The sequence below is a fragment of the Stegodyphus dumicola genome, chromosome 5, assembly GCF_044657685.1.
Source record: "Stegodyphus dumicola isolate Sdum_Otavi_A_Nest chromosome 5, ASM4465768v1".
Lineage (NCBI taxonomy): Eukaryota > Metazoa > Arthropoda > Arachnida > Araneae > Eresidae > Stegodyphus > Stegodyphus dumicola.
In genome coordinates, this window is record NC_140772.1 from 183,609,693 (window position 1) to 183,753,871 (window position 144,179).

Sequence of the window (144,179 nt, forward strand, 5' to 3'; positions counted from 1 at the left end):
AAACATTTTATTTAAATCTGTATTTGTGCAGTCCAGTAACTTAAAATTTTGTAAAGCGAACTGATAATCTAAATCGTTGCTCCAAATTATCAAAAAATAATCAAGAAGATGTTTTGTGCGGAACTGCCACTAAACTATACAAGCTAACCCATCCAAACAATGGGTTTTCGTGTGCGCAGGTGTTTCTTATTTTTGTTTTGTGCGTAAGTGCCGCTAATAAGCATGAATTTTCATCCCTTCCTGTTCCTAAAACAAGTTTCAGAATCCCGTTTTTGCAGACATTTGACGAAATACCTAATGTAGACTTGCTTAAGATAAACACGGCCTAAGCAGCGCGCTTATAGAGGCCTTTCCTAATGTTTACTTTCCTTGATTTTATGAATTAAAATACCTAATTCAGACTTCATTAAGATAAACAGGACCTTAGGAATAGCGTATTTATAGGGGCTTCCAAATGCTACTTTTTTTATTTTATGAATTAAAATACCTAATGCAGACTTGATTGAGGTTAGCAGGGCCTTAGAAACAGCTTCCAAATGTTCATTTTCCTTGATTTTATGAATTAAAATAAAATTATGAAGAGCTGCTATAAGAAGATTCCGGGTCCCCGTAAAATGTGACCTGAGCGTTTTTGGCCTAGCCTGTATCAGCCTTCGCATACACATAAAAAGGCCTTGAAAATAATACTTGTTGTTGTTTTTGCGCCAGATTTGAAATAATCACATGTACATACATCACTTTCATTCTTTTAAAAGTACAGATTTCTGTTTAAATTAAGGCAGAATTCGATCTTAAAACTGACTTATTTTAAATTAGACACGACGTATCTGTTCGTCAGTATGTAAATTTTGCTATTATTAGTATATTACAGCAGAATATTTTTGCTCTAAGAAGAGTGATTTAGATAGTTCTTCTTTAATTCGATGAATTTTTTTTTCTTTAAAATCAACACCAGTGTAAAGGCGAAGTTTATCGCGTCTTAATTTTCAGTTGCAAATTCCTTTCCTGCATACAGATTTAGAATTATATTAAAGGAGCATTTGATGAAAAATTTGCATTTTTGTGACTCTTTGTTTCTGCGAAAATAAAGATTTTTTAGTAGCTTCAACACTTTCTTAACTGTAGAGATGGGCAAAAAAAAAATGTTTACTTCAGAATGAAAAATTTGAAAAAAAAAAAAGTTCCCATTCATTCTTACAATGATCTTTTATTTGTTATTATTCTTTTTACTTCCTTGTACGAAGCAAAAGGAAAAATTTTGTAATCGCGAAAAATTTCGGGTATCATATTTTAACGAAAATATCGATTTTGACCGCTATCCAAAGCAATTTAATGATGTTTTTGCGTGACATCCGGAAGTAACGGCAGAATAAAGGACTCTTCCCCCCCCCAAAAAAAATTATAAAATTGATTTAAAATGAATTTTGAAGATAATTTTTCGTGGCGTCTGTGCGTACGTACGTATCTCACATAACTCAAAAACGAGTAGCCTCAGAACGTTGAAATTTTGTATGTAGAACTGCTATAACATGTAGATGTGCACCTCATATTTTGGTTGCAATCGGCAGCACCAAAAGTATATAAATATATAAGGTAAAAAGAATATTCTTCATGCTTTTGCTTTAAAGCAGTATATCCACTCTGTTACTCGGCTCAGTGAACTCAGTTTCTTTATTCTTATATCTTTCTAAATTGTGCATAAAAATGATTGAATTATGTTGTTCTTATCTTCCGGTTAAGGTTTTTATGCCTTTAGTAAATCTGCATGCAATATTTTCAGAATTATCAAAAATTTAAAAGTTGTTTAAGTGCGGCTAAGCCTAATTATTTTTATTATAGCAGCGATGTTTGTTTACATTTGAAACTTAGCAGAATAGTGGATTTGTTGCCAATCTAGAAAAACTAAGCTTCGCAACAACAAAAATAACGCCTTCTTTTATTATTGCGAATTAAATCATGCTTAATCCATTCTGGAATTTATTCGAGGAAATAAGTGTTTCAGATTTACTTCGTAATTTGTAATATAGATATTAGTTTTTATGTATTTTTGCCTTTTCGGGAAGTGAGAACTGAATTATTTGAATAAGAAATACTGAATCATCTGTGAATTTTTTTTTTTTTTTTCTTAATTTCTTTTATACATCGTTTTAGATTTATTATAGTATTTGAATAGAACATGTGGCAAACGATTAGATAATTCTTCAAATGATATAAATTTATATGCATTCTGAGTTATAATATGGGCGTAATGTAACGCTGTTAAGTGAACCTAGCGCCAGAATGTCGTTATGGTAAACAAATATAGTGAATTTTAAAGAGTGCATTTATTCTATTGGGGTTTATGCGGTATCGACGATGTAGATTTGATTCAATCCAATAAGTTTAAATGAAATGCAAGAAAAAATGCGTATAATTTAATATTCCGTACAAGGAAGTCATGTGGTATACACAGATTTTTTTTTTTTTTTTTTTCTTTTAATGTTATAACTTCAAATTCAGTTATTAAAGCTTCTGAGGAGGAGAAAATATCAAACCAAATTTTTTTGGTAGTACAACACATCATATATTATGCCTTATTATGTATATGTTAAGTTTTTATCAAATTATAGAAGTACGTGTTATCTAGGTGTTGCTTGTCGGAACATCGGAACTCAGCTAGTTTTCGTAAATGTAAACACATATATTTATATATCTGTAATGAATCCGACACTCATTGCAAGGAAGCAGATTTAGGTGCAATAATACTGTAGAAACAGCTGATGACATAGATGGAGAAATACGGCATTTCGTCATTGCAATGAAGCAATAAACTTAGAAGTAATGATATAGAAATTTTGATTGAATATAATGTTGCTCCATAATTAAGAGCAAACTGAGCAGCTGAGACAAATTAAATATTCATCTTTATTAAAAAAACATTTTGCAACTACAAACAGTTTGTCACACTACTCGTGCCGATTTCAAAATGTTTACATTTTTGATAGCTTTGCAGCAAGGACAGAGCAGCAAGCTGCAGTCCAGCTAGGCCGAAGTGTGGAAAGCAAGCAATTTGTGTTCAGGATGAAATTTTAATTCAGAATGAGTTCGTTTAGCTTCTCAATGCATTTAATTAGATAATTAATACTACTGTAAAATTAATATTGCCTGTCTGAGTTTTAGCTCCATGTACACTATGCAAATAAATAACTAAATAAATAAATGACAGTTCCATATCTCCCGTTCTACTGAGCCCATTGAGGAAATTCAAATTGCGTTTTTCATGTCTCGAAAGCGCGACTTAGGATATATATTAGATTTAGATATAGCATTGTTCTAATATAGGTATTCTGACACAAAATCGGACTTTTTCTGAAATGACATGCCATTTTTGTCCCATATTCCGATTATACGACTCAAACTATGCCTAAGTATTAAATTTTGTAAAATTTGGTGCGAAATTTACGGAAAAATTAAAAAATTTATTTGGTGATTTTTTTTTTTTTTTTTTTTTTTTAACTTTGCGGCATGAATAGTTCACTTGGCGAACTTCTTAATTTATAGTAACCTATATTTCTTTCCTTTTTACTACCTTTTACGAAGTAAAAAGGAAGTATTGTAATAGTGAAAAGTTTCAGGCAACATATTTCAACGAAAATATCCATTTTGACTGCTATCGAATGCAATTTAACGATGTTTTTGCGTGATAGCTGTGCTTAAGGACAGAATAAAAGACACCTTTCCTCCAAAAAATTATAAAACTGCTTTAAAATTAATTCTGAAGAGAATTTTTCGTGGCGTCTGTACGAACGTATGTACGTACGTGCGTACGTACGTATCTCGCACAACTCAAAAACGAGTAGCCTCAGAACGTTGAAATTTTGTATATAGGACTGCTATAACATGTAGATGTGCACCTCGTATTTTGGTTGCAATCGGCCGCACCAAACGTATGTAAATATATTTATATATATATCCACTCTGTTACCCGGCTCAGTGATCTCAGTATCTTTACTCTTATATGTTTGTAAATTGTACATTTTTTGCTTTAAAAATGATTGAATTATGTTGTTTTTATCTTCCGGTTAAGGTTTTTATGCCTTTCGTAATTCTGGAAGCAATATTTGTACAATTATCAACAATTTAAAAGCTGTTTAAGTGAGGTTAAGTTTTAAATAACATGGCGGACATATTTGTTTACATTTGAAACAGCAGAATTGTAGATTTGTTGCCAATCTAGAGAGACTAAGCTTCACAACAAAAAAATAACGCCTTCATTTATTATTGCGAATTAAATCACGCTTAATCCTTTCTGGAATTTTTTCGAGGAAATAAGTGTTTAAGATTTTCTTCGTAATTTTTAATGCAGATATTTTGAGTTTTTATGTATTTTTGCCTTGTCGCGAAGTGAGAGCTGAATTAATTGAATGAGAAATACTAAATCGTCTGTGAACTGTTTCTTTTCTGTTTTGTTTTCTTAATTTATTTCATACACCGTTTTAGCTTTATTACAGTATTTCAATAGAACAAGTGGCAACGATAATTCTTCAAATGATATAAATTTTGTGCATTCAGAGTGTCGTTATAGTAAACAAATATAGTGAATTTTAAGGAATGCATTTATTCTATTGTGGTTTATGCGCTGTCGACGAAGTAGTTTTAATTCAATCCAATCAATTTAAATGAAATTCAAGATAAAATGCGTATAATTTGATATTCCGTACAAGGAAGTCATGTGGTGTACACATCAGATTTTTTCTTCACTGTCCACGAGCGTGAAAAAAAGTTTCCGTTCATACTTTCAAATAATTTTAACAAAGTGAGTAAACCACATTATCTTTTAATATAGCTTATAATAAATACGCCAAATTTAAAAACACGCAAAAATGTAAGTTCAGGTATATCTCAGGAAATTTTTAATAAAAAACTCTGATTCTTTTGCAGGTATGCTTAGAAATACATCTACTTTAAGATTATGGCAAAACTTTTATAGGTTATAATTCAAAATATTTTTCGAAAAATTTATAAAAATTATTTAAAATACAAATTTTAAAAATAAATCATAAAAAATAGGAGAATTTTATTTGGAATAAACCTAAATTTCGAAATATGAAAGGAAGAATCAAATAAGTTTAACAAAAAAGGAGGTATTAATAAATATATATCAAATTCAATGAACATTGAGGAGCTAAAATTTTGAGAGCTAATTTTTTAAAAACTACTCGTGCGATTTTTACAAAGCTTGGCAGTTTGGCATAATTTGAGTTGTAGGATAAAAAATGTGGAAAAAAATTGGCACGTCATTTCAGAAAAAAGTCCGATTTTGTGTCAAAATACCTATATTAAAAGAATCCTATGTATAAACCTAATACCCCAAGTCGCGCTTTAGAGACATAAAATATGCAAGTTGAATTTCGTCAACTGGCCCAGTGAAACGGGAGAACTGTGCCTCCCCCCTTTTTTTTGTTTTTGTTTTTTTGTTTTGGTGCAGTGTGCATAACCAGCGTTATGTAAGAGACATATGACATGTATTGGTCTCGAAATGACGCAGTGCAAAAAAAGATTATTATTTTTAGAATAGAGAGGAGGAATACTAAATTAAAAGGGGATATTTCTATTTTAAATTATAATTTATATTTACACATTTTTTAATCTTATGCATATATATATAATACTTTACACAAAACATTATATCATTAGTAATGAATTTCATCGCAAAGCTATAAAAGTCTGTAAATAATTTTAAATATTTTTCCTTATGCACATTATGAACATAACTAACAGTATTCAGCAGTCTTATTCGCTAGCCCATTACGATGCGTCCTCTTAGAAACAGGAAGGTAGTAAACAGTGAGGCCCTTAAGACTCATGTGGTATCTGTCTTGAATAAAAAAAGTTGGGGAATTGTGAAACTAAAACATTTTCGAACGTCACACAAAACAATAACATCATTACCAATTTTCATATTATTCATTAATTTTTGAAGATTGCGGATTTTAGTATTATATTTATCGATAAACGTTTGAAAATGTAAGTTCGCGCAGTATAGAAAAGAGTGCATCTTCTCTACTTTAAGCCCACTATCGGCCGAACTGAACACTAGTAGTTCAACCCGGTTTCTCATTTCAGACATTGGACTAGCTGCATAGGCGTTCTCGTGACTTTTCCCATGTGTAATGTGAGTACGAGCCAATTCATCTCAAAAAGTAGTTCTTTAGGCAGATAGCCCTTACGAAGGCAGATAGCCTTATTGAAACAACCTAACCAAACCTAACCTCTACTTTGAACATTTTAATCATTTGATAATGCCTGCATCAAACTGATACATGATTATGTACGATCTACAATTTCATTAAATTTTCTATAATACCGAAGCAAGAGAAAAACTTTTTAAGAAACGGAAACCCAGCGTAGCATTTCCTAAGATGAAGCATTAAGATTTTCTAAGAATAACTCACCATCTCTTAACACAGAACAAATCGCCGTTTATTTAGGTTACTAATGGGAATGATAAATTTACTTTTAAATATTTTGTTGATAAGATGAACGGTTATACTTTCTTTTATCTGTTACGTTTTCGACAGACATGCCAAGTTATCTCCGTGATATTTCTTTTTATCTTAAGGCTTCGATTGACATGGTGGGTTTTCACCAGTTTTTATTTCGTCTGCAACGATATACGCAAGATTTGTTTAAAAAAAAAGAGTTCCTTAAATGGAATACTTTAATTAAAATCCATAAATATTTGAAACTCGCCCCTAATAGTTATTTGCGTATTACGTCTTTTACATTATTGAAAATTGTATCAAAATTTATCGATGTACTTTTGAATGTATGTTCTTATATTTCCGTTGTAACTTAAACATGGATATTAACGAACATAGTTATTTAAACCAACGATTTATTATAACTGCACTATTGCAGTGGTTCTAACTGATATAGTTTTTGGGTAGATGAAAACGGAAGGCTTTTGAATAAAATTATCTATGAAATGTATTTTTTTTTTTTACCTGTTTATATCTCTTTAAATTTTTATATGACTAGTTTGCCCAATTAATATAATAGCATCTATTTTTTTTTAATTCTCAAGCTAGGTCTACAGGTCATATTTTAGGTTATAAATCAGAGTCATAATGCTAATAAACAGGTGAAGAAGTTGAATATAAAATTTAACACAAATAAATAAAAAAATATCACTGATTGTAATTTCTTTGGAGCTCAGTTCGAACTTAAAGTATTGCTCTTATGGTGAACACAGTCAGGGCCTGCTTAAGTATAAGCTACACAAGCTATAGCTTAGGTGCCCAACTTTCTTTGCCCCCCCCAGAAAAAATTAAAATACGTTATAAATAATATTAAAATATATTATAAAAGACTTATAAAGGGTCACATATCTCAAATAGCTTAGGGCCTTATCAAGTCTAAATCTGGCTCTGAACACAATAGAAGCTGCACTTCTTCAAGTGGAAGCTGCAGTGCTTAGCAGTAAAATATAGGTAAAGCTCGAAACAGACCTTTTTCGCCCCTGCGACAGGACAGGAGTGGACGTTCTGACATTCAGGACATTACAATACAGGAAAATTTTGGAAGCTTTTACAAAACCCAAATTGAGGCAATCAACAAGAGAAAAATGTCGGCCTCCAGAGGTTGAAATTTATAGTTATCATGGACCTAATAAAGACTATATGAGGTTTATCTATCTATTTTAACTAATAGTTAATTTTAACTTGGAAGACTTTGCTATCACTCTCTTTTCATCCACGCTTTCCATGCCAGAATGTAAATAAGAAAGCGAACGTTAATTCAGATTGAAGTACAAAGAAGTGCCATTTAAGAAAGAGTTTCGGAAGTTAGTGTTAGAGCGTGCTTGCCTATTTCAGGCCCTGTAGCGTTAGGCCCACCAGCGGCCGAGCGGTAAAGTCTCTGAACACTGGTAGCTCCGTCCGAGGTTCGAATCCCGCGAACGAGCTGGCTGCATGGTTGTTTTCGTGGTTTTCCTCATGTGTAACGCGTATACGAGCCAGTTTCCCTTAGAAAGTCGTCCACGAAGGCATCCCTCCCCTTAGGCAGAGGCAGATAGCCCTAGTGTGCTTTGCCATAATTAAATACACCACCACCTGGCCATGTAGTGTCGTGATTATTAGCGATTTGATTCTATGGCGCTGAGTGCTTCTAGACACTTAGCTTGTCTCGCCATTTTTCTACAAATCAGAGCCCTTTCTGCGCGTTAAATTATTTTATGAGCACTTAGAGATTAATCTATCACATTTGAATTTGTTCAACGTTACGTATTTATGTTAAGCTAGAAGTGCTTGGCTTGTGTAAACAGAAGTTGGGTAATTGCTAATTTTTGTGTTCGAATAAAAGGGCATTTTACACCCTTCTTTTGACTTTGTCTGTCTGCAGTTTTACGAAAAAAGAAAAAGAAAAGGGGGGGGGGAATTATTCCTCTGCAGTTTTTCTAGAGTTCACCGTTATATGTTCCCAACGAAGGTGAAACTCCACAACTATTTTGCTTTAAAACACTACATGTACTAATTTATTCTGAATTTTGATGATCTTCGAATTTGTCCTTCGTATTCAAAACTGCATTCTCATGGAATTTAAAAAAGTACTATGAACGAGGGTTCAGTATTCTGTCTTTTGAAACTGAGAATTTAATTTCATTTAAAAGATACTGGAATATTGTATTGTTTGAAGTATTTAAAAAGAAAAGGACTAATTTGAAAATGATGGCTTCCCTCACAGAGACCTGAAGATGATGAAAGTCTACACAGTTTCTTATATATGATGTGAATGATGTGAGAAGGTAACCAAGAGAATTAGCAATACCTTTCAAAATATTAAATTAGTTTACTGAAGGAATGGAGCAGGAATGAATTGCAAAATGAAATAAAGTGCGGAATGACCGCAAATTTACGTTATATGGATAAGCAAAGCCAGCGTGTAAAGTTAAGAAAACAGCTAATGGTTTACAAAAAATTATCATCTGAGGTTGTTATCAGTTACTGTTATCAGCACGTCCAAAAAAAATGAAGACAATTCTTGACTTCAGCTTTAAAAATAAACTGTATATTTTCTTTTAAAGTATTCAGTACAGAAAGAAAATATGAGATGTCAACGGCAGGATTTTGTGGGGTGGGACTGGAATGGGTTTTTGAAGTTTCGCAAAACACACGAGGTGTTTCTACTTAAGGGAAGATATACGTTCGGGAGGACTTTCTTAAAGAAACTGACATGTATTCATGTTACACAAGGTGAAAATCTCAAATCCATTCACCAAGACTGAAATCTGAGTAGGAATTACCAGTGTTCAGCAATCTTATCGTTAGACCGCTGGTGTGCATTTTTGAGTTGGAATTTTTTGGATTATGGCAAAGCAAATTTGAATTATCTCCCTAAATGAATGGGTGTCTTTGAGAAAGACTTTCTCAAAAAAAAAAAAAATAAAATGTCTCATATTCACGTTACTCGTGGAAGAAACCATGAAAACGCTCATGCAGTCAACTCGTACAACGGGATTTAAATTCAGGAAGAACTACCACTGTTCAATGGTCTTATCACCTTGGCCACTGGTGGTCTAGTCATAACTATTCTATCCCGAGAGAGAAAATTATCATCAGCATACCGTGTTCAAAAGCGTAAATTAAACATTTGTAAAATCGTACGTTCAAGACAGTGCATAAACTATCACAAAGGATGGATCAAAGTTCACTACCCATAGCCCAAAGCCTTTCTTTTGCTATTAAAACTTCTCACTGGAAAGAAAACTCGTCTGTTTGACACAAGTTTTGGTTAAGCGCTGCAGTTCTTGTATTTTAAAATCAGTACAATGGGGATTCAGGAAGGCTGTTACATAAACATGCAAGCACATCAGAATAAAAAAATTCTATACAGCTATTTCACATCGAAAGAAAGCATGAATTTGAGAATAAAGTTTAGTCACCAAATCATAGGTGTTTCACAGCAGGGTTTTCAAAATGATGAATGGCGAACTACTTTTCCTAATTAGAAAAATTCCCTACAGTTATAAATTGTCAGGTTTTCATCAAATTCAGTAACAATAACTAACCAGTAAGCAAAAGATTTTATTTCTGTTTGGAAAAAGAGCGCCGAAGTATGATAGCAACATTAAAACATGGGTTTTGAAGTTGATAGTTATTTTAAGTTGTACATAATGTAATTTCACCGTGCAAGAAATTTGAAAGCGTCGTCTTATAGAAACATCGAGATAACGTTTTCTGAATTAAATGCGACGAGAAATGTTTTCCCAGGTAGAAGCAATTGATATACATTTAACACGATAGGTGATATGACCCTTCAGCTTCTGATTCTCAAAAACTCGGTCACCAAAATTTTCAGTTGAAGATCGTTGTACAAGCCAGTTAATTATTGGCATACATTGAACAGTAAAAAAGGAGAATGTTATCTCCTATTGAGCCATGATCTTTCTCTTAACAACTAGTAAGAACACTGCAGCTTTTGGTGAATGTAAAAGGTTTTACGAAGTCTGGGTTTGGCGAAGTAAGCGTTTGTAGATGCACTCAGTCGTAATGGACTTTGACGAGCTATAGCTATGGCTGCTAACTGCTTATGGTTTTATAATGGCACTCACTGTTCTAGGAACTTTCAACTTTATGAAAAACTTTTTTGCAGTCCTTATGGATTTGGAAATCGAGAGTAATTAGTGTGAAAATTTAAAAGGCAGATGTGTCCCGACATTCTCTCACAGCTCTTCTAATCTTTCTTTGCCATGAAGAAGTCAGTGCATCAAAGAAATTATCCGTGAATGCGGGAGAAGGTATCATTTAATTATGTGTGTGTATATATAAGATGACAGCTCACTACACGGAAATTTTGAAACGATATATAGAAGTTTTCCTTAATGCGCGTTATTGAAATTTCATTCAAACCTATTAGTGTAAAAAAGTGCATTATTTTTGGAAGTTGAGCAGGTGCTTTGTATGTTCAACCATGAAATCGATTGTAAGATATGAATATACAAAATATCCACGATAATGTACAGAATGCACCGAGCAGCTTTATTTCTATACTGTGCAGATATAATAAAAATTAAGAGAGAATGTTGTCCTTCATGACAAACTTTTTCTGCACCTCAAAACAGTAACACATGCCTATACTAAGTGTTTATGTGAGTATCGTTTGCTTCATTTTATTGTTGCAAACAGCGTAAATTCCTTTTGTTTTTCTTCTTTTAGTTTTGAACTTTATGTGTGGCAACAAGATAATTGATTGATAGAATTGTGTTTTGTGACAGCCATGTAGAGTGGCTCGCTTATTTTGTATCAATTATTTTGCATCGCTGACAAGTGTAATTTAATAAAAGTGTAGGAATACAGTCCATTTGTTGATTGATTATAGTTTGTGAAACATATTAAGTTTAGTGCTGAAAAATAAACTGTCTCACATGCCATCTGTCAATGTGACTGAAGGAACTATAATTTAGGTCTGGTTCAGGTATGGCAGTTAAAGACGTTCCTATTAGGAAATGACCAGGTGTTAATGCAGTTAAAATAGTTTCAATTTTCTTTACATAATTAGTAACACTCCTGCGTAAGACCGCTCTTTTTGTTTTAAAAGTTATAAGTTCACTCATAATTGATCAATTCAAAAACAGAAATTGTTCTTAAATCACTTAACACTATTATTAAAATGAAATCGAATTCTATGTTGTATTACAACATTGTTCTTAAAATTTAACAACAAATTAAACGAATTTTTGTTCTAAATCCACTTACCTCACAAAGTGGATAATTTTCACAAACCATCTGCATATTTGCGTTGTTAGAATACACTTAGAACAGTCACTATCTTCACTAGCTCTCCGGCTAGACTTTTGACCAACATCATGCGTCCTAAGAGTAGATGCAACTTTTCTAACATCATTTTTAAAGACGGATTCATGTAATTCATATTTCATGCTGTTTTCTGACATATTATAACCCAACTATATTAAAACTTCAGGAAGCAGAACAGTTAGGGAAAAAGAGAATTATTAATATCAGAAAACATATACATCCAAATTTTCATGTTTACTATTCAATAAAAAAATTCAGATTATTATGATTAAAAGTGTACGAATTTTAAGTTCATTATGTAAATACTAAGCTTGTCTACTGAAATAGCCTCTAAAGGATAGATCATTATGTGCATGGAATCGCCAGATCGATCATTTGACATAAATCTCCATAAGCATAGATAGATGGTTTTCGGAAGTGCTCTGGAACAGACTGAGTTCGTCCATAAACGTTCGATAGGGTCAGAGGAGGAAACATCATTAAATAGCATATTAATCACAGGAAGTTTTAACAAATTATGATCATGCAAAAAATAATATAAAATGTCTTTTAAAGGATCTTATCTCCTAGTACCATAAATACAATATAGTTATAAGGAAGTATCGCCTCCTTGTATGTGGTTTCATGGTGTATCTCGTAACACGTCTGGTTAGAAGTCAGAAGATCTATGGTGCGAATCCCGGAGAGGATACACTTGATTTCTCCCATTTCCTAGCTTGAGATACTTCAAAGTCTGTCTAGTGGTGCCCGATTAAAATGTGGTAGCAGACTTAAATACCGCAGCTGAATTTTGAAGTTTCTGCTCTATAGTATACGAAATAACTCTACGTAATTCATTATAAAGATAAAATTATGTTGACTGTTTCAAATGTTTTATTAACATTTTATTCAAAGAAAAAAATTTGAAGAAAAGCTCAAAGAATTACTGTGTACTATTTAAGGAAGCATATTACACCTTCAGCTTATTGTGAAACTCAGGTTTAGCTGGTTTTATATGTCAGACATTTTAACTGGAAATGTTTGTTAAGGATTCAAGTATCATTCAGTTTATTTGTATGGAAAATTTAAGTTAACATTCAAGTATAATTAAGTTCACCTTCAGTGTTTAGGAAGCACATTTAAAATTATTTAGCGCAAAATCGTACACTCGCAAATTCCGAGTGAAAATCTTATTTGGAATTTTTTTTTATCGAGTCTAGTTGATATTCTTAATCGATACAAAAACTGAACTTTTCTTAGATGACATTTATGTGCATGTGGTGATATAAATAGGTTGTTTAATCAATTATGACAAAAAAAAACATTTGAATATTGCTTTCCTAAGGGATGTAATGCCGATGTTAAGGACAATGTAATAGAAACTGGCCCATATTCATTCTACACAGGGACAACTACATGTATTCAATCAGTTGCGCTGCTGGAAGCAAAACCTGGGACTGTTTATGAACTGGAGCTCAAAATTAAAGTTGCAAATACAATTTATATAACATCTTGAAAATTAATTGGATTGTTGCGAGGAAATTATGAACACAATATAAAACAGCTTATAGAGTATTGTATAACAAAATAAACGGAAAAGGGAATATTATGCAATAAGCAAATGAAACCAAAAGCAGCCAAAACATGACACGTCATATTTTCAGAAAAACTAGGATAGTGAGGAAAATAACCACACGCAAAGGTCTAACCACAGTTGCAAATAAAGTATATTGATCAAACATAAGTTACTTTGAAATATAACAACAAATTCTGTTCTTCTAAGCGAGAGTTTTGATTTTTGGAGAGCCGTGGGAGGGTGCTGACGTCGTACAGCGGCTCTCCCTAATAGAGCATTTCAGACATACTTTACAATGCACCATGAATTAAAGTAGTATATACAACCCTTATGTACCCTTAATGTGCTTTGTTTTAATCAATTAACCTAATATGCGAGAACTGGATAATCGATAAAAGATTTGTCAGGTCTGAGTTCTTGGACCCTAGAGACCACGATTACTTACTGTTTCTGGAGAAAATGTTAGAGCTAAACTGTTAAACTCAGTGGCGCAACAGCCCTTGTGGGCCAAGGCCAGCAGTGACCCGAAATCTGCTTTCTTGATCGTGGGTCCCGGGTTGCGTAAGCACATGCCCTAAACAAGTGGTCAGCTTATCACAGGACCCCCAGTGTTTAGTCCCCAAGCGAACTTGGTACTCATTTTATCGACCCAAGGCATGGAAATCAAGGGATGAAAAGCTGAGTCTACCTTGCCCAGCCCGGTCATCGAACCCCGGACTTTGCTGCTGCGGGATGCGCTAAATGTTAGAACATTATCAATAATTTTCTAAACAAACATTTAAAGTTGTTATGTTGAATGATTTCAAATTTTTGTTTTGAACTGAGAATGTTAGAATTCATTAAGGTAATAACTGCAAAGAAAAAAAATACAAGTAGCACAGCAAAATCTCCATATGATTCAGTAAAATCTATTTCCCTGCTAAGAGAAGTGAAATATTTTTTGCTTTAGTGCATTCATTTAGTGTAATTTAAAAAATTTTTAAATTGGAAACTCTTAAATAACAAAACAATGAGATCTTTCTGACTTTTTTTATTTATACCTAAAAAAGAAAAACAAAAATATTGCAAACAAGATTCTCAACAAACCAAACTGTAGCACAGCTACTGGCCTTTTATTAACACATAAACATTGCACATATAGTATTTATGAAAAAAATCCAGAATTCTACAGAATTTGCATAGTAACCATATACATGCAGATCACTACTTAGAATAATACGTTGAGCTTTCTTTCATTATCTACAATTTTACCTTCCGAGATCATTATAATTTTTCTTTTGTATTTAGAAAAGTGACATCTAGTAGTAATATTTCTTTGACAAGTAAATTTCGTATAAGGAACACATGATTTAAAAAATTATTAATATAAAATAATTTTCGGTTGTTTCACATTAATATCTTACTTCAAAAGCATAATAAGTTTTCAACTTTAAAAGTTTTATTGCAATTAGAGTGATTCCAAATGCAATCTTGGAAATTGGTTACTCTCTCTTTCGAACAAAAGGCATGATTTGTTAGTTGGATATAAAATTCATTGCTGTTGTTGTGACTTATCTCACTTGTCTGGCAATAATACCAGAACAAGCCTATAAAATTCGTCGTGGCAAGGAGTGCCAGATTGGCATGTCGTTGGCAAAAGCCTTGAGCACCATACAGGGTACAGTACGACTTTGCTCATGTCTGCCCTCAATTTTGATGGAAAGCACCCTGGAAAGAAGGTGGGTCCGAGGCGTTCCATCCCTCTTCCCTACCACCAACCTCTCTAGAGGACCTTCGGCTCGCCGCACATTTACAGTGTTCCCAGGCTGCACACACAGTATACATCTGCAAACATCCATGCCTTCTCCTGGATTCGAAACCGGGCCTTTGGTACGCCAGTCAGAGCCAGTAACCACTATAACGGTTGGGCTTCATAAAATTCGTTCACTATGTCAGTGATGGCGAACCAAAGGACATGCGTGTTACATATTACATGCTAGCGTTGGTGAAGATAATAATTACTTTCCCCACCGCCATTTGAGTTCATTTTCAGCTCATTTCCCTGGACGAACTATTGAATATATTTATTTAACATAGCAGTTCTAAAACAGCGTCGTATATGAATATATGTATTTATATAAATATTATTATATTTATTATCTATACGAATATATGTATTTATATAAATATTATTATATTTATTATCTATATAAATATATTTATTTAACATCGCAGTTTTAAAACATCGTCGTAGAAAATACAACAGTTCAAAAAACTGACAGTTTTAAAACACTTGTCGTGTAAAATATCACGGTTAAAAATTAAGTACCTACAAATCATCACGAGATGATAACATCGCAGACAAACTGATATTTAATTTTACGATTCTAATCTAGACAAACTCATGCAGTTAGTTACTCAGTTTCCTTTTTCTGATCTTTTTCAAACACATGCAAAACTAAAAATGCAATAAAAGAGTTAATTAAATCAATTTTAGCTACATAAGTTTAAAATTCTATTAACGGCTTATACGTAGCTGCCTTAAATTCTGCATGTTTTCCGATTTCGAATGCTTAAGTTTCCTTCTTGTTTTTTTTCCAAAAAAAAGTTTTCTAATTTATTCAAAAATAGAAAATAAAGAGGTAAACATATTCCTCATTCCTTCTTGCACTCACATATTGTATTACATGCGAACATGCATTTAAAACTTTTAAAGTGTAAAAACAAGTGTTCGCGATGCAATAATGCAATATTGTAATAATGTAATAATGATGCATCATGCAATAATTTGTGGGTGCTTTATTTTTCACCATTAAATTTTATAGTTATATTTTAAAGCTGCGATTTTTTGGAGCTGCTACGTTTTCTTTTCTCCCTCGATAGTTTTTTCGATGTTTTCCTCTTGCGTTGTTTTCTCTGCGCTGTGTTTCGTCCGCGATGTTTTCGGCCTATACTAAAGTATTTATAGTTTTATTCTATTGGAATTCGACGACAAATAATTAACTGATATGTACTGAATCAAATTTAAGGTATTTCTTTTTGGTACTCCTCCCCTCCCCAACTGAAAATTAACCGCGCAAATATATATTTAGCGAAGGCTGACTGAATCGCCGTTGAGCCCAAGTTTGAATTTTAGATAAGGCGGATGTTTTTGCGGAAGGGGCGCATTTAGAAATCTGTTGATGTATAAAAACCCCTCTCCAGAGTTTGATGGTAAAAGGAAAAGGATCCTCGCCTGTAGCTTACCTAGATCAAAACTGGAATGAAACTCAGGCAGATAGGCAGATAGCTCTTGCGTACTTTACTTGAACTAAATAATTACGATCTAATCAATTCAAGATTACTTTTAAAAGAGGATACTTTTAAATGCAATTATCATTATGCATATTGATTTCTCTACTGCAAACTGCTGATTTTTCGTTTATTATCTCTATTTCCGCTTCTCTTATAATAGCTGTTTTTAAATGCATGTCTTGTATGAAAGTGTTCTTCATAATGAAACAGTTTTAAGAATAAATCTGTTTTTTTTTTCTTATTACTTTCTCATTATTATTGCTGTTATTATTACACATATGCTTGAGTTTGGTATTTCACTTGCATTTGGCAGTACCACACTCATGCACAACAGCACAGAAGACAGAATCGTATAAAAATATAAATACATATGTGAAAATTGTTTCCCTTTTGTTTTAGAGAGGAAAGAGAGGTAACCAGAAACCAGATTTATGTTTAGCCGCTTTCCATAATTTTGGCAAGCTTAGAGCGAAAGGTTCGCCAGTTATAACTAAATTTTAAAGAAAGAAATAAATATGATACATAAATGAAAAATTATTTTATAAATCTTTTTTATCTTTTTTATTAATTAATATATACAATGAATAAAAATAAAATCTTTGGCAAAAGAACTGACTCGAAGCAAAATAAAATTTTAGCTAAAATTAATTTCATATATCTTTGGTTAGCAACAATACACATTATATTAAATAGTAACTTAAAAAAATGAGTTCACATACTTCCTGCCGGATACTGCCGAAAGATAAAATAAATGCAATCTGTAAAATTTAATTAAATAATTATTAAAAAGTAAGATTTCTTGCTATTAAATATTTATGTTAAATTAGTTAATACTACATTCATGATGAATGTAAGTAAATTACATTCTTTAATTTAATCAACTGAAACGGTTGTATTCATATAATTCTGGAAAATGAAATAATTCCGATTAATCAAATGAAACGGTTGTATTCATATAATTCTGGAAAATGAAATAATTCCGATAAGTAAGTTCATCGCCTTCATACATCTGTCTTTTGGAATAAAAAGTATGCAGCAGTTTTGCTAGTGAATAATTTTCACAGTAGATCTAACAGTCCTTTGTAATGTGATTTCATTTCTAGAATAAGGCATTGCTCAAGAAGTTTGTTTTTTTTCTTTCTTTGATCACACTTACAACTCAACAGGTACTTGTACTGCTTTTATCACTGTTCTGTATGCAAGAGTACTTTCTTACACGCACTACACGGTACCGTACATTACACAAATTGTACTTCAAAATGATGAATACCGACTAATGATGAAATCCAAACATTTGTATGTGACCAGCACTACGGAAACTGAAGTGAAACAGTTTGAATGACTTATCCACGGTGTAGATACATATCTATTTGTCTACTAGTAATTTTTTCTGTGCGCTAAACAGATGTTAAACATTTGTATCATTCATAGAAGTCCTCTAAAAACACCTGAGTAGAAATCATACAAACATACAAAAGAAATGCGCAGGATGCGTAAAGGTTGTTGATGCTACGCATTTCAGCTAAAACAATGGATATCTGGTAAAGAATTCAGTGAAATTTACTACTTCCTATATTTTGTAAATAATCAGACTTTCATCAACGAACTTCTGCAATGAAGATATTCGATTTGAACGGAGTTTGGCATTTGGTATTTACCATCCTGGAAGTCCAGGGGACGAATGCATTTGTTGAAGATTGTTATAAACACTTCCTCCATTTGTGACAGGAGCGTTCGATCCTGTTTGCTGGATGTTGTTCATTTGTGAATGTGTATAAGGTCCAACGGATGTCGGGTATGAGGATACAGTGGTAGCCACAGATGCAGCTGTAGGAGATGAATAGTAACCAGGTGTTCCACCGGTTGGTACTGCTGAGTATGCAGGGCACGGTTTGCCATCTCGAACTAACACAGGTACAGCCACTCTCCGTGCTTGGTGAAGATTGGCAGCTGTTAGCTCCAAAGTTTTGTCTTGGCGTTGCCTTTTAGATTTATATCGCCGGTTCTGAAACCAGATCTTGACTTGGGTTGAAGTTAATTTAAGAACATTCGCCAGTTGTTCTCTCTCCGGGGCTGATAGATACCGTTGTTGTTTGAATCGCCTTTCCAGTTCGTATACCTGAGCTTGTGAAAAGAGAACACGCGGTTTCCTCCGGGTGCGCTGACGAGCCGGCTGGGATTGTGTGACGGCAGTTGTGGTTTCGGACTTGATGTTGGTGCTGGTAGCAGGAGTTGTGAGCACACGATTGTTTGGAGTTTCATTCGACTGCTGACCCACGTTGTGCTGGTTACTCGCAGTTGTATTGGCAGGATAACTGCTTGTTTGTAAGATGATGGGTTCTAGAAAGAAAAAAAAATGGATACAATTATTACTGAGGAATTTAAAAATATATTTGGCAACAAAATTGGAAAATTTAGAGAAACATTTGAATAATTTAGTCTCTGATATTCTTAGATATTTCGATTGAATGATGATACAAGTATGAAAATTGAAATGACTTTAAAAGTAAGTATTTCCGAACATTAGCGGAAATATGCATGTAAAATTATGACCACAGTGTCGCTGCTGTATATGGTGCTTTGCAATTTTTTTATGCAAAATAGTTTTCTTTTGCAGAACTAGTGATGCGCTATTGATGGAAAAAGCCTTTTTAAAAATTTCTGTACCACTTCTTAATACTGTAAGGAACAGAAACAGGAATCTTTTTTTCATTGTTGTATCATATTTTGATACCTATGCTAAAATGACAAAATCCCTTCCTTTGAAATATGCATTGTTAATATGCAGTATACAGCATACTTTATGACGATTTTATGTAATGTTGACAGCGTTTTTATTGAATTTAAACAACACTGTATTAAACGTATTTATCTACTTCAGTATCTCGTTAAGGTAACAACAACATTATGGGCATTCCCCATTCCGTGAACTCAATCACACTATAGGTCCATCCCCCTCTTTGGGGTACATCGTAGAGGCTCAACATCTACTATTACCCCTCCAGAGGAGCGGCGCACCACCTGGAAATACTTTAATCTCCAGGCAGCACTGATCGTCAATTGCTACCTGCCAGTCGCATGGGCTAGCCCGTCGCAGAAGGCCGTTACCCAGCAAACCGGGAGGAACACTTCCGGCTACGGATCCAACCGCTAAGAACAGCCAGACCCCGAGGCCGGCCAATAAGTGACCTTTCCCAGGACTTTCAGAACCACTAAGTTCAAAAATTTTATACCCCCGTGGCCGAGACTGCCTAGATACAGATCCTAGCCAGTAGCTTCGCAGAGTTCTCTACGTCGACGGGTACAGTTCGCTTTTTGCTGCTCGGTGCAATCTCTATCGCTTCCAAATTCCGCCACGCGAAGCCACCCAAATGTTGCCGCATCTGAATTCTGCCTTCGGTGCGGTGGCTCTAAGCGTCGAATGTGTATATATCGTTCGAGACATCAGTTTTAATTTCAAGTAGGAATTTCATCCTTGAGTCAATCTTCAGTTTTTGCTAGACGTATGATACACGAGAAAGAATAATTTCTCAAAATTACATTACATCGTATTTTATTATCTCCTCTAACAGGCAAGTAGCTTCGATGTGTAACGATCCGCTCTTTCAAAAGTGTGGAAACGTAATGAAAAAATCTGCATGTATGAAATATAATGTAAACAAAATAGCCTGACTCCCATATTGAAAATTATTTAAATGAAGAATTATTATTAATTTACAACAGTTGAAAATATTTAATTATTTAAGTTACTCATTGTTGATTACTTAAGTGAAAAGCTTGATCTCATATTAATGACATAGACTGTTTAGCTAAAATGTAGTTTACAGAAATAAATTTTCAGTTAAAAGTACATATAGTATTAACACTTATTTAAAACTACATAATACGTATTTATGAATTTGTTTCGCATGTGCAGACTTGTTCTGGGAAGAAGGAAACATATTAATGTAAATTGTCGGCAGCAAAATTGTTAGTGTTTGTATCAGATTGCTAATTTGTCACAAAATGTTTCAATATATCGAGGAAATGCACCTTCATTCCCAAATTTTTCTCTTTATTTCATCTAAATCTATTATCCTAATTATTGCACAGGATTTATCCCACATAATGCCTTACTGCTAATTTATATAGTTAAATGACTAGATATATCCTGTTATGAGAAATTATCCTTATTTACGCATTTTGTTCCTGTTTATAAAATTATGTATCTCACTAGCATTTTTCTGCAAATAAATTCATTAAAAAAAAGGACAAACTTAGAAACATTAAAACAAATGCAATACAATAATTTACTAACTTTTTACTCCATCTATTTCTTGAGTTAAAGCGCATGCGAAATGTAAAAATATTAAAGTGATTTTGATGGGAATTAAATAAACATTTAAACAAAAGTATGCCTTTCGGACGAAGTTTCGCATAAATATGACAAAAGAAAGAATTCAAGATTGATTAATGTTAATATCCTGGTTTAACATAAAGGGAGATCTTCAAATATTTTGGAGAGTTACGTACCACACCGACATTTAAAAAGAATTACTGGGTTTGTTTTATCTTATCTTAGTTCTTGATAACTAATAAATATTAAAAAAAAAATAAAAAAAAAAAAAAAAACGAATTGAGACCAAAAATATGCAATACAAATATAACACCATATATAAGTTAAATGCTCCACAGAAAAAAGAATTCGCAAATTAAAAAAACTGAAAATTGGTTTAAAAATATACTGTTCTGAAAAACATATCTTTCATTCGAAAAATAATCTTGTCTTCTTTGTTTGCTTGTTTAACTGAATACGGCAAAATGCAGGAACTGGTTAAGGAGAGAGATGGCTTTTATAAGACAATCAGAGTTTTTGCAGGTGTTTAAGTAATAATAAACTTGCTTCAATCCTTTTTTTTTTCAAAACATTCAGTAACTTTAAGTTATAGAATGTGTAATATTGTAGCTAATTTAGTAGTCCATGAGGGCTAGAATACTTATGACTTGTGTAGCGAAGTATCGTAGAGTTCACGCACATTTCCAAAAAAGGTTAAATTACCCTTTATTCCAACTCAAGAAGATTCACAGATAGAACCTTTTCGAGCTTACAGTAAGCCTCCACTTGGGCTTTAACTTAAGATAGAAAGTAAGAAACTAATCCAATGCTAACTAAACTAACACCAGTCGAAGCTTTACAGAAATAACTAGCAGAGTTGACCACCCTCCGACTGGCTAGGGTTTTTGCTAAAAAAGCACAAATTTTCCAAAACTACTACTATAAGAAAAAATTATTTTCTTCATTTTAATGTAAAAATTCTCCTGTATTTATACCTGGATTTGTGTGCTTTTAATGTATTGCTTTAATTTCTTTTAACATATTTTAATTTGCACGTATATATACGTTCTTACAAAGATCACAAAAAATATTCTACGCCGTATATACACGGCCTTGCCAGTTAGAGGGTTAAAGATCATTGGTGAGTACTAGGAGGCACGTAACAATGTAGCCGAGAAGTCGTTAAGATTAAGTTTAAAAGAAACGACGTGGCCAGAAGACAGAATACGCTTTACAGGGAACCTCTACAGCTCTTCTACTCAAGTGATGAAGACTTCAACTTAAAAACTGTTTTTCTCTCATTTACATTAAACGCGATCCTGAAAACTCATTCTAATAAGGAATCGTAGGTGGGAAACAAGAGAGTAAAGGAAAGTTTGCTCCAAAATAAAAAATAACTATTAAGAAATAAAAATAAACCCTTACAAATGATAATCCTACAATTGGAATAATTAATTTTTTTTATTCACAAGTTTACCGTCAATGATGTCAATAACTAACAAATATTTAAGCTCTTGCCTACTTTCGAAAAACATTGTCCCGCATTAATTTTACGAATTAATAAAGAGTAATATAATTAATTATACGAGGATAATTTGCTGTTTAACAGATGAAAACTTGCATCGAAAAAATTCTGCATACATTTTCCTGCGTTATTCATAGGTAAAAGCGTGATTAGAAAACGCCTTGATAAACCAACAATAAAAATTAACATCTTAAAATAGCGCTGTTCTATTTTTATTATATTGTTTTTTTTCTAATTAAAAAAAAAAAAAAAAAAAAAGTCTCTATCTTTGGGTTTAAGTTCCAAATTATGTCTCGTTTTGACAGTAATCGTATCCGTGCATTTAACGACTCTAGAGGTGGAAAAAAAAAAGCTACGGCATTTCGATTTAAAAAAGTGTATTTCATCTCATTTAATATACCATCCAGATGCGACTCGTCATGATATTTAGATAGATAGTGTGGCCATAAATTAATCGAAAAAACTTCTGCGAGGAAGTGGTTGTGGCAAGGGGATCAAGGCATTTAAAAAATGGTCTGTTCTGAAACTCAGCAGAGGTCTAGCAGCTACGCAAAAAGGGATGTTGAAGCACGTGACACTGTTGAGGGTCAACGAGTAACTCAGTCGTATTCTTTAAAAGGGGGGGGGATGTTTATGTCGCTACCGTCCGATTTTTTTGTGTGTACCCGTAATGCAACGATGAGGTTTCGCCGGTCCCTATTCATTTGCAAAGATTTTAATTGGCTTTAGTAATAATGACTGGAGTTTCATTTGACGGTTGGGTTCCTAGTCCAAGCATATCAAGATTCTTAAATGTCACTAGAAGTTGCCAGTACATTTGAAAGAGCATGTTTAACGTTTTTACTTTTGTGTCATCTTCCAACTAATATTGTGTTGCACATTTTTTACGTTTGTGTTACAGTAATCAATTTTACTTATATAACATCTTAAATTTATCTTGACTTCTTCAGTACAAAAAATACAACATTTATATATAAATGCGTTCCTTATTAAAAATGCAACACGGTAGGATCAATTTGACAATAAGTATGGCAGATTCTTTCTTTTAGATTAGGTACTGCATTGTAAATCAACAATTTCCTTTACGTTTAATTTATGCGACCTCACATACGAAAACAAGTAATTTCACGTCAGAAATCCCACAGCATTCTCTTAGCGATCTATTGTATTTGGAATCGTTTAGAAAGACAATACGAGATTTCGTTTTAATTTGAAAGAATATTCCATTTGATGTTAATATTTACAGAACCTGAAATTTCTAATCATAAATGAACCCAGTTAAGGAATTCATATTGTTACGAATTTTGTATATATTTAAGTAATGTTAGTGAAATTATATATGACACTGTAATATGTGACACTGTAATATCTTTTGCATTAGGTAGCATAAAAAGCCTGAAGAGAACGCTGCTCTGCCGAAAAAATAAGATTACAGGGTCACGTCTATTTAACATTAAGGAAAAATGACTATCTTGATAAACTGGAGAGATGTATGTCACCAAGCTGGTCATTAGTTTGGCGACTTATTTTTGTGACCAAATTTGGCGAGAAATTTGACATTGTTTCCTGGTCCCTGTATAACTGTTATTGGTACTGTAATTAATTCCTATATGTAACTGTAATAGCACTCCTATATGTAACTATAACCGCATTCCTATATGTAACTGCTGTAATTTAGTTACAACAAATAATGCAATAACATATCTTCTAACAGCACATGGACTCTTCATTTCATATATTTTTCGTTTCGGCTTGTATCATACAGACAACTGCATATGTGGATTAACAGGAACAATAGGCCATTACCTGTTTGAATGTACAATCACTGAAGACCTCCACTTCCATCCTTTCACAAGTGAAAATGCCCAAGGATAATTCAAACAACTACTCAGAAGTAAACTTCTCCGCAATAAACTTCAAAATTTATTGGAATGTCTCACAGAAAATTGTGATAATCTAAAGCAGCGGTCGTCTACCCTTAGAACTTCACGGACCACTTCATATATGATTTTATATTTGGCAGACGACTAATATGAATTAATCCTCTGGCTGATCATCCCGCGATTTGCATGGGCAACTCAAAATGTAGCGGGCATATGCTTCTCTTCCTTTATTGAGGTGTCTATTCTGTTTTTTTCCCCGTTTAACCATTGAAATAAATTATATAAGTATTAGGTGTTTAGTTAACGTTTTGGCCAACAGATATTGTTAGTTGTTCACTAAATTGGGGCATTTGAAGGCACGTGGTATTAGCGCTCAAACTTCACTTTTTGCCGCTTTCTTCTTACAGAAATAGCTGCTAGAAAACGTTCAGCGATTATCTTGATTATTTAATTAAATTATTGAATTATTGATTAAATTAATAATTAGATTGATTATTAATTACATTTATTGAATCTGGTGCAAAGACTGTGACGTTTGAACTCTATCATACTAAACTGCATTTTTAAGGTATTTTTCCTCAGAGCTTTATATTTAAATTTTATACATTTTACTTTTTTATATTATGCAATAAATAGAAATTAACTGTAATTCGACTGAAATTTATTTAAAAAAAGATTTTTTTTTGTAATAACGTCTGAAACTGGTTTTTCTGGCAACTTAGTTTCTCATGATAAAAATCTATATAAAAAATATTTTTTCAATTCTCCTATATTTATTTATGTATATAGATTTAAAATATGAAAAAAAAAGCCCGCAATTTTGGAAGCGATTTCGGTCCACAAATTGAGCAGTCAGGGGGTTAAAGAAAAGGTAAATACATTTATACAAATAATAATCATCAAACTACACGTATTTCGTTCACATTGAAAAATTATATGAAAAGTATAATAATCTTTCCTTCTTGTACAGAAAGCTTTACATTTCCATATCACCGAAAAGGAACTTCACAAAAAGCAAGAACAAATCGGCAAGCGCAAAGCAATATCAATGAATTGAAAGTGTTATGCCGCCAATTTTTAATTATTGTAAACATAATAATCATAGCTTACTCAGCAATGGCGCCATCGATCAACAGTTAGACAAAAAAAAAAACGGAAACTTCCAGTGATGCAATTATAAACAAGAATGCAGGTGGTTCTCAAAAATCCATCAAATTGCCTACTGACACGGAGAAAAACTGTGTTATTAACGTCTACAACAGTATATGTTTGAAATTCTAAAGGAATAAGAATTCCAATTCTCCCTATTATTGATAACAGCAGCATATCTATGGATGCCAAATCTCACTTTCAAATATCGCTAAATACACCTGCAAAAGTAACTAAAAATTCGCTAAATTCAGAAGGAATTTCGCTAAAAGTTAAAAAAAAAAAGTATAATCCATATTCCATAATAGGTTTTCACGTGCCACCAGTGGCCGTGGACCACCAGTGGCCTGATCTAAAGGGAGCATAAATTAAGGCATCACAATTCCACATCAGCATTATTTCGACATAATTAGCATCACTTCAAGGCAGAACAGCTTCAATTAAGGAAAATGAAACTTACTCCAAACTAACTATAAACTTTGTCAGAGCTTTATCATAACTTACTTCAGACTAACTATTAACTTCAACAGATAAATAAACTTTAACAGACTTATGAACTGTGAACTTTAATGAATAGTGAACTATTTATGAATAGGGAACTATTTATGAATTACGAACTATTTATCCATTGTGAACTATTATTACATGTCAACAAATCATCAAAATCCAATATTATTTATTATGTATATGACCAAAATTTTGTATCTAACACTTTATTTGTATTCTACATTATGCATTCTATATTCTGTGTACGAACCGTCAAAATTTCTGTTAATATTTATACGAATTCTGTCAATGTATGTCAAGTATATGTTAAAATTATGCATACATCAAAATAAAATTTTTATTGTAATATAAAATTTAAATAAACGTGGTCCCACTGAGTGAGCAATAAAGCTGAAAATCTTCATGGCGGCACAGCTGCTTACCCAGTGGTCTCCTTGTAACCGCACCCGGTCCTTATATGCAACTTTAACCGTATATGCCTTCCAGAAATTTCGAGAAATGGGAGGTACTAGAGATTTCTCGACGGCTGAGAAAAAGCTATATAAGACGGACAGAGAATCAATTTCGACTCTGTTCAGCAGATGTAAATCCTTCATGTATTTGAGAAAGCGTATCAGCGTCGAGTCAGCAGATGTAAATCCTTCATGTATTTGAGAAAGCGTATCAGCGTCGAGGTTGGAAAATCTAAGCAAAATTGGCTGAATGGGATGCCCTTTCGTCGCTGAATAAAATGCATTAAAATATTGAATAAATCATGTACTATCTTATTAAAGTATAAAATTACTGTCAGTGCTGCTACCCCTTTGAAACTTAAAAGGGCCTTTCATTCCTAGCGCTTCCCTGAGTATTTCAGATACCTTCCTCCGAATGTAGCAGTATTGTTCACTTTGAGAAACACTGATCTAACATGCTCTTTTGCATCGAAACAAGAGTCATAAGGTTGTATAAATAGTGCTTTCACGCGGGATTTGTGATAACTTAAAAATTTGGGCCAATCGGTTATCGACTTACGGAAGTTCTTCCTAGCAAAAAGAACCACTAGTTTCTCGCTTCTGCATAGTATTTTTAACTTCTGCATAATATTAAGTTCTCCGCATAGTATTTTTAACTAACTTTCTAATTCTGGCACCTTCTAATTTTAAATCCATATTTTCTTTTTCAAAAAAGAGGTGAAGTTATTTGTTCTTGGCGTCTTCCCAATCCTTCCTTTATTAATATTTAAGGGAAGAGTGAAGAAAAAGCAGAAGAATGGGAAAATTTACTGTTATTCGAATCCTGGGGGGGGGGAAAGCGCAGAAAGGAAACTTTTTTTAAACCCTTAAATTTTACCCCCTTTTATTTTAAGATTCAATTAACATAGATTTAGAATAGTGTTTTGGCAATTTTAATCTTGAGGTCCAAAGCAGCAACATTATATTCATAAATATAGGTTTCCTTATGTAACTGCGGCCTTCCAGCGGCAGAGTGGCAAAGTCGCTGAACAGGCATTTTTCTCCGTTCTCTAGTAATATATTCTTTACAAGAAGAGAGTCTTCTAAATCGTGTAAAGTCCGTCTCTCTATTTATCCCTGGGTTATTTACTGAAAACTTCCGTCAGCCAGCCATTATCGGCGGCGAAATCTTCTTCGCTATTTGGAGGCTCCCTTTCGCAAAGTAAGACTATAGTAGTACATTTTAAGTTCTGTTCTATTTTTTCTTCCTCTTTTACGCATGCCTACCTGGGGTAACTAGAAACATGCTCGACACATATTCGGGAGGTTGGGAGTTCGAATCCCGGTTTTCATGTTCTGGTTCAATCACTGAACATTTTTCATGTTCCTATACGGATAAAAGGCCCGCCAGCGGCCGAACGCTGGTGGTTCGGTACGAATTTGGAATCAGGCAAAGGGGCTGGTCGCTTGGGCGTTTTCATGGTTTTCCCCATGTGTAACGTGTATACGAGCCAGTTTTCCTTAAGAAATCCTCCATGAAGGCATCTCCTCTTTAAGCAGATATCTCTTATATGCTTTGCCATAATCGAGTACACCAAACCTTATACAACTGCAATTTAATTATCTGAATCGTAGTAAATGGAAACTTCCACTCCTAACATATCGTTTTTCCTTCTTTCTAAATACGAGTATAAGATTACATAAACTTTTTCATATTTTTGTTGATTTAAATAGTAAAAATGCTGTAATACAGAGCGATGCATATATTTTTAAGATGCTATTAAAAATACATCGAGGAATGTAAATTTCGAGGAATGTACGCGACATGTGGATTGGTCTATGTTCGACAATATGTAACCTAACAAATATATAAATATTTTTGGAAGAGTATTAACAGCACTGTATACAGCTTCTGAATAGTGTGTTTTGTGTGTAACTTTACTATCTTATTGCTTATTCCAATTAAAATAAAAGACTGCAGTTTAATTGTAGCTGAACTGAATAATTATAGTATTTTCCGTCACTACGGTGTGGTGTAGTGATTAGCAGTCTAGCTAACAAGTGGAAGATTTGTGGTTCGAATACTTGACTTTTCATGTGTGATGATCCTATAATACTTAATAGTCTGTACAATGACGCTTTATATTAAGCACAGTGGACAATAATTCGTCACAACCTCGGTTTGGGCGACTGCGACTGAGGCTTATGTCGTCCTTAAAATGGGAGAAAATGATAGGAAGCATCGCTTCGCCCTGTGCGTGCTTTCGTGATGTGAGTGGTTAGTACGCCCAGGTAGAAAATGGAAGATCCGTGATTCAAACCCCGATGAAGTCATAGATAGTTTTTCACGTTTCGTACTTCCACAAAAGCTAAGCTTCTCTATAGCTTATAAATTCTGTTTTAGAGTGTAGGGTTTATATTTATTTTAACTAACATTTATTTTAAGTTTAAACTATCTTTCCTGTCAAGCCTTACTTTCCCCTGGAACTGCCAATGCCAGAATATGTAAATTTGAGTAGAACGCGCAAGCATTCAAATTATCAGCGGAAGTAGTATGATTTAAATAGAAGGAAACGAGTTCGGTGAGAGAGTTATTCTTACTTAGCGAGCGCGGAGGTAGAAATCGAGAATTGAAGAACCCCGCGTTGCGGCCTATGTGCTTGGCGGGAAGTAGTTGCAATTGTTCCAATGAGCTTCAAGTCTGCTGAATTAGCTGCGGCATTTGTAAAACGCGGTGAGTTAGTTATTTTAGAGAGCCTCGTAGTTAGAAGCTTGTCTTTACTTTCTTTTTCAGGTTATTGTTTTTATTTGACTGCCTAGTGGGCACAGTCTGTAAGCGTCAAGAGGACGCCATTGTAATTTATTACGTTGAATAAAAAGGGACTTAAACCCTTTATAAGACTCTGTGGTTTATACAAGCTTTCACAGTCACCTCTAGGTTGCGTGCTAGTTAGAGGCGCGCAACGTTATATTGGCGCCCGAACACTTATCGAACCGAAATGGCCGAAAACTGGATGGAAGCCGCTGGACAACACCAAGAAATGACAACTCAGTTAGAAGGATTTGGATACCTGGTCCAGACTTTGAGAGCATCAATCAAGCCAAACGTCTATTTCGACGGAAAAAATTCGGTGTCCGTATTTTTAGAAGGTATAGAAAACCACTTTCAGCTCTATCCTGTGCCTGAAAGACAAAAAGTTGCTATTGCCACATCAGCACTAAGAGGACAGGCCGCGCTATGGTGGAAAAATATAGGCAAATTTCTTCTAGGTGAATTTGGAAGCCCGACGTATACATTTGAAAATTTCAAAAAATCGTTAGTAAAGGCCTTCCCCATAGTGAAAGATCGCGCACGGCTGGAAGCCGAGCTATATAGTTTTTATCAACGGGATACAGCACAATTGACGGACTTTATTTTACGAAAAATCAAGCTAACGGACATGCTGTATGGGAAAAAACCCGATGCGGAGATAATTGAAATAATATTACCAAGATTGTTACCCGCTGTCCAAGACTACTTTGAAATTAGAAACCCAACCACATTGCAGGAACTTTTCGAATTGGCGGTGAAATTTCAAAATCGCAGAATAGCGGAAAGAGCGAGAGGGGAAACATATTCTCAAAGTACCAGAAGGAAGGAGGAAACAAGAAATGGAAATCGCTCATATGGGGGAAAGAACTATCAAGCTAACGCATCGAAACTCGAAGGTCAAGGCCCAAAAAGAAAATTTGAAAATAAGCATCCGCGTACCCAGAAGACACAGATTGAAAGGAAAGCTTTAAACGACTAGAGGGGCCTGTGAAAGGGAGGGTCCAGACCCCGGAAGTTTTAGAAAAACCCTCAAATAGACATCTAAATACAGTCATCGTAAAAAACTCACAGCTACCAATTATACAAGTCCTGGTTGGCGATGTACCAGTAGAAGCCCTCATCGATACAGGAGCAGAAGGAAATTTCATGAGTGAAAAGTTCTTCAAAAAGAATTTTTATAGGATACTACTCTTTAAAACCAGAAATACGGAAATGATAGCGGCGCAAGGAAAAACATGTCACTGTATCGGGAAAGTATCATTAAACTTACAGATAAAAGAGGAAAATCTCAAAGTATTAATTTTTGTGGTGAAAGACCTCCAACACTCTCTTATTTTAGGTATGGACATTTAAGGGCCGCGAGGGCCAAATTAAATTTTCAAGATAGTTCCGTGGTGCTGGAGATGGACCAGAGGGTGGTGGAACCGGTGGAGACACCTGAATTGGACCTTAGCCATTTGAATGACCAGGAAAGTAAAGCAATACAGCAAGTGGTGAGTAATTTTTCTCATTTGTTTGCAGAAAAACCGGGAAACTGTCAGATCGTGACTCACAAGATTCAATTAAATGCCGAAAAACCTTGTAGGACTAAACCGTATCGCTATGATAAACAAAAAGACTTAATCATCGAAGAACACATTCAGGAGATGTTAAAGAATAAAATAATAACGCCCATAAATAGTGAGTACGCGAGTCCAGTCGTACTATGTAGGAAAAAGAACGAGTTTCCTCCTTCGGATAAAAGGGCTTGGAGGTTTGCTATCGACTATAGAAAACTAAATAGCATAACTAAATTTCCAGTTTACCCTTTGCCGGTTATAGACGAGATCATTAGACAGATCAAATCGACGAGATATATGTCTACTTTGGACTTAACGTCTGGCTACTATCAAATAGCTATGAGACCCGAAGATATACATAAAACCGCGTTTATAACAAAATCGGGCATTTTTACGCATGCCTTTTGGGTTGTGTGGGGCCCCATCAACATTCCAGAGAGCTATGGACATTGTTCTAAAGCCTGTACTAGGAAAATCAACTTTAATTTATCTAGATGATATAATTATAACGAGTAGTACGTTGGAACAACACATTAATGACCTCGAACAAGTTTTTAAATTATTAAAAGAGGCCGGTCTTACAATTAACGCCTCAAAATGCAAGTTCGCAACTAAAGAACTTAAATATCTCGGTTATAAAATTTCGCAAAAGGGTATAGAAACGCAAGATTCAAAAATAAAAGCTATTAAGAATTTCCCACCGCCCAACACCGCCAAGAAACTTTCGTCTTTCCTTGGACTATGTTCTTACTATCGATCTTTCATAAAAGATTTCGCTAATATTGTTGAAGCACTCTTAGTAATCAAAAGAAAAAAGAGTAAATTTACGTGGACAGCTGAAGCTAACACAGCTTTTGAAAGATTAAAAGAAGCGCTTATTAATGCCCCTGTTTTAAAATTCCCTGAGGGGAACGAAAACCTGGAAATTGCGGCAGATGCATCAGACTATGCGGTGGGTGCGATTCTTATGCAAAATAACCATCCGCTGGCATTTTTTAGTAAAACATTGACTCAAACACAAAGGAATTATACAGCTACAGAAAGAGAAACATTAGCCGTATTAATGGCTGTACACAAATTTCGAGTTTATTTCGGCAAATCGCCAGATCATGCGGCTGTTGGTAGACTTTACTCGGGAAAAAACCTAACGCCCAGGTTAATAAGATGGGCTTTAAAACTCCAAGAATATAATATCACAATAAAATATAAACCGGGTAAGGAAAACAATGTAGCTGACGCACTTTCTCGTATAAAACTGGACGATGAAGGTAATGAACTTAAATGCGCTGTGTTGACTTCAAAAATTTTAGATTCTAGAGATACGGTTATTACTGAACTGAAAGCTGATCCTGAATTTGGAAATATCTATGCTTATTTGAAAGACCCCGAAAGCTTTGAGCATACAGATATCGATGCGATAAGAAATAGAGCAAAAAACTATGAAATAATATATAATTTATTATTCTATACGAAAACAACAAACGAAAATCTTGAGTATAAGCCAGTCATCCCAGCCTCGCTTCGATTAAGCATTTTGAAGGAGTTGCACGAGAAAAAAACAGCGGGCCACCTCGGGGTCAGAAAGACTATAAAAAGGGTACGCGAGGCGGTATATTTCCCGCAATTATACAAAATAGTAACGGCGTATGTCAGGTCCTGCAATCAATGTCAGTTAATAAATGATATTAATTACAGCCCGGCCGGGTACTTAAATAGCATTCGCGCTACATTTCCGAATGAAATTTTAGGCATAGATCTCCTTGGTCCCTTCCCCCAGAGCGAGTTAAATAAAAATCGTTTTCTTTTAGTAATAGTAGATCATTTTTCAAAATGGATAGAAATTGTTCCACTTAAACGCGCGTCAGCCAAAACAGTCGCAGATGCATTCTTACACAGATACATTTTAAAATACGGTGCACCGATAAAAGTCATTAGCGATAAAGGAAAACAGTTCATTAGTCAAATATTTGAAAACATATGCAATGGACTTGGTATACGCCATATCAGAATGGTTCCGTATAGACCACAGGCTAACATAGCAGAAAGAGTTAATAAAAACATTGTAAAAATAATTCGCAGTTACGTTAGCACACATCACAAGCGCTGGGATGGCTACATAAATGAATTAGCTTATGCTTTAAGAACGGCACATCATGATACTACGGGAAAAACTCCAGCAGAATTATTTTTAGGCAGAAAGTTAATTACGCCTTTAGATAAATTATTCTTTGTGCAACAAAGAGAGCAGGAATTTAGACAACAAGACGTGCAAAAGTTGATTGATCAGGCGCTTAAAACCTCGGATACGGCAAGAAATAGACAGAAGTTATATTATGATAGAAAACACCGTGAAGCAGATTTTAAAGTTGGGGATAAAGTATTGAAACGGAAATTTTCTTTATCAAGTGCCCCAGACAATTTTATGGCAAAGCTAGCTCCAAAGTTTGAAGGCCCCTATGTAATTCAGGAAATCAAAGGAGTAGTCTTATATCTTAAAAACGAGAGAGGGGGAAATCTGTAAAGCAAGTCCCGACCAGGTGAAAAAATACTATAATCCAAATGATTTTGAAATCCTTAAAAGTTTCTTGCAGGACTCAAGTCTAAACGAAATAGAAGGGCCAGAGACTGCAACAACTATTCCACCACCCAAGAAACAAAGAACTGAAGAGAGACCTAGCACTTCTACAACCCGGACGTCGGTATCAAAAAGAAAAAATGATTTTCAAACTCCGGCGTTTAAGAAAAACAAAAATACAGATGAACCGGGTAAAGAAACCGTAATAAAGACGAAAACACCACCTACAAAAGATGGCAGGAGAAATTACACATCAAGGAGAACGCGCACACGGCCACAGAGTCAGGTGCCAGCAAGGCCGCCGTTCCGGAAACTGAAACGCCAACAGGAGGCACAGAAGTACGAGGAACAGAAGAAATTCAAGAAGGACTCCAGACCGGAGGACGTCAAGACCAGCCGTCCCAGGCAGAAACGCAAAGGCCAACAACCAGACGATTACTCCGTCAAGAGGCCAGCATGTAGAGGACGCAAAAGAAAGAGCAACGGGGACGTTGCAAGAAAACACCCGGGGAGAAAGTTGCTTAGTTAACGCCTTCTAATTTGCCAATCTGTCTGGAACAAAGACCAAACCTCTTTTCAAAATTTGGCAATTATAAGATTGTAAATTGCGAGCCGATCGGACTGTCGGTTGCCGAGATACGTATTTTTTGTGCATTTTTCGAATAATTCGTGATTTTTGGATCTGAATAAGAAAAGCAACTTTGAGTAATACAAATTAATATGTCTAATAGCTTAAATCAGCGTGCTCATTTGTGTTACTGAGCTACGTAATCATTCACTGCTTTTGTTATTATATATAAATGCATTAATATAATGTCTCTGTTCGCATAAAGCTAATATTAAATTAAATTTTAATTAAGAAATTTTAATTGCAAAAAAATAATAATTAAACTATTTATTTAAATTCTGATTAAATTTTTTTTCGTTCAGGGTTTTAAATTGAATTTCTGTTGCTCGGATATGGTATATGGAAAGTTTTCTTATTATAAATAATTATGATTGATTACTTACATTAATATATATATTGATGCACCTTTGTGTGCGATTATGTTAAAGTTTATCAAAAGGAATTTTAATAACGAATCTACTGTTTGAATATAATACCCGAAAATTTTTGCGATTACACTTGGCAAAAAGCCTGAGCTGTAAAATCGCTGAACACTGGTAGTTCAGTCCAATTTTCGAATCTCGGCGAACGGGCTGGCTCCATAGGTGCTTTCGTAATCTTCCGTATGTGTAACGTGTATGCATTATATTGTGGATGCATACGTAAATAAAGCGGGCGCAGCCCGCGCAAACTGCTAAACATTGGTAGTTCGGTCCAGCTTTCGAATAAAGGCGATCGGGCTGGCTGCATGGGTGTTTTTGTGATTTATCATGTATGCAGTATTTTCTGGACGTATACGCGAATAATGGGTGTTTTCGTGATTTTACACATGTGTATCCTGTATGCAGAATCTTCTGGAAGCCTACGTGAATAAAGCGGGCGCAGCCCGAGCGAAAGCGCTGAACTCTGGTAGTTCGGTCTAACTTTCGAATACCCGCGAAAGGGCTGGCTGCATGGGTGTTTTGTGATTTTAGGCATGTGTATTGTGCATGCAGTATCTAATAGACGGATACGTAAATAAAGCGGGCGCAGCCCGCTCAAATCCGCTGAACACTGGTAGTTCGGTCCATGTTTCGGGCTGGCTGCATGGGTCTTTTCGTGATTTTCTGCATGTGTATCGTGTATGCAGTGTCTTCTGGATGCATATGTGAATAAAGCGGGCGCAGCCAGCTCAAAACCGATGAACACTGGTAGTTCGGTCCAAATTTCGATCCTGGCGAACGGGCTGGCTCCATGGGTGTTTTCTTGCTTTTACGCATGTGTATCGTTTATGCAGTATCTTCTCCATACATAGGTGAACAAAGCGGACGCAGACTGCTCAAAATTGCTGAACACTGGTAGTTCGGTTCAACTTTCGAATAACGGCGAAATTACAATGGAAACTCATGAACATTGAACAATGAAAAGCGGGCTTCAGCCCGCTCAGCTGGCGGGCTTGCCCGCTAGTTTTTCTTTCTGTTTTGTTCCGAAATGTTATGCATAAGTACGAAGTTCTATGTTTTGACGAAAGTCAATATGTCTCGGTTGAGACTTAGTTTTGTTTTACTTTATTTAGCTAAGGCAAAAGTATTATTTTCTTTAAGTGTAAAAGCTAAAAACAAGCATTTTCTGTTGGTCGAAAGACTAATTCTGTTATGTTAAAGCCAAAATTTGGCCGAAGATAAAAATAACTTCGTATTCTTGTATTAATAAGAATTTTAGTTTCAGTGCCGCCAGCTTGGCGAAGAATGAGTAAAGTAAAAATTTATTTTCTCTTATTCATTTTATGGTAAATTGTAAAAAGCATATGTATTAAAAATTTGTAAATGTATGTAAATACTTGAAGGTTATGTAAAAGTAGAATTTAGTGTAGAAGCATAAAATTGTAGATGCTAAAAGTGAATGCTTAAAAGCAATGAAGTCAAAATTTAAGTAGTAAATTGTAGATAAAGTCATGCTTTAGAGCGAAAGCCTGCATGTTTAAAGATGAATGAGGGGGAAGCTAGAATGAATGTGTTTTGTAGGGTTCTCCACCTACATTTGAATTTTTAAGACTATTAAAGTAGCTCATTGAGTTGTAGAATGTCGAGTAAGGTGTGTCTATTTGGTTGTTAAATTCTAACAAATCATGGTGGTTAGGGGAAGTGTTGTAAGACTAAAACACGAATATTCCCGTTTGACACCACACACGGTGGAGAGCCAGGGTAAAGTTAAATTAATGCTTGAAAAATTGAATGAATGTGAATTAAGCAATAACTAAGAAAAACGAATCGTTTAAAAACAAAAATTTATTGTGTCAAGAAAGTGTAAATTATAATGTATGTAGAAAGATACTGATACTTATTCCTTCCAGATGCTGGAAGGAAAGACCAAGATTGATTGATGAAGTCCAGGAAAAGTTGCTGTAAGAAGAAAGCTTTGTAACGAGCAAAAGAATTTTAGTATATAATTGTTACATAAGATTTTTTTTTGTGTAAACGAGGCTTTCGCCAGTTAGTTCAGAATTAGATAAACTTACAACAGGTCGTTTGTAGGACCTGCTTCCAAGTTTTCCAAATTCTGGCAGCGGCAAATGTAGGGTTTATATTTATTTTAACTAACATTTATTTTAAGTTAAAACTGTCTTTCCTGTCAAGCCTTACTTTTCCCTGGAACTGCCAATGCCAGAATATGTAAATTTGAGTAGAACGCGCAAGCATTCAAATTATCAGCGGAAGTAGTATGATTTAAATAGAAGGAAACGAGTTCGGTGAGAGAGTTATTCTTACTTAACGAGCCCGGAGGTAGAAATCGAGAATTGAAGAACCCCGCGTTGCGGCCTATGTGCTTGGCGGGAAGTAGTTGCAATTGTTCCAGTGAGCTTCAAGTCTGCTGAATTAGCTGCGGCATTTGTAAAACGCGGTGAGTTAGTTATTTTAGAGAGCCTCGTAGTTAGAAGCTTGTCTTTACTTTCTTTTTCAGGTTATTGTTTTTATTTGACTGCCTAGTGGGCACAGTCTGTAAGCGTCAAGAGGACGCCATTGTAATTTATTGCGTTGAATAAAAAGGGACTTAAACCCTTTATAAGACTCTGTGGTTTATACAAGCTTTCACAGTCACCTCTAGGTTGCGTGCTAGTTAGAGGGGCGCAACGTTATAAGGGAAATAAAAATTATTTCCATATTTAATTTTAGTACAGTAAAAATAAGATAACGCATCTAATTTTAAGGCCTACATAAATAAATAAAATAATTATTTTGTACCGAGGTATCTACTAAATGTTGTTAAAATACCTTTTATTAATTGCAACAATGATTCAAACGATTACAAGAATTTTCAGTTGCCTATATTATAAATTCTGTCACCTAAATACATAATTAGAAAACAAAAATATATAAATTATTTAGAACGCATTGCTTTTAAAACCCTTGTATTTTAAGCGACTTCGGTTATAGGTTTAAAAACAAATTAGACGTCTTATGTCACGTCGAATGGTAAAATTTAACGTCTTCCAGGTCGCGGGGATAACAAATGCCATAATGTAAAAGCTCAAAAATTCGAAGAATTCCTTTTAAGACATATTCCGATATATAAAAGTCATCCTTATTATCCTGATTTTTCGAATATCCGGATAGTGGTATTAATTTATGTTTTATTTCATATAACGAGTATAAAATTTTGCTAAATATAGCTAGGCCCTTGCATTAGTAAGTGGAAGTCGCACAACCATTTGTCGCAAAATTAATTCCTCATGAGAACTTCTACTACTTCTTATTTTTTATCTATATAACATTGAAACACAACTAAAATAAAGAAATTTAATTTTTTATCAAATATTTACAACAGAAAAATGCTATGTAAAGAGATAAAACCACGAAATCTCATGGTTCTGACGAAGAATCTGTACAGACATTAGGTTTTTTTTGATAGCAGGAGATGTGAAAAATGACCAGTGCCCTCGTCGGGAATCGAACCTTGGAGCTTTCGAATACGCGCCGAGTGTACTGACCATTACACCACGAAGGCATGCTAAAAAGGCGGGAGAAATACCTTATATACTTCCCTTCCTAAAGGGCGACTGGGGATTATGAGACCCAATCGCCAAATCCTGGTGGCGAAGAATCATCGTCCATCAACTTCTTTTTTAGTTCGGGCCAAACTGTAGAATTATTAGGTATATTTTTGAAGCAGGAGCTTGAAGAAATGTGCAGTGCCCTCGTCGGGACTTGAACCTCGGACCTCTCGAACATGCGCCGAGCGTGCTGACTATTACACCAAGAAGGAATGCTAAGAAGGCGGGAATTTCCTTATAAATCAAGACGGTATATGTTCACTGAAATGTGATCCTGCAAGTTAATAAAACTCTTTCCTTACGTTTGGTAACATGTTCGTTTTTTTTTCAGCAGCATTACTTAAAAGCATTAATGTAAACAAAATAACAAATAATATGTTAACTACTTTATCCTCTCTTCCCCCCAGGTAAATATATTAAATGCTTTAAAACATAAGCTAAAAATGTACGATGTATAGAAAAAGCTTAGCCTGACGTCCATCCCATTAAAAATGCAAGCTGCATTCTAAAACAAATTGCGTCATAAAATCTGGGGAAAAAATAAAAAAATAAAAAAAAAACTATGATTTTAGATAAAACTATATAGATTTCAAGAACGACTGTCATAAACCTCGCTTTTTCATAAGGCAGAAAAGGAATTCTGAGGTGTTTTGCAGTTTGTACAAGAGAAACATATGTCAGTCGCCGCTAAATGAAGAACGGTTTTGTTTTTTGTTATAAATATATTAAATGCTTTAAAACATAAGCTAAAAATGTACGATGTATAGAAAAAACTTAGCCTGACGTCCATCCCATTAAAAATGCAAGCTGCATTCTAAAACAAATTGCGTCATAAAATCTGGGGAAAAAATAATAAAATAAAAAAAAAAAAAAAAAAAAACTAAAAATAAAATTTAAAAAAAACAAACTATGATTTTAGATAAAACTATATAGATTTCAAGAACGACTGTCATAAGCCTCGCTTTTTCATAAGGCAGAAAAGGAATTCTGAGGTGTTTTGCAGTTTGTACAAGAGAAGCATATGTCAGTCGCCGCTAAATGACGAACGGTTTTGTTTTTTGCTATAGCAAAGGGATACTTTTTAAAAACTAAGGCAGGAATTAATTATAATTTTTTTGTTCCTTGATGTAAAAAGATCTGCATTTTTTTCCAAAACATATCAATATTAGGAGCATTGTTTAGAACCTAAGTACAAATTAAACAATCTTTTTAAGTAATAAAAGAGAGTCAATCAAGACTGTTTTCACTTCAGGGACAATTACTTTTTAAAATTAAATTAGAACAGTCGGTCCACACAAAAATATGAAAAAATGTTTGCTCGACATTTTAAATTATGCAATTGTTATTTAGCCCAGTTTAAATAATTTTCTCATTAGAACTTTTCCGTTTAAAAACGTATCAAAAACACTTCCGCAAAGCTGCGTTAACAACTTGTCCTCTTTACATGCATTTGGTTTTCTTACTCAGTATCTGATGAACGATTTAGCTTTTTAAGCAAATTTATTGATCGTAATGAGGAGACACAGTTTACAAGAAACATTCGTTATAGACTAATTTTTTAGTTGCATTAGAAGAACTACTTGCAATTTGTTTATTAGCTGTTAATTAAATGGCGCCGGAATAAGAATGTTGTTTCGTTTTTAATATTTCTTTAATAAATTCAGTTACTCCCCAGTTTATATAAATAAAACTGTAAACATATAATAATTAAATATTCATAGGTAAACATCTAATAATAATCCGATAACATAATTCAATTAAAAATAAGTGTTAAAACAGTTATAGGTGAGCTACATTCTATTGACAACAATTGGAAAGCGTGTTGCCAGCCCAGAGCAACGAATAGATGTAAATTAATTACGAGACGCGTAAAAGTAAGCACATTCATTTTGCTGTTTTCGTTTATATTTTTAATTTTAAATTAAGCAGAATTGTGGTATTATTGAAGAATTTGTAGTAATCAATTGAAGTTTACATGTCTAATACCTTTAATCAATTATTAAATAAAAAAATAAATTTTAAAATAAGCATAATTGTTGTATTATTGAAGAATTTGTAGTACTGAATAGAAGTTTACATGTCTAATACCTTTAATAAATTATTGATATTTTATAAGTATGGGTCTAATGGATGAAGGAAAATTGTGAAATTTTTTAGGCTTTGAAGACTAACTTTGCTTTTTGTGGTTACTTTTCTTATGAATATAATGACATTTATACTTACATACAAGTAAGACATAAGTCAGTTTTCAAAGGAATTTCCAGACCCCAAAAACTGATTCATTCAAGTTGAACTTAATGATTGCGATTTAATATTGCATACTATTTATTGCAAAAAAAAAAAAAAAATGCAACGAAATGCATCATTTCCAGTGTATTTGGCAGTGAAATTTAAATCTACATTCGCAAGAAAGAGGGGACACATTTCCGAAAGATTATCGCATAGATATATCACAGTTTTAGGAAGCACGTCTAATTATGCAGCAATTTTTATTTTTATTCTAACATGGAAACAAGGACGAAGATTTTGCAATCTTCAAAAGAAAAAAGAAATCGTTTGCTTATACAAACTGACATGTGATAACTCAGCGTTTATCAAAGGATAATTTAATGACCTTAAATGCGTCTGTCTATGACATAACGATAAATTAATGACCTTAAATTCGTTTGCCTATGATATAATTTCACTTTATTGATTAAACCTGGTATTAAGATCAATAACTATCGCGGCGCGAATTGCTTAATTTCTCGAATTTTGAGAGTCTTTTTTTTTTTTTTTTTCTGTGATTTCGCAAATATCTGAATTCTCCTATTATTTTTTTTAATTTCTATTAAAATTATTAAAGTTTTTTGGTATTTAATAATTTAAACACTAACTTCCACGAGAATTAATGCGAAAAATGTTGTGCAAATTAATCCTATTCCAGACAGAACTTTGAACTTCAGATATATGCATCTCAGTTTGGTAGACTCCTGAAATAATAGAAAAACGGTTTCTAAAGTTGCATAAAATAACCTCCTATTGCCGTTTCAGTACTCATAAACAGTTTTGAATCAAAACTGTGTTTTCTTTCTTAACTTTAAAAATTTGGCAGTTAATGTAGAAAATCTATACCAGTACTCAGAGAGTAAATTATTTATTATTAGACACTAAATGCATTCCTTATATATGTATCCAGTAGCTGTCCACTTTATGAAAATCTTGCTCTAAATAACAGCGCTGATTTGATTATTTGAAACCGATTGATTAAAAATACGCAACAGAACCAATCTATTTACTTAGTTATCATTTATTTATGTTACTGCTACGTAGCTAAAGGACTATTTTCCCCTGAAAATTCTAGTGCGAATCCTAGGCTCAGGTGCTAGGCATTTCTACAGGCTCCTAGGCTCAGGAAAGCCACATCCTGTGTGTAGCGTCGTGTGGAAAAGCTATATCTTTCCTGGCATAACATAGTGAGGCAACTCTGAAATGAACGGGTCCAGAAGGGCTACACAAAGGGATATCTGGAATATTAATAGCCCTCATTCATCAATGCTTGAGACGATAAACAGCTTGTTCGCATCGTTCTAAAGAGTCACAGATAAATTACGTACTCTGGTTCGTTGCAGAGTACCAGGTATAAGCATATGTATGGTGCGAAATGAGTCCGCAAAGACAAACTGTCAGAAATGCGATCATTGTTTTGTCTTTTCTTTGATGCTATAGCACAGGAATCAGCGCCTAAAATGGCGCGTTTAGCGACGCACATTATATGCATCAAAGGCATGACGTCGTCCTTTTTGATAAGTCCACTGTTTGATGCAGCCATCACGATAAGAACAAAGGCGGGGAACCTTGATCGTCATACTGGTCTACATCTATATCGATGGTATGGGATGCCACTGGGTATACATCCGGTTCACTTATATTTCCTCACACCCGGCACTTCGATCAATTATTGAAGTTTTAATGCACGTCTCTCTGTATTATCTTCGGAGCCTCCATTGTTCAGTTTCAGACAATGCGAGATCGCATGCTGTCCCTGCTATACTACGTTCTCCAGATCTGTCTCCAACTACATTGTTGACCATTAAAATTGCTACACTATAAAAAGGCACCATGTAACAAACGTCAAATTTGCATTACATGCTCGGATCTGAAAATGATTAGAATTCCAGCGCATGTGCACAGAGCAGGTATGAGTAACGCCATCTACATTGTGTACAAATGGGAAGATCACAGCGGATTTACAGCGGGATTCTCATCTGGAAGTTTTTTGTTTGTGAACAGGTCGTCCTGCAAGAAGGAAAAACTCCTCCAGCACGTGTTGAAATTCAACCACGGCAATATTGTGGCAGTTTATCATTCTTCGACATTACTGCTCATATTGGTCGGAATCCAAGGACAGTCCGGTGAATATGAAATCGAAGGGTCTAGGAGAGCCATACTCAAGGGCGTGTAGGATCGTGGTGTAGGGGTCAACACGCTCGATGCGTATTCGAGAGGTCTGTGGTTCGAGTACCGGCGAGGGCACTGCTCATTTTTCATCTCTCCTGCTTTAAAAAAAAAATGTTTCTACACTTTTTTCACATATTATGTGAATGGAATTAAATCACATTAAAAAAATAAGTTTACAATTAATAAATTATTTTATCAAGACATTTTACATGTTTTATACAACTCGAATTCCAGAAACTCCCAGCTGCGCAGTAATATCAATTGCTAACTACAGCAGCCCAATTACAATAGTGCGCATAATTAAATTTCAAAAATGCTAAATAAGATATTCTGTGCTCAAAGAACATTTTAAAAATATCTAAAGGAGATTAAAAAAAAGAAAGAAAGAAAGAAAGAAATTCAACAGCAGAATCACAAAATCTTTAAAAAGATTCAAACTGCATATCTTTAGAACTTGTAATACACAGTCTCGAGCGCTGGAGATAAAAATGTTTTTTTACCGTACGATGTTGCCATTGCTCGCTTTGAAATCTGAGTTTTTTAATCAAAATTTCGTTAGAGTTTTACGAAATATGAAATAGACAATTAAAAAAAATCCAAAATTTCAAATTCGGGCTTCCAGGTATCCATATTCAGTTAAAGAACTACGTTATATTTAAAATTGGATGTTTCTAGGTACAGTTGTTTTTTCACAATGCGAGAGACATTTATGCATTCAGGCAGATTCTTCATTATTTAGTTTCTTTAAATATAATACATGGTGATAATATTTGGTGGCAATAGTTTGAAAAGTGAATCAATGCAAAATACCAAAAAGAAATTAATAGCTCTACTGGGCTAACGTTCTTTGGGGCTAATTATAAAGAATTTTGAATTCTTTATTATGATTTTACTACAGACATTCTTCAGATATGAATTTACTACAACCCTAGAATTTCGATAGCAGTTGTACAATTTACCTGCTGTCTAAACGCTGTCTTTTATAGTTTATGATTTATTTACTCGATCGCTATAACTTGCATTATTAATAGCTCATATTTCACGTCTTGTTCATCACTTGCTTCAAATTGCTTCTTCTTCAGAGCCTTTAATTCCCTCTCGTAATTCGAACAAACATTTGATTTATATTTTGATATTTAAAACTTCCTTGATAATTTATGGGCTATTTTAAAGCACGGAATCAGTAAATTCTATATTAGTATTAAAATTAAAAAAACACCTTCATTCAAAGTCATTTATACGTTAATATCTGGGAGGAAAATCCTCAGAAGCAAAAATAAAACAAGGAAATTAAAAAAAAAGTTTGACGTTTACAGAAAGGGATTGGCCTAACTAAGGATATTAAAGTTTTAAGGATGATTGCCTCTCAGTGACAGTGAATATAAATCAAGCATAGGTTAAAAATTTAAAGGCATACAGGGAATTTACGTATAATGTAAATTCCGTATAAATATCAGCGTACCTTTCCAGGAAAATTTGTTAAATGTGAAATGAAGAATTTCTTTATTATCTTTAGAACATGTTTTAATTTTTATCCGCATTCGCCTCAAGTTTTTGTTAGTTTCTTTTAAATGATTGATGTGAAATTTAAAAAAAATAATTTGCAAAAGATGTGAAGTGCCAAAGAAAAAGATCACGCTATAAATCTATCACAAAATAAAAAATAAAAAAAAATAAATAAAAAAGATTTTACGACACAATTCATTTTATCACGAAAGGATCAAATACATTTACAATTTTTTAAGTGGTATCGATTGTTTTAGATATGCAAAAGTGTAAATAAATAATAAAAAGTTGAAAATATTGAATGAAACATTATCATAATACTTTTCAACTTCACGCGATAACTTTTATTTTCCCTGAAAGGGTCTCAGACATAGTCCAAACTGCGAATTTCACTTCTAAAAATAATTATTTACAATGCAGATGTTTAAATCGTTATCAATTTAGAGTAGAAGATGCCCAATATGATCACGTTTGTCCACGGCTACTTTGATAACATTAAACGATCAGAAAAAAAATGCTTCAAAATTTCAATGGAACTTAACTAATTCAACATAAGTACTTGTCCACGGCTACTTGTTGATAACATTAAACGATGAGAAAAAAATATACTTAAAAATTTTAATGAAACTTAACTAATTCAATATAAATACAACTAAAAGCATAAATTAATATGGTTATGAATCTAATTTAACATAAAAATTAATATGTTTCTAGTCAGGTATTTTAATTATGAAAATACAAAAGTTTATGTATGAACTGTGAACTGTTCATAATGTCTTGCAGAGACATTAGGCCATTTTGAAGCAGGAGACATGAAAAATGAGCTATGCTCTCGCCGGGATTCGAACTTCTCAAATACGCGCCGAGTGTGCTAATCATTACACCATGAAGGCATGCTAAGAAGGCGGGAGAAATACCTGATATATACTCCCCCTTTTAAAGGGCGACTGGGGATTTAGGGAACCCAATCGCCAAATCCTGGTGATGGAGTATCATCATCCACCACCTTTTTTTTTAGTTCGGGCGCAGCTGTAGAGAGATTAGGTTATTTCTAAGCAAGAGACATGAAAAATTAGTACCGGGACTCGAACCTCGGACCTCTTGCATAAGCGCCGAGTGTGCTGACCATTACACCACGAAGGTTTGCTAAGAAGAAACCCTATAGGAGAAATACCCTATAGTCTTTAATGCAAAAGTTCATGTTTGAGCTGTTTGTAACGTTTCTGGAAATTACGCGGTCGATGCTGACACATAATCTTAATATGCGGAGGGCATTCCCTATTGCAAGAGACAATGCGTATATAAAATTTTAAATTAGACAAAAAAGCAACCTTAGTTTGGCGTAGAGATTCCTCCCCCCCCCATAACGAAAATAAAAACATTCTGCAGAAATTATTTTGCTCCTAAAGGACCAGGATTTGATCACCCACAAAATCCACATTACAAAATTCAAAATCGAAGCAAATATAAGTTTGCTTTTTTTACTTTATGATTGACTAAAACCGAAACCAAGATATCTGGCGATTTAATCCTTTGGCGACATTTCTCTGTCTGTATTTTTACCTTATTTGGGGGCTCTGCCTATTATTTGACGACTTTTTCAGTTAAAAAAGATTTCTTCTATAATATGTATTTTGATCATATTAACTGAACTGTTGATCACAATAAGCGAGTATTTTCCATGTTTCTGTATTCGAACGGGGAGACTTGGACAATTCCATAACAATATGCGAACGAAAACATTAACCGCGATCACACTAAGCGGCGTCTACTGTGCTATTTTTTTTTTTTTTTTACTTTACAGTTTTACGTCATTTTATAGTTTTAAAATTTAATAGCTGCCACTTTATTAACAATGGTATTAGGAAACAGTAATAATTATTACATTCTTTTATCTTTATGCGATAACCCATTATATTTTGGGCAGAATGAAATGCATGTCTCGGAATATGAGCATGTGGCAACGATTAAACTTCGTCGACTGTTGCCATAGTAACGATAAGCTTAGAAGAACAAATTGTTTCATATTTACTTTCGAGACTACATCATGTTTCCTTTTTGTACACAGATATTTTCAACTTTTAAATAAATGAATATATTTCTAAATACGAATCCAGTCATAAACTAGAGAACGTATCTCACATTCCAGAATCATCTACAGTCCGATATACCTTAATAATATGTATTCTGACAAATTAATAGTAAAAATAATAATTAAATACTAGCTTGTTGTTGTTGTGACGCCTCCCTTCAGTAACGTCAAAACAAGTCAATGAATTTAAAATGAGTAGCTCCTACAGTTGGCATGGGCTTTGGGACACAGTAAAGGGAAGAGCAAAATTTCGCCCAGTTCCGCCCAATCTTGAAGGAGAATCTGCCGGGGGGGCACAGGTCCAAGGTCACTCGCAAGGTCTTTCGGCTAACTGTGTATTTTAAATCACCTCATACAGTAAAGACACTGTACACTTAAGTCATCAAAAGCCTCTGCTGGGGTTCCAGCCCAAGCTGAAAGATACGGCAGTCAACAAAAATAACCACTACACCGTTGGTGTTGGTGTATTTAATTATGGCAAAGCACACTAGGGCTATCTGCCTAAGGAGAGGGATGCCTTCGTGGAGGACTTTCTAAGGGGAACTGGCTCGTATACACGTTACACATGGGGAAAACCACGAAAACGCCCATGCAGCCAGCCCGTTCGCGGGATTCGATCCCCGGACCGAACTACCAGTGTTCAGCGACTTTACCGCTAGGCCGCTGCTGGGCTAACCACTATACCGATCAAGACGGCAAATGCAAGCTTAACATCTATATCGTTTTACCAATCTAGGTAGACCTTATGAGGAAGATGTACTTTCAGTTTCAGACTGAAAAAATATGTGTTGCTAATGTTTTCTTGTAAATTATGATTCACATATTCATTAATTAGATATTTGAAAAGGGTGACTTTAGTAATTTAGATAACCTAAAATCATTACAAGAAAGCACGACTTTTCATCTTAAATATCACAGATAATGGCAATATTTCAAGCGTTCTGCATTTAAAATTATAAAGTTAGAATATTCTATTTCAAATATATTATTCTTGAGTATTAATTTTAATTAAAATATGCTGCAGGATTTAAATGTAAAGACATACGAACAAAGATAATTATTGCTGCAATTAAACACACTAAATACAGTATTAATTATGGACGCAAAATCTTAAATTTCACCCCTACAAAATGCGAATTATTTCTTATAATTCTTATGCTTTATTCTGCATATGAATTATTTCATATGCTTATAAGGTTTATCCTAAAAGTTGTTAACAGTTATTTTTAGCTAAAGCCACTTTGCTGTCATTCCTAATTTCAGCTTACGATTTCCTACCAGAATGTGTTTTCAGAATCGCGGTTAAATGCAAATGAATGAACAGCAATACTTAAAGTCGAAGTTTCACTGACTTCATTTTAGAGAGCCAGAGATTCTGACCAGCACGCGTCCGCCTTTTAGCTACACTCTCTCTAAGCCAGCGGTTCTCAACCGGTGGTACGCAAGAGGAAAATAGGTGGTACGCAAAGAAGCAAAGTATTTTTAACTATTAAATTCAAAAATTAAAACCCCAACATTTTGATTGAGTTTTTTCTCTAACACTCGTAAATTTATGCGATCTGAGCTTTGTTCAAGAGTGGTGGTGGTAGTAGTACTTTGTAGTGGTGGTACTAAAGGTTTTCAATTTTTGTTTAGATGGTGCGCGTTAGTCAAAAGGTTGAGAACCTCTGCCTAAGCTATTATTACGCTCGGCCGTATTGCAGGCCCTTGATAGTTTCGCCGTTTTGAGAAAGGGTCATCTGTAAACTTTATTTTGAACAATAAAGGGTAATTAACCCTTCTCAGGTTTACATGTCCGTCTCCTGAACTAAAGCGATTATTCGCTTACCAGTTCTCAAAGTTCCACACATTGAGTTGTACATTCTAGGCTGGAACCTCATATACTCACCACTTATTTTTAAAGGAATTAAATATTCCTTGACAGAGGTTTTTGACTAGAAATCAGTATATTTTTATAGCATGTAGTGTCCATAATTTTTGAGAGAGAGAGGAAAAAAAAAAAAAAAAAAACATCGTAACAGAAATAACATTCGTTATAGAAAATACAAATGAATGTACATGCTAACGACTCAGTCAAGGACTATATATCCAAAAATCTTCAAAGCAGATTTTAAGTAAACTGGCTTTATTACTCCTAAACTGGATAGAATATGGACAAAAATTAAAAAAAAAAAAAAAAAAAGTGTTCCGTGTCGGGGGCCGAACATTGCCGAAATTAACAACGTTTTCCAACTACTAACAGTCTCCTTCAACGAAGACGTAACATGAAAAATGTAAGAAATCAACGAAATATCATGATCTTCAACATTTCCTTTGCAAAAGCGGTCTCCTAATGTTGCAAAGAAATTAGCAAGTTTGATAGCAAAAAATTGTATCGTATGCTGCATTCCGTGTTTGTTATGGAAAATACCAAATAAGCTACATTAAATCACCATCAGATGTTGTAAATAATCAGAAAATCAAGTACTTTTAATCCTTAAACGATATGTATTTATTGAACAAACAAATCAAAACCTCTGTCAAGCACTTTTAATCCTTGAACGATATGTATCGATAGCACAAATAAATTAAAACCGCTGTTAACACAATTTGTATAAAAAAAGGAGAAACGGCACATAAAAAAGGAGGCACCTACTCTGCTACTCGGCTCCGTGAGCTCAGTTTTTTTTATTGGTAAATTGTGCATTGTTTGCTTTAAAAAATGATTGAATTTTGTTATTCTTCTCTTCCGGTTAAGTTTTTTATGCCTTTAATTAATCTGCACGCAATAGTTGTAGAATTAGCGACAATTTAAAATATGTTTAAATGCAGCTAAGCCTAATTTTTGTTTACCATAGCAGCCATATTTGTTTACATTTGAAACTTAGCGGAATAGTGAATTAAGTCTGTTGCTGCACCTTCAGTGTCTTTTTGCCGAATAGGACCAATAGTAAACTTTGAAAAATCTGCTTTCTTGTCCTCTGGCCGAACTGCTTGTTTTTGACTAGAAACTCTAATTTTAATTGCAAAAATATTTTTTTGATTGTTTTAATTGTGTTCGGTGTTTTATATTTTTAAATTTTTAATAAATATATTTTGAGGTTTTGCGTGTTTTTGCCTTGCCGCGAAGTGAGAACTGAATTAATTGAATGAGAAATTTATCTCTAATGAAATTCGAGGAAATAAATTTAAACGAAATGCAGCAAAAAATATGTATAATTTAATATTCCGTACAAGGAAGTCACGAAGTGAACACATCAGATTTTTTTAAAAAGAAAACGGATGATCTCTGGCTAAGATTTTGCCTTATTACTACACAAAAGATATACTCAATACAATTATGTAACGGTATTTTTTCAGTTCTTAAATACATGCTTATTTGGTTTTTATATTTTATCATTTCATTCGCTGATGAAAAAGTGGGAAGTGATGGTCAGTTTTAAAGTCTATTTTTAAATGGAGTAGTTATCAAAATAGCTTGGAAATCTATAGCTTACTTATTCATAAAATTTATTCTTTTATGAAAATACTTCAAATAATATATCACTAACGAAATTTATATAATTTGCTACTTCAAAACTTTGAAAGTCGTAAATACGCTCCAAACTGAAGGAGGCAGATGAACTAATGAAATAAAATTATAACTACCGTTATTAATAAGATGCAAAAAGTGACCTATAACTATAATGGACTTCTGGCAAATTCGAATCGAAACGTGAGTAAAATTTTCAACGATACGTCTAGACTAGTAAGAAGATCATGCTCTTAAAACTCAGTTTCACTCTAACGTGCTTGACTTTATGAATTGCCCCGCAAATAACAACAACCTGTTGCCAACACCTCTCATTGAGACGACCACTGGAGCTTCAAGTGACTCTTCTTCCAAAATATTCTTCAAACCGTGTGATCATTCCATGATACTCCTCCTTTAGAGGATACTTCTCGATTTTTAAGAGGGCGACGCTTCTCTCCTCTACTTAGGACATAAGTAGCTATAACTCTTATTATGTCTTTTATTAACAACAAAGGCAAACTAAAAACGACTTATTTTGTAGAAGTCAGATGTCGCAGTAAAGACGTGAAACTATTGCTGGATATTTCCCTATAGGATTTTGAGAAAAGGACATTTGTATACTTTCAGCTTGAATAATTCTAGAAGTAAGTTTTAAAATGTTTGCGTTGTGGTATTGTTATTATGGTGTTTCCGTATGCTAATACGACTCGATATAACAAGATTTCAAATATGTGCGCGCTGCTTCATATTATATACAAATAATGCGATCCCAATGAAACACACCCACAGGGAAGGAATCTTCTGCACCCTTCCAAATCTTTACGCATGAACGGTTGCCACAGAAACTACGAAATTATTCCTTGTCGAAACTGTAGCTTTATGCAATATTATAAAATTAATCGAAATTTCGGAACGGTTTTTAAAACCCCGAAATGATGTTACTGTTACCAATTTAGATAAAATTGCATTCAACTAAACAGGCCTTACCACCAATCGAAAATAAGTAAAACATATTAAATCATTTAAAATAACCGTTTTACATCTGGACTTTATTTTAACCAAAACTTATTTTATTCCATAAGAGTCACATATAGAATAAGTTTCTAATATTCTATAACAGATCGACTGAAAAATTTCTAACTCTCTTTTTTTAACCCAAAGGGGTAAGCCCACAACAACTTTAGTCTCAAAACGGCATTTTGCATTGAGTCACTACAATTAGCGGAATCACTTCGCAAATTGTTGCCACCAAATATTATCGCCATGTATTATAGAAATTAAATAATGAAGAATCTGCATGAGTGTACGTATGTTTCTCGCATTGTGAAAAAACAACGATATCTAGGGGTCATCAAATTTTAAATAACATAGTCCTTCACTTGAATCTTGAATTTAGAATTTGCTTTATTATCTATTTCATATTTTTTAAACTTGAACGCATTTTTGATTAAGAAACTCAACGATTTCAAAGCGAGCAGTTTCAATATACTGTGCGGACTAAAATATTTTATCTCCAGCGCGCCAGACTATCTATCGTAAATTCTAAAGATATGCAGTTTTTAAATAGTTTTAGCCCAAATGCTTTGAAAACCTGCATGTATACGTAAATAAAAGAAAGCCCCTTTGGGCGTAATATAAAATCTGAAAGCTTTCAAATTTTATGTCACTATCTTGTGTACTAAATATAAAATACCTAACGGGTTATGCTGAAATTTATAACAACACATATATTGCAGACTCCAATACATATATTTTTTTTTTCAGTCGGTGCAATACATTTTTCAAAAATCGAATATTTTCCTTTTTATATAATTTAATTTCAGCGAAGAATGGACACAAATACCGCAGCTTTTAAAACTGAAATTATTTTTGGATTGAGTTTTAATACTATTCACTAATAAAAGTTTAGCTTTATGAATAGGGAACAGTAGATTATAATTTATTTCAGAAGAAAAGCAAAACATTTGCATAATTTCTCATATTTCAAAAATTTTTAATGTTTTACGAACGCATTTTAATGGTGCACTTTATTTCGAGGTGTCGTACTACTATCTGATATTAAATTTTTAAACAAATTAATAAAATGTATAAATACGGCAATTTTTTTTAATATACTACAAATTGTATTTTATGTTTTTTTCTTTTATTTGTCCTTTTTGAAGTTACTTAATATGTTAATTTACTTAATTAATTTGTTGACTAAAATATGCGAAAAGAATTTCGAATTTTATTATTATGACATTTATACGTTATGTTTTCTTACAATTACGTAAATATCTTCATTTTTTACTGATATATGCTCTCATGTTTTAGCAGTAATGAGAAATTCTTATACGTTTTTAGCGTTTGAAATCTTGGTAAATTACACATTTAACTTTGCTTAGTGAAAGTAAGGGTAAAAGCCTACAACTCCCATTTACTAACTTTAGGCAATTACTTCCTTTTGATATTGAAAACATATAATTTGCATTTACAGTTCTGAAGAATCTGAAACAACCTTAAAAAGAAAATTAATGCGCCTAATACATACATGCTTAATTCATGAGGTATAGTGAAAGGGGGAAGAAAATTCCTTAATTATGAAATACGAGTGAAAAAAATTCACTAGAGAAGAGGGGGAAATATTGAATTATTTCACACATAGAAAATACTGAGTGAATAATATTTTCTTCATAAATTTAAATTCCGAATGCTTTGTTTAAGCGCCAAATAATATTAAACGAAGCTAAATGAAATAGCATATTATTACGATAAAATTATGTGTATCATTTTATTTTGAGGCAGGAAATTTCTTTTTCATTTTTCTTTGTTTTGTCATGTAAATAATTCTTTTTCTTAGGTAACTGGAATAAAATGTAAGTGGAATAAAAAATACGTAATATAAATCAAAGAAATGAACTTCTTTTAAAACTGGGAAATTTAGCTAGGAAAGAAAACGGTTTATGAAAAAACTAAGCCGAGTGCTTTCAAAATGAAAAAGGTTCATTTTACTACAACAGTCTGAAGAATAATTAGCATTACTTGTCTATAATCCCATGAAGGGAAAATTTTAAGCAAAATTCTTCGGTTGTTAATATTCTTCAAAGCAGTAGCAACCGCTTGACAATGAATATCTTCAAAAAAGTATTATAATCCTTCAATGCTACAGATTATTTCTCCATTTCAAAATAACCTATCTGTTATTTTTAAAGATGTATCCATACCACTTTGTTTATATTTAGCTATAAATTTTATATTTTTTGTGTAATATTACAACTATAAAGAAGCGTATATTCAGTAAAGTATACTATAAATGTAGGCCACTCTGGCTGGTATTACGAAACTAACCGTCGTATCGTGTTATATGCCCGGTATTCGAACCACATGTAGGAAAAGATTTTTGTTATGGTAGAGTTTTTTCTGCATGGAAGCAACTAAAATTCGTTCGAAAGTTTCTCGAGGGATTGTTGGTAATGTAAGTCTCTTATATTCTATTTCTCAGGTTTTCTCGATCAAAATTAGTCATGCTGAACAAAATCCTTTCTGTCATTTATAAGATGCAAAAGATGTTGTACGTGCTCTTATCCTCCTTTTCCTTGTGATGACGTCGTAGATATAATCTCTGATTTAGATCAGAAGGCTAAGCGACAACAGTAATTCTTATACAACTGTTGTATGTATAGCAGAACCTTTTTGGGCCGGGTGCCCAAAAGCTTTTGGGGAGGGGGCAGAAGGCGGCTTGCCCAAAACTTCTTTGATTAAATTCCCATCGGAGAGCGGTTTACCATGTTTTGCCCGGCACGGTGAAATTTGAAAGCTGGCCATTGTTAGATGGTTTGTTTTAGAAAGATAATTGCAAAAACAATCTTTCTGGTAATTATAATTCTTCAATTTTTCTTCAATAAACCCCTTCCGTTCAGCAAGTTCGGTTGGTGTTAAAGTGCCACAAGTAAGTAAGTGAAAAATAAGCCGTAAATTGAGATAGTAAATAAGTGAAACCTTCAAGAACAGACTAAAATACTTATTCAAATTACATAGTATCATTTTATTGTGATTATTGATTAAGGAAGTAATATTTTAGTCGCGTGCCGACTGATGAGGCTCTGAGTGCCTCATCAGTCGGCACGCGTTCGTCATCACTGATGTATAGCGACTTAAAATGAGATCTTTTGCTATAAATTAACTTTCAATTTTTTACACATATGACGCACAACAGAAAGTATACTTTGAGTCTGAATTTTCGGAAAATGGCGATCTGATATCTGAAATCTGAAAATATATCAAGAACCAGAGCTGAAACTTATGTTTTCAGAGCTTAGGGACAGCAAAGATTTAGCGCCCCTTCCTGTTTGCCAAGAATGGAAAACATTTCATTCTAAAATTTCGTAACATCAGTTTGGCGTATTCTGGATGCAGCGGCCGGGAACCTTTGTCTTCCCTTACTCCCCTCTACCTACGCCACTATCATGAACAGATCAAAAACGCTTACAAGTTAAATTCATAATAAAAATATACGAAGCACGAATAACCAGATTATCTTTATTGCAAAACAGCGTTTCTGGGGCATTGCACATGAAATTTTTTCGTCCTAGACAGAAACCAGCAAAAGTCTGCTTATTGCAGCACATATATTACACAAAGGTTATAAAAAAAATTTAAAAAAGTAATCAATACTGGATCCTTAAATTTAAAGCCGCCATGCAAATAATCACATGCGGTCGTAAAAGTGTTCCTTGGAAATTCCTTTATTGTTATAGCAGAAAGAGTGTAGAAGTTTTCATAAAGTAAATAATTTAATTGCGTAATAATTAAATAACTTAATTTTTTTTCCTGGAATAACTTAAATAGAAGTTACATATTATCTCTTTAGAAAATTATCTATTTATCTAATTTTTTATTCTAAGTACTTTATGCTTGCATAATTTAATTAAATCAATATTTTCGCTAAGGAAACAAAAGTACTATGACAGTGGCAACTATCTTTTATCACCATGATCACCTAATTCACAGCAGTTTCTGAAAAGAACTTTCTGGTGACAAGAACTTTCTTTTGACTTTCTGGTGAAATTTTTTCAAAAACTGTTGTAAAACGTTTAACGCCTTTTAATATTACTGTATAGGCATATGTAATAACACTTTTTTAATCTTTCTTTATTATTTTAATTCTGAAAATTGACGTCTTCTAAAAATAAGAATAATTTAGTTTCGTTTCAGTGGTATTGTTTCATTAAAGGCTACAAATTTTATTCATTTAAGGCAATTGAATTGTACAAAAATTGCATTTTATAAGTTTCAAGAAATAATTAAACGATTATTTGTGGCTTAAGAAATGATTAAAACACGAAATATCGTAAATCAGAACTGATAAAAAAATTATGCAGGTCCTATTAATATTAGCCTGTCAACCACATTAGATCCAAGTCTTGACGAATCTCTAGAATATGCTATATTAGGACCTCATATCAACAGAATATTAAGAAAGTAACTAATAATAATAATTTGAATTTAACAAATATTCTCTCATTCATATAAAGCTATTTAAATTATGAAAATTTGATTGTATACAAATAAAATATTAGTTATTGCTGCGAACTAATTTTTATTTAAAAATTACTGCATCACAAGATCACTGGTGTTTACTTAAACGTTTTAGGAACAGATAATAAGTTAACTTTAAAAATTTTAGCCGATCTGTTTGCTGGCATATACAACACTCTTACGATATCAGTATAAACAATCATGTGAGACTGAGTATATGACGACCCTTCAATTGCAAAAAATGTTTTACCAAAAATAATGAAACTCAGAAGATTTCATATACTATATGAGCTAAACACATTGTTAAGTATTTTAAAGATAAATATAAGGGAGTAAATATCATATCTTCAGCTAGCATCAATAGCGCAAATGAATTTCCACTCAAAATTAAAATTTAGAAATAAAGATGGTCCCATATAAAAATGAGGTTACTACATTAGTTAAGTAACAGCAAATAAAGGTATACATGGCAATTTTTTCTAGTTGCCATTATAAAAACATTTCTCGAGAAAAGTATAATTAACTTCAAAACAGTTTCATTTTAATGCTAGGAATGTTTATAAAATCGCTATCATTTAACGAAAGCTATTAAGAATAGAATGGTACGCTTTTGTAAATAGCGATGTAAAAAAATATTAATTAAAAAAATATATAAGGCTTCAGATTTTAAATTACGTCCAAAGGGGCGTTTTTTTTATGCATTTTGTGAGTTACCTTTATTTATTACATATCATGTCCTTCGCACTTAAACCATAAAATTCAGTTCAAGAGCAATATCGCAAAATAATTTTAAAATGAACATATCTCTAGAATTTTCGATACACAGTCTCACGCGCTGGAGATATAAATGTTTCTTCTGTACAACATTGCCATTGCTCGCTTTGAGATTCTTGAGTTCGTTAAACAAAAATTCGTTAAAGTTTTACAAAATATGAAATCGATAATAAAACAAATTTCAAATTTGGGCTTCCAGATGCCCATATTCACAGGAGGATTACGTTATTCAAAATTGGATGGCTCTAGGTACCATTGTTTTATCACAGTGCGAGAAAAATACATACATTTATCATTATTTAATTTCGTTAAATATAATACAGAGCGATAATATTTGGTGGCAACAATTTGAAAAGTGAATCATCGCAAAATGCCAAAACGAAATTAATACTTCCTCTAGGCAAATTGCTCATTTGGACCTTTAAAAAAAAAAAAAAAAAAAAAATAAAAATAAAAATAAAAAAAATGTTGTGTTGCGGTACAAACACAGCCAAATATCAAAAGCAATAGCTTTTCTAGTTTCAAAATAGTTATTACGAACATGGATGGATATGTTCATATCAATTTATATACCGTGAAAAGGGCCTCCCCAAAAAAACTAATAATTTTAAAAATGGTTAAACGAAAGATCGTCGAGAAACCAAACATTTTTATCCCTCAAGGTATTTGAAACTTAAAAGATATCTAAACCAACTATTCATGGAATCATCATCGAAAGATCTGGGCTTAAAAATCTCGTAAACAAAAGATCAAAATTTCAAAACAAAGGGCGAAAAAAAAAGACAAAAAAATTCAAGTGAAAATAATGGATTGAAATTCGTAAACAACTCATTCCATCCAGAGGACGGCGGAGGTCCACCATAGATAATGAGTCGTGCTTTATGTTTGATTTGGATCTCAGTATTAAAAGTATTTACCACTTTAAAAAATTCAAAGTAATGTCATTTAAAGTATTTAGGCATTTAAAGTCACGTAAAGGAATTTAAAGTATTTAACATTCTTAACTGTGCCCATGTTCATTTTAGAACAAAACTAAAGAAAAATTCGTAATTCGTAAAGTTACGGTATATACCCGCCATAAACGACGCAGATAATAAAGGAATAAAAAAGAGATCCGTTAGCTTACCATAAGTGCATTAAACAAATCTTGCTTCCTTTCGTCAAGAGCTGTTATTTAAATGAAGATAGCTATTTTGGTTTGAGTCGCACTTTGCCACCACCAGTTGAACGAAAGATGTAGTCAATTAACGGAACAACCTGAAATTTAAATTTGATTTAAATCCAATAATGGCCCCAAGGTAGCCTAAGCTAAATGTACCGGAAATTTAGGAATCATTATTAAAAGTAAACTCCCCAATCGGAAACTTCGACTATTAAAATCAATTTTTAATGTAACAGTACAGGAGTACATAGTGCAGGCCGCAGAAAACCTTTGTAACAAGCACCTAAAAAGGAATTGGCAGTTTAAATGCGTATATCGGGGGGGGGGGAGATTAATATTCAGGAAAAAGATTTAATTTTATATGAATTATAGTGTTAACTTAAGGAATCTGAAATTTGCCTCTTTCTGATCTGATACGCTCTTCAACAGATAAAATTTTCCTTAATTACTTTCAACACTCTTGCGCATATAAGACACGTGTGGGTTTTAAACTTTTAAACAGACATTTTGAGGAGAGGGGGATAGACTTATATTGGGGCATTTAAATGTAATTTCAAGAGAAAAAAAATCGTATTTTTGAAACTCTTTCTTTATCATCTAAGGCGTGGTCATTTTTTTTTTTACTCAGAACTTCCCGGCACCTGTTTACTGACGATGAATGCCTATCGTAATCTGTGGTTAAGCACACGACGCATTCTGACACAGAATACCAAAACAATTTTTCAGGCAATTAAATTTGATACCCTTAAGAAACACAACGGTTGTTCAGTGAAAAATCCTTAATGAATGGTCCCACTTGACGACTGTCATCGGCTTGCTGAACTAAGGCGACAGCGACGGTCGAATGCGGGGAATGGTTGCTTTTACGACCGGCTAGAAAAGATGGAACGGCGCAGCGGCATGATGAGCCATTAATGGGTTTATAGCAAGGTTTCTTAAACTTTTTGGTGTGGGCACCCCATAATTTTTACCAAAAATTTTGTGGGACCCCCATAAGTATTGCGCAAATCCGACACACTTGTGAATGAAACTGTCAGTTTCTCCACTTGTACTGCAATATATTGTAAGGTACATTTTAATTTTATGACAGTTATTTTAATTTCAAAGCCCTTTCCTATCAACTCTTGTTTCCACTTACTACTCCCTACCAGAATGAGTTTTTAGAATCGCGTTGAATGCAAATGAGTTAGAAGAAGTATTTAAGGAAGGTTCAACTTACTTCGATAGAGAGTGCTAGGAATTCTTAGTGGCGCGTGTCTGCCTTCTAGCTAAGTCACTCTTGAAGCTGTTACGCTAGGTCGTATATTATGTACGTACTGATATTCACCGGCTAGTTTAATTTAAGAATTTCTTATTTTGAGTTAAAGCCCGAGTAGATGCTTCCTGTAAGCCCCAGAAGGGGCCGACTGTTATTCTTATTTGAGAGAAATAAAGGTTTTTTTTTTTTAACCGTTTTCGGGTCTACGCCTTTAATCGTTTGAACTCAGCGATAAGTCACTACATAGTTCACTAGGTTCCTCGACGTTCATCTTAGGTAAAAAATATGAGGAACCCTACGCAGTTTTAGGCATTAATTTTAATGTTTAAAGTAAAATGAGCATTTCTATTGTAAAAGAAAAAAAAAAGAAAAAAAAAAAAAAATGCTGCGAAACGGTTTCGTTTTTTCTTTTGCGTCTGCAGTGTCTCGTCGTTAACCTATTTTCAGATGCACTATGCAAAAGTATTTGGTAACTGTAAAATTATTATAATAAGTTAAAGAAATATCAAAATTGCTAAAATCTTTAGGGACCTCCCACTGCAGGTCCCGCGACCTCAAAAAGTTTCCTGTTTAAAACAATTGCCAAATAAAATTTTTAACACAGGAGCTAAATTTAACCTACTACAGTATTTCAACTAGAAATAAAAAGAACTTTTAAAAGCAGAAAAGTGAATAATAAAATACTGGTTACGACTAAAATAAAATTTAATGCACATTCATAAAATATACCCATTGAAGGATACACAGAGAACAATCACATGGTTAATTTACTTCGCCTCGCAAGCCGAAATCTTCAATTTGATTTCTATTTTAAATATATGATCATATTGTAGATGACATTTGAAAGCCAACATTACAGTTCGCGTTAATTTTCTTTTTATTATAGATTTTTAGAGGATTCCGAAATCTTTACTAGTTATCTAGTAAAAGACTTCCGCTCCTTTCCTGTCGGAAGCGTAGGAAAAAAAAAAAAAAAAAAAAAAAAAAAAAAAATGATGTGTGCACCCCATGACTTCCTTGTACGGAATATTAAATTATACCCATTTTTTCTTTCATTTCATTTAAACTTATTAGATTGAATTAAATCTACTTCGTCGATAACGCATAAATCACAATAGAATAAATGCACTCTTTAAAAATTCACTTTATTTGTTTACCGTAGTGACACTCTGGCCCTAGTTTCACTTAACAGCGTTACATTTCATTCTTTTTTTTTTTAACTCAGAATAAACAAAATTTATATCATCTTAAGAATTATCTAATGGTTGCTAGATGTTCTATTCAAATACTATAATAAATCTAAAACGATGAATAAAAGAGATTAAGCAAAGAAAAAAAAGAAAAAGAAACAGTTTTTCACAGACGATTCAATATTTCTCATTCAATTAATTCAGTTCTCATTTCGCGACAAAACAAAAATACATTAAAACTCAAGATGTCTGTATTGAAAATTATAAAGTAGCATAAACACTTATTTCTTCGAATAAATTCCAGAATAAATTAAGCAAGATTTAATTCGCAATAATAAAAGAAGGCGTTATCCTTGTTATTGTGAAGCTTACTTTCTCTAAATTGGCAACAAATCTACTATTCTGCTGTTTCAAATGTAAACAAGCAATGGCAGCCATGGAAAAAATTATTAGGCTTAGCAGCACTTAAACAACTTTTAAATTGTTGATAAATTCTAAAAATATTGCAAACAGATTCACTAAAGGCATAAAAACCTTAACCGGAAGATAAGAACAACATAATTTAATCATTTTTAAAGCAAGAAATGCACAATTTACAAACATATAAGAATAAAGAAACTGAGATCACTGAGCCGAGTAACATAGTGGATATTTATATACTTATGGCGGACGATTGCAACCAAAATACGAGGTGCACATCTATATATTACAGCAGTCCTATATACAAAATTTCAACGTTTTGAGGCTACTCGTTTTTGAGTTATGCGAGATAAATACGTACGTACACACAGACGCCAAAAAAAAATTCTCTTCAAAATTCATTTTAAATTAGTTTTACAATTTTTTTGAAGGAAAACTTTTATCCTGTTCTTACGTACAGATTTCACGCAAAAACATCGTTAAATTGCATTCGAAAGCGGTGAAAATGGATATTTGCCTTGAAATATGATGCCTGAAACTTTTCGCGATTACAATACTTCCTTTTTACTTCGTACAAGGAAGTAAAAAAGGCCTGTTCCGTTTCTCTTCATTCGACCAAGTACTACATTCTCTACGTAACGCACTAAAATTGCCACTGTTTTTATTGTAGTAACAACGCTTCAATGACGTTAGACTGAGCTACAAAGAAATTTCGGACCAAGGATTATTTTATTTATCTTACTTTTTGCATAGTTGTCCTAATATTTACGCGGAAGTTTTTCATTTGTTTATTGCGATTTCTATTAACTTTTATGTACAATATTTATTTCCGACAGTCTTCACAGATAGCTGATAACTGATGATCAAGCACAAGCTCAGAGGCTATTAAAATAAGGGAAAGTAGAATCTAAGCGAACCAGAAACTGTAAAAATTTCATGTATTTTAGAGAATTTTCCGAATTTCCCACATTGCATCTTTAATTGAATATGTGTTTTTAATTTCATAATGTGAGAAATATTGCTTCCTTGAGGCCAGACCGCAGAAACGGCGGACAGAGTACAGATGAATTGGAAATCATTAAAAAACAGCGACGCTCATTCCACGATGAAGTTTATACATATGCCCAGATTCTGCGCATTTATAATAGCAAAGAGGAAATTAGCCACTTAATAAAGATAATAACGCTAGTCTGCGAAATACAATGATTGTTACATATGAATTTAAATTATGAAAAGTATTAAATAATTTTAAGCAATTTATTTTTATTCCTTTGTCAGAAAATATGCGATGAAAATAGATAGCTTTATGCACTATAATTCAGGAAGATTTTGCCTTATGAAAGATTGTAAAGAGAAATAGAAGTATTGAAAACTGCTTGAAGATCTACAGCTGTGAAAGGATAATTTAGAGCATTAAATCGAAGCACTATCAGTCCCTTGGGTACTGTACGAGAGCTACGGTTGCTGACAAACTTATGCGAATTACATGCTCCTTACCTATTTGATCTAATCTATCTGTCGTTTAATCATTAAGCTTTTACTGCCTGTTTAATTACATGTTTTTACTGTCAACATCAATGCATACATCTAATAAATCGCTAATTTTGGCTGATGATAAATATATTACAACCCTATAAAACGTATATAAATTTCTTACATAACCATCTCCATATCAAAGGGTCTAGTCGAATATATTTACAGATCAACACAGACTGCTACGCAGAATTGTTTAAAGCAAAGATATAGAAGTCGTCGAAACACATGCGGACTTTGAAGTCTTTTTTTTTTTTTTTTTCGGGCCCGCAGCAAGTTTAAAAGAAGTTATTGTTATTTTTAGATATCATTATAAATGATTACAGACTAGTTTTTTTTTTTTTTTTTTAAAGCCCAAAGGACGTTTATTAATTTCGTTTTGGCATTCTGCTTGGTTTACTAATGTCGGTTAACTTTTCAAATTGTTACCACCAAATATTAGAGCCCGCATTATATTTAAAGAAATTAAATAATGAAGAATCTGCATGAATGTACGTATTTTATTCGCGCTGTGAAAAAACAACGGTACCTAGAGAGATCAAATTTTCAATAAGTTGTCCTTCACCAGACTATGGAGATCTGGACTTGGAATTTGGAATTTGTTTTATTATCTACTTCATATTTTGTAAAACGTTAACGCATTTTTAATTAACAAACTCAACGATTTCAAAGCGAGCAATGGCATCCAGCGCGCGAGACTGTGTATCGAAAATTCTAAAGATACGTACATTTATTTAAAAATTATTTTAGCAATTGAACTGAATTTTTTGGTTTAAGTTCGAAGAACATGATATTTAATAAATAAAGGTAACACAAAAAACATTAAAAAAAAAAACGCCCCTTTGGGCGTAATATAAAATCTGAAAGCTTTCAGATTTTTAGTCCAAAGGGGCTTTGTCCCTGAAGGACTATTGTTTATGTTTTGCGATTTTGCGCTGAATCACTCCTATAAATGTCCGTTTCACTTTTCAAACTGTTGCCACCAAATGTTAGAGTCCTGTATTTTTGAAGAAATTAAATAATGAAAAATCTGCATAAATGTGTCTAAATTTCTCGCATTGTGATAAAACAACGGTACATAGAGCCATCGAATTTTGACTGATGTAATTCTACTGCGAATATGGGCATGTGGAAGCCCAAATTTGAAATTTGGAATTTTTTTATTATCGATTTCATATTTTGTTAAACTTTAACGAATTTTTTGAGTAACAAACTCAACGATTTAAAAGCGAGCAATGGCAACAATCTACGGGGGGGGGGAATCCTTTTTTAATCTCCAACGCACGTAACTGTGTATCGGAAATTCTAAAGATAGGCTCATTTTAAAATTATTTTGCGACATTGCTATTGAACTGAAATTTATGGTTTATGTGCGAAGAACTTGATATTTAATAAATGAAGGTAACACATAAAACGTTAAAAAAACGCCCCTTTGGACGTAATTTAAAATCTGAAACCTTTCAAATTTTTATTATTTATTTATTATTAATTTATGTGGTGGGTATTAGCCATTTTTAGGTTTTCGCCCACAGTAAGTGGCAGAATTTGTGGTTATTTTATTATGGAGAGACCTGCCTGCTCCGGAATTCGAACCTAGCCCCTTGGGTATCGCAGTCGGCTCCACTATATCATCTGGGCGGCCCTTCTTAACAGATAGATATATAAATAAACCCAGTTTTCCAAATGGTAAATTACGAAGTTTATCTCAAAGCGGTGACTTCCGTGTATCAATATTCTTTCACAAAATTATATGAAATTAAATTAGCACGGTACATAAAGATTTCCTGAATAATGAAAAATATCACAAAAAAAAAAAAAAAAAAAGATCGGAAGCATCAAAGCTAACGGTTTTTAAAAATATGCTTTGCGGTCATTTTAAGTGAAATTTTGTCATTCTGTCACGAAATTTAATAGAGCACCTCTACTAATGTTGACAGTATTCCAGAAAAGGAATTTTAAGACAGGAAACATGCAGTTATTTACGGTTAACAGCCATTATTTTAATTAATATTTATTTTGAATTAATTTTCTTGTAAAATTTCATGCATGGTTTTAATCTCTTGAGAACTTTTCTAGAGAAAGAGTATAAATTTTTTATTTTTCATTCCTCGAGAAATACTGCAATTTCTCCAGCCATTTCTCAAAAAATATCTTGGACAAAGTTAAATCTAATTACCCCCTTTTGTTAACTAATAAGGAAGAAACAGTGAAAAATGACTCTTCATAATATCAGTATGACACTGGAACGTTAAAGATGTTAAAGAAACAAAAACAGTTTAAGAAGCAAATAAAAATAATTAGAAGTTATTACAACATCTTTCTTGTTACAAGAGCTTATATTATGGAAGCCATAACAATGTTTTGGAATGAGAATATGAATCAAAAAGCCCTAATTGATCTATGGATAACGTGTGGGAAAAGGGTTAAGGGTTTTATTTCATAAAAGTTACTAATATAATAGAGACGACAGTAAAGCTTGTTAAGACGACTTTTGAATAATAGTTAAGACAATAATAATAATAATAAAAAAAAAAAAAGAAAACTTTAGAGCAAGTAACCCGTATATTAAGTTAAAATTTGGTGATCGTGATTAACATAAAAATCTCACTCTAAATTAAATTATTAATTAATATTTTCTAAGCGGCAGCGCAAAAGTACAATAAATGTAGAACGTGAAGGTTGTGTTGGGTTAAATTTACTTTGAGCAAAATGAATAGTTCTCCGGTTGCTAGAGATTTCATTCATTTTTTAAAAAATTATACAATACCTGGCTCAGTATAATTTTTATGTAAAATTGATATAATTAATGTAACTAATTCTATAATTTATGCAGTACAAACTTTTAACTTTTGATAAACTGTTCACTTGTAGCAAAACAGGATTCCAGTGCATTCCTTCCACTGGCCTTGTATGCCCATGTGGCTCAACAACATTTAAATTCGCCTATCCAGCACTCTTAGACCTTGGCCGCAGTGCACAGATAGTAGATTTTCTTCTCATTCTAATTCGGTCGATTCTAATCGATACAAAGTAAAACACGTGTAATTCGCCACATGTAAGCAACTGAATAATTTTTATGAATATCTACAGTTTTGTTGTAATTCATTAAAGATGTATATATTATTCATTACACCAAAGTGCGACAGAATGTGCTTGTGGTTTATGGCATCGAAAATCAACCAATGGGAAAATACAGCAAACTAATCAGGTAACAGAGAGGGCAGAGAATGTTGATTCGTCGTCATCAGTCGTGGGGTATCATCCACCCAAGGAGAGATCTCCGTGCGAGTTTCGTTCTTTATATGCTCTTTGCATTGCGTTGCGTGTAACGTTCTTATAGGGTTAAAGAGAAGGGCTAGGTCATTCTTTTAAGTGACCACTCGCCGACGTGATTCTCAAGGGGACAATTTTTAGGAAATAGTCTGACATCACTACGGTGTATCAGCTCTCATTTCGCGTGTTTAAAACTGTAGTTCCATTCTGTTGCGAGGCGATATTCTTGTGATGCAGACATCCCAAGTTATTTTTGCTACTGTTGTTGTTGTTGTGGCTTAGCTGACTTGTCTGACAGTAACATCAGAACAAGCCCACGAAACTCATCGTGGAAACGAAAAGCAAGATTGCGCCTGTCGTTGGCAAGAATTTTGAGCACTATACAGGTGACAGTACAACTGTGCTCAGTTCCCTCCCCCAGTTTTGATGGAGTTCCGCCCCGTGGAAAGGGTACGAGGGTCTCGCACCCTCTTCTCCTCGCACCAGCATATCGAGAGGACTTCCGGCTTGTCGCATATTAGAGTGCCCCCAAACCGTACAGATACTATACATTTACAAACATTCATGCCTTCTCCAGGATTCGAACCCGGGCACTTCTGTAGTCAGCGTAGCTAACCACTATCCCGTTTGGGCGGCCAAATTAATTTTAATCGTATATATTTGTTTTCTAGTAACGTAAATATTAAAAAATTTTTGAATCTATATTTTTAATCAGTTTCCTTTTAAATTCTGCGTTGTAAAGTATTATTTATGCAATATGTCTTTTCACGCTGTAGCGAACTCCCACATACTCATGGAAACGAGAATGAAACAGATATTGTTATTTCATGTTTTCCAAGTTTTGGAAGCAACCTTAGACTGGCGTAGTTTTGAACATGTATGGCAATTCTTTCATCCTGCTTGATTGCCCTTGAAATTATTCAAAATTGTTAGTCTTATTCAAAATTTAATCTAATCTAAGGCTGCTTTTTCGTTTAGTTATAAATTTTACATTGGCATGTTCCTCTTCCGATTCGATACAATAACAGATACTTTTTTGTATGCAGTGATTACGAAAATGACATGAAAAATCACTTGTTTGAATTGCTGTAAAACATACTAGTAAAATTCACTGTTGTGCCAAAAGTAAATTTACTACGCACAGTAGAAAAAATAACACAAGAATCCGGTGACAAGAGAAAAGAAAAATAACGTAGAGTGTTTTTGAAAGGCTACATGAGTTAAATCTGAAGAAAATTCATTTTGAAGACGACAACGAAAATGAAAATGTCAATAATAAATTAAATGTGACTGATTTTAAAATAGAACTTATACACGATGATGAAAATATCCTTGAATGCCCTGACTATAAAGATAAACAATGCATTGATAATTTGAAAGAAACATACTATTCTCGTAAAATTACATTAAAACATTAAAAAATGAAAAAAAGAAAAAAAAATTAAGAATGTTTGCTCAGCAACAAGAAAGGTAAGTCATATTATCAGGAACTCAAAAATTATGGAAAAACTTAAAAAAACAAAGCTAGCGGAGCATTTTAGATATTTTACTATCGTATAAGACATTAAAGTAATTTAGCATAAAAAAAGGCCATCCTCTTTTGGTACCCCTCTATTAAAAATTAAATATTCTCTTTCAATACTGGGAGTACACGTTTTGTCAATTTAAGACAATTTTGTAGATTTTATTTATTTAAATGTAATGTATGTGATATAGATGTGAGTATAAGTTAGAAAATTATTTCAAAAATACGTTATTATATTCAACTAGAAGAGAAACACGCGAATGTAAATTTCATATAATTAGGCAAAAAATCAACCTTAGATTAGCAGAAATTTTGAATAAAGAATCGACTTCAAGGGCAACCAAAGATAAGTTATTTAGTAACAGGGAAAAAAAAAGAATTGCGATAAATATTTAAAACTACGCGAATCTACTTTTTTGACTAACTTTAAAAGGCTTTTAGTATAGTTGTAAAGATTTTAAGTTTTACTAACGTTTATTTTAACTAACGTTTATTTTATTTTAAAACTTTGTTATCCTCTCTTATTTTCCATTTCCGGCCAGAATAAGCGCGAGTAAAAATTGTTTATGCTAACGAGGTTGCAAACTGTTCAGGATGTGTCTTTTAGCCAAGAGAAGAGAGAGACTTCTTGCTGCCTTACCACGCGCGTGCTTTTCAGTCAGTTCATGCCTTCCTTACCTTTAAGGCCAGAACTTAGTTCCCGCTGATACTGGAAGATGAATTGTAGTTTTGCATTTCGCTCACTACACACGTAGTGTCAAAAGTGTACATGTAGTGCTCCCATTCAGGATTAGTAAATGTTTCCAAAGGCGGTTAGAAGGAGTCCTGCCATAGTTATAACAGAAACAGTAGCAGAATTCTCCCAGCAAGTATGCAGATAAAGAAATCATTATAGTAAATAAATGCGTATTTAAAAAATGTAAGTTTTAAGAAAACAAAACTTTATGTTTATTAGCTCATTTTATCTACTGTTCTAAAATTAATAAGTACTCGTATTATAGATTTCTTAAACGCTCAGTGTAAATAAAATGCTCACAGCAGTAACATCATTCCTTCGAATTATAGTTACTTTTCACGCACAGTTAATTTTAAACGCTGGTTCTTCAATTTAAAAACGCTAATTTCTATGTTGTGAATTGCGTTTCCGCGGTCAGTTCTATATGACTCCATCACTTCTCAGTCCTGCTTCAGGAGCAAAAGCTCTATGGAGCTAGCCCACTGGGGATATTTTTATATGTTTTGAGATTTATCAGAAACGAGGACAGCCTGCTTATTCAAACTTTAACAAGTTTTTTTAACAGTATATTAGAAGTACCAATAGATTTTTTAAATATTCGTATAATAATTAAGTCCTATGTTCTTAGTAGTTTGCAATGTAAATTACTTACTTCGGTCTGTCATACTGAGAAGAGCTATACCAGTACTTTTGTGGAAATTTCCAGAACTGTAAAGTGTTTCTTTTGTGAAAATAAATTTTATCGAGCTGTCATCGGTTCTGTGTGCAATCCATTATAAACCCGTAGGCATGAAACAATAATATAGGGCATTTGAAAGAGATACAGGTTGTTTTATACTTTTTATTTCTTTAAATATTGATCCTAAAGCTTTTCCCTCTTAGTATACAGAGATTACATAAAGCGTTAAATTTTGTGTTTTTAAAATCCCTCCTATCCGCACCGCTGACACTGCGTTTATAATATTACTTATTATGAATTTATTTACCCCTCTATTTCTGAGAGTATAGATAACTAAAGGAGTATAGGTAACTTTACACTGATATTTAATGTCACTGAGAGTTAAACACTGATATTCAATGACTGACATTTAATGTTTTTGAGAGTATAGATAACTTAACACTGATATTTAATGTCACCCGATAACCATATTCTGTAATGTTTATGTGACCATGTCGTCTTTGCGGCCACCACATTCCCAGAAGACCATAATCACTTGGAACCGTGAAGTCTGTAATATGGTTTCATCGCATGCTCTCAGCAACTGTAAAAAACGAACTAAGCGTATCAGTTGTTTCGTAAATAATCACATTAATTGCTTTAAATAATAAAGGTTTCCCCCCTTCTTCTAATCGCTGATATTATTTTGTCCCGCAATTGCTTTTGAAAAATCTGAATTTTTTGAAAATGTAGAAGTTTTATTTTCTTAAATTTAAAAATCTAATTAACCTCCAGCTCAAGCGAACGAGGAATTTTGAAAGCATTATAAAATGAAATGAGAAAAATCGAAAACAAATTTTAAAATATTTTTTGACCTGAAATTAAATCTTCTTTCACGAAAAACGTATTTATGTTTGACCTGCAGTTTGCGAAAAATTGAGCTATAACAACTAAGTATTATTCGAAGATAAACTTATCAAAAAACATACGTATTTCTCTTTCAAATTAGTATAAAAGCGATCTAATTTGCATTAACTGAAAACCGTGAAAAATCTAGATTCGTAGTTTTAGAATGGTATGATGGTAAGCAATAAATAAACACCGGCATTTGTGCCCGTAGAGTAATTTCGAATCTTCATCTTAAAAGTACTGATAAAACTACAAAGCAGCAAAAGCAAAAAGAACACAATAATTTCCACTATCTAATTTCTACGACATGCATTTAATTATTATACGAATATTTGAAAAATCTATTGGTACTTCTAATATACTGTAAAAAAAAAAAAAACTCGTTAAGGTTTGAATAAACAGGCTGTCCTCGTTTCTGATAAATCTCAAAACATATGAAAATATCCCCCAGTACGCGACGTGAAATTTCTAAAGCTTAATACTAACATTTTCTAGGAAGTAAATGAAGCAAAATTAAGAGAAAAATTAGAAAACTAGATTTGCAAAAACTTTGGAGGTTTATAGCCAGCTTTCTTTCAGAAAACTCTTGATCCAAATCATTACAAAACTGAATTTCCTTTGCCAAATGTTACAGAGCTAGAAATGCGTAGAACGGCAAAGTAAATTATCAGTCGATTAATAATAATAGTAAATTGTATAACGCATTTAATTAAACACGTAATTAATAAATTTTGTGTTTAGGTTAAATAGGAAAAAATAATTACATTCTCTTTAGTTTTCGGACAGTTATTATACTGATTAATTATGCATGATTTGTTTATCAGTTTGTAAGTTACTTTATAAAAAATAATTAGATAGCTTCCCATCATTACAAGTGCCCCTCTTGACTGCGCGTGATTTGTTTACAATCATACGGCATATAGCCATTTCAAGCATTTGCTACTATGGCTTCTATAAACGCAAATGGATTTGGAAAAAAAAAAAAAAAAAAAGAAGAAAGAATTATCTATTCATTCCATTCCTTCTGCCATCGATTGTGCTAATGAGCTCCATTGGGTCGAATACAGTTTCACATTAAAGACGGCGTTCCTTCTTTGTACGCTTTATTTTTACTTCCTTGTATGAAGTGAAAAGGAAGTATTGTAATCGCGAAAAGTTTCAGGCAGCATATTTCAACGAAAATATCCATTTTGACCGCTATCGAATGCAATTTAACGATATCTGTACGTAAGGACAGAATAAAATACTCTTTTCCTTCAAAAAAATTATAAAACTGCTTTAAAATTAATTCTGAAGAGAATTTTTCGTGGCGTCTGTACGAACGTATGTACGTATCTCGCATAACTCAAAAACGAGTAGCCTCAGAACGTTGAAATTTTGTATATAGGACTGCTATAACATGTAGATGTGCACCTCGTATTTTGGTTGAAATTGGCAGCACTAAACGTATGTAAATATATTTATATATATATCCACTCTATTACCCGGCTCAGTGATCTCAGTTTCTTTACTCTTATATGTTTGTAAATTGTACGTTTTTTCCTTTAAAAATGATTAAATTATGTTGTTTTTATCTTCTGGTTAAGGATTTAGTAAATCTGTGTGCAATATTTTTAGAATTATCAGCAATATTAAAGTTGTTTAATTGCCGCTAAGCCTGTTTTTAATGGCAGCCATTGATGTTTACATTTGAAACAGGAGACTAGTGGATTTGTTGCCAATCTAGAGAAACTTAGCTTTGCAACAACAAAGATAACGCATTCATTTATTATTGCCAATTAAATCATGTTTAATTCTTTCTGGAATTTTTTCGAGGAACTAAGCGTTTGAGATTTACTTCGTAATTTTTAATATAGATATTTTGAGTTTTTATTTATTTTTGCCTTCTCGCGAAGTGAGAACTGAATTAAATAAATGAGAAATACTCAATCGTCTGTGAAGAACTGTTACTGTTTTGTTTTGTTTGCTTAATTTCTTTTATACATAGTTCTAGCTTTGTTATAGTATTTGAATGGAACATGTGGCAACGATTAGATAATTCTTTAAATGATATACATTTTGTGCATTCTGAGTTATAATATTGTTGCGTGAGTACGGGTTCTTTATAAAATGAATGCACAAGTCCGATGAAAAATGAACAAAAATTTATTATTATCACAAAAAAAATGCTTAAATCTGCTCAAATTATCATGCAGTATTACAATATCTCACAGTAGTTATCTTTTAACTACTCAAACGTCCAATAGAACGTAATTCAAAACAGCTAAAGAACACTAATCCGCGAATTCGCTACAATCAACAAGAGCAGTTTTCTAAACAACAACAAACTAAGCAACTACTACAAACTGAGATGTTTTCCTCCTTTTATAAGATTTTAAAATAACGCGGTAGAATTTTCCAGTACTTTCTCGAAATCAAAAAGAGATATTTATTTATTTAATGCACGCGCTCTTGTATTTTCAATTTTCCGGCTTAGCTTCTTTTAATATTCGTCACGCGCTGCACTGCGCGAGAAATAAAACCATTTAATTTATAATTGAACTAACATTAGCTTTTTAAATACCAAATTCGTAACACTATGAATGAAATATAATACTGTTAAGTAAACCTAGTGCCAGAGTGTCGCAATGGTAAACAAAGTGAATTTTAAAGAATGCATTTATTCTATTGTGGTTATGCGCTGTCGGTGAAGTAGGTTTAATTCAATCTAATAAGTTTAAATAAAATGCAAGAAAAAATGCGTATAATTTAATTTTCCGTACAAGGAAGTCATGTGGTGTACACATCAGATTTTTTAATTATGTCAACGCCTTAAGCATCTGATATACCTAATGTACCATACATACATCGTACTATAGTGTACAAATTAACAGTGGCAAAGCGATTTTTTACTATTTATGTACACAGTCTCATATACAGAGATAATAAAATTAATACGCAACATGTCCTCTTTTAGCAGAACTGACCTCTAGAATTAGTAAGCGCTTTGTAAAGCTGTAAATGTATCATTCGCATACTGATTGGGAGATCTAGAAGGAATGAAGAATATTTTTACCTACACACTACATTTTTGAAAGAATAATAAATTTTTGTACAAAAGGCAACAAAGAAAAGCATTCAACTTATACGTATAATTAAATATTAAAGGCTAATTATTCAATTAATCTCTTTTATAAAGCTGTATCGATAGTTTTTCTTAAAAAATGTAGTCTAAAAAGGATTAGAAAAGGGAGGATGAGTAACTGCATGAAGTTACCTATATTAAAATTGTTTAACTAGTTATCAAACTGTAAAATAATTATCTTTCCCATTTTTATCTGATATTCTTTTTAGACAATATATTTAATAATAAAATTTCTATACAACTTTATAAAAGTGATTAATTGAATAATGTTCTTTAATAGTTAACCACATAATTTGAAATTCTATTAACTGTTATGCGTAGCATTAATTTTCTATTCATTTTCAGTTTTTAATGCTTAAATTTCCATCTGGTTATTTAGCAAAAATCCATTAATTAAATTAATTTAAAAATGCGAAATTATATAGGTAAACATATTCCTCATTTCTTCTAGCGCTCACAAATCATTATACGAATAAACATTTACGACTTTTGAAAAACAGATATCTGTGCATCATGTGATGACTTTTAAATTCGACAGTTTCTAGAACAATCTTTTAAAACGGCAGTGCTTTTGAAAAACTTCATTTTCGACGACAATGTATCAGAAACTGCGAATTTTAGAATTGCGATGTTTTCTCCTTCCTTTCTTCTCTTCACCGACGTTTTGTGCAACGATGTTTTTGCTATGCATTGTTTTCGTCCGGGATTGTTTTTGCCTGTAACCCTTTGTCGTGGAATCACACTTTTATTGCGTTTTTAATCATGTGCTCTTTTGTAGTGGAATCCATTTCGCTAAGATGTTCCTTGAGATTATGCCAAAAGTTTTCGATCGGATTTAATTAATGAATTTCCAAGATCAATCTAGCACAGCGGTTCTCAACCTTTAAACTAACGCGTATCATCTAAACAAAAATTGAAAACCTTTAGTAGCACCACTACAAAGTACTACAACCACCACCACTCTTGAACTAAGCTCAGATCGCATAAATTTACGAGTGTTAGAGAGAAAACTTAATCAGGATGTTGGGGTTTTAATTTTTGAATTTAATAGTTAAAAATACTTTGCTTCTTTGCGTACCACCTATTTTCCTCTTGCGTACCACCGGTTGAGAACCGCTGATCTAGCACAATAATTTTACTTTCCAACATCAGCATTTTGACAGATTTTGAATTGTGACATGGAAAAGTCATGCTGAAATGTCCCTACAAAAGCTGTCAAGAATAGCACAATCCTACATTTAAATATTTTTATATACTTCGATGAATTCACCATGTACATTAATAGGAGCAAAACTTTCAGTGCTCTCTACAATGAAAAAACACCAACACGTTTGTTTTTCAAGGCATTTTACGGTTTGTTGGATATGCTGAGGTTTTATAGATTCACATTTGCTTCATCTAACAAAATTAGGTGTGAACAAATAAATGAGTCTCATCGATGAAAATTGTATTTTTCCAGTCATTTATGGTCTAGGACACTTATACTTTGTGGCTCACAATAAATGCTTTTGCTTCATTTGATGCAATTTAGTTTTTAATTGGCTTTCTCGCCTTCCGCCCCTAGGTGAGAAATCTACCCCTCTCTCTTTTGGAGGATGAATATCATTAACAATAGATCTCCTTAAGATCTTTGCTCGTTTTTTTGGAAGTAGGAATCGAGCAGATTTTGAAGTCTTTTCTTTCCACATTTGCCCTTCTTTTAGAGAAAATGATCCGGTTTCATTATGTCTTCCCATAATTCGAAAAACGCACGATTTTCAACATCAGCGGAGGAATCAATATTTTTTTACTGTTAAAAGTGCGATAATCTTTGCTCTCTTTTTAGACATTATGTCCATTTGCAGACATTAAAATGAAAGAATGCAAAACGTGTTTAAAAAGTCTGTAAAAGTATCTTCCTCTTCTGACAGAAACAAGTTTAAAAATGGTGCAATGACCCTAATTTATTGCCTAAAATATTTCTAAACTGCTTTGAGGAGCCTGCTGTCGCCAGCTGGTAAACTTAAAATTTTGCGTAATAATCATTTCGTCCCAATTTAAATTGCACAGTAAAGTAGTTTCACTTAGTCTACCTTAAACTTTACTGTAAAGATAACATTAATTTGAGCACTGAAGAAAATGCATTGGAAGGTTCTAGGCCAGAAGAATATTCGACAATGTGTGTGTGTGAATATGGCAAAGCCTCGAGGGCTATCTGCCTAAGGGAAGGGATGCCTCCGGGGAGGACTTTCTAAGGGAAACTGGCTCAAATACACGCTACACATGGGGAAAACCATGCAGCCAGTCCGTTCGCGGGATTCGAACATCGGACCGAACTACCAGCGTTCAGCAACTTTACCGCTCGGCCGCTGTTCGACAATGAAACTTAGAGATCTAAAATTTTCTCGGATCCGAATCCTGAAAGAGTTCTGAATTCTCTGTGTAAGAATGAAAAAAAGAGAAGACGAAAATTGAGGGATGAAAGGCCTTTGTTTATTATTAAAATGTCTTTAACTAAAACAAAATTTGAAATTTGCATTTTAAGGAAACAAATTTAAGAACCAAGATTTTATACAGTTACGCATATTTACTAAAAATGTTCTAATGAAATTTAATAAACAGGGTACATGTTTAAAACTCTTTAACCTGGAGGTTCATTTTCTTGACATAATTTGCTAAAATTATTTGAATATTTTTTTTTTTTTTTTTTTCCAATTCAGAAAACTTTTTAAATCAAAACAATTGAAAAGAACGGTTTATTTCAATTGATATTTACTATTGTATTTTACCTGTATTCCACTGCAGACGGCAACGTTGATCAACATACTTAAATACACATACTAAATAATTTAATTTTTTTATTAACCCAAAGGGCTTTAGCCCAGAAGGGCTATTAATTTCGTTTTGGCATTTTGCGTTGGTTCACTATAAATGTCGGTTCACTTTTCAAATTGTTGCCACCAAATATGAGACCCCTGTATTATATTTAAAGGAATTAAATAATGAAGAATCCGCATAAATATATGCATATTTCTCGCATTGTGATAAAACAACGGTACCTAAAGTCATCAAATTTTGAATAACGTACGTTTCCACCGGATTATGGGCATCTGGAAGCCCAAATTTGGAATTTGTTAAAAAAAAAAAAAAAAAAAAAGGGGGGGGGGCGCCTTTGGGCGTAATGTAAAATCTAAAAGCTTACTTTTTTTTTTTTTTTTTTTTTTTAAATATTGTTTTCACTGTGTCATTTCTTCATGACAAGAATTTTTTCTAAAGGACAAGGTCAGAGTTTTTGCTCTTATATACAAGGTTTAAAAAATTCTTTTGCTTTTTCCATGATTCTTTTACTACATTTTTAAAGAATATGAAGAATATGCATTTTACTTGAAAATTAACCACGATGAAGCGACGCCTCTTACTCTCTGAAACTCTCATATTTTTTATAACGGAACTTACAGAGTGCACAAATATAAATTAAAGGATATTTAGGTTTCTATTCCAACTTCATTCCGCACTAAGTAAAACGGACTAAGCAGTTATAAACTACAGAATTTTAAATGGATGACTCTGAAGATTTCGGTGTAATGGAGGAAAACTTAATAGTTATTCAGAAGAAAATATTGTCATCGAGGAGTATTACCGACTAAAGAATTACTGGACGTATTACTGAATTTAAAATGATTTTTAATAGCTGAGAAAGATCAATATTAAACTGAGAATAAAACTGAAATTAATGTAATTTCAAATAACAATTTCCATTGTTAAAGTATTTACATTTCTTTCAAACTTGCAAAATTATAGCAACTGAATTATTAATGAAAATTAATGCAATAACAAGATGCGCATTTCACATAAAAACAGCATGCGTACAAACAGCAAAAAACAGAGGCTTTGCTAATATAATGTAATATTACTAAAATATTGTAAGCTCAGAGATTGATCGATGATTAAAAGAAGCGTCGAATTAAAGAAAAATATACGTGCGATATGTATTAAGCATATTTTTTTAGAATGCTGTGATTTTTTTTTTACTTGATTGTTTTGTTATTCCTTATCATGAAATACTGATGGAATAAATATTGTTAATTGCTTGAAATAAAGTACATTGTTTAACAAACAGAATCTGGTCATCTTTTATAATTAAACTTGAAATCTGAGCTCTTAATAATTGACGATTCTTGTCACTAATAGTCATCGATTCTTGTCACAGTCAATATGCAGAGTAAAAGAGCTGTTCCGGAATTTCGTAAACTGAAATCAGTATTCGGAATACTAGTCCTCAAGAGGTTTGAAGTGTGGTTTTCGAAAGAGTGGCACTCGTATTTTGTTACATACCGTTTTCAGAGATGCTTCTCAAACACGTTTCCGAGAATCAGTAAGACAGCCAATATAAAACTTTTTGCTTTTGGGTACATGCTAAATTTTCTTTGGCTTAAAATATTAGAAAAGCCTAGTAATCGTATGCGATGGGTTGTGGGTTGTATGAAGAGTGGTCTATAAACAGCCCACTAATTTTCTATAAAGCTTCTATATCCTGTCGTATTACGATCAAGGGGAAACTATTCTGACGAAATAATTCAAATCGAATTGCTCGAACTATTATAAATTATATTATTAACAAATATTAGTGCCAGCAGTTGCATTAAACTATTGATATAATTATATTTTTATACACTAAATGTTTTCCTATTAAATTAAATATATATATATATAAATTTATATTTATTAAATTTTTTCTTATTTTTAGTTAGTTAAACTAAACTTTAAAAATAAAATTAGGTACCTTAGTATATTACTCTTAAAATCAAAAGTAGAACAAATCTTTTAAGAAAACTTATGCATCTCGGCGGCACTCTATCTTCTTAGAGGAACCTGTTTATTAATCGACAATCCACGATAATTTTCACATTAATTTAAAAAATTTATATACCGCCGTAATTAGAATTACTCTAAATATCACATTCCTATGCCAGACAGTAGCATAATAATATCCGGTTAAAGTTTATTTTTCTGAAATCCAGAGCTAGAATATTGTTTCACAGATATTAAACAAAAAAAGTCAGTATTAACGTCTTTGAGGAACTATTAGATACACGAAATTCAATTGATTCGGTAAATTGCTATATATCTATACGCTGGGCTCTTACTTTGATCGGAATTATAATGCTACAGACTCAGGAATCGTGAGTGGTATTTATCATGTTGCAACAATTAAGACCTTTCTCGTTGAAGAAATGTCTAGCATCACTGAATACATTGGATTTTTTGTTCTTTAGTTATTTACTCAATGTGGCTCTAATCTTCAGATTATCAGAAAATTTTTGATAGTATTGTCACAATTTGCTACGCCAGCATTAATTGTAACTGACAATACACGAATAGATACATGTCCATTTTTTATTCAACAACGTTTTTACTTTTCTAATATTCCCATCGTACACGCATGTTAACGGAGGCTTTCTTCTCAGCTCTTCTTTGTACTGCTTTACTTAGAATGCTTCCGCCGCTTAAATACGGCTAATCTGCCCGTTTCTTCTTCACCATACTCTAATTCGATAATCTGAAATGTTCCTGTCTATTTCTACATGAACTGACACAAAATTAAATAGAGAATCTTTTTTTAATTTTGCGACGGTATTCAACAGTATCCATCTTATGTATGCTTTAAGTATACTACAGTTCGACTTTGCCAACATGCATTGGCTTTACGAATAACAAAACACGACACAGATTTCGGCACAGATTTACGATGACGACACAGATTTATGGGTGACAATTAACAATCGTTTCCAAGGAGTCGGTTCAATGTTTCCGATCCATGATCTTTCGGTACAGCGCTCGTATGTCACAATCTTACTAGCTTTACTGTATTTAACTTCATAAAGTTTCAGAGACATTAGAATTTTTTGATGCTGAGAGACGTGAAATATAAGCAGTGCCCTCGCCGGGACTCGAACCTCGGACCTCTCGAATACGCGTCGAGTATGCTGATCTCTACACTACGAAGGCATGCTAAGAAGGCTGGAGATATACCTTATAAAGTCAAAACTTTTTTAACCACATAACACCATATTTTTACCATTCTTTTTACTACTTTTATCATCCGAAAACCAATAGAGGAAAATTATGCGATAATTTAATTTCCGCGGTTACAGTGTGAACATTACAAATGAAAAGTAGTTATGGATAAACTTTAGGTTACAATATTATTTTTTAAGAGAAATCTGCGTTACAATTAGAATACATTGTATTATTAGCATTATAGTATCTAACAAGGTATCTTCATTTCACTTCCTTGTAAATTAAACCTCGCCCGTACCTACTATTGTCTCTGCAACTCATACATAAATAATTAGAGAAAGTGAATGTGTAGCTGTCTCAGTGAAATCGTAGACTGAATGTCAGTTTGCGTTTGCTTGGCTGCGATGCATAGGCTGGCATAACTTTCAACAATTAAAAGGGAAAGATTCGGCGTGAACTTTGCAGGTAGTTTGCGAGGGTTTGTCTTTGTTACGAAGTGGACGAAACCATTTAAAAATTTATGGGAGCTTTTCTGGACGTACTAAAGAAGGGAATGATACGCAAATAGTTTTAAAATTTTCAAAACTTGAATCTAAAAATGCTTGGGAAAAAATATCGGTATATTAAATAACTAATTTATCAGAGTTTTAACAAATTATCTACTACTTTATCAGAGTATCTTAATTTTTCAAACACTTATAACATTCCTTGCCTCCGTTCAAGAAGAAAAAGGGCATTTATTGCTTCTTTTGAAGATTAAACTTTCATCGATTATCGTTTTTGTTCGACAAAATCATTTAATTACTATAACTATCACTCGAAAGCTTTTGAAAAGATGTAAGATATTATCTCAACCCGAATTCTCTCATTTTTCCCCTCTCCACGCATTACCTTGTCCTCATCATAGACGACTTTAATGTGAGAACTTGTACTTTAATAAAGGAAGGAAATTTAATTCACTTCTCCGAAGTTTAGATTATCCGGCAGCAATACTGGAAAAGATGATCCAACGAACGAACAATTAAACCTATAAAATGCATTAAAATACGCGTAAAGCAGAAATAAAACAAGACATAAGGATCATACAGTGGCAAATGATAGTATACGCAATTCATAATAAATATACTGCATAAGTAGATTTGTAATTTTGTATGGAAACGAAGTCTAATCGAAAACTATTTTTAAGCGAAGTAACAAATAATATGTCAATAAAATGGTTCCTTCTTTTTCGTGTTTTAAATTCTGAAATTAACGCGAAGGTTATAAAAACAAATTGCAGCGTTTTTAATTCTATTTTAGAAATTAGCCTGCTTAATATCTCAGTTTTAATCAACTCTTCAGACTGAGGTACGACCCTGGTTTAACTATCATTACCCTTACAACAATAGTTCTCAAACTGTGAGTTGCTGCAGCAGTAAACTAGGACACGATGTAATTCTTGTCAGGTCAGGGGAAAATTTGAATTCCTTTTTTCTTTTTTGTTGCTACACAGTCATATGAATTTACTTAAAATTATTTCTTAATTTATAATTCATAATTACTCGTTGATAATTATGCATGCTTATTTCTGTTATTGTATTATTAAACTATTTTCTTCGGAGTCCTTCCCTCCCTCTTATCGCTTCTTGAAAACTATTACATGCACATAAGTTGCGATACGCCGGTACTGTACGCATGAGGGCCATGCTGCTAAAACGTTGGAGGAACACTGCTTTACAATAACATGTAGTTTAAAAATAGTTACATAAATAGTAAAGACTTACTTTTATCTTCCATTTCGGGCGTAGAACAAACACCAGAATGCCTGAGAATATTGCTGTTATATGACATGCTGACATCGCCATAGTCCCCTCCACCATACCCGCTGTTTAGTAACCCTGGACTTCCGCTGGGGAAAGGCGGGCATAGGTGAGACAAACTCTGGACATGAGGAGAAGTTAACGGAGTTGCTTGCTGGTAGTTTTGCTTGACGATTTCCCCGAAAAAGTAGGGGGACGTGGGTGATGCTGAAGGAGCAATGGAACCTCCATTGCTTCCCATATAGAACGGGTCCATTCCGTCGTCGAAGAGTTTCTCCAGGCTCTGCGCATGGAAGAGCAGAGCCTGATCAAATCCTGCTTGATCAGACAGGTTGAGAATGTCTTTAACCGAAAATGGTGTGCTGGAAGCCTGAGAACAGGCCAGCATGGCTTGGTAGGAAAATGCCAAATCTTGTCCGCTGTCGCACCACTCCAGCTTCTCGACTTTAACAAGCAGAGCTTTCGGTCATAAATATTCACAGATTCAGCAGTTCTAACTTTTAACAAGACGATTTATAAATTAGTAGAGAAAGTGCAGTGCATTTTTGTCTTCAGTACAAAGCAGAATCATGTATAATTATGAAAATATCCAAGTAACTTTAAGTCCTTAGCAGATTTAAAGTACAAGTTTAGATGGCTAAAGTGTTTATAGATTTCCTTTGCGTATCTTACTATGCGCACTCAAGTTCAAATGGCTTTCAATAAATGTTGTGAAGACACTTTAGATTGAAGTGACTAATCCTGCATCCAATACCTGTAGATGTATATTTCACAAAATAATCTGAAATGCAAAAAAGTATTCATGAGAAAACAACAAAAATTAAAAAATGTATGGGCTAGACGCGAAATTTTAGAAGATGTTAGTTTAATTTTGTTTCTGACACTTACAATAAATACAATGTGTTCATAAATTATTGATCTCATTTCCATAGCGACAAGTAAATAATCTAAAGAAAGTAACCAAACATATCTTGTACCTAACTATACAGAAACTCAAAGTTTTTTTTTTTTTTTTTTTTTTTTTGTGGGAGGGAGGAATATATATTTAACTTAAAAGCAAATCGAACAATTTTTGTCACACGTATTCAAATTTAAAACATTTCAATAAGCTATAATTTACAGCAGGTATAGTATTCCAGATACTTAATGCTGCCTATTCCCTACCATTTAGAGCGTTAATGTTCTAAGTATTCCCATAATTTCTTGTTCTAGTTCAAACATTTCACGAAATTTGATTAACTAAACATCATCTTCTATAAACCCCACACAAAAGAAATTCTAGAGGTATCATGTACAGGTTTCTGACCAGCTTGAAAATTTCAACTGAAAACATGTCGCGAAGATTGAATAACGACTAGAATATTTACATGCCACTAAAACGCATGTACTTAAACGTTTTAAAATTTAACACTAATAATAAAAAAGTACTTTTTGAAAGCTGTACAATTTGATACGTAATGCAGTTTAGAAGTTCAATTACATTGTAGAGTCATAAGGATTTTTTTTTCGGGGGGGGGGGGAAGCAAGGAGGTGTGAAAGATCTGCAGTGCCTTCGCCGGGACTCGAATCCTGGACCTCTTGAATACGCGTCAAGTGTGCCAAGTCAACACAACGAAGATATGCGGAATGAAGGGAAAAATTCCTTATAACACGCGGGGCATAATTTAAAAAATTAGAAGTATTAGAACCTTATGAAAGGTTGTCAGAATCTGTGAAATATAAATACATAATAAAATATAATAATTAAAATTAAATGAAATGTAGAGATAACGATATTAATAACCTAAATTAATGGCTAATAGATAAATTATGAATAAAATTAAGTGAATTAAAAATACGTGAAATAATAAGACAAGGTAAGTTAAATAACGGCAGCAAAACGTAGCACTTAAGATAAAAGGGGGGAGGGGGAATTGATCAGTATTCTTTGCTCACAAAATAAAATTATATTTTTATTTCGACCTCTAATCCTTATAAAGTCTTTTTGATTGGATGGGTTCAGTCGATAAACATTACATTTCATGAAAGAGTCGCATTTCCAAATTTGGTGTTTCCTTCTCCGCTGCTCATAGTTTTCTGTGTTTAAAGATTAAGGTTCGCTTAAGTCCAGGTCCAGAGTGGCAGACTATAGGCTGCTCCAAAAATATCTTGCTTGCATATTTGTTTTCTGTGGAAAGTTAGGCATGTACTCAAGAGTAAATATCAATCCGTCCACTAAAAACTAGAATACAGCTAACAGAATTTTCTGCTGATACTCGATTTAATTATGAAACAAAGTGATGAAATTCAACACATCTGGGATTGCAGCTAAATTAATTATCTCTCTGACAAAACTGAAAAGTACTAGAGCCAAGCTTAAATGGACTTCAGCTGAATTTGAGCAATGAATGTATCAAATTTTACAGCAAAATAAAAGTTTTTTTTTTTTTTTTTTTTTTTTTTATTTATTTATTTATTTAATGTACTAAACTGGTAACACAAGTGGGGCCTGAGTTCTATCACCTATTATTTACAATGGAAATTAATACTTAATAATTCTCCTATATTTCTTTTATAAATAAGGAATATTGAAAACTAGTAGAGGCAGAATGGTTGATTGCAGATAATATAACATAACTCAATTTTTTCGTCATAAACAATTAGCTATTATAAGCTGGGTTTTGAATTTTATGGTTTAAGTGCGAAGAAAATAATATTTAATAAATGAAAGTAACACACAAAACGTAAAAAAAAAAAAAAAAAAAAAAAAAAAAAAACCCAAAGCACCCTCACTTTGGGCGTAATGTTAAATTCTTTTCTATTTCTTAAATTTAACTCTCACTTTGGGCGTAATGTCTGAAAGCTTTCAGTTTTTTTAAATTTTATTGAAAGACAAGTAATTAATTGATAGACAATTAATTGATTGAATTATTCAATTTTTTATTTTAAGAATGGATTAACTAGGTTAGATTATGGCAAATCACTTTATGACAAACAACTTAAGGAAAGTGATGCGGTTCATATTTAACGTCACATATAATGTAAACTACAAAAACCGTAAAACAACCTGTGTTTTACGGTTTTGCCGCTAGGACGTTGGGCGCTGTTTTACTTTATGAACGAAAAAAATTGGTTTTAATTGCAGAACTGTATTTTTATCAAATTTCAAAATATTGTATTTTCAAACACCTATATAACCTGATAAAATTCAAGATCAAGATTATTTTTAGAATTAAAAAGGGTTCCATGTCTCACACAGGAATTTAAAAAAATGTATTCATTTAAGTCAACAACATTTTAAATATATAAAAAAAGGACAAATAATTTAAAGTATCAATACAGAAATATAAAAATTTATTATATGCAATTACTTCCCCATAGTTTTAAAGGATATTAATAACTAAGACAATAACAATCGATATACATTAAAAACCCCTGGGTTATTTATTAGAAAAGTAGAATATCGTATTAAAAACGTTTTAGGACTGCGGTACTCTTTTTTTTTTAATATGTCTATCCATGATATATGAAAAATTGAAGTCCCAATCTCCTGGAAACAATATTAAAAATTCTAGGGTTAAAGCTGCATCTAAAGAAGAATCTTTTGCTTTATTTAGAAAAGGATCGACCTTCAGATGGAATCGCGCTACATTTTATCAAACGTTATTGCCTAATTCGAATTATCTTGCGTCACTGGCAGTTTAACGTTATTATATTTTCTAGATATCTGAAATTGATTTGAATGGATAGTTTTGTTAGAAATAGGATTTAAATTCGTAATAATTAGGAAAAGGGGCTCTCACCATCCGAAATATGATTTCTTTTCTTTACGTTATGGTGAAGACATTTATGGAATACATATAAAGTGACACCTCTTTAAGATCATTCATTACTCATAGGTCTAGGCCAGCGGTTCTCAACCTTTTGATAAATGCGTACCATACAAGCAAAAACTGAAAAACTTTAGTACCACCACCACATTTTACAATAATTATTTTTCAATTTCTCAATAGAAATATTAAATATCTGTATTGCCATTTGTACAACCCATTGTTTATATGTATTAAATATACAAACATAACATTAGATTAAAAATTGGTTGCCATTTTAATTATGAAAACTTAAGTTATAATACTTTAATTCTAAAGTTTAGTGCGAAATTTGGGCCTGTTAAGAGAGATCAATTATGTCTGGTCTTATTTCACTTAGTTTTAGCCGTAAAGTAGGATCCACTTTTAACTTTGCTTGGTATTTATTTTTCAAATATAACATGGTAGAAAATCCTTGTTCACACAAATAGGTTGTGCAAGAAGGCAATAAAAATTTAATAGCCTTATTAGAAATGCCATTAAAATTCTTTTTTTTTTTTTTTTTCGGCTCAGCCAGAAGTTAAAAAGGGTGTTATTTTTGAAATCTTCAGTTAAAGTTCTATCACAGGAAATTTCTACCAAAGTTTTTTTTTTTTTTTTTTTTTTCCCTTCGCGAGATTTTTTAATTTAAAAGTACTTCGCGTACCACCAACCGGTTGAGAACCGCTGTTCTAGGCGATTTTAATCATTTTAAACGATATGACTATAAGCGGCCTTCAATACAGTAATTTAATTATATTCAGCAATACAGCAATAATGGATACTTTAAGAACTTAGCGCGATGAGGAGTTTCATTGTAACTATAATATTAATATTTATAAATAACAATCGATCCTCTGCATGAAATAAATGAATTCCACTGGAGACGAATGGAAGATCTTGGAAAATCCTCCATAATCCTTTACTAATGCAGTTGCTGACATTTCACCACTCTTTCTCTCCACCTCTGTGCACCTACCTCATTTTGGAAAGAAAAGAGTTTTCGGGTTCTGTAAAACAATATAAAATGCGTATTTTACTCATGCATCATCATGTTCATCAATGGCATATGACTTAAATATCTCACACACATCTTCCAAAACGTTAAAAGTGTTTGCTTCTCAGTTGTGCGATGCAGCAATGCCACCAGAGACGGCAGCTACTTTTTTTTTTTCGCTCTTTAGTGAGAGGTTCGTGACTGAAAATTTTGTCAGACAGCCGCTATCGGCGGCGGAATCTTCTTCGTTAATTGCTAGCAATTTGCAGGCTCTTTTTCGCAAAGTAAAACGCTTTATTAGGACATTTAGGTTCTGGTCTATTTTATTCACGTATAAAGTATTTTCTACCTCCTTTCCGCATGCCTTTGTGGAGTTAACTAGAAGCATGCTCGATGCGTATTCAGGAGGTCAGGAGTTCGAATCTCGGCTAGGGCGTTGCACATTTTTCACGTTCCTCCATCGATAAAATCTAACGACTCTTCACACGTTAACGTCGCTTTTGCATTCTAAATGATGAACGTATTGTTTTTGCCATCGCTTGTAAGAGCGCTTAGAGATTCTGCATCAGAAATTTTAATAACAAAAATTCGTAGAATTCAGTAAATCTATGAGCCATTTTACGACTCAATCAACGGCTGGGCAATTAAGCCTCGGAATACTAGTAGTTCGGCCTAAATTTAAATCCCAGCAATCGAGCAAACTGCATGGCTTTTACGTGGTTTTTTCTTATGTGTACGTGGCTACAAGAAGACCTCCAGGAAGGCATCCATTAACTTAGCAGATAACTCTGAAGTATATTTGCTATAATCAGAGAAATCAAATCAAATCGGAGCCATTTTAGTCGTGCTCGTTCTCTTTCCATCTTTTTTTTCCTTGCATGACTTAACGTCCCCCTCCCCTTAATAGAGCAGCCACCTTAGCAATACCAAACGAAAAACTAGACCTTAAGCCTAATTAATTCAATACCTGTCATGTGTTTCGTTTCAAAAATTTTAAATTCTAAGAATGATTTCAGAATCACACTGGCATTTTATCACCCTCTCACACTAGTGCAAAGCCGTGATTTTAAAGGTTCGTTAAAAAAATTTCCGCTTAAGGTTAGAGCTAATATCCCTCAGTTTATATTCCTTATGAATATTTAGCATTGCCAAACTATTTAGAGTTAGAAAAATGTTATTATTTTTTAAACTTCGACCTTGAACATTATATATAATGAATAGCAATTTAGTAGCTGATTATGACTGGATTGGAACATAAGTTCTGAATACTACTGGAATCAAAATTACAATACAAATTCATTACAGTTAGAAAAATTACATAAACTTTGCATAAATGCGTTCTTCATTTCTTAACGAACTCCACATATATGGCATGAAATAAATATGCTTCAGTTTTTAAATAAATTAAAGACACTTTTGTTCAGTTAAATACAGCGAAAAAGCAAGTGTCAATGAAGATGTTAAATTCATTAAGGTATCAACAGCGCCTTAGAATCATACGACATTTTTTATATTGATTTATTTTCTGATTTTAATACATATACATACAACAAAAAAGGCAACATGAGTATTTTCTATAGTTAATTCTTTGGATGACATAATTACAAAAAATCCAAGGAAATTCTCGCTCTGCTCTTAAGAAATAAAAGTAGTTTCTCTTCGAGGAATGAAATATTTTACAGCATTTTCAGATAAAAATTAGATAATTATATTAAATTTCGATTGGGAGTTTTATAATTTCATATTTTTATCCTGTTTATTTATTCTTATAAAAAGTTATCAACTGATTCAAAGATCACCAAAACATATTTATCCTCATAATTAGTAATTCAGTTTTTTTAAGATTAAACATTTTTGCCTTTTTTTATCATCCGGGCCATTCTTACTATGAACAATTATTTATAATCACATTTTTATAAAAATCGAACGTTAGTATTGACTTACGAGGTTTTATTTCCTTTACTTGTTTTATGACGGTAATTAAATTCAGATTATGAAGCAGTATAAATTTTAAAATGTTAGAGAGTGTAATTAGAATTAATCATTGTTGTAATTATCTTTCTACAACGAAATATTAATTTAAAAATTATTTTTATATTAATTTAAAAATTTTAATACTTAGATTATAAATACTCGTATTTTATTATTAATCACTCCGCATTCTCTTATAAATCTTAATCTCTTATATCTCTTAAATCGGATTTAAGATTATTTCAATTTCTGCCACATACAGAAATGATGCGCAGATAAATGCCGTTTGTATTACTTAAAGGATGATGCATTATGCTTCCAAACGGTTCTTATTGCTAGATAATATTTAACTGATGCCTTTGGAGTTTCCATTTGTAAAAGCATAAAAAAAATTATTCTTATTTATAAACAGGAAGAATGAACATATATTTAGACCTTTTTGACAAGATGAATCAAACCCAAATCTGATCGAATGTTTACTTATGTTATGTTATAAATAAATGTTATAAATAAAATATAAAATTTTAGCTTTTATTTCAAAATAGCATGGGATATTTTCATGTTCTAAAATATAATATAATTTTTCAATGCTTTCATTACCTACAAATACTATAAAATTTTCCCCTAGTCATCAGAAAATCATGAATGATATAAAAAGAAAATAGTATTATATCTTTTCTTTATTGCATTTTATATGCAATTAGTGAGCCAAGTAATTAATGAGATATTTTCGTTTTAGTAATAAGGATATTCTAACAATCTCAGTATCTTTGAATAATAATAATTATAATAATAATAAAAAATTGCATATCAATCAAATGTAAGGAAAATAATTGCATACTATTTCAAATGTAAGGAAAATCATTAACAGCAGAAAATGCATTTCTTTGAATTAACATATGTGCTTCATAAATCCTCAAAATTAAAACAGCCTTTTAACTCTTTTCCTTTATTAAAATAAAAATTTAGGTATAATTTCTGTATGCATCATTCTTCTAGGCAAATAAGAGTGTTTTGTGACAGCTAAATTTAAATATGCAGTGTAAATATTTATATAATTCTACCCTTTACAGAAATGTTAATTATATCATCTGCATCTTTGCTATTTAATTTAGTAGCGATTTTTATGCAGATGAAAATTCTTCTAATATAATGCTTCAGGATATAACTTTATACACGATATAATTAAAAAGATAGGTAGATAAGAAATACACTTTATAGTAACATTAATAAAGTCATCTATAATCTTCGAGACTTTGCTAATAGTTTATACGCAGATGAAAATTCTAACATAATGCTCCAAGATATTACTTTGTTTAAATTTCCATCAAAATAAAAGAACTTACCTTAAATTTAGTTTTGCTAATGCTTATCAACATCCTTATTTGAAGAGTGAAGACATCTAATCGTGAAATGTTTAGTTTATATTTAACAAAATAAGATAATCGCGACCATTCATATAAGCGTATTTGTTCTTGGCACGTCTTTCAACACACCATTAAAACTCCAAGAGTTCGATAAACCTGGTTAAGAACTTTTTAATTGGCGATACTTCTGAAAACTTTTTTTTAAACTTATACGACGTACAATCTTCAGAGCAGCACCATCCCTCTAGCTCTACTCCTGAACTACAAATTCGAGAGTTTACACTTTCATTGCCCGCGGGAATATATCAAAATGTGACAAGCCCAATGACGATGAACGCCTTATCCTTTTGCTGTGACGTCATAGCATCCAAAACCACGCCCTTATTTGCATGATCGGCGTGTGCTTGCACACGCGTTTCTTCAGGCTTCCAACAATGTTCTCCTTCTCCGACTAGATTCACTCTTTTCTTTTTTTAATAATCTGTGGACTTTCAAACAGTGGCGGTAAGTTTTACCCGCCCCCGGCACGTCGCTGGCAAATCACAGGAGCCCTGGAACACAATCGAGGGGGGGGGGAAGACGATGCGCGCGGTTGCAGAAACGGTGGGGAGGAGAGACGCCCTTTAGTTTCGTTATCACGGCGACATCCATCATTCGCGGTGGACTATCAACGTGATTGTCAAAGGCATAACCGCTGGATCTGGGCTCTGCTTCCTGTTAAGAGGTGGAGGAATTAGTCGTTTGGAGGCGCCGCTTTTGACAAGTCACGCCACATTACTTAAGTAATGTGCATTTAGAGATAGATAAAATTCCTATTTTATTCAAAACATTACTTTTTTAACGCTTGAAAGAACATGTTTTTATTTTAAGGAAATACTGTTCGAGCAAAGTTTAATTATTGAATGGAACAGAATGAATATTATGAACAGAATGGAGAATAAATAAATGAAGAGATATATAGAAAAAGAAATAAACAGGTAAACCGTAGAGTCATTGGGTTATTTTGAAGCAAGGGTACCTGAAAAATCTGTAATGCCCTCGTCGGGACTCGAACCTGGAGCTCTTGAATACGCGCCGAATACGCTCTTGAATACCGTTACACCACGAAGGCAAGCTGTGCTGGAAGGAAGGAGGAAATACCTTATAAGATATACTGCTGACGCTTCCAGTACTAATAAAAAAAAAATTTAAAAATAAATAAATAAATAAATAAATAAATAAAAAACCCTCACTTTTTTTTGTTGCTAAAACTAAATATGAAACACAATACTGATAATGAATCCATTTTTCTTTTAAAATTATTAAGTTGATAAATCACTTGCATTTATCCCGTGAATTATGATAAGGATGCTTTGACAATAAATTTCATATTTTATAAAATGTAAGTATGTATGTTATAAAAATGTAAGTATATGTATTTATAAAATGTAAGAAGACTTATCCTCCGGTTTTTTCCAGTCACTACATATCTTCCTTTCATAAGTCTTTCCTCTCTCACACACACAAAAAATTCTCTAAGGAATTTCACTTAGACGGGAATTTATACAGTTACTTGAAAATTAAATTAAAAATCTTGATTCAAACATTTTATTCATCTCGATTTAAATAAAAATTTTGCATAAAATACATTCATTACTTTCACATTTATTAACTTGATAGATATATATTAATATCTTTAAAACTGATAAGAATGATATATCATTCCATGGATAAAATTGCATGCGCTGATGGAGGTCTGAATTTCTTCAAAAAGGCTGTGCTTTAGCCTAAAAGATACTTATGATCCATTAAAATCTGGCTTTAATTCATTCTGTAGAGTTCAAAGATCCTATAGTCTTCAGTTTCTATACTCCTATAGTTTCTACAGTCCTATAGATCCTATGGTCTTAAAAGAACCTCCAAGTCTATCTATTCTAAAACTTATCCCATTTCGGAAGTTCGTACATGTGCTCATTATTTCTACGTAAATTAGGAAATGTTTCATATGAATCAGATATTTAGTCACCAGATTTAAATTTTGCAAAGTTCTATGAATAAAAACATCAAATACTGTTTATAAACTGACTTGGAAATAACTGGGAATTAAATGAAGAATCTATTTAGATCTTTGCCTAGATCTGATAGCTGTTGACATCAGTATCATAAACAGACAAAAAATTAAAATTGAGAGCATTAATTTTCTTATCAGAACGTTTCAGCATATTCATTTTAGTACACGTATTTAATAGTAACATTCTCCATTTATTAGGCCAAAGAGCACATTTGCCCAGAAGGGTTATTAATTTCGGTTAGGTATTTTGCGTCGATTCACTATAAATGTTGGTTCACTTTTCAAATTGTTGCCACCAAATATTATCGCCCTGTATTATATATAAAGAAATTAAGTAGTGAAGAATCTGCATAAATGTATATATGCTTCTCGCATTGTGATAAAATAACGGTACCTAGAGACATCAAATTTTGAATAACGTACATCTCCACACGAATATGGGCATCTGGAAGCCCAAATTTGGAATTTGTTTTATTGCTTATTTCATATTTTGTCAAACATTAAAGAATAATTAAGAAACTCAATTATTTCAAAGCGAGCAATGGCAACACTGTACATTGTAAAAAAAAAAAAAAAAAAAAAAGAGAGAGAAGATAGAATAAAATAAAATTTTAAAAAAAATCTCAAAGGCTTCAGATTTTAAATTACGGCCAAAGGGGCGTTTTTTTAACATTTTGAGTCTTATATTTATTTATTAAATATCATGTTCTTCGCACTTAAACCATAAAATTCAGTTCAACAGCAATATCGCAAAATAGTTTTAAAATGAGTATATCTTTAGAATTTCCGATACAGAGATTCGCGCGCTGGAGATAAAAATGTTTTTTTTTGTACCGTGATACCATTGCTCGCTTTGAAATCCTTGAATTTTTTAATTAAAAATTCATTAAAGTTTTACAAAATATGAAATCGATAATAAAACAATTTTCAAATTTGCCCATGCCCATATTCGTAGGAGGATTACGTCATTCAAAATTTGATGACTGTACGTACCGTTGTTTTATCACAATGCGAGAAATATACATACATTTATGCAGATTATTCATTATTTAATTTCTTCAGATATAATCCTGGACATTTGGGGGCAACAGTTGGAAAAGGGAAGCGGACATTTGTAGTAAACCAAGAAATTCGCAAAACGAAAACAATAGTCCTTCAGGAACAAAGCCCCTTTGGACTAAATATATATATGTATATATATCCAGCGGACGAGAGTGTGTATCGATGCTCTTTTAAATGTTTTGCGATTTTGCTGTCGAATTGAATTTAATGGTTTTAAGTGCGAAGAACATGATATTTAATAAGTAAAGGTAACACACAAAACTTTAAAAACACTCCTTTGGGTATAATATTCTTCTCTTTTAACACAATTTGAATTTGTGCATATGTTACCATTAAGTTTATAACGTTCTAATTAAATTATGTGTTCTTGGCAACTAGAACCTTGGAGTAGAGTGTAGTGACCTTCTCCAAGGTTCAAAAACAGAAATCCCGGAAAAAAATACAAACTGACATTTTATAATAAAATTAGAGCTTAATTAAAGAAGATTTTTAATTTTAGAATATTCATTAAAAGACGGAGTTTTCATTCAGTTTTATGAATTTCAGTGTCAAGAAAATCTTATGCTTCTGGTGGATTATTAGATCTCAGTCCGAGAAAAATTTGGCTTGCTCTAGTACAAAGCGTTGGAAGACTATTTCAAGATAAAACATTTTTACGTCATGGTATCAGTTCGATTATTATCAAGTTACTATTTAATTTACAGCGTACCACTAATTCCATGAACATTTCTAGCATTACTGTAATTAGTAATATCATCATTATTAAATACCATGTTCTTGGCACTTAAAACACCTAAAATTCAATTCACAGCAATATCACAAAATATTTAAAAACATCATATCTTTAGAATTCCCGATACACAATCTCGCCCGCTGGAGATAATTTTTTTTTCCGTACAGATTGAATACAGTACCCTTTGAAATCGTTCAGTGTGTTAATCAAAAATTCGTTCAAGTATTACAAAATATGAAATAGATAATGAAACAAATTCGAAATTCAAAATTTGAGCTTCCAAGTGAACATGTTCGGTTGGAAGACTTGTAGAGACATTAGGTATTTTTTTGGAAGCAGGAAAGATGAAAATTAGCAAAGCCTTCGCCGGGAATCGAACCGCGGAGCTCTGGAATATCGCCCAGCGTGCAGACCACCACACCACGAAGGCAGGCTAAAAAGATGGGGAAAAATGCCTTATAGACGACGTAATTCAAAATTTAATGGCTCTAGGTACCGTTGTTTTTTCACAATGAGAGAAACATTCATGCAGACTCTTCATTATTTAGTTTCTTTAAATATAATACATGGCGATAATATTTGGTGGCAAACAGTTTGAAAAGTGAATCGGCGCAAAATGCCGTTTTGAAATTGTGGGCTCCCGTTCGGGCTAAAAATTCCTAGAATGAAAATATCATCGTAAACCATAATTGTTTTAGATTTTTGCGGAATCTTTTTGCAAAGTTTTGTTTTTCTGCCTAAATATTCCACTTCTGCAGTGAATTATTTCTTTGAGTTTGTTGTAATATTTTTTTTCTTTTGTCAGTATTGTGTGATATTTCAAAAATTAGACTTTTTTTGCATTTACAGGGTAATTTCTGATAGAATCCCTTCGAGTGGGCCAAGCGAGTCAGAAAAAATGATGCAAAAGAAACTGATGGAATGTTGCACTAAATCGAAAAACAAGAAAGTTGCTCTACTCAAGAGTGTTGTGATAAATAAACATAAAATATTTAATATAGTTAGTTATATGATGCATTTAGCTTTTTTTTTAATAATAGATACCTGATTATTATGAAATCATCAACTTCGCTTGCAGTGGGCATTTAAAACCATTCATTTCGAGGTCTCCTGAACGCATATCCACTGCCCGAGTGAATAAGTACGGCTGAATACACTTTATTCATCTTGGTTTCAGACCTGATTGCACAGGCCGCTGTCTACTTGATATTTCATGAAATCTTCTAGGCGAACTTCCTGTTAAGAAAGACTATACATAATTTACAGGCAGACAAACATAGAAATACTTTGCTGTAAAAAATAACTTGAGTTACCCGAGAGTTATTCGTTCCATTTCTGTGAACTTACATACATATTGTTGCGTTTTTCTTTTCCTTCTGACACCAGTTGTTACGTTATTTTCTTACTTCACGTTCGTACCGGGTTTGTGTGGATTTGAGTGAATAACGACGACACTTGATGAAGTATCGAAACACACTTTATTGGGCCAATATTTAATCAGGACACCTCCAAAGTCACTTTTACAGTCGTCGAAGATCTACTATAAACACTCGCTGGTCATCATCCATTAAATCAGGCTATAATGGTCGAGACAGCTTCACTGCAAAGCACCAGAATACAGCTTTCGACTCTGCTTGGTCGTTCTCGGAACTCCACGTACTCTCTCGACTCTCCACGCTACAACTCGCAATGCACTCGACGATACACAAGAGTATGCGACATGCAACGGAGGACGTGGGCCCCATCCCTCTGCCAATTGGTTAATTGGTATAGCGCCACGTCCACCTTTATCTAGAGTTTGGCAGAATAATTAGTTGCAATACAGGGCCAAACAAGGGCATAATTATACATTTGAATGCACATTTTACAAAGTTTGTGAACACAGGTTACATTGAAAATTTAAGTACATTTGGTTACATTTTACATACATTATATACAAATTTAAGATATTTATATCATATACACTGCTTTCGTATGCATTTACTTATTAGGTTCATTAAATGGTGCTATTTACATTTATACAGCATTTACCTTATGATACATTTACATTACATTACATTCACGTCTAAAAATAAACACTTATAGAGGGTACATGCTATGCACATTGTTTACTAATTCTCTATGTGCATTAATATTATAATACATATTGTGCACATTATTATTACTTTTGCGTTACACTGAATTTATGTTACCTTCATAATTAAGACACTTATAAGATATACACTGCTTTCGTATGCATTTACTTATTAAGTTCATAATGCTTATTATGTTCATTACTTATTAAGGTCATTATCCTATTTTACGTATTACAGTACATTGCATGGCGCAGCTTTCATTTTATTATATTTACTTTATATTACCATCGTACTCATGGTAAATGCTGATACACTTCGTGTAGATATCACGTGCAGTTATATTACAGGTAGAGTGAAAAATCTAAGGATTGCACAGGTCTGTATTTAAGTCAGACAGTTTTTCCATCAGTTGCACTATCTTTTTAATTAGGTGCCGCTGTTTTATCATGTACTTACAAAAGGTTTGACGGTTCGTCTGTGGTAGATTGAATACACAAGAGTATAGTGATAGTGATAGTGACGGAGGACGTGGCCACCACCCCTTTACTATTAAGTTAATTAGCATATAGGGCCACGTCCGCCCTTATACAGAGTAAAGCCAGAGAGGCCACATGGGAGGCTTGCACAAGGAGCCCAAACCCAACGCCTGGACCATCCGGTTGGCAGTTCCGCGAACCAAATGCCACCGAGTAGACACCCGTCCAAAGTGCCCGGGTCCAGTGATTTTGAATCTTCAAGAATAGCATTGTACATGGCTAAACAAGGGCAGATATACATTAGTACTTATTTACATGCTTCTGTTAATACATATTTGCTGACATGCAATCCAGCACTGTTACATACATATACTTTCTAAATACCTACATGACATTACCTTAATTTGCTTTGGAATAATAAGACAGAGCTAGTATATACACTTAGCACAATAAAAATAAAAATAAAAATAAAATAATAATAATAATAATAATAATAATAATAATAACATACATTAGGACACGCTTGCCCACACTATATACACACATCGCAGCCATACCTAGATTACTTATGCTTGAATGATACTGATTTACATTGAAATTTGCTGACATACTGACCAGTTATATTTACACATGGCATAAGTCTGGACATACACAAGAGTATAGAGCATAGTTTAAGATAAAACTCAACGATGCACTAACTCGCGATACACTAAAAGACTCCCTCGATGCACTCGACGACCAACTCGGCGCTAGACTTCGAAACACTCAATGACTGACTATCAGCTCGCTAGACGAGGCACACACACACACACTTTGACCGCGGACCAGCAGGGTTTATATAGCTTTTGGCTGGTGTTCGAGAACATTCTGGGCTAAACCGGTAAGAATTCGTTCCAGAAAATTCTCCATCCGTCCATGGCTAATCGCCAATTTTATCGCCAACTTAACGATTCCTCGCCAAATGTGGCACTATCAACCTTGCCTTCCCTTGCCATTTTAAGGCAACCATAAAACTGCTTTGCGGGGAAGCCACCTTACCGCGCCTGTACTTTTCGTAACAATATATGTATGTAGTACTAGAATAAGTATAAGATATTATTAATAATGGATTTTAAGAGTTTTAAAGAATAGGAGGATATTTTAGATTGAATAATCATGTATGAAACCAAAGTACAGAAAAATTACAGCTTTCAACACATTCAGGTAGAAGTATCAGTGAACTGCGAAATATTATTTAGGATACTAAAGATTTTACAAATGAACAAATAATATGAATCGAAGTGTTTTTTAGCTCTAATAAAACAGGTTTAACATTGTTTAAGAGAACGTTTTGAAATTTGTTTATTATTGAACAACATTTGCATTTTTGAGAAAGGAAACTATTTCTAGGGAAAAAATAATAACTCAATAGAAAGTGCTGTATATTGCTAAAGTTTTACGTAGCACATACTCTTAATGATGAGTATTACAAATCTGCCTATAAAAAAAAGGTAATAATAAACTTGTTTTGTTAATAGATAAAATTCATTGAAAGGTATGCTGATTAAAAGGGAATATCATAGCACATATGAGTCACGATGTATAACTTTGTATCCTTCATATTTTAAATATGCAGCTTGTATGCTTCCTATTGAAGCGCTAACTAAACAAATTTTATATTTGTTTATCAAAATCATGATTAGACTCGAAAATATTAGGGTTATTGGGTGATACTTTATTACACAACAGGATTTAATACAAGAAATAAAACTATTGAATCCATAAAATTTACGGTAGATGATTTTTTATTCTAAATTTAATCTGCAGATTTATAATAACAACATACATGTTTTAAAGACACTATCAGTAAGTATGCTTTTAAGGTATTTCTCCCGCCTTCTTAACACGCCTTCGTAGTGTAGTGGTTTGGTCGCTGAGGATGTATTCCAGAGACCGTGGTTCGATTCCCGAAGAAAGCGTTGCTTGTTTTTCATCTTTTCTGCTTTCAAAAAATACATAATGTCTCTGCAGTGGCGAGGATGGTGGAAAAGGGGGATGGATGATCATTCTCCGCACCCAGGATTTGGCGATTGGGTCCCCTTAAAACCCCAGTCGCCCTTTAACAGGAACCACCAAATATTATCGCCCTATTTAAAGAAATTAAATAATGAAAAATCTGCATGAGTGTACGTATGTTTCTCGCATTGTGATAAAACAACGATATCTAGGGGTCATCAAATTTTAAATAACATAGTCCTTCACTCGAATATGGGCACCTGGAAGCTCGAATCTGGAATTTCGAATTTGCTTTATTATATATTTCATATTTTTTAAACTTAAACGCATTTTTGATTAAGAAACTCAACGATTCCAAAGCGAGCAGTGGCAATATACTGTGCGAACGAAAATATTTTATCTCCAGCGCGCCAGACTATCTATCGTAAATTCTAAAGATATGCAGTTTTAAATATTTTTAGCCCAAATGCTTTGAAAACGTGTATGTATACGTAAATAAAAGAAACCCCTTTAGGCGTAATATAAAATCTGAAAGCTTTCAAATTTGATGTCACTATCTTGTGTACTAAATATAAAATACCTAACGGGTTATGCTGAAATTTATAACAACACATATATTGCAGACTTCATACATATATTTTTTTTCAATCGGTGCAATACATTTTTCAAAAATCGGATATGTTCCATTTCATATCATTTAATTTCAGCGAAGAATGGACACAAATACCGCAGCTTTTAAAACTGAAATTATTTTTGAATTGAGTTTTAATACTATTCACTAATAAAGGTTTACCTTTATGAATAGGGAACTGTAGATTATAATTTATTTCAGAAGAAAAGCGAATCATTTTCATAATTTCTCATATTTCAAAAATTTTTAATAACTTACGCAAGCATTTTTTTAATGGTGCACTTTATTTCGAGGTGTCATACTACTATCTGATATTGAATTTTTTAAACAAATTAATAAAATGTGTACATACGGCAATTTTTTTAAATATACTACAAATTGTATTTTATGTTTTTTTTCTTTTATTTGTCCTTTTTGAAGTTACTTAATTTGTTAATTTACTTAATTAATTTGTTGACTAAAATATGCGAAAAGAATTTCGAATTTTATTATTATTACATTTATACGTAATGTTTTCTTACAATTACGTAAATATCTTCATTTTTTACTGATATATGCTCTCATGTTTTAGCAGTAATGAGAAATTCTTATACGTTTTTAGCATTAGAAATCTTGATAAATTACACATTTAACTTTGCTTAGTAAAAGTAAGGGTAAAAGCCTACAACTCCCATTTACTAACTTTAGGCAATTACTTCCTTTTGATATTGAAAACATATAATTTGCATTTACAGTTCTGAAGAATCTGAAACAACCTTAAAAAGAAAATTAATGCGCCTAATACATACATGCTTAATTCATGAGGTATAGTGAAAGGGGGAAGAAAATTCCTTAATTATGAAATACGAGTGAAAAAAATTCACTAGAGAAGAGGGGGAAATATTGAATTATTTCACACATAGAAAATACTGAGTGAATAATATTTTCTTCATAAATTTAAATTCCGAATGCTTTGTTTAAGCGCCAAATAATATTAAACGAAGCTAAATGAAATAGCATATTATTACGATAAAATTATGTGTATCATTTTATTTTGAGGCAGGAAATTTCTTTTTCATTTTTCTTTGTTTTGTCATGTAAATAATTCTTTTTCTTAGGTAACTGGAATAAAATGTAAGTGGAATAAAAAATACGTAATATAAATCAAAGAAATGAACTTCTTTTAAAACTGGGAAATTTAGCTAGGAAAGAAAACGGTTTATGAAAAAACTAAGCCGAGTGCTTTCAAAATGAAAAAGGTTCATTTTACTACAACAGTCTGAAGAATAATTAGCATTACTTGTCTATAATCCCATGAAGGGAAAATTTTAAGCAAAATTCTTCGGTTGTTAATATTCTTCAAAGCAGTAGCAACCGCTTGACAATGAATATCTCTAAAAAAGTATTATAATCCTTCAATGCTACAGATTATTTCTCCATTTCAAAATAACCTATCTGTTATTTTTGAAGATGTATCCGTACCACTTTGTTCATACTTAGCTATAAATTTTATATTTTATGTGTAATATTACAACTATAAAGAAGCGTATATTCAGTAAAGTATACTATAAATGTAGGCCACTCTGGCTGGTATTACGAAACTAACCGTCGTATCGAGTTATATGCCCGGTATTCGAACCACGTGTAGGAAAAGATATTTCTTATGATAGAGAGTTTTTTCGGCAGGAAGCAACTAAAATTCGTCCAAAAGTTTCTCGAGAGATTGTTGGTAAGTAAGACTCTTATATTCTATTTCTCAGGTTTTCTCGATCAAAATTAGTCATGCTGAACAAAATCCTTTCTGTCATTTATAAGATGCAAAAGATGTTGTACGTGCTCTTATCCTCCTTTTCCTTGTGATGACGTCGTAGATATAATCTCTGATTTAGATCAGAAGGCTAAGCGACAACAGTAATTCTTATACAACTGTTGTATGTATAGCAGAACCTTTTTGGGCCGGGTGCCCAAAAGCTTTTGGGGAGGGGGCAGAAGGCGGCTTGCCCAAAACTTCTTTGATTAAATTCCCATCGGAGAGCGGTTTACCATGTTTTGCCCGGCACGGTGAAATTTGAAAGCTGGCCATTGTTAGATGGTTTGTTTTAGAAAGATAATTGCAAAAACAATCTTTCTGGTAATTATAATTCTTCAATTTTTCTTCAATAAACCCCTTCCGTTCAGCAAGTTCGGTTGGTGTTAAAGTGCCACAAGTAAGTAAGTGAAAAATAAGCCGTAAATTGAGATAGTAAATAAGTGAAACCTTCAAGAACAGACTAAAATACTTATTCAAATTACATAGTGTCATTTTTGTATATAAGGTATTTCTCCCGCCTTCTTAGCATGCCTTCGTGGTGTGGTGGTCTGCACGCTTGGCGCGTATTCCAGAGGTACGTGGTTCGAATCCTGGCGAAGGAGTCGCTTATCTTCCTTCATAACTGCTTTAAAAATAACCTAATACCTCTACATGCGCCATAGAATCTATCTCCATAGAATTGAAATTTTAGAGAATTTAGAAATTTAATAAACTTCAAACTGGTTCCAAGCTAAAGATTCGTGTAAATTCGATTTTGATTAAACTAAAAAAAAAAGAAAAATCAAACTCTGAGGAAAGAAATTTTATAAGAAAAAAAAATGACTTGCTATCATACACACTGGGTCTATAAAGCTTTAGGACAAATTAAAAAATTTTTTTAACAAATTCCAGAAGAACTATCAAATGATACTTTAATAGCATTTATTAGCTGTGATGTCGTCTATTTACAGAGATATTTTTCTAAACAATAAAACATTTGTTTTGATAAAGGAAGCGTTTGCTGTCATGGATTCGAACGGTGAGCAAAGAAAAATAGCTAAAATTTGCTGTAAAGCAGGAAAGAACGGTAAACTATTTTTACAAAATGCCACTGGAGATTTAATAATAAAAAAAAAAAAAAAAAGAGAGAGAGATCCTTTGCTTTTGATTCTGATACAAAATGGTAGTTATCTGCTTAAGCTAGAAAAGTTTCCCCACATTCACAGAAATTTTGAGTAATGGAATTTGTTCGTGACTCTTTTACATTAGAAAAAGATCATTCAAAAGGAATTTGTTCCTGAGAGATAGAAAATGAACCGAATGTTTAATTAAGACATAATGAAAAAGGATAATTTTGAAAAGTCGTTCTGAAGGGAATTCAACGTATTAAGCATGAAAGAGTTCAATCGAATAACTGATTTCTATTGCACTACAATGTATCGTCATATTTTTCAGTTCTCGTCAAGCAATTTCTGATCCAGAAATGTGTCACAATTCTACATTCTCTTTTAATTACAAAATCCTGTCCTACAGATTACTTTTTCTAAAGTGAAGTTTTACCCCGAAGGTCGTCATTTTAATATTATTCAAAAAATTCAGAAAACCGCAAACAGTATTCCCAAAGATGAGTTCTACAGAGGAATCAAGCAGGATATAAGCTTGCCAAGGGTAGTATAGCTTTACAAGATTTTAACTTTGAATGAAGTGAAAATATTGTTTTATTCAACTTTCCATTATGTGAAAGCTCCATGATAAATTATTGCAGACACAATATATGCTAATGAAATTAGAAATAAAAATGATACAGCAAGTAAGTTTCTTACGAAGAGAAACAAAATAAAAGAGTGTGAATTAATTGTTTTGTGATTTCTAGTGCTTAATTAAAATTTTTTTTTTTTTTTGACGAAGCTAACTTCTGCAAGGTAGGAAAGGAAACTTTATCTCGTCTTTATTTTTTATCCAAACCTTCTCGAGAATATCAAAAATGTTAATTTTGTGCATTTATGGCAGAGTTACATCATGTTTACCTCGTTTGAGCAAATGTTTATATTTTGACAAAAAAAAAAAAAAAAAAAAAAAAAAAAAACAGTAAGTACTTTCAGTGAATCAGTGAAAAATAGGCACGTCCTAGAGCATTTCCACTGAAACGATAAGAAATAAGTAGTAGTTGATTTAGAAGTTCTTTTTTAGGAAAGTGTTTGCATATCTGACTAAGGCTTGTAAAGCAAGTTATTATGATATATAGAGATTATATAAATATGTAGATTATATAGTAAGGAAAGCTTAAAACTTAAAAATTAAATGAAAAAAGATGATTTCAATATCCTGAAAAAATTTTTTAATTAATTTAAAAGGAAAACATTGAGAAATTACTAAATTTTAGAACGAAGTAAGATTCAAAATGAAAGGTTTGAAATATATTGAATATATATACATTGAAAATTTTTTAGAAATATTTAAAAGCTTCAAAATATGAAATGCAATTAATTATTCAGATTTTAATGCTTCAAATCGACTCAACATCAGGTAATAATTAAAACATTAAAACCTGAACAATTTGGAACTATTAAACTCATTGTTCCACTTTTTGAGCAAAAAATAATATAAAAAATAAAATGTAAAACAAAGTTCTCTACAAAAATATTTACACTTTCTCTAAAAGAGGCAAGTGACTACCCTGACGGGAATTCAATTCTCGAAAACTAAATATCAAAATACAAAATTAGAAAAAAAATTTTGAACAAATTAAAAATACGAATTCTATCACGCCGATGTACAAAAAGAATACAACGGCAAATTTAATTGTAAAATTTAAACTTACAAACACTTTTTTTAAGTAACAGATTTTGCCATTTTGGCAACAAGGTCTAAAAATTATCATTTTAGTCCGAAAAAAATCAAAGACTTCTAAACTCCAATTCTAGATTATATAATATTTCTAGATATATACACTCTTTTGCAAAAAAAATCGAAGCACCAAGAAGGACTTTTGCGATTGACAAAATTTGGTATACAAAAACGTCTTGATCGAACATGCAAATGGTCAAAGTTTCAAGGCAAATGAAGAGGAATTGAGATCATAGCGCGCATTTCTAGTGTGCAATTTGCAAAGTATAAAACCAGTAACAGAGGCGGAAAATTTATATATATATATATATTTTTTTTTGTTGCTGCCATTGTAATTCTGTAAAGAAGCAACTAAAGATGCCATTACGACGATATCGAAGACCTTACAGACAACTAAATGACTTCGAACGTGGTCACACTATAGGGTTGCGTGAAGATGGGTGTTCATACCGAGCAATGGGCCGCCGCCTGCACCGTACAGACTCTGCTGTGCAAAGATGTTGGCAGCAATGGTTGCTACAAGGAAACTGCCGACGAAATGAAGGCTCTGGAAGGCCAAAGAGCACAAATGCGAGGCAAGATAGGACGATTGTTCGCCAGGACCGAACCGCCACTACAGCATCATTGTCGACTATTCATTGCACTACAGCCACATCTATACTTCCCGTGGTACTGTCCACCATCTCGCGGCGCTTGTCTGAGGCGGGGTTACGCTCACAGAGGCCTTTAAGACGTTTGCCTTTGACCATACAACATCGGCGGAGTCGTCTGGAGTGGTGTCGCAGAAGATCATAATGGCTGCTATCAGACTGGCATCGCATAGTATTCAGCGATGAATCACGCTTCACTCTTCAAGCAGATGACCACCGTGTTCATGTCTGGAGAGGACGGGGTAAGCGGTTCCAATCAGCCTTTGTTTTACAAAGGCATACAGCCATAACACCTGGTGTGATGGTGTGGGGCGCTATTTCTTCTGACGGAAAGTCATCTTTAGTCATCCTCCGTACATCTTTAACAGCTCAAAGATATGTTGATACTATGCTGCGGCCGGTTGCATTACCCTTCATGGCACGTCCTCCTGAGGCCATTTTTCAACAAGATAATGCCAGGCCACTCACATATCTCTGAACTGTCTCCGTGCGGTTGATACTTTTCCTGGGCCAGCAAGGTCACCAAACCTTTCACCCATCGAGCATGTCTGGGATATGGTAGGCCGCCAGATTCGGGAGCCACAAAATATCGCAGATGTGGAGCCACAACTGATGAATGCCTGGCAGGATGACATTAGGTACCTCTACCACTCCTTGCCTCGACGAATTCAAGCAAGCATTGCCTTCAGGGGCGGTTCGACCAACTACTAATTTGAACACTCAATGGGTGATTGTGAGCCGTGAACAGGTACTATGACTTTGAATTTTTAATCATTTTATTATCTGTGTATGAGCTATACACATATTCAATTTCACCAAAAACAACCATGGTGCTTCGATTTTTTTTTGCAAAAGAGTGTATTATGAAGGATATATATACTGTTGCGTTTTTCTTTCTTTTGACACCAGTTGTTACATTATTTTCTTCCTTCACGTTCGTTACGGGTTCGTGTGGATTTGGAATGAATAATGGCGACACTTGATGATGAAGTATCGAAGCACACTTTATTTAGCCAATATTAATCAGGACAGCTCCAAAGTAACTTTTTAGCAGTCGTCGAAGACCTACTATACACACGCTGGAACAATCAGCAACACAGCCTTTACACTATCAGGCTATAACAGTGGAGTCAGCTTCACTGCAAAGCACCAGAGTACAGCTACCGACTCTGCTTGGTCGTTCTCGGAACTCCACGTACTCTCGAGACTCTCCACGCTACAACTCGCGATGCACTCGACGACACACAGAGCACAGCTCCCGACTCTTCGGTTCAGTCGTTCTCGGAGCTCAACACGCTCTCTGGACGATCCACTAATCGCGATATACGAAGAGACTCTTTCGATGCACTCGACGACTCACTCGGCACTCGTTGCCCGGCTGTCAACTCGATCGACTCCGCACGGACTGACTAACTCTCTCGCATTCTAGACGAGGCATTCCGACTCGCCCTCTCGACGAGGCACTCTCTCTGACTGCGGACCAGCAGGTTTTATATAGCTTTCGGCTTGTGTTCGAGAACATTCTGGGCTAAACCGGTAAGAATTTGTTCCAGAAGGTTGTCCATCCGTCCATGGCACATCGCCAATTTTGTTGCCAAATGGGTGATTTCTCGCCAAATATGGCAACCCTGCCTTTCCTTGCCATTTTATGGCAACCCTAAGACTGCTTTGCGGGAAGCCATCTTACCGCGCCTGTACATTTCGTAACAATATCAAAGGAAATAAAAGAAAGTATATATGATAAAGGAAATAAAAGAAAGTATATATGATAAAGGAAATAAAAGGAATTATAGTGTGGGCAGAATCAGTCGCAGTTTGAATGCTTCAATAAATGAGATTCTTATAAAATAAGCAAGAAGGTTATATAAGAGGCATTGTAGGCCTGTGAGACTGCTTGCACTTCTTTCCCTGCGATTTTTATGAATTTAGAAAAACAGAACGGCCTTTAGTAAAACTGTTGTCCGTTTTAATTCGTCATTTAGCTCAATATTATCGTTACCGCTTTAAAATTTAAAAAGTAAGTTATATTATTTATTTCAAACAATGCTCATGAAATTTCACGTAAGAAAGCTCTATTTTCTTAATCTTAATAAAATGTTAATATAACTTAAGTTCATTTCTCAACTCATTTTATCTTTAGGATAATTTAAATGAGCAAACTTGAAATCAAATAGAATAAAGCATAGTGTTCAAGGTAATGCTCATTCACCTATTTAATCCCTTTCTTGCTTTCCTGTCAGATGTCGAGAAATGAGAAAAGAAAAATGGAAATCACTATTCAAATAAAAAGTCCTGGAAAATGTATTGAGGTAAACAAAAAATAGTAATTAAAAATGGAATATTGAAATCAGTTCAGAAAAAGATCATTAGATTTTGCATTAGTTATGCAATTTTCTTAGTTATACCCATTCTTCTACATTTTGGAAGAAGAGGGAATTCTATGCTAATGCTTGCTTTTTATTTTTGTAATTTTTGCTTTTGACTTAGAGTTATAATGCTTAAAATTTATTTGATTTCATTAGTAATGTAGTTGGTTTGCTTTCGTTGGTTATGGCAAAGCACACGAGGGTACCTGCCTAAGCGGAGGGATGCCTTCGCGGAAGACTTTCTAAGGGAAACTTACTCATGTACACGTTACAGATGGGGAAAACCACGAAAACGCCCATGCAACCGTCGCGTTCGTCTGAACTACTAGAACCCAGGTCGGAATTACCAATGTTCAACGATTTTACCGCTCGATCGCTGTTGGGCCTTATATTTATATTGATTGTGTTCATTCCTATACACACAATAATTATTTTTATTTTTCAGAAAAAGCAAAATGTTCAGGAGCTTCTGATTTAGCACCTCTCATGTAAGAATTCCAAACAACCTTTAACTTACGAAATCATTAAAAAAATTTTTGAAAAGCTTACTTTTTTATTTCGTTAAATATTTTAAACAACCAAGCATCAATTTTCCAAGAAGAAGGAATCATTAATTTCATATTAAGTGAATACTTGTTGTATTATTTTTGCATATTATTATTTTCTTGCACAAAGTAAAAAAAGTATGGTAACCGCGAAACATTTCGGATATCAAATTTCAACGGAAATATTCATTTTGGCCGTTCCCGAATCCATATGGATGATTTTTTTTTTCGCGACGTTTGTAAGTACGGATAGAATAACATTTTTTTTTTTTTTTTTTTTTTTCCAAAATGGGTCATAAAATGGATTCATAAAGGACTTTTCGTGATCTCTGTTCTCTTACATACGTATGTAGGTATGTTGTATCTCACATATCTCAGAAACGATTACCCGTAGAACGTTGAAATTTTGTATATGGGACTGCTATAAGATCTAGGTGAGCACTTCTCTTTTCTATTGCAATTGACAGGACCAAACGTATATATAACGTAAACGTTCCCACTCACTTTCCCGGCTTAAAAGTCCTCACCCCCCTTTTTCGCAATCGTTGGTCGTAGTCATATATTTCTAATTACAGAAGTATTTTAAATGACGTAAATTTTCATCTTTTGGCAATGTCAAATTAATTTTGTTTTTCTAAAAATAATGAAATTGAACTTTTAATGCTATCTCCCGGTTCCTGTAACATTTGCGAAAGTTTTATACTCGTAATAAAAAAATAAAATTATAGGAAGTTTGACTACCGTACGACAAAAAATGACAGGAATAGTTAATTTCAAAATTTGCAATATAATTTTCAACTTGCCGTGAGAGACAGGTTAATTGAGTTAGAATAATTCCAGGAAATGAATTTAAATAAAGTGTAGCAAAAAAAAAAAAAAAAAAAAAAAAAAAAAAAAAGGTTATAATTTGATAGCCCGTACAAGGAAGGCATGTGGTGTCTACATTAGATTTTTCAAATTTGTATATATATAATAAGATAACTTGGAATAAGCTGCATCAGACTGACGATGGTTTTCTGCGTTATATCACGGGCAGATAGCTAGTTAAAAAGATGATACTCGAAGAACAGACTTGTTAGACAGACCTGGACGAATTGGATATCGCTTTTATTGGTGGATACGAAGTAATTATCAAAAACACATTCTTCATCACACATGATTATGGGCACAATACGCACCCCCAGAGTTTTATACAGTTACATTTTAGATAATGGCATGGTTAGTAGCATTACAAAGCAAACGGAGCGAAGGAGTATCCTGACTGCAGGAGAGCTTATAAGGTATTTCTCCTGCCTTAAGAGCATGCCTTCGTGGTTTGGTGGTCTGCACGCTAGGCCCGTATTCCAGAGGTCCGTGGTGCGATTCCCGGCGAAGGCGTTGACGACTGTGTCCCCTAAAAACCCCAGTCGCCCTTTAAAAGGGGGAGTACATAAGGTATTTTTCCCGCCTTCGTGGTGTGGTGGTCCGCACGCTGGGAGCGTATTCCAGAGGAGGTCCGTGGATCGATTCCCGACGAAGGCGTAGCTAATTTTTCACTTTGCCCTGCTTCCAAAAAAATACCTATTGTCTCTACAAACTGAAGCTAAAAGTGCGCAAGTATTAAATATAGAGGAGTTTTCAATGACGCAGTCCAGAAAAGCTAACAGTTTTTTTAATAGAGAGGGAGAATTACGGGGTTAATTTTGATTTATATATATATATATATACTTATACTTCTATACACGTGTGTCAATATATTATTTTTATGCTTGTATTCATATGTTATATCTGTGTATTAATATGTTGTTTTTATATTTACAATTTAGCTTAATATGCATCACTTATTATAATTCACTGTAAATTTGAATGGAAGGGTTGTACTTCTTGACTTTTTTTAAGATTACCATTTCAGCTCCCGTTTTCTTATGCTGCTATTTCCAGTCATATTTTAACTTAAAAAAAACAATGACTACGTGGCAGCTTGTCAGGTGAAAAAAATGTGTTGTGCGAGGAAGATAATTCGGAATCTTGCGTAAAAGTGAAACGTCTTTTTATGTCTTCCTGAGGTTGCTACATTAGGGTGACCACGCCTCAGATCTATATTTATATACAAAAGACGGAGGGTAAAAAAAGATATATTTTAAGAAAAAAATTACAATCTGCGCAGGAAGTCTGTCCCATGTCACACTTCACGTTACTCACCCCTTTTTATCTCGGGATACTTTTATTCTTTGAGGTCTTTTTCTTTCCTCCAACCCCTCTTCCCATCTTTTTCTGTCTCGAGATACATTTGGGTTGGGGTCAAATCCGTGACACTTCAAAGATAATGGATTCGGTGGATGTGACACATTCGTTTTAAGATTCCCATGGTCGTCTTTGGCCCCACCCTTCGTCGTAGCAATGGAGACATAGTCTCATAGTGAGAAGATATCAATTCTGGGCAATGTCAACATGGCATCTCGTAATAATAAAAAAATTAATCCGCATTCAATTGTTTGAGACCTAAGACCGAGGTTTCATAAGTATGCAACAGGATCCGATTATTTAGAAAGGAGTCTCAATGAAATTGCTCACATTGTGTAAAATGCATTAAAACTACATTAGTCTCAGTTATCTGGATTGCATTCTGAAGGAAATGGATTTCAAGCGTGACCTTTATTCATAATTATTACATTTTAGTTAACTACAAATCTATTTTTCAGATTTTAACGCTCCCCCGAAACGGTTTGTTAAGGTTTTTTACACTCTCGCTGAGCTCGTAGCCTGTCAGTCTGCTCTTGCACATACTTTTGTGAAATTTGTTTTTATACTTTATAACTTTTTGATTATAAATTTAAATTGATTAAAAATTTATTTTTATATAGTTGTTTTGCGGGGGGATTAAATTAAAGTTTTTTTTTCAGTCCAAAGGAGCAATTTGCCCAGAAGGTCTATTAATTTCGTTTTGGTCGCCAACGCCTGTCGGTTCAACACAGTCGCCAACGCCTGTCGGTTCACTTTTCAGATTGTTGCCACCAAATGTTATCGCCCTGTATTATATTTAAAGAACTTAAATAATGAAGTATCTGCATAAATGTATGTATGTTTCTCGCATTGTGATAACGGTACTTAGAGCTATCCAATTTGAATAACGTTATCTTCTACCGAAAATGAGCATCTGGAAGCCCAAATTTGAAATTTGGAATTTGTTTTATTATCGATTTCATATTTTGTAAAACTTTTACGAAATTTTGATTAACAAACTCAACGATTTCAAAGCGAGCAATGGCAACGCTGTGCGGAGGAAGGGGACATTTTTACCCCCGGCGTATGTGTATCGGAAATACTAAAGATATGCTCATTTTAAAATTATTTTTGTGATATTGCTGTTGAACTGAATTTTATAATTTAAGTGCGAAGAACATGATATTTAATAAGAAAAAAAAAGGTAACACATAAAACGTTAAAGAAACGCCGCTTTGGGAGTAATGTAAAATCTGGAAGCTTTCAATTTTTTTTTTTTTTTTTTTAAATTTTAATATGCTTTCTCTGCTGACTTTATAAACATAAAACTCAAGCTAAAAAATATCTGTTGTTCAATACTTTGAAGAGATATTTAGATATTTCACGCCCTTTTTTTTAATTTAGCTAGTAAATGCATTTTATCTGTAAACGAGGTTATAATATTAGAACTTCAACTCACTTGAAAAATTTTTATTTTAATTTTAAGTTGGGGTCTAACCTTTGCAAAAGTTTTAAATCTACCTCGATATTTTTAGTTATTATAAGAGCCGCGAAAACACTTTTGTCCAGGGCGCCAAGTGTACTAAGACCAGCCCTGTTAATTACTACTGTACTAACCTGTACTAAGACTAGCCTGTATGAAAAGTCATTGACACGTAATTTTATATTTGTAAGTTCACCATAATATATTGTAAGGATCTTAAGTTTTACTAACGTTTATTTTATTTTAAATCTTTACTATCACTTCTTATTTTCTACTTCCGGCCAGAATTATAAGCGTGAAGGATTTTATGCAAAGTTTGTCTGGCGAACGCCAAGTACTTAAGTTGTGGCTTTTTGCCAAGCGAAAGAGAGGAAGCAGTAAGTCAACGCAGGCCGCTTACCTTAGAAGTTACGCAGTTGCTGTTCGCCTTCCAGGCCAGAGGTTTTAATCCTCTTGATAAATTAAACGTATTGTAGTGTTCCCAGTCTCTGTGCTACATACGCTTCCTGTTATTATAAGGCCAATCTTCCACGTGTATTATTCTAAAGTTAAATTAGAGTTTAGTTTTATTTTTATACTTTTTTATGTTAGACCCCGAGTGGAGGGTCAGTGTATTCCGAAGTACGGAAGTTATTGTATATAGAGAAAACTAAGGGGTTTTGTATACCCTTCGTCTGTATCCTGTCTACTTACCACAATTAGTGAACATAGCTTTAGTAAGTTCTCTGTTCCGAGTCAGGTCCTTGTATGTTCCCGAAGAAGGTTAGAAGGAACATTGAACCTGATAGTGGCGCCCAACGAAGAAGAATAACCATGGCCGAGTTTCAAGAAGAACCTGTGCTGCCTGCAGAAACGGCTCAGAATCCAGAAATGCCAGCTGCCGCCCTGGAAGGATTCGGTTACATCGTCCAGACCATGCGCGCTTCGATGAAACCAGAAGCAACGTTTAACGGAAACTCACCGGTAACCAGTTTTTTTGGAAAAATTGGATGACCACTTCATGCTCTACCCCGTGCATGAGTTTCAAAAAGTTACCTTAGCTACCAGCGCTTTGAGGGGCCAAGCGCTTAACTGGTTCAAATGTATCGGCAGAAGTCTCTTGGGTCAAGCAGGAAGTCCCACCTATACTTACGAAAATTTCAAGACTGCCCTACTAAAAGCCTTCCCTGTTGTAAGGGATCGTGCGAAATTAGAAACGGAATTTTTTAATATATATCAACAAAGAATCGAAAACCTCTCGAGCTTTATTTTAAGAAAAATTCACGTTTTCAAGCTCTTGTATGGAAACCGTCCGGATCCTGAAATAATTCAAGTGATTTTGCCGAGGTTACTGCCCCAAGTGCAAGACTTTATTGAATTAAGAAATCCGACTACACTGGAAAAGTTATTTGAGCTAGCAATCCAGTTTGAAAGTTTGAAAGAACGGCGGACGTCGAAAGAAGACGCCAATATCAACAGCGAAACCAATTTGGTACGCCAAGACTACAGCAAACTCAAGCACATGGCTACGGAGAAAAAGCGAATCAGTGGGCAAGGAAACCCGAGCATTCAAAAACAGCCGGCGAACGTCGACAGTTCAATAGCAACCCAGGAAAAAAGTCTCAAGGCCAGGGGAAAAAGAAGGAAAGCACGGAAAGGAAAAATAATTTAAACTAAAACGGATTTCTGCTGACGAGAGGGTGCGGAAATCCGAAGGCCACGAAAACCCCTCTTTCTACAAGTTAAATACAGTAATGGTGAAAAATTTGACTCTTCCGAAGATTGAAGTCTTGGTGAATAATATCCCGGCCACCGCACTCCTGGATACCGGCGCGCAGCGTTCCTGTGTGGCAGAAGTCTTTTTTAGAAAGTATTTTCGCAAATACCGCATATATAATGCGGATAATACGACAGTATTAGCGGCGCAAGGAGGAAAATGTAAGTGCGTAGGTAAAGTAGCTTTGTATATCCGTATCAAGGACGAACAAGTAAAGGTGATGTTTTTTATAGTAAAGAATTTGCAAGCACATTTGATCTTAGGAATAGACTTTCTTTCAGGCGCACAAGCTACGCTGGATTTTAATGAAGCGTCCCTTAAGCTGACAATGAAACCAGTGCGTGTAGAAAAGGTTGAACCGCCAAGGTTAAATCTTGACCACCTGCCTAATGACGAGCAAGATAGAATCCGACAAGTGGTAAGTGAATTTGCTTCGTTATTTAGTGATATTCCAGGATTTACTCAGGTTACTAACCATAGTATTGACACCGGAGATGCATTGCCAGTTCGTCAAAAACCATACCGGTATGATAAGAATAAGGAAAAAATTATAGAATGGCATATTACCGATATGCTACGTAAAAAGATCATAACGCCCATCTCAAGTAGTTATGCTAGCCCGGTGGTTTTATGTAAGAAAAATAATGATTATCCTTTGGAGCATCCAAAAAGGTGGAGATTCGCTATTGATTACCGTAAATTAAATTCCATAACGAAATATCCGGTATATCCGTTGCTGATCATAGAAAAAATTTTAAGGAACATAAAATCAACCAAATTTATGACGACTTTAGACTTAACGACTGGTTATTTTCAAATAGGGGTGAGGCCTGAGGACGTGCCTAAGACTGCTTTTATAACCAAGTCTGGCACTTATGCATTTTTGCGTATGCCGTTTGGCCTTTCAGGGGCCCCAGCAACATTTCAGCGATGCATGGACATTGTGTTAAGACCTGTTCTTGGAAAGTCCACATTTATCTATTTAGACGATATCATTATTACTAGTGATAATCTAGACCAACATGTACAGGATTTAAGACAGGTGTTTTCTTTATTAAATGAGGCCGGTCTAAAAGTTAATGTCGAAAAGTGCAAATTTGCAGCCCCTGAATTAAAATATTTAGGTTACAAAATATCTCAAAAAGGGATCGAGACAGATGAATCAAAAATAATCGCTGTACAAAAGTATCCGACTCCAAACACGGCAAAGAAGCTCTCTTCTTTTCTAGGACTTTGTTCATATTATAGGTCCTTTATAAAAGATTTTGCGGCTATCGCTGAGCCATTGTTAAAATTAAAAAGGAAAAAGGCAAGATTCTCGTGGACGGCCGAAGCCAATAGTGCTTTCGAAAAATTAAAACAAGCATTAACGCAAGCCCCTGTGTTAAAATTTCCTGAAAAGGATGAAAATTTAGAAATTTCAGCGGATGCTTCGGATTATGCGGTAGGAGCGGTACTTTCGCAAAATCAGCAGCCCGTGGCATTTTTTAGCCGAACTTTAAATCAAACACAAAGAAACTATTCCGCGACCGAGGGAGAGGCACTTGCAGTTCTGTTAGCAGTGCAAAAGTTCCGAGTCTATTTTGGAAAGGCGCCGATAACAGTATACTCTGATCATGCGGCGGTAACTAGATTGTACTCAGGGAAAAATTTATCCCCAAGGTTAATAAGATGGGCACTCAAGCTGCAAGAATATAATCTGGTAATCAAGCATACCCCTGGAAAGGAAAATATCGTAGCAGATGCCCTATCACGAATTAAATTAGACGAACAGGGTAATACCGTAAAAGTTGCAATGCTTACAGCGTGTACAATAAATTCCCGAGAAACTGTAATAACAGAACTGGGTCAGGATCCTGAGTTTGGAAGTATTTATGAGTATTTGAAGGATCCTGAAAATTTTAGCCACCAAGATATTGTGGCGATAAGAAATAGGGCGGCCCATTACGAATTAATAGATGGTTTATTATTCTACACAAAAACTACGAATTCCAACAACGAATTTCGACCTGTTATCCCAGCTAGTCTTAGATTAAATATCCTGCATGAGCTCCATGACAGCCCTTTAGCTTCTCATGCTGGTATTCGAAAAACTATCCAACGCGTACGCGAGGCAGTCTACTTTCCTGAACTGCAAAAGTTAACAAGGGCGTATGTCCAGTCCTGCCCAACATGTCAAGCCGTTAATTATATTAATTTCCGCCCGGCCGGGTTTCTAAATAGTATTAAATCCGAATTTCCAAATGAAATAATTGGCATCGATTTATTGGGCCCTTTCCCAAAAAGTCAGTTAAATAAAAGTCGCTATCTCCTTGTTATGGTTGATCATTTTAGTAAATGGACCGAAATTGTTCCCTTAAAACGAGCCTCCGCGAAATTGGTTACCGATTCTATTTTAAATAAATATATTTTAAAATACGGGGCGCCCCTAAAAGTTATATCGGATAATGGTCCTCAATTTGTAAGTAATGTATTTGAAGACATGTGCCAAAAACTGGGCATACGTCATTTAAAAATGTTCCCGTATCGGCCGCAATCAAATATAGCGGAACGGGTCAATAGAAATATAGTGAAAATTATCCGTAGTTATGTTAAAAATTTTCATAAAAGCTGGGATAACTATGTCAATGAATTTGCTTTCGCCCTTAGGACCGCAAAACATGATACAACGGGCAAAACTCCTGCTGAGTTATTTCTAGGCAGAAAGATTATAACACCGTTAGATAAACTATTTTATGTGCAACAAAGAGCCCCAGAATTTAAAATGGGTGATATAGAAAAACTAATAAAAGAAGCAAAAAAGAATACGGAAGTAGCACAAAGAAAACAGAAATTATATTATGATTTGAAACGACGGGGAGTAACTTATAAAGTAGGGGATGAAGTTTTAAAAATTAAGCATTCACTTTCTTCAGCACCAGAAGATAAAACTGCCAAATTTTTTCCACGATTTGAAGGACCATATGTTATAGAAAAAATAACTCACGCTGTTGTAGTGTTAAAAGCCAGAAATGGTGAAACCTGTTCCGCAAACATTGATCAAATCAAGCCCTACTTCGATCGTAAAAAAATGCAAATCTTTTCAGATCTTTTGCAGGATCCGGCACGGCAGACACCGCAGGTTCAAGTTGCAGAGGTGAAAAAACGACAAGTACAAGGGCAAGCCAATGAGAGACAGAAGCAAGTGAAAAGAAAATTGCCCCGCGGAAAAATGGAAGGTAACAAGAAAAAGAAGCCGTTCCACCGTCCAGAAAACAGAGTTCACGAACACCCCCAGAATGAAGAAGGGAGAAGGACGACGTATGTGAAGAGGACCAGGAGAAATGACGGCAACTATAACCCGGCTTTAAAACGGAAGATCTACTCATCCGACAGAACTCTCCGCAGCAAAAGTCGCCGAACTGCGGAAGGGCCATCAGCGGCGGAGGAAAAAGTACAAGAAAAATTTGAACGGCCAACAACGAGGTCCAAGCAGGATCACGACAGAAGTTTCCCGGTTCCGCCAAGACCAGCTGCCATCAAACGGCAAAGACCACAAGCAGAGGAGAAAAGGAAAGTATTCAAGGGTGGCCGTACTGGTGAAAAAAGGAAGCTTCCAGAGGAAAGCACTGAAGGGCGAGCCCGTACAAGAAGGATGATAAACCAAGCTACTATCTGCAGTACCTTTAAAGACTGGGCCCAGAAAAGGATGTCCGAATATTATAAAGATAAGTAAAATTTTATGTTACTTTGCAAACTTAAGTTAATCTTTCATTCTTACTGCAAGTGGCAGATTTCAAGAAGTTTTACCTCATGCGAGGTCTACCTTTATCGCCAAAAGGGCGAGAAATGAGTTGTGACCGATTTTCGTATTATGTTTTTAAATTACTCGTGCGTAAAACTAAAGTTGATGTATAATAGCGTGGTGTAAAGACTTAAATATTGTAAAAAAGTTATTGTATAAATTTTATTTAAAACATTCTAGCAAGAAAGAAGTTTTAGTCTGAAAGACTTTTTGAAATGTAGTATTATTTCAATGTAGAAAGAGTTGGCACTTGCTTTGAAAAGAATAGAAGTTAACAATGTACTACTAATGTATGTTTTCAAATGTGTAAAATTAACGGCATGTTGATATGTTCTTATATACATGTGAACTGTTATTTTAAATGTTAAGAAATACCGTGATATGGTAAAAGTGAAAGTAATGTTAAAAATTTGTTATTCGTGTGACTGTAAAGATTAAATCATGGCGAATATGTGGTAAAGGTTGGATGATGTAGTTAGGCTCTCTGACGCTACACTTTAGAGTTAGCCACTTTTAGAATAGTACCTCAGGGTTTAGAGTTGAAAGTAGGGTGTGTTAAGAGGTCTCGTTATGTTGAATTTTAACACGTTAGTGTTTTGATTGTAGGAGGAAGTGTGGCACACGTAGACAGAAACACATTCGTGTTTGGTGTTCTTTTACAACACATGTCAGAGAGCACGGGGAGAGATAATTAAAATAGTCTTGAATGAAATAAGAATATTAAGAGAAGTATATTCTATATGTTATTTGCAATGTCATTGTGTAACATTTCATTAAACTAGTTTTCCTTCCAGATCTCTGGAAGGAACCAGAATTGAATAAAAGCTCCTGGTTAGATGCAGTACAGATGAAAAAAAGATTGTTGTATATCCTGGGAGCTGCTATTGTAACAAATTTCTTTCTTTTAAATTTCTAGTTTCTAGCTAAGTTGTGTTTGTAAAAGGTTGGCCTCGCGTTAGATTCTAGAGCTAAAAGTTTTCAACAAGGTCGTTTTAGACCTCAGTTTCAAACTAATTAACTCTGGCGGGAAGTATGTAAGGATCTTAAGTTTTACTAACGTTTATTTTATTTTAAATCTTTACTATCACTTCTTATTTTCTACTTCCGGCCAGAATTATAAGCGTGAAGGTTTTTATGCAAAGTTTGTCTGGCGAACGCCAAGTACTTAAGCTGTGGCTTTTTGCCAAGCGAAAGAGAGGAAGCAGTAAGTCAACGCAGGCCGCTTACCTTAGAAGTTACGCAGTTGCTGTTCGCCTTCCAGGCCAGAGGTTTTAATCCTCTTGATAAATTAAACGTATTGTAGTGTTCACAGTCTCTGTGCTACATACGCTTCCTGTTATTATAAGGTCAATCTTCCACGTGTATTATTCTAAAGTTAAATTAGAGTTTAGTTTTATTTTTATACTTTTTTACGTTAGACCCCGAGTGGAGGGTCAGTGTATTCCGAAGTACGGAAGTTATTGTATATAGAGAAAAATAAAGGGTTTTGTATACCCTTCGTCTGTATCCTGTCTACTTACCACAATTAGTGAACATAGCTTTAGTAAGCTCTCTGTTCCGAGTCAGGTCCTTGTATGTTCCCGAAGAAGGTTAGAAGGAACATTGAACCTGATAATATAATTACATATTTTCCTTTCGAATTTTTTATTAACTTTACTGACATGAAAAAAACATAATGAAGCTAATCGCAAGAGAATTTAAACGCTTGAATCAATTTTCGCTTGCCGTATGGTTTTCACAGAGCGGTTTCAGGGTCAGGTTCACATGACTACTTAGAATTTTTCAGCAGTTCATAGATGCAGAAAATATAGTACATAAATACTTGCCTTATACCCAAAGTGTAATCTTTGAAAATAAATGCATCACAAACAGCCAGATTCAGGCTACGAGCAGAACAATTTTGTAACGAGCTCTCGGAGTTTTCTTGAAAAATACATGCTTTTGTCCAACCTTTTTAATCTGTCATATAGTTTCCATTGCTATATGGTTATCCGCTGTGATCTGGAAGCGATATATGCAATAGTTCTATGATGGTGTAACAGTTCTGTAAATCATTTCCAGCATACACATTATCTCCAATTTTATAAAATCGAAAAAGCATTTCTAAATGGTTGGCTGATCAAGAACGCACATCTACGACTCTTGCAATTCCAGTGAGTTTGAGATTTATGTCTAGTGTGAACTCAAGAATTATAGAAAAATATTTGTTTCTAACACTGTTTTTATAACATCACATATTTCATGATGGAAACAATTTCATTATAAATCACACTAATTATTTCATTTTTAATATTTTTGCTAAGATAAACACCAATCTTCCAGCTTTCACTAACCTGTTCCTTCAACAAGCATCGTATCTGACTATTAATTCAGTTAATCCAACAATGTTCCTATTGAATAAATTTCCTAGTTCATCTTAATCGCCTCTTAAAGGAAGATTTTCTTCCTCTGCAAACGTAATTAGAGAAAAATCTCATTAAAAATAATTTCCATATTTTTTCCTCCCTCAGTTTGATATTTTGTTTTGAGTTTTGGACCACTAGAGATGATTATTTCCATTTTCAGATATGATTTTTATAGAAGCCAACAATGCTCACCGTCTCGGCGTCTGAAAACCGATAAAAGCAATGATGAACACTAAAGCAATATCTTGTCTCATTTCTCTATGGAAAATATAATGTTCTCATCAGTGAATATTGATGAGATATTAATTATGTTAAGTCTTAAATTATTGCGTTCCTTCTGTAGTCAAGTTCCCGGATCTCAAGTCAATTATACATTGAGAATAATTAATTTTTGTACATGTTTCTTCCCCTTCTTGGAGTTTGAAACTATCCGAATTATTATTTTGGTCACATGCAGCTGAATAAGAAGCTGCTTCTGTTATTAATCTTTTTTCTCATATATCTTCTTTAAAAACGAATAATTTTTGTCATATATAGTTTGTGGAAATTTTATTACTTGTTGTTCGCTTTATTTTCAATATTTTTATATTGTTTATTCACACACAGTCTCACTGTAATTTTGTGTTTTCTTTAGAAATTTACTTGTGTGCCTTCTTACCGTGTTTTTTTTAACAAAGACACTGTGTAAAATGAGTAACATAACAAACTTAAGTTTGGCGTAGATTTATGTCAAGATCTCAATCAATTTTGAGGGCAAGCAGGTACAGGTCTTTCTTCGTCAGAAGCAAAGAAATCTGCAAGACACTATGGACAGAAACTACGTGGAAGAGAAATTCGCAATTAATAAACATAATTTTAAGTTCAAATAAATGTTTATATGGGGTTTGTTCCATCCAGAATCTAGTTCACACATTGAAAAATATTCCAGATTCAAAAATATTTCTTCTTAGATATACCATATAATACGCCTGCGAATCTGTCTGTGGCAAGTCGTTTAAATTTTATGTTGATTACCAGTTTAACCTAAGAACGCTGGAAATAACTGAAAGCATATCTTCTCCAAAAGATAATAATTCTACTTTTCTAGTAATGGTATTTAAAAAATTTCGGAAGGATATCGTTGAGGAAAAACACTGAACAGAAAAGGAAATTTAAGGGCAGACTTCTAAAATTATGTTTTCGGCATAATTGGAGAACCTGACAATTGCAATAACCCCAAACATTTCCAGTTTTCCAGAGATAAACAGTTAACCATTAACATGCTCCACAGCGGAAGAATGGCTAGCAGTTGTCAGTGAGCGTCTGATCAGTAGGGAATTTGCCAACAGCTAAGGTCTCATGGTCCTGGAGATTAATGATTTTGATTTAAAAAATTTTAAGTTTTGTTGCTTCACTGAGGAATTTTACCGACTTTTATTGATATTTACTTATGTTTATTACATGTACGTCCTCTGCCGATGTCAATTATATTTTTCCTTTCCTCACGAAGCTGCATTGTACTTAGTGAATAGATGGACGAAAAATTCTGCGTTAAACATCGTTCAAAATTATTCGCACGTTAAACATATGAATGAAATTTATCCGCTTGCTAAACACGCGAATAAGTATCAAAATTACAATTTTCTAGGAATGTGATGATTGCTGGGTACTGAAATAAAACATGCAGTGAAGTTGATACAGCTTTCTTATCTCGGATTGCTGTCGGAAAAGACTATTCATTCTCCTGTACATTCACTTGTATATGCGTTCTAATGTATAATGTAAAATGGGTTACAGGAGTTCAAAGCGTTGAAAGTTTTGTATTTGTTTATGGGTCCATACTCTTGTCATTTCTCTACCGTGTCCTTTTCGGTAAATTCCTTAATTTGCGTCGAACCTCAAAGAGGCCCCGAAACGATCTATCCCTCTTTCTAATCTTTGAAGAGTGGTATCATAAAACAGTGAGAGAAACTCTTAATGATATAAACACGGTAGATTTGATCACTTGAAAACAGTCAGCCAGACCCTCTGAAGGTAATAAAAACTGATTTACGAATGCCTGAAGATGTACGTTCTTGCAGTTGTTACTAAATCGCGGGGAATCGAGATCCAGAAACATCAACAAAAAATATTGTAGGGTTGAAATGGCGGGTTCTGCTGATAGATGATTTAAAGAATCGTGCATTCCTGTGCCCGATCTGTCATGTAACAGGTCATCATTCGCTCTTGCCCTACATATACTTTTAACATTTGTTTAATGAAAGATGGCAACTTTATCGACGGTTAACAGTTTTTTTTTTAAAGGTAAAAATTTTCGTTGAAGATGATGAAATGAGTTCAATTTTTTTTTCTTTCGATGGAATGTAAGGCTTTTCACAGAACTGTTAAAAAAAGCAAATTTTAGCAGTAAGACTTCAGTTTAAATAAAAATCTGACGAGAGACTTTTTTTGAGAATGACTTTACCTTACTGACATTTACTTTATAAAAGTTTAATATACTTTTTGATGAACATTAAAATTATTATTTTCATTCAAAAACGTAACGTAATTAGATGAAATTTCGGGCTGTTTTTTGTAATTCAGGTGGTATTTTTAGAAATTATGCCTTAAACATTAATATTTTTGTGATATATTAAAATACTGGCAAATAAATTGCATTCAAAAAATTAAAAGAAGCTGAATTACTGCTTTAACTAAAATATTTTCGCAATGTTTTGCTGATTCAATTAGCAATTACATGACTCGATTTTTTTTAAAAAGAATTTTTTGTTTACTATTGATTTTATCAGTGGATACATATTGTGGATCAGTGAATTCCTATTTCGGATAGTCACCCAAAGTTAAAAAATTAATTCGATACATAATTTGTTCAGGCATTCAGTTTTTTTTCTCACTAACTTCCCTATACTCAGAGTTTTAAATACGTAAAACGTTTGCATAGCTTGCTGCTCAATTTTATTTTTTTCTTTTCCTTGACATTTCCTGACATCATATTTTTCTATGGTAAAAAACGTGGGAAAATATAATATTTTCTCCAAAAGTAAAACAATTAACCAAAATAACGAAAGAAAAATTTACAATATAATTTGATTACTGTGATAGATGAATGTACTCATTGTTTTCCTTTCTGTTCAAGATAACAGTAACATGTTTACAATATATTTGTTCAATGGCGCGAGGAATGAAAAAATTTCTCTTACCCATTATGATTCAAATTAAAAAATATTTGGCATTCATTTCTAAGTTTCAATGCCTGCATGCTCAATTTTAAATGGCTTTTGCTCTTTCTTACTACACTGCTTTTAAAGCTTCGCTCATAACGAAAAGTAATCATACGAATACTATAAACAATGACTGCAATTAAAATGTTCAAAATCAATGTGTTTATTAGTGAATTTTCTGTAAGTGCCACCATTTGTGTACACTTTAGATGACATTTTTATCTGAAGGTAATTTAATAACGCCTTGTGTTCGTAAGAGTGAATGTGTTACTTAATTTTCTGACATTATTAATGCAAATTTGAATTCAATATACGTCAAATGTTATTTGTGACTGTGTTCGTTATTTTTGTACCTGTGTTCGCAAATATTACTTGATAGAAAGCCTCCAGACTTTGCATAGAGCTAAACAATGGATTAGATTTGAACAAAAATCATCAAATATCTGAAATTTTTCTAAATTTCGGCTTTGTCTTCTAGAGAAGCTCAAGAAGTGCATAGCAAAAATTATTTAAATCTCGACGAATTTTGAATAACACTTTACTATTTGTCGTGAAACCACGCTCAAGGGAAGCACAATTTGTGGCATTGAGAAATCACGTTGTTGTAATTATAATACTTTTCCGTTTCGTCACGAAGTAAGAAATCTGGTGCCTACCCACAACTATACATATTTATTTACATAATTAACAAGCAGCGTTCAACGATATGAATTACTAGGCTCACGCCTTCAGTATTAGTTCCTTCGAGAGGTTATGCTTGATATCTTACCTTAGGCTTACTACCTTCGTTATTGCATTCCTAAAGCCAAGTATTCCAGTTATAGAATGCCTGAAGTGTTATAGAATGCAGTTATAGAATGCCTATCAGCCGATGCTTTCAATTGGTAACACACATGCTGAGCATAAAAGCAGGATTTTTGCAACTTTCGTTGCAAAACTGAACCCTAATAGGGATCCTTTTACAGAGGGCTACTATCTACTACAGAGGGATACTATACAGATCTTCTACTTCTTCCATATTACTACTCTTACGACTAAATGTTTTCAATGGGCAGAAACAAGTAAGGAATGTTTAATTCTATGGAAACATAAATTTACAATTCACAGCAGTTTTGAAAAGGTTGTATGCACGCATTTTTTAGACAAAGATACCTAGAATTAAACTTTAGACACTTTTTTTTAAGTATTTTAAAACTATATACTAGATCTCCCAGCTCCATCTGAACTTAATGCCACTTACAGCACGAAAGCATTTTTGGAGAAATGCGATAAAATAACCAAAAGACAAATCAGACACAATAAGCAGTTTTCGAAAACCCATTTTCAAAAACGGTTTAGCACAAACTTATAAAAACATACCAAAATTTTACATTTCTGCTTTATAGTAAAGTTCGATAATAATAATAATAATACATGTATTCCCATTTTTTCCCGCACATTATGATTACAGTGTGTGCGCTATTCACAAGTTTGGAAAAGGACGAACACTTGCTTCTCCGCGAGTAACTATAACTACATGAGATTAACAGATATTTTAACAGTTGTTGGGAATAGCTAATTCACATATCCGACATTACGGAATAGTCTCATTTGTGCAGCATAAATAGCCAAAGTGATTTTAATCTAAAAAAGTTTAGTAGTTTCCATAAAATTTAAGACTGAGAAAAACAAATTGACTGGAAACAAAGTAGAAGGGCATTTTTTTAGAAGGAAATACTAGTTTCCAGAACTTGCAGTACACATTCCTTATTCTGTGACTCACGGCTCCCTTTAGAAAGCAGCGGTAGTAGAGTAAAACGCTTTGAATGCGGAAATAAATTTTCTGGGCCCCGTATCGTGATTAGTAGGCCCTGTCTTACACTGCTATCGTCGTGTGTGGGGGTTAAGCTAGGGTTAAAACATATCGCATGTGCTTTTTGTTCGTCTTTTACCCCACCCACGATGTTCTGCAACCCCTAGAGCTTTTAGAGATACTCTCCCCGATCTTCTGTCGCCTAAAAGTTTTCGTAATCCCTCGTCCCCATCTGATAAAAAAGAGGTTAGTATGTCAGAGTAAATCGGAAAATAGTATTTTCTGTTTTACAGGGTAAAATGCAAATTCATCGTAAAATTGAATCCATCAAATTGTCCATAACTCTTCGCTCAACAAATATTGATATCGTGACAAAACGAAGTGTTTAACATGTAATTCGAGGGCAGAGGAGATATAACGAATTGGGAAGAGCATGAGAAGAAAAATTGAAACAAAGATATGATTAGAGACTTCATCTTAAAAAGAAGAATCGCGCTGTATTCTATTATTTCTGCTGTATGACATTTCCCTCGCATATTTCTTTCCGGAGAATTTAAATGCAAATAATACAGTTAATTAAAAAAACTTTCGAAAAATGCTAAAAATGACAATTTTTATATAAAAAAAGAAATCTGTAAGAATTATTCTTTAAATTTACGATTAGTTACTGCAAATAATATAGGTTAGAAAGCATAATGTGCGAGAACTTATTCTGAAAAAAATTCTTCAAATATAATTTCTGCAACTGTAAGAAAGAACACCCAGACCTAGACCATCGAAGCAGCTCAAACAAGATTAAAACGTCCAGCTTAAAAAAAGAAACTAGTAATCACACAGACTAGACTTCAATAAAATCTAGTAATCACACAGACTAGACAGAACCGTTATGAGTCCCTGAAGCGCCTGAGTGGACCATCGTAGGAACGGTAATTCTAGTCATGTGAAGTCAACTAATCTTCCACATACTGTCCACTGACATATAGACGTTACGAGTTGCCAGCTCGGGAGGTGGGGAAGCCATAAGCAGGAAAATGCAAAATAAACATTTTAACTCTTAAATATGGTACAAGGGTACGCATGTTTCACCTACTTCGCTATATTCCTCAGTTTTAATGAAAATGTTAAGATTATTTTACTTAATGTTATTAATCAAGTTCCAAGAATAACGTATTATATTTGTGTAAAATTTGTAAAACTCATGTTTTGAAGCAGGAAACATCAAAATCGGTTGTGATTCTACCAAAATTCAAACTCCATCTGGACTTAATACCACTTACAGCACGAAAGTATTATTACAGGAATGCGGTATTTCTTATGCAGTATCTTCAAGAAGTAAAATTTTATTAATGTGCCCACAGGATACGACCATAAGTTAAAAGGAAAAGATTAAAAAATTACTTCCAGAAAGATGATAAATTGATTGTGATGTATCACACAATTGGCCTCAAATATTAAATTTTCAAATTGCCAAAAGTGTTGTATATTTCTTAAATCTCAAGCGCCTTCTACTGTTATAATATCATTTCTTAAACCAGCTCTTTTTTTTTTCTGAAATTAAATCATTTTAAAAAATAAAAAGACAGCTCATAAGATGGATAACATAATTATATTTTGGTAAAATTTCTTAATTTTTTTAAATAACATTTTTTATGATGTTCATTTCAGACTACTACTGGAATAAAATTTCTTTATTTCAGAAATTTAATACATTTTTACATTTTCTTATATTATTTACTATCATTATATTTATGTCATTTGATATAGGGAGACTAAATTTTCTGTTGTGATTTATTGATATTATCTTCCTACTTTTGAGCTGAATGGTAATATTTAGAATTCTTTACCCAATTTGAAGAATATTTGTTTCATTCCATTTCAGATAAATTTTATTCGCTGCAGCACATATGATTTTAAATGAAAGCTTCTGACTAGAGAATGTAATATACGTTTGGCACATTTGGTTGAGCTGTAGCACTAGCGTTTCAAGAAATAAGCAGAAAATGAAAGATGAATAATTACTTTGAGAAACGTTGAAAAGATTCGTACGTCTCAATCAATCTTAAATTTTTTTCTTTTCGTTAACTTTTAAGGATAAAATAGGCCGCTTAAAATAATACGCCAAAATATCACTTTAAATACTAAGGATTTCTTGAAGCCCTCTTACATACTTTTCACACAGAACTCAATACATACTTTTCACACAGAACTCGATACATACTTTTCACACAGACGTTTTGTCATAAAAAATTTGTGAGGAATTGGTTGTGATTTTGTGCAAAATATATCTCCATATTAAGTCCACGTTTCTCTTAATGATCCCATGTAAAGTTGTACAGTCATTTGGGTTTTTGAGGCAGAAGTGAAAAATGTGCAACGCCCTCTCCGGGACTCGATCCTGGAGCTCTCGAAAACGCACTCAGTGTGCTGCCGTTATATCACGAAGGCATGTTGGAAGGAGGCAGAAAATACCTTATATATTCCCCCTTTTAAAGAGCTAGTGAATATTAGAGGACTCAATCACAAAATCCAGGTGGCGAAGAATTATTGCCCACCACTTTTTTTAGGTCGAGTGCCATTTGTAGAGTCATTATGGTTTTTTGAAGCAGGAGCCATAAAAAATGTGAAATGCGCTTGCCGAGACTCAAATTTGGACATCTCGAATACGCTCCGAGTGTGCTATCGTTACACCACGAAGGCATGATGGAAGGAGGGAGAACTTTTTCTTTTATATAGTAGGAAATGAAAAAATAAACTAGTATCCACATAAATTGTGTGCGGTTATCATATATTAACTTTTAAATTATTTTTAATGTTTGTGAGTTGCGTAGTTCATCCACTAGTTACTTGAAAAACTGCTGTAAATTTCTTAATATATTCATTGAAATTATTCCCGCACAGTTCAAATTGCATACTTCGCGAGTCAGTCGTAATTTAATTATTTAAAATTTAAAGTAATTTACTGCAGTGGGATTGAGATGTTTATATCTTAAATTCATCCAGTCATTTTATTTAAAATAAAAGTAACGTCTGGATTTTATTTATTATTAAACATTCCTTCAACTTGACTGTACTACATCCAGTTCGCAGATTTGTTTATTTAATTTTTTAAGCACAAAGTTCTACGTCAGGTATCGCATTACCTGACGTAGTCAGTTACTATGTTAGTTACGTAGTTGTTTTTTATGAGCTGAATCATTGCATTATTTCAATAAGTTCCGTCTTGTGGTCAGGAAAAAAATGAAGCATTTGAAAATGAACAGAATTCGTAGCATAATAAACATTTTATCGTACGATATAAATTTCTTTCCTCCTATGAATTGCGGCGAGATTCAATTTGAGAGACAGTTCAGTGTTATCTGCCTTACGATTATATGTGTAAGTGAGCCTACTTTCCGGATGTTGAAACGGAAACCACGATTGTTAACTGTCGCTCTCCGTATTCATCCATTACTAAGCAGGGAAAAAAAAAAGAATTGGGATGATGAATGCAAATGCGTCGGAAGACAGCTCAATTAAGGATTTTGTTAGGCTGAATAGGTCGAGGCATTTACAAAAGACAAAATAACAAAAAAAAAAAAAAAAAATGTAGAGTAAATGCAGCTTATGATTTCGAAAGCTCATAGATGTCGAAATATAAATAGAAAGTGAAATTAACTTTATAAATGCTTATAACCTTGACTGCCCATTTATCAGATCAAGTTACGCTACGTTACGCTGTGATACTTCTGTCCATTCTTCAAGTCACACAAGTGCCTTAGCAAATTTTCAGTTTATTCAGATGTTGCCATTTCACCCTGTATAAGAATATAATTTATATTGCAGCTTATAATGCTATACTGCATTATCAAGCTGCATGAGTTAAAATAATATGCGTATTTTTTACGAATATTACCTAGAAAAAATTTTTATTAGTCATTTTAGATAGAAATAATAAAATTAAAAGGTGTCTATTCTTGATTAAAAGGTGTCTATTCTTGAATACCATTTAATCATTTTTATGTAAACAATTTACATCGCCACTGTCAGGTAGTTGTACACAGAAGCAACCGGAAGCAGAGTCATACATATGAGTATAAAGTATATTGTTTCACCTCAGATGAAGAAAAACTTTTAGGCATTTATATGGAATGGAAACCATCTAGTCAATTTGAAAATAATAATAATAAGAAGAAGAAGAAGAAGAGAGTTTGCTCTGAAACATTTAAAACTAAATATCAATTTGTAACTGAATTTTTCATTAAAGAAGAATTTAGTCCCTGAACAACGCTTGGATTAAGTACATAAGATTCATTTCCTCTTAAGCAGCTTTGCATGGGCAGAGAATGAGCAAGAGATGATTCTTGTGAAAATCAACTGCATGCCATCTCCTGTGGAGAATGCAAAACAAAATTCTTTAAGTTGTGGTCTTGTCATTTCTTCGGAAAATCGTTCGTCAGAGGATATTAAGAAGATTCTTAAATTACAAATTAATCCTGTAGAGAAAAAAGTGGGTATTCTCAATCTAAAAAATATTGGAAATGGCAAGGTATTGATAGAATGCCCTTCTGAAAATGATTTAAAAAGGATACAAACTGAAATTCAAGTAAAATCACCGGAATTAACTACCTTTCCTTCCAAACGAAGGAATCCTACGATCTTAATAAAAAATGTCCCTAATGAGATAAGGGATGAGGATGTTCTCGATGTTTTAAAAAATCAAAATCCAGATGTTATCGCCTCTGAAAATAAATGGAGTGAATCTCGAATTCGATTTACATTAAGGAAATTTCAAAATACGAGACATTTAGTTGTTGAGGTGCATCCAGACATGCGTAGAGGTATTTTACAGGAATGTAGACTAAAAATTTCTTGGAGCATCTGTACGGTGGATGATTTTGTCGTGATTAATCGGTGTTTTAATTGTTTAGGATATAATCACCGTGCTGAACATTGTAAAAATCTACGCGCTTGTTATTTATGTGCACGTGAACATGAAAGTAAAAATTGCCCACATAAGAATTTGATAGTCTGTATCAATTGCATTAGATAAAAAATAAAAGATGAGAAAAAAAAATTAAATGTAAGCCATTTACCTTTTTCTGAAAGTTGCTCTTGTCATGAATTTATAAGAAGTCAAAATATAGCAAGAACAAATTATGGATAATAGTCATAATTTTATTTTAAAATTTGTTCAAATTAATTTGCATAGATGTAAGGCTGCTACTCAGCGACTTGTTTTGAATATGGAGGTAAACAATGTTTCTGTTGCTTTTATTCAAGAACCTTACTCTTATCATGGTCTTATGCCTGGCTTTCCGAGTTCCTTTAGGTTATACTATGATTTTGACTCAGAGGTCATAAAGGCTGCTATTGTTGTTCGAGCCGGATTTCTACCTACTTTTTTGGATTTGAGATTCTTGGATTATAATATGGTGACTGTTGATATTATTTTTAAAGATACTAAATATTTTCTATTTTCATACTACTTTGAGCCCTCCCGATGTATTGAATTTGATTTGCATAAAATAAGTCGGGTCTTCCAGGCTAAGGATCTTGCAAAGCTTATTTGGGGTATGGATTCCAATAGTAAGTCTGAACTGTGGTTTAGTCTCTACAGTGATGCTCGAGGAAACAAGCTTGGAGATTTTGTCAGCTCCTATAACTTATATGTGATCAATGAGGACTGTGGCCCTACCTTTTGTTCGGAACAGGGATCAAGCTATATAGATGTCACAATTATGGGAGCTGATTTGCTAGCAAATGTTACCCGCTGGTGTCTCTCGGACTGTGAATCATTGTCAGATCATGCAATGATTGAATTCGACTTATCTGTTTCTGATGCTTCTTTAATTGCTGTCAGTAGAATTTTGTTTAATACAAAAAAAAAGCAAATTGGGGATATTTTGAAAAATATTGTTCACAGTATATTTCTTTGATCATTAATGGTTTGGATTCTCGCTCAAGCACTGACTCACTTAATGTGATTGTAGATTTTATGACTTCAGTTATTTTTCGGGCATGTATTAAATCTATGCCTACTAGAAGGACTGGTAGACGAAAAGTACCTTGGTGGTCATTGGAAATTTCCATTATGAGAAAGAGAGTCAACGCGGCTAGACGGAGGTTCCAGAGGACTACTAGCAATGATATAAGGGACTTGTATAAGCGGAAATACCTTGATTTAAGAAAAAAATACAATGAAATGCTTATTGAGGCCAAATTAGAGTCTTGGAGGAAGTTTCTTTCCGATATCAATAATGAGAATGTGTGGAAAAAAATTTACACTTATGGTATTAAAGAAAATTTTATGAGGAAGATTGAGATCTCGGGCCTTCGGCTTTCAAGCGGTAACTTTACATCTTCCTTGGAGGAAACTTTCGATGCTATTCTTGATAAAGCTTTTCCTCCTGATTGTGTGAGACTTGATAATGACTTTCATACTCAGTGGCGCTCATCTGCTCGCAGTAGTTATGCGTCTCAGATTGATCCTCCTTTTTCGCAGGCCGAAGTTGATGATGTAATTCGTAATTTAGGGCTTGGCAGGTCTCCTGGCCCGGATTCTATTCCCAATGAAACCATAAGATACTTCCATCGGCTTTTTCCTGCAGTTTTTCATAGATTATTTAATATATGTTTGAATCTTGGTGCTTTTCCACGAACTTGGAAGAACGCCCTTGTTATTGTGATACCCAAGAAACAAAGTTATACTGTTCCACATGTGAATAATCTTAGGTGTATCTGTCTTCTTTCTTCTTTAGGTAAATGTTTTGAAAAACTAATTACTAACAGAATTACTTGGCATCTACATAAAGAAAATATTCTTAGTGCTGACCAATATGGTTTCATTGCTCAAAAATGTGCTGAGGATGCACTTATGCACTTATGCGTCTTAGCAACATTGTACAGAGGGGTAAGATGAGAGGTTTGTACACTATTTTAATTTTTCTTGATATTGAAGGAGCTTTTGATAATGCATGGTGGCCTGCTATTCTTAATTTACTAAAAGAAATGAAGATACCTCAAAATGTGTTTAATGTTGTTTCTGATTTGCTGAAAGACAGGACGGTCGAGCTTTCTTTGGGTGGCACCTCAAGTGTTCGTCGACCTCAAAGAGGTTGTCCACAAGGTTCTGTTTCCGGTCCCAAGCTTTGGATTATTATTATGAATGATCTCTTACAGAAACTTTCTGATCTCTTCAGTTGTGAAGTCATTGCCTTTGCAGATGATTTGTTGATTTGTATTCAAGGAAAAGAAATGCAAAAAGCTTTTCGTCTCGCCCAAGATGTTATAGATTTCATTTATCATTGGTCAATAGATTTTAAGTTAAAGTTTAACCATGCAAAATCCAAGACCATGTTTATTGATAGAAAAAATACTACTTATGAAGGATATCAATTGCTTTTAAATGACAATCCCCTTGAGAGGGTGAATGAAATTAAATATCTAGGTGTTTTGTTGGACAGCAAATTTAACTGGAAAAAGCATATTTCCTACATTTCTAATAAATGTGAGAGACTTCAGCGTGGGCTGAATCGAATTGCTTGTAATAGTTTTGGTGTTAAATCGAATGTTAGCGCAAATATCTATAAACAAGGCATTGTACCCCTTATTTCATATGGATGTAGAGCTTGGGGATTGTCTCTAAAAAAGAAAATTAACTCTAAACGCCTGCTTCGAGTTCAAAGACGAATTTTGCTGCGAGTTATAAGCGGTTACCGAACTATTAGTTACAATGCTGTTTTCTCTCTTGCCGGATTTCCACCACTGGATTTGTTTATTCTGACCTTTATAGATTACAAGAATAGTCTTGCAAATTACTCCAATTCTCACTTTGATCGTTTATTGCCCTTGTCTGTTCTACCACATCCTTCTGTAAGACAACCCGTACAGATTCTGGATAGTACGGACACTGATGTTAATTCATTCTCATTTGTGCTGTATACGGATGGTAGTAGGATTGATGATAAAGTTGGTTTTGCTTATGTTATTTTTGAAGATGATATTGAAATTGAGTGTCACCAATTTCGCATTAGAAATGAATGTACTGTATATATTTCTGAACTTCTGTGTATTAATTTTGCAATCAAGTGGATAATTAGCCAGAATGGAAGTGGTTCCAGCTACTTAATCTGTACGGATTCACTCTCTTCCCTGGAATCTCTTAAAAATACCTCTTTATGTAATGATATTATTGTCAATATACAGCAGTCTCTCGGAGATCTGGAGAAGAGGGGTATTTCAGTGTTTTTTACATTTGTCCGTGGTCATTCGGGTAATTATGGAAACGAGAGAGCTGATTGGCTTGCTAAGAATGCAACTAAAAATGATATTAACGTTGATGTAAATATTCCAAAATCTTATTTAAAAAAATATTCAAAGCTAAAATGATTGAGCGGTGGAACTGTGATTATATCTCTTCTGATAAGGGATCTGTTACAAAAGCATTCTTCCCAACTATTTTTGAAAGACTGAAAAGTAAGGACTTGTTGCTCAATTTTAAAGTTACGCAATTTTTGTCTGGACATGGTAAGTTTAATGTTTATCTTCAACGATTTAAGCTGACATCTTCCAATTTGTGTAATTGCAATCTTAGCGTTGAGCAAAGTGTTTTCCACCTGCTTTTTGATTGCCCACTGCTTGATAAAGCAAGAAATCTTTTGAAATGTAGATTGAAATTCATTGGAATTCATTGGCCGCCGAAATGTTATGATTTTGTATCCTCGATTTCGGCCTACCGAGCTTTCAATGATTTTGTTGACTTTTATTTTAAACACTGTTAAGGATTTCTTTATACATTTTTATACTTTTGTATTTACTTGTGTTTTTTTTTCCTTGTTATGATTTCATTGTATTGTTAAAAACTGATGATATTACTTACTATTCTGCCTTTTTCACTTACGATTTGTAAGTCTCGTGTGATACTTTGTGGTGCACGAGGATTTCTTTTTCTTTAAATAAAAAAAAAAAAAAATAAAAATAAAATAAAATAAAATAAAATAAAAAATAAAAAAATAAAATAATTTAAAAAAAAAAACTGAAATGTCTCAGATTTTAAATTACGTCCAAAGGGGCGTTTTTTAACATTTTGTGTGTTACCTTTCTTTATTAAATATCATGTTCCTCGCACTTAAACCATAAGATCCAGTGCAACAGCAATATCGCAAAATAGTTTTAAAACGAGCATATCTTTAGAATTTCCGATACAGAGACTCACGCGCTGGAGATAAAAATGTTTTTTCTGCACAACGTTGCCATTGCTCGCTTTGAAATCCTTGAGTTTGTTAATCAAAAATTCATCAAAGTTCTAAAAAATAGGAAATCGATCATAAAACAAATTTCAAATTTCAAATTTGGTCTTCGACATGCTCATATTCGTTGGAGGATTACGTTATTCAAAATTCGATGACTCTATGTACCGTTGTTTTATCACAATACGAGAAATATACATACATTTATGCAGATTTTTCATTATTTAATTTCTTCAAATATAATGCAGGACTCTAACATTTTGTGGCAACAGTTTGAAAAGTGAACCGACATTTATGAGTCCGACGCAAAATGCCAAAACGAAACTAATAGTCCTTTGGGATTCAAATCCCTTTGGACTAAAAAAAAAAGCACTGACATAAAAAAAATATTGCTCGTTTTTATAAGAAAATATTGAGCTATAGAATAGCGGTTCTCAGCCATTTGACTAAAGCGTACCATCTAAACAAAAATTGAAAACTTTAGTACCATCACTACATAATGATTATTTTTCAGTTTTTCAATAGAAATATTAAAAAAGTATATTTTGCTATTTGCACAACCTGCTGGCTATTTGTATTAAATATGCACACATTAAAAATATTAAATTAAAAATTGGTTACCATTTTCATTATTAAAACTTAAGTTATAATACTCTAATTCTAAAATTTAGTACGAAATTTGGGCCTGTTTACGAGAGATCAATTTCTTTATGCCTGGTCTTATTTCACTTCGCTTTAACCGTAAATTACGATCCACTTCTGATTTTGTTTTGTATTTATTTTTCAAATATAACACATTAAGAAAATCCTTGTACACATAAATAGGTTGTGCAAAAAGGCAATAAAAATTTGATAGCTTTATTTGATATTTTATTTATTTATTTATTTATTGGGTTGGTTTAGCCAAAAGTTAACAAGTGTGTTATTTTTGAAATTTTCAGTTAGAGTTCGATCACAAATCATTTCTATCAATTAGTGTTCCCTTTTCCTGAAGATTTTTGAATTTAATTATTAAAATTACTTTGTCTCTTTTTCGTATACCACTTATTTTTCTCTTGCGTATGAAGGGTGGTACTCGTACACTGGTTGTGAATCGTTGCTATATACGTTTAACAGTTAAGAAGGCAGCAACAAGACTAGATGAATTTATAACAATTATTTTTATTATTTTGAGTATTCTGCATGAACAGTTCACACGAACATAGTTTAATGCAAAATGACCATCCCAGTTTCTTCCAGCAATGTGTCAATGCAATTAAAAAACAGCAAAGTAGTTTTAAAGTATCTGACTGCGTTCCACACCCAAATTTTAAAAAATAGAAACTACCTATTATTAGTATTATTTACGAATGCTACTTAAAATAACAGAAATTGGAGATAAACAAAATATTACAGCGTAATTTTTGCTTTTCTTTCACATTTTGGGTAAAAAATGCTTTAAAATTCGAAGATTACCAGATATGTTCATTCTAGATTACCAGAAAAATATTGGTAAATATTTCGTTCATATTTTCATTTATATTTAGTACGGTTTACGGATTTAAAATAAACTAAGTAAGAAAGTAAAATTTCAAACTAAATCTACCTGCTTGAGTGCATGCACTAGCTACTTTTAGAGAAAATTTCTCTTTTGATTAAAAAAAAAAAAAAAATGTCTGAAAAATTTTAACCATGTATGTAAACCTAAGCTTTTACTCCATTTAATTCATAATAATTCATAGAATATTTGTAGAACGTTTCGTAAAATTACATAATAATATTTTAAGTTAAAAGTTTTTCGTAATAGAAAAGTTGAAAAAATCAAGATTTTCAAAAAATTGGTTTAATGTCATGCGAAAACAAACGCAAGGAAAAGAATATGCTGCCATGAAAATTAAATCGCAAAACTAATCTTGTTTCCAAGCAATTAATAACAAATAGAAAGTTTCAAAATTACCTTTTGAACATCACCATATGTGTACAATTGAAACATTCTCAGTTAATGTTATTTGGAATAGTATGTGTCTAAATATCAACTGAATTCTTAAACAGAAACTTCCAATTCACGGAGTAGAATAAAAGCAGTCATAGCTATGTTTCTAATGAACGGGAAGCTAAAATAAAAGTAGTTTTGGAAAGCTAAATGTATAAGCTTTGAAATAACGTAATACAAAAATTTTGAAACATTTCATTAAAACTGACGATTACAACGTAGTCGGATGCCTTAAAGCTTGACCACAACCTCCTTACAGTCCAGATTTAGAAGATTTAGGTCCAAGTGATTATTATCTGTTCTCCAAAATGAAATGTGGCCTTCATGTAAAGAGATTCAGTGGTAATGATGTCGTGGAAAAACAGCAGTTTTCATTGAGGATATTTTGAGGACAATCCTTCAGTTTTTGTTTCAGAGGCAGAATGTACAAGAGAGGTACAAGAGATCGTATTGAAAATAATTTTTTTCTTTTTCTTTTAAATATATGTCAGGCTGGAAAATTTTTTGTCTACCTACGAATATTTAACAAAACATAAGAACACTTCTGCGAAAACCGTTTGCATTTGGTAGGTCGAGAGATGAGAGTTGTTTGTAGATAATTCTGCTATTAGATTCGCAGTGACCAATTTAATGGTGTGGAGACTTTTCATTAAAAAAAATTACGAATATTCAATTTCTAGAACAGTGATGCACCATTGTGTTTTAGGATGCAATCTTTGGGATCCTCATCCAGTTTTAGAATTGGTTCTAAAATTTTCGCTAAATTTCATGTTGACTAAGGTCCGAGCTGGTTACACTGGCAGCTAGGGTGGCTTGGCAAATGCGGTCAACAGCAGGAGACTGACGTTAATTACGGAAGGGGGAAGTAAATGGCTGTGTCGGGGATCATAAGGGGAGATATATTTAAAATAAAGTGTTTTTAGGTCTCATTCAGTATCAGTATATCATTAACGTAATTAATGAAAGCTATTTGAAACCAAAATAAAATTTGCATTAGTAAATTATAGTTAAGAATAATGGCCCCCATTGTTCTGATTATTACTGGAATAATTTAAAAATTAAATCCGATAGTATCTTAAGATGTTTTTGCAGTTGGAAAAACAAAAATATAACTCATTTTGATTCACCTTTCTTTTCCTTATGAATGAGGAATATCTGTTTGCCATACACGTGATCAAATAGGGAATAAGTGTTTAATCCGTAAGATTATAAGTATTGATTAACATTTCCTATAACTACTTCTAATTGAGGTTTTCTAAGAGCAACCCCCTTAATTTTGACTTTCAGCTTTTAATTTTCGACTAAAATATGAGCATAGGATCTACCTTTAAACAATGGGATTTTTTTTAAACACTGTGGCATGAGAGTGCCTAGTAATAATAGTTTTAGCGTCGCTAAGAATCATTTTCTGTATTCTCATATCGATGTTTTTCCAAAAAATATTAAAAGCTGCAATTGACGAGTATGAGCAATGCATAATACTGTTGCGTGCGTACGAGTTCGTTATGAAATGAATGCACAAGTCCGATGAAAAATGAACAAAAATTTATTATTATGACAACAAAAATGCTTAAATTTTCTCAAATTATCATGCAGTATTACAATATCTCACAGTAGTTATCTTTTAACTACTCAAATATCCAATAGAACGTAATTCAAAACAGCTAAAGAACGCTAATCCGCGAATTCGCTACAATCAACAAGAGCAGTTTTCTAAACAACAACAAACTAAGCAAGCAACTACTAACAAACTGAGATGTTTTCCTCCTTTTATAACATTTTAAAATCACGCGCTAGAATTTTCCAGTACTTTCTCGAAATGAAAAAAGAGTTATTTATTTATTTAACGCACGCGCTCTTGTATTTTTAATTTTCCAGCTTAGCTTCCTTCTTTTAATATTCGTCACGCGCTGCACTGCGCGGGAAATAAAACCAATTAATTTATAATTGAACTAACATTAGCTTTTTTTTTTTAAATACCAAATTCGTAACACTGCCCCCTTCCCAAGGACTGCACGTCCCGGGCAGTACAATCCCTGGACAGGAAGCTAAACTTACAACTGTGGCATAAATGCATTAATAAGCATTACATTACAATAATAAACAACATGAACAATAAATGCAATACATAAAACAAATCAAATGCTATCAAATACAAATCAAACAAATACACATTTAAAAACAAAATGGACCATGGTCTTATACTATTTACAATTATTTACATTATGTACTATGGCCATAGTAATGAGCTAACCTGTCGTAATGAACGACTTTAGGTTTAGAGTTCGAAGACTTACGAATCCGAACCACGACGTCATTCAGCCTTTTTAGGACTGTATACGGACCATCCCAAGGTGACTGTAATTTCGGACAAAGTCCTTTCCGTCGAGTCGGATTCCACAACCACACCTTGTCTCCTTCGTGGAACTGATGTTCAGTAGCTCTTGTGTCGTAGCGGGTCTTCATCTTCTCCGTCGCCAAGTTGATTCGCTCTCGTGCAAAGTTGTGCATCACTTCAAACCGGGCCTGGAGATCTTGAATATATTCCTCAGACGATGAAGGAGCATCCGGAGGGCGGCCAAACAATAGATCACAAGGCAGACGAAGGTCACGACCGAAGAGCATCTGTGATGGAGAATAGCCGGTAGTCTCGTGGACAGCACTGCGGTAAGCCAGTAAAAAGAGTGGTAATTTCTTGTCCCAGTCCTGTTGGTTTCTGGAAACCACTAATGAGAGGTTATTAAGGATGGTTCGATTGAACCTCTCTACCATGCCGTCCGACTGGGAATGTGATGGCGTCGTTTGGGTCTTGTCAATGCCGAGTAGTTTGCATAGTTCTTTGATTACTACCGAGGTAAAATTCCTTCCCTGATCGGAATGTAACTGAAAAGGCACTCCGAACCTGGAAATCCAGTGCTGTATCATTACCTCAGCTACTGTGACAGCCTCTTGATCAGGAATAGGATAAGCTTCAGGCCACTTGGTGAAGTAATCAACGACAACGAGTATGTATTTGTTGCCATCAGCAGTTCGTGGCAGAGGTCCCAGGATGTCAAAGGCGATTCGTTCAAAAGGCGCCCCTACGTTGTAACGTTGCAGCTTGCCTCGGCTGCGTCGGCTAGGTCCTTTCCGACCTGCACAGGCATCGGAAGATCGGCACCACTTTTGCACGTCATCCTTTGCATTATTCCAGTAAAAGCGCTCACGAACTCTCTGTAAGGTCTTCATTATTCCAAAGTGACCTCCCGTAGGGCTGTTATGTAGTTCTTTAAGGACATCAGGAATGCGGGATCTTGGAAGTATCAGCTGCCATCGGAACGTCTTCCCATCATCCGATTCGAATTTCCGGTATAAGACGCCGTTTCGAATGTGAAGTGAATCCCAGAGTGCCCAATATTGTTTGGTTGTAGGACTACAGATAGAAATGTCCTGCCAGGTAGATTTTCTGTTTGACGACTCCATTAGATCAATTATGGGTTTAATGTCGCGGTCTTCCAGCTGGTCTTTCCTGACTTCATCATCACTCCACGGTTCTCGATCAGCCGATGTTGATGTTGTAATTTGTCTTGCGACCGGAGTCAGCAGCTCGTATTTCGCTTCCACCCTGGAACAATATCGACAGTTTTCTTGGCAAGGTCTTCTAGACAGGGCGTCGGCGTTTCCGTGTGATGATCCCTTACGATGACGGATAGTGATGTCATATTCTTGGAGTCTCTGTATCCACCTGGCTATTTGACCCTCAGGATTCTTGAAATTTAAAAGCCAGGTCAATGATGCATGATCGGTGCGGAGCAGGAATTTTCTGCCGTATAGATAGTGATGGAACTGTTCTACAGCTTTGACTATGGCGAGCAACTCTTTCCTGGTGACACAATAATTCCTCTCCGGTTTAGACAGGCACTTGCTCCAGTACGCCACTACACGTTCTTGGCCGTCTATTTCTTGGGACAAAACAGCACCGACACTTTCATTGCTCGCGTCGGTGTCGAGAATAAATGGTCGGTCGTGCTGAGGATACGTCAGGATTGGAGCAGATGTTAAAGCCTCCTTTAAGTTGTTAAATGCATCGTCGCATTCTTTTGTCCACAAGAACTTTTGGTTGCTCTCTGTCAGCTTGTGAAGGGGTCTTGCGATGGAAGAAAAGTCCTTCACGAATCTCCTATAGTAGGTGCAAAGCCCTAGGAAGCTTCTCAGCTGATGGACATTTTCGGGACGTTTCCAGGATTTAACCGCTGTTACCTTTTCAGGATCCGTGCGCACACCTTCTGCAGAGATGACATGTCCCAGGTAAGTCACTTCCTTTCGGAACAATTTGCATTTATCGGGACTCAGCTTTAGATTGGCTTCTTTCAGTTTCTGAAGCACCTTTCTAAGATTTTCTAGATGCTCTTCAAAACTCTTTCCGACGATGATGATATCGTCCAGGTATATCAGACAGGCTTCATAGGAAAGTCCTTTCAAAACAGTCTCCATGAGGCGTTCGAATGTTGCCGGCGCATTACACAGTCCAAACGGCATCACCTTGAATTGCCAAAGCCCTTGTCCCGTAGTAAATGCCGTCTTTTCTCGGTCATGAGGGTGTATTTCTACCTGCCAATACCCACTCTTTAAATCAAGCGTTGAGAACCACTTGCTTCCAGAAAGAGTGTCTAGAATGTCGTCAATTCTAGGAAGAGGGTAACTGTCTTTCTTCGTAACCTCATTCAACCGGCGATAGTCAACGCAAAATCTTGTTGAGCCGTCTTTCTTTCTGACGAGAACGATGGGAGATGCCCATGGACTTGTTGAAGGCTCGATGACATCGCTTTCTTCCATATCTTTTAACAGTGTTCGCACCTCTTCCTGTTTAGCAAACGGCAGACGCCTTGGATGTTGCTTGATCGGGGGATGATCGCCGGTATCTATTCTATGTTGTGTCAAACTAGTTCGACCCACGTCAGAAGACGAGCGGGAAAAACAACTTGAAGATCTTTAATAACGCGATCGGCAGCATTCTTCTCTTCATCGTTTAATTGCGCATTCTGCAATAACTCCGATGTAATTCTCTCTGAGGACACGGATTCTTGGATGTTACTCTTTCTTTCAACGGTGGTTACTGGAGTACATGCTGCAACCACTTCACCTTTCTTAATAATTCTCCCCTTCTCAGTTACATTGGCGACTCTCACCGGGATAACCGTTCTGGATAGGTCGACGAGTGTTGAGGCTACTAGTACTCCTTTTGGGCTATTACAGTTATTGGGATATTCTATGATGCAGGAGCGGAAATTTCTGTTTTCGGCTATGGATCCAGGAAGTAAAATTTCTGTTCTTGCCGGTATTGTGATATTGTCTTGTGCTATGATTTTATGGACAGATTTAACTTCATCATTGACTCCAAATAACGCTATGTCCTCAGATGTAGAATGCAATTCGTTATTTTTAAAGTCCAAGGAAAAATTGTATTTCCTTAGAAAGTCCAATCCGAGTATGCAAGAATCAGTGATCTCTGCTACATATGCCATGTGATGGTAAGCGGCACTTCCAAACGTGATGTTAGCATTTACTTTTCCATCGATGTTGATCTTCTCACCGGACACAGTCTGTAGGGTAACGCAGGGCGGCGTCCAGATAAGTTTGCTTCCCAGTTGTTGAGCCAAATCTTTTCGGATGATGGTAACGTTGACTCCTGTATCTATCGTCATATTGCAGGGAACTCCATTAATATGTCCTATTATGAAAAGTCCATTACTGCCGCCTCTCACTGCAGAAATCTGAAGCGCTTTAAACTGGGGCTTTTCATGATCTGGCAACCTCCGCCCCGCGAGATGGCCACTAATCAGTTTCCCTGCTGTGTTTGTTAGGAGCGGTCTTAGCATCCGTGCCCTGGGGTGTTCTGCAGTTTCGTCGGATGTGTCCTTCAGCACCGCAGTTCCAGCACTTTACGGTCGGTTTCTTGTCACCAATATTCTGTCTCAAGGCGTTCAGTTGTCTAGTTAAATCGTCTAGACGAGCAGTGACTTGATCCCCTGGCTCCTGGACTTGAGCAGATCTGACTGGATGGCGGTCTCGACGGGTGGCTTGCTGGGCTGCCTCAAATTTCATGGCATACACTAAAGCGCTTTTCAGATCTTTAACATCCGCCATTCGCAGTGCTTTCTGTATTTCAGGGTCCCGAATGCCATCGATGAAATATTGCAGGGACAGGATTTCCCTTGTTTCTGTCGGGCACTCTGAAAAGGCGTGATGTGACAGCCTTTCAACATCCGTGGCGAGCTCCTGAAGCGTTTCGGTGAGCTTCTGTTGACGAGATTTTAATTGGAGCCTGCTGTAGTCTTTTAAACATTTCTCGCCGAAGCGCAGCTCCAAAGCGCCAGATAGAGCTTCGAAATCTAGCCTTTGATTTTCGGGAAGCGTCTGCAGGATATCCGCTGCGTCTGCTCTCAGAGAAGCGGCGAGATGACAGGCCTTAGCTTGGGAATCCCACCCATTCGCATCCGCAACGATAGAAAATTGTGTCCTATACACCTGCCAGGAGGTCATCATATGTAGATAGTTTCAGAACGGAACGAGCAGGCATCGATAAAAATTTGAAACCTTCAGAATTGTTTCCTACCGTCGCTATGCACTTCTTTAGGCAGTCAACTTCTTTGGCGACGGCAGCAGAAACCCTATCATCAATTTGTTGTTCGACGGCAGAAACTCTCTCTTCTATTTGTCCAACTTTAGTTTCAACCGCGTCTATTCTGCCTTCCATAGCCTCAAATTTATTTTCTATTACGCAGGTAATTTCTCTTTTCATTTCGTCCTGACCTGCTTTCATCTCATTTTTAAGAGATTTCATCTCTTCCTTAACGGATTCCTGGCCCAATTTCATTTCTCCTTTGAGGGATTCCTGGCCCAATTTCATTTCTTCTTTAAAAGATGTTTGGCCAGCTTCCATCTTTTCTTGGAAAGCAGCAAAAGCAGTAATGAGCTGTCTCAATTGTTCTTCCATCCCTCTTGTTATTGGCATACAAACCCCACTTCTGACACCAAAAATTGTTGCGTGCGTACGGGTTCGTTATGAAATGAATGCACAAGTCCGATGAAAAATGAACAAAAATTTATTATTATGACAACAAAAATGCTTAAATTTTCTCAAATTATCATGCAGTATTACAATATCTCACAGTAGTTATCTTTTAACTACTCAAATATCCAATAGAACGTAATTCAAAACAGCTAAAGAACGCTAATCCGCGAATTCGCTACAATCAACAAGAGCAGTTTTCTAAACAACAACAAACTAAGCAAGCAACTACTAACAAACTGAGATGTTTTCCTCCTTTTATAACATTTTAAAATCACGCGCTAGAATTTTCCAGTACTTTCTCGAAATGAAAAAAGAGTTATTTATTTATTTAACGCACGCGCTCTTGTATTTTTAATTTTCCAGCTTAGCTTCCTTCTTTTAATATTCGTCACGCGCTGCATTGAGCGGGAAATAAAACCAAATTATTTATAATTGAACTAACATTAGCTTTTTTTTTTTAAATACCAAATTCGTAACAATACATACATATATAACGTAAGCATTCCATAAAGAAAAATGAACCCCCAACAAAAGCTGATCGACTGCTATTGAACTCTAAAGAGGGGTTTATCAAAGGGAAAATGGCAATTAAAATCAATTAAAATTCCATTTAATTGATTTTAATTATTTATTTACTGTATTGATTTATTACTTATTGTAATGGACTGGAATACTATTGTTTATATGAATTAGCTGAATACTTAAGAAAAATATTATGACTACGATAATCGGAAAAAAAAAAAAAACATTTCTTGAATATTTACTTTCTTATAGAATGCAGATGAATTCATTTTTACTCACCGAAAATCAAAATTTAGTAGCTAATTAATCTGTCTTGTATCGAGCACTTTAGTTCAGTGATTCGTATTAATGTGCGTTTTTAAAAAAAAAAAATTAAATGCTTCAAGAATAATTAGAAAAGGGCATAATTCTCTTCTTACCCTTAAATTCTTCAATAAAAAAACTGCATTTTCAGCTATAACCAAGTGAAATAATTTTCTAAATATAATTCAGTGTAGAAAAAATAAGATACATAAAGGGCTAGGAAATGGAATCAGCGTTGCGATTCTCTTTAAGAAATATGGTGAAGCTTAGCAAAAAGTCTACGAAGTGAAATAATTCCGTAGAATATTTTCTCTTTATGATTAAATTGCACTCAATTATACTTTATAAACGATATGTAAATACTATTTAATGTATATGTGTGGATGTGTGTGTATGGCTCACTAGCGGCTGAGCTGTAAAATCGTTGAACTCTGGCAGGTCGATCCGGGGTTCGAATCCGGATCGACGGGGATGGCTGTATTGGCGTTTTCGAGGTTTTCCCCACGTGTAACGTGCATAAGAGTCAGTTTTGCTCAGAAAGTTCTCCACGAGACACCCTTACCCTTAGGCAAATAATCGTCGAATGCTTTGCTATAATCAAACAAACCAGACAAAACAATAGATATATAAATAAGTAGCTTAAAAAATTGCTATATTTTACATATACTTATCAAGTAGTATTTCAATATATATAATGATTAAAAGAAAGGAAAAGTCGGATCCTAACTGATTGTATATAATGTAATCCCTATGAAGGCCGTAACAATTCTTTCTCACTTAAAGTCGTTACCCAAAAAGAGAACAAATTAAACTTCAGATACGTATACAATACTGAATCTAATACGAAAAATAAAAATAAATTATATATGTACGAAACCTAACTATTTATATTGATATTACGTAAATATACGTATGGTAATGAACATTGTATAATAAAGATATTTTATACCTTGTTCTATATTTGGTTCCATTTATATATACCTATACGTAGATATATATAATTTAAGGATTCCATTTAAGGATCATAGTAGTAGTTAATACTACTACATATAAAACACATAAGTGCATCAATAATGTACTTTTCAGTATTATTTAACTTCATTCTTAAGAATTTTCTGCAATCTAGTTTGCGTTATTTTATTCATAAGTCTCAAATAAAAACAACTATTGTTTATATGTCATTAGAAAATTAACCAAAAAGCAGCAACCACAATGTAATTGAGAAACAGTCCTTAGCCGTGAAAAGGTTGAAAGCCATTCGGTTATGACTATTATCTCACATATTCAGCTACTTCGCATACATGGAACATAGCATTCGAAATGAAAAACTCAATATTTACTACAAATTCATTCGTGTAACAAATATCTGTCTTTCTACACCTATGGCTTTAAAAAAAGATGTTATTTATCTTACATTTTATCGTTAAGTAATACATTTTCATTGTACAAAATTGCATTCATTCGAAGAATTCAATTTGTATTTTCCTCTTTTTAAAACTGAATGTAGAGAAGTTAGATGTTTAAACGACCCCCAAGACCACGAGCAAGATTATTCCCTACTTTTCAGCCCCCCCCCGTGAAAAAAGGGGTTCTAAATTTACGACCTGACCGTATATGAGGGTATTTCGCAGCTAGCCCTGGCAAAGAACGTCTATGTAAAGATGCAACAATACATATTCTTTAGCCCTGGTACCGTTCATGACCAAATGGCTGGCCAAATGGCTATACTTTTACCTCGCCACATTAATGAATTCTACCAGCTTTAAAGTGTTAAATGTCGCTAATACTAGTTCTTTTTTTTTTTTTTTTTTTTTTTTTCCCTTTTAAATCAACAGTTTTATCGCATTCCCTTTTTCTTCACGTTTCAGATTTTTCAGAAATTAGGCTACTTGAATTTTGCTTAGCAAAAAAATGTATCTTTTTAAAATATATATATATATATATATATATATATATATATATATATATATATATATATATTGCTTATCTTATAAGATATTTATTTTTTCCGCATTCGTAGTATAGTGGTCAGCATGCTCGATGAGTATTCGAGAGGCCTGTTGTTCGAGTCCGGGCGAAGGCGTCGCTCATTTTTTATCTCTCCTGCTTGGGAATAACCTAATGTCTCAACAGTGGCGCCCGAACTATACGGTTGGATACGGTTGAACGGTGGATGATTATTTTCCACCACCAGAACTTGGCGATTAGATCCTCTAATCTTCAGTCGTCCTTTAAAAGGGTGAGTATATAAGGTATTTCTCTCGCTTTCTTAGCAGGCCTTCGTAGTGTAGTGGTCAGCACGCTCGTATTTGAGAGGTCCGTGGTTCGAGTCCCGGCGAGGGTACTGCTCATTTTTTATCTCTCCTGCTTTCAAAAAAATACCTAACGTTTCTACAATCTTAGAATCAACGGAATGAAACTAATTTTTTAAGACAGGTTCTTTTATGTGAATATTAAACATTAGTTATATTTGAAGTAGCCAGAACGGTTTGTCTTAAATCTTCGACAGCGAAGGGGGCAAAACACATAAAAAAATTTTTCTTGTATACTCATATTGTAAGGTATCGTCCATATTCTCATATTGTCCCCCCTCCCTCTGTGGTGTAAGCGAAAAGCACGTCTGACTAACATTCGACAGGTCCGGGTCTCAAATCACGCGAGGACATTGCCCATTTCCATGTCATCTGTTCTGAAATAAAATGCCTAATGTTCTCTATAGTGGAACCCAAACTAAAAGGCGGTAGGCAAGAATCCGTCACCGCCAGTATTTGACGACTGGGACCCTTTCCTTCCCAGTCGCCCTTCAAGCGGGGGCGAATGTAGGGTATTTTCATCCTTCTTACCTTGTGCCTTCGTGGTATAATTAGGGAAGGGATGGACAAACTACGGCCCGCGGGCCTACTCCGTCTATCGGAAGTTTCTATCTGGCCCCCCGGATAGAATTTCAAATTGCCGTTCCGAGGCAAATTAAAAGAAGTATAAATTTATATATTATATATCCATCTCCTTTTCTACTTTGTTTAAATATTTGTTTTCTTCTTTTAAAACATAAATCGACGGAAATTGCAAGCACAGACAGCTTTCGATCGGTATAGTGTTAAACGCAGAATTTTTTTTTTTTTTTTTTTTTTTTTTTTTTTGTTAGTTATAGCTGTAGATTGGCGCCAACAAGCATTATCTCTTTCTCGAGCACACATATGGGAATCCAATATAGGTGAATTAGACTTCTTATAAAAAAACTTAATTATCTTAACATAAAACTTAAAACTCAATCTGTTTGCTGGTCATCTAGCTAAGAACGACTTGTCTCATTTCTCTTCAATACCCTCAGTAAATGAAGAGAAGCTTTAAGAATTATGAAGATGGCTTGAAAAAACTACATTTTGAGTTCGAACGCAGATTTCAGTGCCATTCAAACAGAATTGGATATTTTTACCATGACTTTCAACGTAAATTGTGAAGGAGTGAGGTCAAATTCGCAGCTTGAATTAATTTATTTGCAATCTAACAATCATCTCAAGCAGTTGTTTCTAAATATGCCAAAGTTTGAGTTTTACAAATATTTGTCGGAAGTAAGTTTCCCAAATTTAATATCTCAGTGCTATCCAGAAGTCCAGAAACTCAGTGCTATGTTTGTTTCATCTTATATATGTGAACAAGTGTTTTCAACTATAAACCTTAGAAAGAATTATTT

The 144,179-nt window shown here is 33.8% G+C and overlaps 1 protein-coding gene across 1 annotated transcript; it reads right to left on the reverse strand.

The window, feature by feature from the left end:
• Window positions 1-14,364: 14,364 nt before the first annotated feature.
• LOC118181235 (homeobox protein Nkx-2.3-like) lies at window positions 14,365-88,091 on the reverse strand. The gene is made up of 3 exons (XM_085817447.1): window positions 87,567-88,091; window positions 79,390-80,206; window positions 14,365-18,963 (listed from the first exon to the last, which is right to left on the reverse strand). The coding sequence occupies exons 2-3, from the start codon at window positions 79,811-79,813 to the stop codon at window positions 18,278-18,280; spliced, it is 1,110 nt and encodes a 369-aa protein (XP_085673573.1). The 5' UTR covers window positions 79,814-80,206; window positions 87,567-88,091; the 3' UTR covers window positions 14,365-18,277.
• Window positions 88,092-144,179: the final 56,088 nt, after the last annotated feature.

Coding starts and splice junctions, on each gene's coding strand:
- LOC118181235 (XM_085817447.1), bottom strand. CDS start 79,813: ATGCTGGCCTGTTCTCAGGCTTCCAGCACACCATTTTCGGTTAAAGAC. Junction 18,964..79,389: donor GCCCGAAATGGAAGATAAAA/GTAAGTCTTTAC, acceptor TTTTCTTTCTAG/AACCCATCATCTTACAAACA.